The 144,179-nt window shown below is 38.8% G+C and overlaps 1 protein-coding gene and 1 long non-coding RNA gene across 4 annotated transcripts; one reads left to right on the forward strand and one right to left on the reverse strand.

The window, feature by feature from the left end:
* Positions 1–3,923: 3,923 nt before the first annotated feature.
* ZNF608 (zinc finger protein 608) lies at positions 3,924–108,124 on the reverse strand. 3 transcript variants are annotated; one of them, XM_038403145.2, is made up of 11 exons: positions 107,821–108,124; positions 105,639–105,887; positions 103,514–104,572; positions 62,643–62,898; positions 14,124–14,211; positions 11,173–13,624; positions 9,049–9,466; positions 8,338–8,510; positions 7,271–7,424; positions 5,949–6,030; positions 3,924–4,892 (listed from the first exon to the last, which is right to left on the reverse strand). In XM_038403145.2, the coding sequence occupies exons 3-11, from the start codon at positions 104,396–104,398 to the stop codon at positions 4,886–4,888; spliced, it is 4,515 nt and encodes a 1,504-aa protein (XP_038259073.1). In that variant the 5' UTR covers positions 104,399–104,572; positions 105,639–105,887; positions 107,821–108,124; the 3' UTR covers positions 3,924–4,885. The 3 variants fall into 3 exon arrangements, with proteins under 3 accessions (XP_038259073.1, XP_038259075.1, XP_038259076.1); XM_038403147.2 differs by lacking the exon at positions 105,639–105,887 and having other exon boundaries at positions 107,821–108,115; XM_038403148.2 differs by lacking the exon at positions 3,924–4,892 and having other exon boundaries at positions 5,945–6,030; positions 105,639–108,115.
* Positions 55,235–67,443, forward strand: LOC122460275. Its single transcript, XR_006281486.1, has 3 exons — positions 55,235–55,287; positions 61,465–61,510; positions 64,513–67,443. It is a non-coding gene; the product is annotated as an uncharacterized LOC122460275 (long non-coding RNA).
* Positions 108,125–144,179: the final 36,055 nt, after the last annotated feature.

Consider the following 144,179-nt stretch of genomic DNA (forward strand, 5'->3'; position numbering starts at 1 on the left):
AGAGAGAGAGAAAGGGGGTATTGGGGGAAATCTATGCCTGGTTGAAATACTCTAGAGTCTTGAAGATGACAGGAAACTTGAATTTGATGCAGAAGACAGGAAATTAATGAAAAAATGTGGGAGAGGTGTGGTCAGTGTGGCAGAAGAGGAAGTTATGGATAGTTTGGAAAGCAGAGGTAACAATAGGAGAGGCCAGAAAGGAGAAAAGTGAAGTAATCAAAAAGAGAAATAACCAAGCACATACACATACAGTTTTAGCAGTGAGGATAGTGAGAAAAGAGTGGGTTTTGGTAGATATAAAAAAGAGGAAGAAGTTGGAGGACTTATTGTCTGGAGATTGGAGTAGGGGAGAAGAAAAAAAAATGGTGAAGATTACACTGAGATTTTCAGTCAGGGAGTGACTCATCAGTAGTGATAGAGAAAAGACAGGAAGCAGAGGAATAATGAAGACAATGCAGTTAGATTCTCTGCTACTCCCAGTTTCCATTCTGTGCACCTGAAGTAGGGAGCCATGAAAGAGATCTGTGCTGCTCCCCAGTCGTGGGTCTAGTACTATGCCATTCCCACCCCTGACATATTTTAAACACAGATTCAGGGTTGCCCTAATCTATACTGGCCGGCTCTTGTCCCCAAGGGCCACCTAGGAATTTCCAGAGTAGTGATTCTCCAGACCTATCTCCAACCAAACCACTATATCAAGTACCTGGAGAGACTAGCATAGAACCAGCTATACTAGTTCTAAGGGTTCCCCGATACCAGGCAGAATTTCCAATAAATTGGTTCTGCTGGCTTTACAGTCCCTTTATACTGGTGGGACCAGCAAAAAAGGGACCAGATGAAAGAAGGGAATCTGGTCTCTCATATCCATTTTTTTAAGTGTTGATTTTGAGATGACAGTAGGACCTCAAACAGGAGACAGATGAGAGATGTTCTGGAGGTGTAGAAGATAGGGAGATACATATGGTGACCTCACCACAGATGTTGTAGTTGAAAATAGATTAAAGAAGGTTGAAACAAAAGGGAATTCTCACTTCGTCAGCTAGAGAGCAGGTACTGTTTCCCCAAGCCAGTGAGAGGAGGGAGTTAATCTAGCAGAGGAGGGAGAGCTTCCCATAATTTAATCTCTGGTTGAAACCCTGGGAATGGATGTTAGCAGAAGAGAGTCCATTTAGAAAAAAGAGGGGAACCAAGGACAGACATCAATTGTCCTTCAACAGATAGATGGAAAGGCAGAGGGACAATAGAACTAAAGTTAGATGTTGATATTGTCAGTACTCCCGTAGTGCTACTAATAGCGCCTCTTCTGGGACTTTCTGTGCCTTTGTGGACTCTCCCACAGAGCACCTGGGAGCACGAAGAAACAAACTGGGAAGCCATTGCTTATTGCTTTACTCCCTCCACAGGTTTCAGGTCTCATGAAGGGGTTGTCAGGTCCAAAATGTACTGGGATGAAAAGCATACTGAAAAGCAAAGGCAGCACCTACTTCTGGGTACATTAGTCGCCCTGGAGGAAGATGGAGAAGAGATGGAATGGAGCAGGTGCTTGTTGCTGCTGGAGTGAGCAGAGCGAGATGCGTTTCACTAGAGGCAACTAGGGCAGGACTATCCCTGTGTCTATCACCACGCCCCTGAGATGCCACTCTGCAGCATCAGGGGAGTCATGTTAGACTGGCTCACAGGGCTTGGACTGCAGGGCTGTTTCATTGCTGTGTAGACTTCTGGGCCCAGGCTGCAGCCCAGGCTCTGGCATCCTCCTACCTTGCAGGGTCCTAGAGCCCAGGCTCCAGCCTCAGCCCAGAAGTCTACACTGCAATTAAATAGCCCTTTAGCCCAAGTCAGCTGGCACGGGCCAGCCAGGTGGGTTTCTTTGCTGTGTAGACCTAGCCTGAGACATAAAGCCCCCGGTGAGGAGATGGCTTAGCAGGGAGGCCCAGCTTTTCTTATATTCAGACAGGTCCTGGGCTGGTGAAAGTTTCCCCCACATTGTCTCCTCTCTTCATTGATTCTTTGGCCTCTCAGCCTTCACATAGCTGAGGCAGAAGTGTATATTGTGCCTGACTGTTGATGCTTGGCAGCATGGCCACTTCCTGGCTTTGGAAGATGTCAGCCATGGTGTACACCTTCTAGCGGTTCACAATTGCAAAGATGTTCATCCTTCAAAATGTTAAAGCCAAAGGAAAGCCACAGAGAAGGAAGAACAGATTAATCGTCAGTGGAGGGAAAAAAATGAATGGCTTTGGCTGCTAGCCTCTCTTACAACCTAAAGACTGTAATGAAACCCTGTCATTAATCATCTTTTAAATGGCTGCTTACCCCATATCATTCAGAGTAATTCATTCTGGTTACTTACGGACACTCGTTCTTAAGCCACACTAAATGAGAATCACCAATAGTGTGAATGTATGAGGTCTGTTTTGCTGTAGAAGTGTTAAAGGCGAAGGCTGCAAATCAATGGCACATTTCAATACAAAACCAATTGAAATTTTAATGTAGAAGTAATACAACACTTATCTAAGTGGCCAAGAATTCTGTATTTGAAGGACACCCCGCCTCTCCAAGGAATACACCCTTTTTTCCCCATTTCTTGATTAAGTTAATTTGAACTGTGTCAGCACTACAAGCTTTCCACATGTGTTCAGGACCAGATGATAAGAGCAGCCCAGAGATGAATAATGTATAGTAAAATCAATAAACCTTATTACTAGCCACTAAGGGGGCTGATTTTATGTCCATAAAAGTAAAACAATTATAGCAACATTAATGGCAGATTCATCAAAGTAATATAACAAATTCAAGTATGCTTGTCTGTTGGGAATCTTTAATTCACCCTTGTGCATTTAGTATCCACTAAGCAAGAAAAATGGTACCCACTTCATATACAAGCTCTGACCTCTGGCAGTGCAAGTTGTCATCAGAATAGAGAATGAGAGTTCAAACACCCCTGTATTTGCTGAGGAATGTATCAGTGGTACACAATCAAGGATAAAGTTGACACCCGAAATAACCTGGCTAACCATCTGCTTCTTTCATGCATTAATTTTATTATCATCTTGTACTCTACTTACTGCAGTGGAACAAAACTATCTGACAATCATAGAATCATAGAACTGGAAGGGACCTCGAGAGGTCAGCTAGTCCAGTCCCCTGAACTCATGGCAGGACTAAATATTATCTAGACCATTTCTGACCGGTGTTTGTCTAACCTGCTCTTAAAAATCTCCAATGATAGAGATTCCACAACCTCCCTAGGCAATTTACTCCCATGCTTAACGACTCTGACAGTTAGGAAGTTTTCCCAAATGTCCAACCTAAACTTCCCTTGCTGCAATTTAAGCCCATTGCTTTAAACTCATTGTTTCTCATTAATGCAACAACATGTACAACATGTTCTTGGGTAGTATGGGTAGGAATATTTAAAATAAAGGTGGACTAGTTCTGTCCACAGGTACACACAATCAACTCCATACTGTGGGGCTGCACAGGTTAAATCCAGGGCAAAGTTTGGCTAGTGTTTCTAGTGCACACAGTCAGTCATTTCTGAGCTGAAGGTATTAGTGGCATAAATATCAGAAAGATCACTCATGGGTACTAGGGACCTGATCCAAAGCCTACTGAAGTAGATGGAAAGACCTTCTTTAACTGCAGTTTTGGGTCAGGCCCTATGTGCCAAAAATGAAGAAGGGGCAAGGTGAAAATGGAACAGGCTGGGCATGGAGAGTGTGGATTCATGCTTCACTTTATTCAAGGATAGCTTAGCTGCCAAACTGGTGAGTGCTGCCCGGGAACCAAGCCAAAAGTCTTTCTGGGGACACTAGCAACTGTATAGTGCCTCCAGAGTCTGTCAAACATACCTATTGGTAACTAGGACACAATCTCTCTCTAAGCTGGGCAGAGGAAAGCAAGGTGAGACAGACGCCAAAAAGTACAAAAACAACTTTTTTTTTTTATTCTGATTGCCAAATTATTTAAGGCAGGTATAAAAATGAAAGCATTCAATATACATTTTACATAAAATAAACTAGATTACAGCATAAAACAAGTAACCAGGCAATGGCATTAAAGTCTCTCTTCTAAAACTGGATAATTGTAAACATTAAAAAAAAGACTGCAGGACTATTCAAGTAATAGAACAATCACAGATGTCTTCTGGTATGCAGGCTATTGGGTTATTTGCCATTCAAGATTATCAAAAAAAGACATTTCATTATTCACAGATACTCATTATTTCCCCATTTAAAATCTATACATTATGTACAACACAGTTTTTGTGGTACTGGCAACCCCATGCCTTCCAAATGTATATTTTTCACAATACACAATTACAATGAAACAGTGAGTACAGTAACATTTTACACTGATGCATCTTAACAGGAGCCACCAAATAGACATCTAAATTGTACCAAAGTGTCATCATCACAGTTAGCCTCTCTGAGGGCTTGTGGGCAATATTAGAAGGGTATGCAAGGTTCAGGCACACTGATACATAATATTATTTATTTACAATTAAAAAGCAAAAAACAAAAAAAACCCGGCCGTTTGTGGTTAACATTTTTCTAAACATGACAAATACATTTTTCCTTTATTGTGTGGTTTGCGCTTAGCAGCAGACCCTGTGTGCGAGCCTGGTTACCGATACAAAAAAAAAGTAAAGAATATATATATATTTATATATATATATACGCGCATATATATATATATATAAAAACAGAAGTCTAATTACAGCAACATTTGTTACTCTGTGATAAAATCTGCAATTTACAAAAACGAAATGACTGGTTTTTGCCTGCCATTAAGGCATTTCAAATTAACACCATGGAACTGATGTCTGTAATAAAGCGCTTCCTCATGTGATCCAGTCACATGACAATGTACATTTCCAAACTCCTCATTCTCTAAAAGAAAAAAAAAGAGGTTTTAGTATGATATCCTTTACCATCATTTAACTCTGAACTCTTGAAATGCACAAAAACTGTGAAACTAAACACATGTAATTAGTATTGCCAACCCTAGCCCACTGCTCCAAATCATGAAATTTTTAAAATATAAAATTGAAAGGGGGAAAGGAATAGTTTTTGTCTCTTCTAGTTTCTGAACCTTTAGGGTGCACTTGGGTCATGTGCTCAGGCTTTTCTCTGCAACATCGAGTGCTAAAAACTTGCTTTTTATTCAAATGAAAGGTGAGATTCTCATGTAATCACTTGCCTCTGGGGGGCTGGGACTTTAAGAAAAACACCATATGTCATGGGACTTGTGATAAAATCATGAAAGTTGGTAATTTTACTGTGTAAGATTTATTCTGGAAGTGTTGATGGAGACTCCATTGTTAAGGCAGAGTTGAGCTTTTCACTTAAGACAGAATTTTTATTATATATAAGGTTTTCATTTCCTTTAGAGATTGAAAAGTAAATTTTATTTAAAAGCAAGTAAATAGTTTAAAGGCAAACACATTTGATTCCTAGGTAACTTTAAAATAATATAATCTTTAATGTACCTTCTAAAAATATTTTATTTCCAATAAAAGTATCTGCAAATCAGGAAGCCAGATATACCTGTACTTATACATAAGAGCAGAAGTTTACTCAACTTTAGATGGATCTACTCCAAAATGAATCCCTTGCTTGCCTTTTATGAAACCATTTTGAATCCTAATTATATACTTCATAATAGCTTGTTTTACTTTAATAGTACCAAGAGGTAAAGGATATTCTCTGAAAATCTCAGACAACAAGCAGTCTATTTCATTGATTAATTATCTACATTATGATTATAGTATGAGGGTCAACGACAAGTTCAGAAGAATAGAGCTACAATTAACCAACCCCCCCCCCCTCAATAAAAGCTGCTGTCTATAGGGATGCAGACCTCCAGTCTTAGAAACCTATAATTTGCTTCCTCCCTCCCTATTAAGATGTCTATGCAGTATAATTCAAGGGTTACAAGATATTTACCTTCTTTGTGCAGGAAACATACCAGATGCAGATGCCTGAGCAGCCACCTGCTGAGTGGCAACAAGGGCAGCAGAGGTCAACCCTGAAGGAAAGAAGAAACAGAAGACTGTGGATATACTTTTGGATTTTATGGTGTTCAAAGAGTTAAGTATAGTCATCAGTTCAAAAACCATAAATAGCAGCCAATCACTTTTTTCAGGTAAAAGATGTAAGACAATTTGCCTGCTCTGACCAATTTGCCTTAATATAATGTACTGAATTCTCCTTAATAGGCATTTTACAAGAAAATATGGCATTCTACATTATTGTATTTCTTTCCAAGCACTGCACTGCACGGTGCTAAACGGTTTGTATGAATTCCTGAATAGGAAGCTCAGTTGAAATAATGGGTACCAGGAAACAACAAGAATCAAAAGTCACAGTGAATTACAGAAACGACATGCTAGCTGCTTGGAATACAATACTTCTGTAGTAACTTATCATTTTAAATTTCTCCCACTGAATGAGCATAATGCATCCCATAAGGCGTATGGAATCACTGAATCCAATTTAGAAATATTCAAGACTTTTGCATAGGAAAATGACTCTAAGGCACTGAGAGAACACACTGAATTAATGTCATTTTAGCTACAAACTGTACTAGTGTGTACTTCACTGCAGGGGAGGAAATCTTAATTTTGCTAGAACAGTGTCCGAAAAGGAAGAAAAACTGGGGTAAATCAAGGGAGAATGAATGATCTTTCATGCATCTCTTATTGTGGTTCTTTTTCCTTGACAGCAACAATACGTGCTGTATTCACCTAAATAAAAACAGATCATGTGCTATTTGAGAAGCTGTAGCTGTGAAAATCTCAAGGTTGACTGCAGGGTCTCTCTTGTACATAAAATTTGTTCAAAATTAAAAGCTTTTCTCTTTGCCATGCTCTCTCCATTGTTTACACAAGATTAATTGTGTAAAAAGGTTTATTTTTTTACCTCCTTTGAGTCTTTCTAATCAGTTAGTGTCAGTTTTTATTATGGTTGAAAATACTCATGTGAATGATATCCTAGCTGACAAGTAAAATTTTAATAATTTACTGGCAATCAGTGGTTGAGTTCTAAAACAGTTTTACTCAAGCATGAAGCTGTAGCTATAGTGTCATTTGGTGTTACCAGCTTAGTCTTTGCTGAGTGTTTTCAAACTTTCTCCCTAGACGTAAACTATTTTTTCTGGTTTCCGTAAAACACGGGTTTCTATTAAAATAGCTTCACATCATACTTGCAACATCAATTAAATGACTTTAAAAGACACATCGATCCTACAGACAGAAGCCACAGCTCACCTTGAAATGGGTCATATTGCCCGGGTATAAGTGGGTAGCCCATTCCAACGTGTGTGTGGTGGTGTGTATGAAGATGCCGCTGGCTAAAGGGGGAGTGACGATCTCGCTCCCTCTCTGCTTCCCGCTCACGCTCAGCTGTAGATTTTTCCACAGGCTGACAATAAAAAGGTAAAAGAAAATGTATATAATATTTTTTAAATTGAGAATATCACAACCAATATACTCACTCTGGGTATCTAGCAATGGACATTTAAACACGAACTATGAGATCTGATTCTCCAGTACACTGGAGTGGATTTGGTTTGCTCCCCAGTTTTGCCCTAAAGCTGGTGTAGCCATACCCTCAGGATAAAGGGATCCTCAGGCATCACACAGCAGCCACAAACCACCTCTTCTCCCATCAATTCTGCAGGAGGAGGTGGCCTATAGGCTCCCTTATGCCCGGCTGATTCCTGGCTGCTCTAACAGCCTATTTGAGGTGGTGGCAGCTGGTGTAAATCAGTCCTTGATCTTCTTTCATTTGCACTGCACCAACTCTCAGGATCAGGAGAGCTATTTCAAAACTATCTTTCATCAATTACAACTTTTACTGACTTATCTGAAGGCAAAATAACACTGTTTACTCTGACATGGAAGTCTCCAAAACAGGATTTTAGTAATTTGCTATTCAGAAGATAACAGCTCTGCAGCAAATATATTAAAGGGATATTACCAAATCCTGGAGTTTAACTTTTTAATCTCATTATCTGTTTTCAAACAGGATCTTCTTGGTAAACTTTAATAAAGCGTACCATGTACCAAGAGCTATCTATGAATCTGGATTTCCATATAAATCTACTACTTATATTAGGAAGTATATTAGCAAGAACCCTGTTATACTTATCACTTCCAGTATATGCCAGGGAAGCACCCTGATTTTAAATTACTTTTGATTTAAATGTGGATATAAAAAATAACTTAAAAAAAATTCATAGCTTGACTATGCACATGTTTGGATTATGTTCTCTGCCCTTTCCCTACCCAACCCCAAATGTATTGATGCTCAATAACAACAGATGAAGCCTTACAGCAGGGGACTTGCTGCGGTACTGGTTGGCATGCTGCTGGAGCAAATCCAGTGCTTTAGATTCAGTGGTTGATTTTGTGTTGATGCTAGGGCTGGTATTGACTTTCTCTGCCTCTTCTCTCCCTGACATCTTCCCATAAACAGGATAATGAAATCCTGGCGAGAGATAGGCCCCTGCAGATAAACAATAAATGCCACATCAAGTTACTGTTTTTACATTTGGTTATACATTGGGGTGGAGAGATTCCTATACAGGGGATTACATCAAAAATGGATCACGTGACTATAAAATTGTATCTTTGTTCTTCGATTTTTTCAGCTAATTCACCCTGATGAATGGAGGTTATAAAGAGGGTTGAGCTAACAGACATTTCAGACATTTATGGGTCCTCTTAAGTGAAAGGAATAGTAACTATAATGGTTCTGACAGTAAGTGCTTAGAATATTTTTATAGGCAATAAACTATCTGTCAGTCTAACAGCAACAGCACCTGTCAGGGGTTGTGGAAACTGTAGCTGGGAACTCTGACAGTTCATAAAAGGAACATCTTGTATTAAATCAGTTTAATCTGCAGAACTTTCCCCAGCATAAGAACAAGCAAAACAAATGTCATCCGTGAAGCTGCTAACAGCCAATATTAAAATGTAGGTTTTACTCCACTGTTAGTGTGTAAATCTTTACTAGTGTACAATGCCAGTTACAGAACACATACCAGGATAGCTGTGCATTAGAACAGGAGAGACTGCACGGTATGCAGGATGGTTGGGATCATACATCTGTGGGTAAGGATAAGCGTGCAAGTACTGTATATATGACTGATGCTGACTCATTGGTGAGGAAACGGCCACTCTAGCACCCCGAGAGTCCTTCCAATTTACAGGAGTCTTTCGATCATCGTTTTTAATCTTGCTCTCCTCCAATGACTGGGAATCAGAACGCTTGACCTCTTTCGGCTCCTCTTTAATGCTTGTTAATGAGACAGGGAGGTTGGGTATGGAACCTTCCTTATTAGGTGTTTTTCTAGGGCTGTCTTCTTTTAGTTTTTTCTCCCGATCAAGTTCTTCTGATTTTTGCTGATCAAGGTATTTGGGCTGGTAGACATAATGATGCCATGTTCTTGAATCTGCGTCCTAATATGAGGGAGAAATACATTTTGTTTAAATGCACATTGTGAAACAAGATAGTTATTGATATTTCTCATACTTCAGTAAAGGTCTTTTTTTTTTTAATAGAAGTGTTAACAACACACCCAGATTATGTATATTGTAGGACAGACATGGTTCTTATAGGTTCATTATACTTTAAAGCTCAAACTCCAGCCAATATTACAATGTAATAATAATGAACTTCTATCATAATCTGATTTAATTATTTCATTTTATATCCTTTCCCATGCCTTTGACTAGTTTAATTATGAATTACATACATATTAGGTGTTAACATTATGTGATCATACTATACATGTATTTTGATTAATGGCCATAGAGAGATTTTCCCATCTGTGAACTACAACATTGCTAATGCTACGTTAAAGGACTTAGATAATCTGGAATGATGAACCTGAAAAATGGATCTTGCTGGCAAGGTGCTTATATTGGTCTTGATCCTGTCAACATTTGTACACTTGAGTAACTCTACGCATTACAGTCCCATTCAATTCAGTGGGACTGTTCACATGTGCAAAGTTATAAAATCACTTTTCACGAGATTGAGGTCAGGGTTTGAGAAATGTGTGTAGAATTTTATAACTATTATAAAACAGTTTATAAACATGCTAAAGAGTGGGTACGTGGTTTCTTTACAGGATTACATAAAAGAGCACTATCTTTACTGAATAACAAAAGAACATTATTTTTTATGAGATGTACAAGAGCTAATTACTATTATTTTACTTTAATGGTCAATGTTCACAGCATAAGAAATATTAATAGGTAAAGTGGATTAGCGTTGGTTCAGATACTCATCATAGTCCATGGAAATCTTCTCCTATCCAGACCTGAACCATCCCACTTTCCTTCTAGTTCCATGACCCTCAGCCTTACCTTGAAAGATGGCTTATTAAGATGAAATCTAGGATGTAGCAAATGCCAGAGCATGAGGATATTCAGTGTGGGAGCACTGGATCAGAGCAAAGAAACAGTAAAATGTCTTGGCAGGGCTGTGTATTGGAAGGCTGTCTAAAATGTGGGAAGGCCAGGAGGAGCCAGAGTGGTAAAACCATCATTGGCTTCAATGGGGCCAGGATTTTACTCATTGTGTGGGCTTGCAGAGGTCAGGAGCTTACTGAGGACAGATAGGGAATGATGTCCCCGATTTTGAAAAGGTTACGTCGGATTAGGATAAAGAGTTGAGCATCAAAGAACCTGCTTGCCCTTCTTTAGTAAATGCCAGCTGTCGTTAAAAAACAAAACAAAACCAAAAAAAAACCCCTCAAGCCATTTTTTAAGTCTACTTTGCACTTCATTCATAGTGAAGAGTGCTTATTTCTTGAAATTTCATTCTGTTGCACTAAGCAGAATGACTTAAATTTACATTTAAGAGTTTTAATTCTACTTGTTTCTATATGGAAACATGAATTCTGTTTAATTAAGATTAAAAATTTTCTAACTAATTTCTTAAACCTGGATTCTGTCACCTCTACTCATGCTCGGTTTCCTCTCTCTCACAAGCCCCACTGAAAGCAATATATCTATTCAAGGAATAAGGTACTACTCAACGTCAAAAAGGGTGACAGAGTTTGGCCATTTAGGTAAGATAGAAAAATACAATAAAATCGTGTCAGTAAAACCTTAAGAATAATTCAAGATTATCCGTGTTCAAGTTCCAGTGGCCTCACCTGTTTAAATCTTGTGGTAGGATCTACTCCTGTTTGTTTCATTGAATCCATAACAGATTTCATTTCCACAGCCTCCTTTATAAGCTGATGGTTTTCCATTTGTTTGGCTTTGAAGCTATCAGACTGAAGCTGCTGCTGGTGATTGGAAAGAATCTGTGATTTGCTTGTCTCTTCAGCTTTGCTGGGGACTGATGACCCCATTTTAGTGTTATTTTTGCTTGTCTCTGGAACTGAAGGAGCCTTTGAGATAGTAGCAGAGGGGATATTTTTCTGCTTGTTGTCATCCTTTCCTAGTTCCTTCAGTGGAGGTTCGCTCTTCCTTTCACAGTCTCTCCCAGTTTGTGCCATTTTCTGCTCTGCCAGTCTCTGGTCCTCATAATACCTTTCATACTGCTGCCTATAGGCAGGGTTAGAGGCCATTAAGGACTTTTGGTCCATGTAAAGCCCATAGGCATACTGTCCATAATAAAGTGACTGGGCAAGTGCAGGATGTCTCTGAGTTATTACTGACTGATGCTGAGGCTGTAAATTAGTGGAATTGGTATCATTTTTCTTGGAATCTGATGGTTCTGTCTTGTCTTTCTTTTCAGCCTCTTCCTCAGCCTCCTTTTTGATCTTCAGTCCCTGTGAGGTACTGCTGTTCCCAGCTGCAGGGGTGCTGACCTGTCCAGAGTGCATGTAACTTGGAGAATAATAAGGATCGTAGCCATGGTAATAGGGAGAATGGGACTCTTTTACTTGTGATGATTGTGCTGTGATTGAAGAATGTCCTTTTACAACACTTTCCTTATTAGAAATAATATCTGAAGGAGAGCTGGCCTTTGACCTCATGCCCTCTGACCTACTGTCAGAACCACCATCATCCGCAGCATCAGAAATATCAGAGTAAGCTGGGCTGTTGGTTTTAGCAGCTGCACTATCTGCACCATTTTGTGTCAACACATGCAGTGGCGCCAAAGAAGATTGTCCATTCACCAAAGTGCTGCATTCCATTCTGGAGGCACTCCCTATAGAAGGGCTGGGTGCATTGTCTGTGAAAGTGTAAACCTTATCCGCTTCAGCTTTAATACTTGCCATCCTGCTCTCTTGAGACTCTGACAGTCCATTAGCTAACACTTCATTCTTGTTGAGATGGTCCTTTAAAAAATGTCCGGATAAATCTTTCCCAGACCCTTTTGAATCCTCTAGCTTTCCCAGCTTAGAATCCATTTTAGGACTTCCAGTCTCTTTGCTTTCTTTGTCCTTCAGCTTTCTCTTCTCCTTTTTCTTTTTGTCTTTGAGTGATGTGAGAGCGGGGTTTACAGTGCTTGGCTCTCCCATAATTGTGGGCTTTGGTTGAATAGGTTTTAACGGAGGGCTCTTTGGTGTAGCCTGAACAACAGTAGTTGTAAGTGAGGGCAATCCTGGTATTGTCCCTGTAGTGGTGGTTGTAAAGGCTGTAGTGGGTATAGCTATTAATTGGGGAGGAGTAGGAGCTGGAGCTGGGGCAATGGGCCTAGCTGTTTTAAGTTTTGACAGATTTTTATCCACTTTGCAGGTATTGGCTTTTTTTCCCCTGTCTTTTTCTCCCAAATTTTTCTTGTCTACTAATCCTTCAGCTTCCAGTTTGGGCATTTCAGAGGCCAAACTGCCATCTGCTCCTGAGCAATTGTCCAGTGTGGCTGCCATATTAGAAATTACAGGAAGGGTGTTCAATTCACTGTTTGGGCCCTTCTTTTTACCAGAATTTTTGCCAGTTTTAGAACTGATGATTGAAGTTGGGCCATTATTGGTCAACTCTCTTTTCCCCTTGGGAGTCCCAGGGGTATTAAGAGGGCAAGGAGATGTTGGTGCTTTTAGTTGATCAAAACTTGATATACTTGTGCTTGGCTCACTGCATTCAAGTGCCACATTACTTAATGCTTCCTCACAGTCTGAAATTTTATCTTCACTGTCAGGCTCAAACTCCAGTTTGTTTTCTGGATCTAAATGTGCATGAGCCTGATGGTAACGCAGTCCATTAATGTGCTTGTACTTTTTGTTGCAATTGGGGTGAGGGCAATCAATCAATACTGGAGAAGAGCAGCCTTGGTCCAAAAAAGTAGTCTCAAGTTTCCCCTGTGGGGTGGTTGGAGTGCTTCTAGAATTGGTGCGAATGCGCTTTCCAGATTTATTGTCCTCTGAACTGGAGTTCAAGTCTAGCTCCATCGGAGGCTTATTTTTCCTCTTATTCGTGGATGAGGGGCTAGCTTTGACATCCTCCACTGCACAATTTGGGGGTGTCCTGCGTCCACTTGAATTAAGGCTGCCCCGCCTCCCCTTCCCATTGGCACCACCCCTGTTCTTGTTCTGCAGTCCTCTTGACTCTGTAAAGCTAACATCATTTCCAGGTGCAGCTGCAGCAGACCTTGCTCGCTTTCCTCTCCCCCGACCTCCTCGCATTTCCAGGTCACTTGTTGGCGATTCACAAAACCTAAGTTAAGAAAAGCAGATGTCAGAACAGAGACTAAAACACCACCACCAGACACCATCAGCTGTTTCAACCATGAACTGATATTTCAAATATCAGAATGACATAGCTTTAAGTAACAGAATCTGCAATGCTGTTAGAGGAAGGGTGCTCTCTTTCAAATATTAACGTCATGAAAGAAAAAACATTTGCTTCAGGAATATTACTGACAAAGAGAAAAAAAGTATTTCTTAGTATCCAAGAAAATATTTTAAAATAAACTCAATTTCAGTTTAATTCCAGAGATATTTTTTCAGTAACACAACAATAGAAAATACAAATTGCCAGCTCAACGTCTGCATTTTGCAGTGTGAAAGACAGAATTACTCATTCCTCTTCTGAATGGTGTCAGTTATATACAGCTGTTCTTTATTAATCTCTATACAGTTTCTTGCCAAAGATTTTTTTGGGGGGAGGAGGAGGAGAAGAGTGGAGAAAAAACAATCCCAGAATGACTGACTACCTGGGAGGGGCCCAATCATGCTTTGTACAATCCAGCAGGGTCCCGACATAAGTCTTGTTCCGCCATGTAACATTTACCACTAGGACACCTGTGGGAGGAAGAGAAACAAAATATTATCACAGTTACAATTTTTTTTAAAAAACGAACAGAGCCCCATTCTTATTTGCTTTCAAAAGCTGTGGTCTACACTCTTCCTCTTTTCTGGTTTCAGTGACCTCAAGTTAAAACCCACAGGAAAGAGAGAGAGAGAGAGAGAGAGAGAGAGAGAGAGTGTGTGTGTGTGTGTGTGAGATCAAGATACAGCTGACAGAAGGAAATGGTTTTTGCCATGTCCTGCTGTAAAACGGCAACATTCACCTCTTAATTTTGCTATTACTGCACATAATTGCTTTCATTTGGCAGGCAGCCAGCATAAACTGAGCACCAGTTACCAGTGCTTAAATCAGTAGGTGACTCAGAAGAATGTGCTTTGTTTTCAACAATACTATAGTGGGGATATTATTTATTTGAAATTACAAATATCCAAATCACCACACACACAAGTTTTGCTATATAGGGATATCTACAAACCCTCTATATTATTTGCATTCTCTCTGTCATTGTGAGTCTTCCATTAACCTGGCCTCCAACCTAAATTGAGGCATTTAGGAAAACAAATAATAAATAATAATAAACCAATGTGTTGTTTCAATGTTAATGTCTTTATCATTTACAGCTTTGCTTTAAAAATACTTATGTCAAAATTTAAATAAATCTGCACAATAAATGTAGGCTTAAAATTTTGTTTTATCTGAAAAATCAATGTATTATTAAGTATGTACATTAGGGGCTTCTTTTAAAAAAAATTAAATGGAGGGTTTCATTCAAACTCATTCAGCTTTCTCTCAAACACTTTTTCACAGGCAGAGACAATTTATAATCATGTTTGTGGACTAGTCAACATAATTATCCCTTTAATTCATTAGATACTGTAGATAAACATAAGGTAATATTCTGCATCAGTTATTATTTCTCTTTAGAATGCATGCTGAAAAGATTAATTTCACCTAGGCAGAAGAAGAGTCATGGTGCAAAATGTTAGCAGATTCACAGAAATTCATTCTAAAGAACTAAATATTTAATTAAACTACACACGCAAATCTCATGGTTTGTATTTCTCTACACTTTCCTTGTTCTAGCTAGCTCTAGCTTTTCTACAATGGAAATAATAATGGCACTGTGCCAAATACATTTCTAGCCTGTCTGCTTCCTTTGTGTTACCAGTGTGATTTCTAATTTTAGACTAAAACTATCCCACTCTGCAGCACCAATGTAAAGTAAACATGTAACCTCCAGCTTATTTCCTTAGGGACCTTTTAACAGCAGGAAAGTATTTGAAGTGCTGTTAGCTAAAGTACTAGGGAAGAAGGGATTTCCTTGAAAATTCTCAATAGCAGATTTGAAAATTGTTCCCCATATGGTTTTAAGTTGCTATTATTGTAAGTTAACAGTAGAATACCATACATTGTGGTAAGATGATCTAAAGGACAAAAAATAAATCACTCCTCAACCAAGGCTAAAAACAGGCTCCCAGGATATAAAAGATCAGGCTAAAATTCCTATTTAGACAATCAGTATATTAAATTTATTTTTTATCATCTATGCTTTGATATTAACAAAATGGAATAGCTGGGGACATATATTTTATTCCGACCTCTTTAAAATAAAAAACAAACACCTGACAAAGCTGGCGGGGGGGGGGGGGGGAATTGTTTTTCCCATCATTTGCTCTCTAGGGCATCGTGTGTGGTGTCAGAGACCTTTCCAGCTGCTTAAAATTCTTCAGCATGTCAGCTATATTTACAACACTGGAAAATATTTATATTGCCAGAAGGTTACTGCATTTTAGCTTTAGATGCAATAGGCTGAATCACTGTGTTTCAAAGTCTCTGATGTAGCACAAATGTATAATTAAAATTGCTTGAAAGGAAACATGAAAGAAACAACAAACCGTCCATTCTTAGAGTAATACAATTAAAAACGGGAAAAGTCTGCACAGACACTTAACATTTGTCTGCAGTGAAAGGCTTTTGTTATTGCATTCCCCTAAGGGTTTCACGTTTCTAGCAAAAGCAGGCTTTGGATTGGCCAACTCCTACTGTGAACATTACTATCTGATTGGCTGGGCTGAGCACTGCAGCAAAGACCACAAAAAGCAAGTGCCTCGGATAAGTGAGCTTCAAAGGGAAAAAATGATGCAACACCACAGAACAGAGCAGTAAGTGAGAGGGTGACTGATTGAGTGAGAGAGACTGTATATGCAGAAACTGTTTTATCAGGCAGGAATAATCCGAACAATGAGAGAGGCTTGCCTAATGCTTCTTGACTCTGTAAATCAAACACTGGTTTGTTTGCACTAACTAGGGCTTGTCAATGTGACGAAAGGTTACTGTCTGCTAAACTGTGTTGTGTTTGTACACTGAGATTCATGTCATTGAACTGTTTAAGATAGCATTCAAACCTATTCAAAACTGTAAGAACTGAATTTGCTCACAGGAAAACAGGATTACTTAAAAAAGAAGTTATTAATCATTAATCATCTGTGGCACTGTTTAAGGCAGGGTAAGATTTTATAAATAACGGCCTAAATGAAACTGATACCTCAAAACAGTAAACCACTAGAGGCTCAACTTAAATGTATACCCCAAATTTAAAAACACAGTAAAAGAACTAAAAAAAGAGCCACCGTGGCTTAACAACCATGTAAAAGAAGCAGTGAGAGATAAAAGGCATCTTTTAAAAAGTGGAAGTCAAATCTTAGTGAGGTAAATAGAAAGGAGCATAAACACTACCAAATTAAATGTAAAATGTAATAAGAAAAGCCAAAAAGGAGTTTGAAGAACCGCTAGCCAAAAACTCAAAAGGTAATAACAAAATGTTTTTAAACATCAGAAGCAGGAAGCCTGCTAAACCACCAGTGGGGCCCCTGGACGATCAAGATACAAAAGGAGTACTTAAAGACGATAAAGTCATCGTGGAGAAACTAAATTAATTCTTTGCTTCAGTCTTCACGGCTGAGGATGTTAGGGAGATTCCCAAATCTGAGCCATTTTTTGTAGGTGACAAATCTTAGGAATTATCACAGATTAAAGTATCACTAGAGGAAGTTTTGGAATTAATTGAGAAACTTAACAGTAACAAGTCACCGGGACCAGATGGTATTCACCCAAGAGTTCTGAAAGAACTCAAATGTGAAATTACGGAACTATTAACTATGGTTTGTAACCTGTCCTTTAAATCAGCTACTGTACTCAATGACGGGAAGATAGCTAATGTAATACCAATATTTAAGAAGGGCTTTAGTCTAGAGGTGATCCTGGCAATTACAGACAGGTAAGTCTAAACATCAGTACCAGTCAAATTAGTTGAGACAATAGTAAAGAATAAAATTGTCAGACACATAGAAGAACATAAACTGTTGCGCAAAAATCAACATGGTTTCTGTAAAGGGAGATCATGTCTTACTAATCTATTAGAGTTCTTTGAGTGGGTCAACAAACATGTGGACAAGGAGGATCCAGTGGACATAGTGTACTTAGATTTTCAGAAAGCCTTTGACAAGGTCCCTCACCAAAGGCTCTTATGTAAATTAAGTTGTCATGGGATAAGAGGAAAGATCCTTTCATGGATTGAGAACTGGTTAAAAGACAGGGAACAAAGGGTAGGAATAAATGGTAAATTTTCAGAATGAAGAGGGGTAACTAGTGATGTTCCCCAAGGGTCAGTCCTAGGACCAATCCTATTCAACTTATTCGTAAATGATCTGGAGAAAGGGATAAACAGTGAGGTGGCAAAGTTTGCAGATGATAATAAACTGCTCAAGACAGTTAAGACCAAAGCAGGCTGTGAAGAACTTCAAAAAGATCTCACAAAACTAAGTGATTGGGCAACAAAATGGCAAATGAAATTTAATGTGGATAAATGTAAAGTAATGCACATTGGAAAAAATAACACCAACCGAACATATAATATGGGGGCTAATTTAGCTACAACTAAATAGGAGAAGGATCTTGGAGTCATCGTGGATAGTTCTCTGAAGACGTCCATGCAGGGTGCACCAGCAGTCAAAAAAGCAAACAGGATGTTAGGAATCATTAAAAAAGGGATAGAGAATAAGACGGAGAATATCTTATTGCCCTTATATAAATCCATGGTACGCCCACATCTCGAATACTGTACAGATTTGGTCCCCACATCTCAAAAAAGATATACTAGCATTAGAAAAGGTTCAGAAAAGGACAGTTAAAATTATTAGGGGTTTGAAATGGGTCCCATATGAGGCGAGATTAAAGAGACTAGGACTTTTCAGCTTGGAAAAGAGGAGACTAAGGGGAGATATGATAGTGGTATATAAAATCATGAGTGGTGTGGAGAAAGTGAATAAGGAAAAGTTATTTACTTGTTCCCATAATATAAGAACTAGGAGCCTCCAAATGAAATTAATGGGTAGCAGGTTTAAAACAAATAAAAGGAAGTTCTTCACTCAGCGCACAGTGGAACTCCTTGCCTGAGAAGGTTGTGAAGGCTAGGACTATAACAGGGTTTAAAAGAGAACTGGATAAATTCATGGAGGTTAAGTCCATTATTGGCTATTAGCCAGGATGGGTAAGGAATGGTGTCCCTAGCCTCTGTTTGTCAGAGGTGGAGATAGATGGCAGGAGAAAGATCACTAGATCATTAGCTGTTAGGTGCACTCCCTCTGGGGTACCTGGCATTGGCCACTGTCGGTCGACAGGATACTGGGCTGGATGGACCTTTGGTCTGACCCAGTATGGCCATTCGAATGTTATGTTCTATTCTAATCTGTTATAATTTATAGAAGCTTTAGCTGAGTGGTCAATAAAACCAGAGCAATATTATACTGTGATTGATAAAAACAAATAAATGAAGTTAGTTTCATCTTCAAGGAGGAGGGGAGAGAGTAGTTATACTCTTTGAGAAATCTCATCCATCTACAATGTTCCTCTGCATGAGAGCTTTATAGTTGCAGACTGATATTCCTATATACAAATATCTATTTAGAACTGTGTGTCTGTATTATGTCCATATGTCTTGCATATAAATTCCTGTGTGGATTTCTCTCATATAGGGAAGTATACATTCGGACCACATATGCCACTAGAGCCAAATGAGAATGGCAAGTTTTGGCTTTGGGAAAATAAATGGTATAGCATTTTACTCAAGTGCTGAAATCATTTAATGTTTTTCCTCCCCGCTCTCCTGCTGGTAATAGCTCACCTTAAGTGATCACTCTCGTTACAGTGTGTATGGTAACATCCATTGTTTCATGTTCTCTGTGTATATAAATCTCCCCACTGTATTTTCCACTGAATGCATCCGATGAAGTGAGCTGTAGCTCACGAAAGCTTATGCTCTAATAAATTTGTTAGTCTCTAAGGTGCCACAAGTACTCCTTTTCTTTTTATTTAATGTTTTGCGATTCCTGGACCTACTCAAGTGAATGGGCAAAAACTTAAAAGAAGGAAGAAAGTGCCAGTGAAGATATATGATGAAAATTAATGATTGGTCACTGGAAATTTGGTTTCTGCAAACTAGAAGCGCCAAACTAAATGTCAACTCTACATTTCTGAACCATGGAGATAGATTAAAATTATTTCAGTGTTAATTCTTTCATCTCATTTTATTCTAATGACCATAACCCTGAGAGTAGAAATCATAGATCTTCCCCATCTTTAAATCTAGCCCATCTCTCTCTGCTACTACAGAATTGTTCCCTAACGTAGATTTTCAGTATGTTGACCAGTCTTGTTCTAAATGTACAAAGCAACTGGGCTTCTACATCTTCTCTTGGGAGATTATGCCAAAGCATTAGAATGCTCTCTGTATTTTCCTAATATTCTGTCTAAATTTAACCTTAGTTAAATTCATTTTGTTACTTCTTGTTAAAACTACATGCATCATCCTCAATGATTCGTCTCCCTCTTTGGTGTTTATATACTTATATTCCATTATGTTTCCCTGTACTTAATAATGTTAAATGTATGTAGTTTTTATATTGTTAATATATAGAGTATATGTATGTTACAATTTAAAAAAAGAAAAAGCACAGAGACAGGCATCAGAAGTAGGCACAAGCACAGAATAATTGAAATCAATAAGTAATTCAATAATTCTTAGAAGACATTCACATGACCTTCCAGTATAAGAAAGTCAATACTGTATATTTTAAAAAATAATGTGTCAAGCAAATAGGAGTAAGTTCTTTCCTTATAAATCAGTTCTACTAATATCCTACTAATTTTTGTTGGTCATTTCTATGGCATCAATCCTTAACTTTAAGCATGTGTATAGTCCTATTTCAATGGGACTGCTCACATGTTTAAGTTAATGATGTGCTGGAATTGGGTCTAAACTTCCTTCTAAATTTGCCAATATCTTTTTGGTAATAACATGCCCAGAATGACACAGAATGATCTAGGTCACCTCAGAGACATCTGTAGAAAGGAAGCCTTCACTCTCTACTCTTTAAGAAAAGTTATGGAAGAGGATGAATTCTCATTCCTTCATGTACAGAATACAGAATCTCTTTAGCCAAGGCAAGTTCTCTAAGAATGTGCTGTGAAGGAAGCACTTTTAATCAACTAAAATTATAACAGACATGCTTTGAGTGAACAGAAGCAACATGGGATTTTAGGAATGCCTCATAAAGAGACACAACTGGAAGGCCCACTGCAGCAGAGCTCTGGAAGATGAAAATGGATGTGATCAAAATACTGGATAGCTGGAAAAAAATGACTTGTTGAATCTAGTTAAGATGTACTATTATAATTGGTTCTTTTAGTCCATATCTTTATCCTGGCACATAACTCAAGTAACAAGGCTACATAACTGGGAATTCACTGGGGATTAAGGGGGAAGGGATCTTCTTGCCAGGTTTCAGAAGCATTACACAGCCAGTAGCTTCTAATCTTGCTGCATCTGAATCCACATGGAGTGTACCTACAGATTCACTGGCCCTTCTCTGACCTCACTCACAAAACTCCCCCATATGCTGAGAGGACATGTGCTTTAGTGGTTACGGACTCTTGTGTGGTTCTTCACATCCTGACAGATGCTTCTTCCTGTTCAGAAGAAACTCAATTGACAGAGATGAAAAAAATGTCTGTGTGCACATCTCATGAGTCAGAGCACTACTACAAATTATGCCACTCTGTCTTCACTAGCTTTCATCCACAATTCCCAGACAGGACAAACCATTTCTCTGATAATACCCAGCAAAAGCATTCACAGACTCTTAGAGATGTGGCACAATATCTCTCCTTAAGTGTGTGCCAAGGTATAGGAAACAGCTGTAAAAAACAGTTACCTCCTTTTCCATAACTGTTGTTCTTTGAGATGCGTTGCACATGTCCATTTCACTATAGATGTGTGCATGCCTTGTGCACAGTTGTCGGAGATTTATACCCCAGCAGTACCTGTCGGGACACCATGAGTGCTCTCTGGTGCCTTGCACCATTGCAAGCAGATATAAAGGGCCCTGCTGCCCCTGAACCCACTCAGTTCCTTCCTACCAGAAAGACTCCGATAGACAGGGGAAGGAGGACAGGTTGTGGAATGGACACATGCAACACATCTTTAAGAACCACAGTTACAGAAAGGTACGTATCTATTTTCAAGTGATAGCACTTGTCCATTCCATTGTAGATGACTCACAAGTAGTTCGAATTGGAGATGAGCGTGAAGTCTATTTGAACAGGGATTGCAGCACCACCTGTCCAAATCTGGCATCCTTTCTAGATTAATGTGAGATGTCATAGTGAAAGGGAAATGTATGGACTGATGACCAGGTTGCCACCCAACAAATGTCCAGTGTGCGTACACAAGCCAGAAAGGTGTTCCACCTCAGGGTAATCAGTAGCTTAAATGCATATAGATGGAAATCCAGGAAGAGATCCTCTGAGTGGATACTGCATGGCCCTTTACTCTGTCTGAAACAGCAATGAAGAGCTGAGACAAAGACTTAAAAGGCCTAATCCAATCCAAGTAAAAAAACCAAGGCTCTTCTAACATCTGGGGTATGGAACTTTTCTTTTCCTTTATTCAAATGAAGCTTTGGAAAGAAAGTCAGTAAATCAACGGCTTGATTAATGTGAAAATCGGAAACCATTTAATTTTGGGAGAGGTCGAAGGAAAATGGTGCCCCTGAAGAAAATTGTATAGGGAGGCTCCCGTACTCTCCTAACTGAGGTAATAGCAACCCACAAAGCCACCTTCACAGACAGGTGCAACAGAGAACAAGTCACTAGCGGCTCAAAGGGGGAACCCATCCACTTTCCTAGAATTAAATTTAAACTCCATTGTGGAGGGTATTATTTGAGCAAGCATTTTAGAAATCTGAGGGACACTGGGGTTTGAAAAAAGTTATCAGTTATACATGGGAGGATAGAAGGTTGAGTTAGTTCCATCAGAATCCATTTGGTGGCTAAGTGCTAACCCTTGTTTCCAAAACACAAAATAGTCCAAGATATAGCAAACTGGAGCCTGAGCTGAGGGAATGTCTCTTAAAAAGGAACAAATGGATAATCTCTTCCATTTAGCAAGATAAATAGACCCAGTTGAAAGCTTCCTACTATTTAGAAGAATTTTCTGCATCCCCTTAGAGAAAAACTCATTCTGAGGTTGTCAGCCATGAAGCTTCCACACTGTCAGGAGGAGGTCCTGAAGGTTGGAATGAAAGAGACAGCTGTGGAGGTCTGACGGATAGGGCTAGTAGAATTGAAAACGAATGCTGATGGGGCCACGCTGGGACTATTAGAATAAGGTAAGCAGAATATTTCTTGACTTTGAACATAACTTTGGGAAGAAGTGGAACTGGAGGGAAAGCATCTAGCAGACCTACTGACCAGCGTAGGAGGAAAGCATCTGTCAGTGATACTGGGCTGTGATCCCCTTGCGAACAAAAAAGATAGCATTTTTTGTTTGCTACTGTTGCAAAAAGGTCCACTTGGGAAGTTCCTCACCACTGGAAAATGGATGTGAACACATCTGGATAAAGAGACCACTTGTGGTGACCTGTGAACGACCTGATTAGGTGGTCTACTGAAGTGTTTTGAACTCCCAGAAGGTAAACAGCTCTCAGGTTGATGGGACTGGTGATGCATAAATCCCAGAGGAAGACTACCTCTTGGCATAACTTTATCAAAGGTGTCCCCCTTGTTTGTTTACACTGATCATGGCTGCTATGTTGTGTCTATGAGTACCAACAAATTTTGCCCCTTTATATGCGGAAGGAACTCCACACAAGTTAAACAGATGGCCCAAAGCTCCCTTGATATTCATATGGACATAGATCCTGAGGTGACCAAAGGCCATGAGTCTGAAGGGGACTGAAGGGACCCCCCAACCTAGATCTAATGTATTTGTGACTAGAGTGAGTGACTGTTCTTGAGAGTAAAAGGTATCTCCCTCACAAAAATATGCAAGTTCTAGCCACCAGTCCTGGGAGGATAAAACTTGTGCAGGTGCTTGAAGCACCATGTCCATATGATGATGGGGCAGTGAGTACACCAAGGCCAGCCAACCATGTTGTTCTCTGGGTTGTAGCCTGGCATGCTACACAACACAAGTGCATGCCGCCATCATGTGTCCTAGAATTTTGAGACAATTCCAAACTAAAGTGAGAGGGTGAACTTTTACATCTACAGCAGTGACCTGCATTGTTTGGAACCTCTGTTCTAGCAGCAAAGCCCCGGCCTTTATAGAGTCCAGAGTTGCCCTAATAAATTCTGTTCTTTCAAAGGCATGAGGATAGATTTCTTTGTATTGATTAGGAGCTCCAGAGAGTGTCAAAAGTGGACTGAATAGTGGCTAGGGTTGGAGAGTACCTGACCTGGTGCAGCCTCTTAGTAGCCAATCATCCAAGTAGGGGAACATATGGACACCCAACTTTTGCAGGAATGCCACTACTACAGCCATGCATTTTGTGAATAAGCTAGGGGCTGCTGACAGGCCAAAAGGCAATACTGCAGATTGGTTGTGGGATCTGTTGACCATGAATCTGAGAAACTTTCTGTCAATCTCCATGTGAAAAGAAGCATCCCTTTAAGCTAAGAGCAACGTACTAGTCCCCAGGATTGAATGAAGGGATAATAGACACTACAGTAATCATACAGCCTTTTGTTTTCCTTGTTTAGCTGCCTTACATCTAAAATAGACCTCAGAGTGCTGCGGCATGAAGGACTGAAACCATTGGGACTGTTGTGGGAGGAACAGCTTTCTTTTTGTTGTCGGTGTATAGACCTCCAGAGACTTAAGGGTCTCCCTTGAATCCTTAAGACTATGAAGTCTCTTATTTGCCTTATTGGAAAAAGAGCAAGGGACCTTCAAATGGGAGGGCTTGGATGGTTTGCTGCTCCTCTGGGGGAAGACCTGATGATTGCAGCCAAGATGAACATCACATAATGATGGCGAAAGCCATAGCTTGTCACAGAGTCCGTTGCATCCCAGCTCATTTACAATGATATTTTGGCAATTAATTTCCCCATCTCCCCCATAGCACTGAACTCCTGCTTTGCCTCATCAGGGAGCTTGTCTTTGAACTTCACGATACTATCCCACAGGCTGAAATCGTAGAGACCCAGCAGAGCCTCTGGGTTCACGATCCTCAACTATAAAATTCCTCTGGAATAAAACTTTCTGCTTTATCAAATGGGTCCACCTTGTTTGTTTACACAGACCATTGCTTCTATGTTGTCTATGAATACCCACAAATTTTGTCCCTTGATACACAGAAGGAACTCCACCCAAGCTAAACAGATGGTCCAATGCTCCCTTGATATTTATATGGAGACACAGATCCTGAGGAAACCAAGGTCTAGCTTTTTTTCCTTCTTTTCTTTTCAGGGTAGAAGCCTGGTATCTCTGTCTCTCTTTATGTTAGCAGCAGCAACTACCAGGAAGCCTGGATGTGGGTGGTTATAGAAGTGCTCAAATCCCTTTTCCATCCTTTTAGCAGTGGGAGGCAGGGAAGATGGAGTTTGCCATAAAACCTTGATAGGTTCCAGCTTAGCTTCATTAATAGGGACAGCTATCCTAGACCAGTGTTTCTCAAACTTTTGTATTGGTGACCCCTTTCACACAGCAAACCAATGAATGCAACCCCCCCATAAATTAAAAATACTTTTTTTCTATTTAACACTATTATAATGAAGAAGAAGCAGCAGCAGCAGCAGCTAAGGGTTGTTGAGGAGGTCCCTACTCCAATTCCTCCACAGGAGAGTCCCAAGCACACTGTCCGACACCAGTCCTGGGGGAAGGAAGATGGTTACCTTGTTGCAGATGATCCCTGTGTCTAGCCAATATTGAAGGGTGGAAAGGGAGTGGAGAGCCTCTAGAATGTGGAGGGAAGCCCAAAAGAGCCACTGATACAGAGGCAGGACCCAGCTATGTGCAGGCCATTGGCTCATACAGTGCTGAAGCTGTGGCTGGTACCACAATGGGCAGGCACCCCACTGGGGCTGCTGGATATGCTCAGGTTGAGACACATATGACCTGACCTCTGAGTCTGATAAGGATTCCACTTTCTCAGACCACAGTGGAGCTGACCCCATCAGTACCGGGGAGACCAGCTCCAAGTCTGAAGATGGGGGTGCCAACAAGATCATTGCTGGCTTCCCTCTAAATGGATCCCCATGTAGAGGAGCCACAACTGTAGAAGCCACTGGTACCGAACAGAGCTCTGGGGCTGGACCTGGGACTCCAGAAGCATACACTTCCAATCCCAGTAATGGGTGAGATTCCTGAACAGGGGAAGCTGGCACTGACGGATTATGCAACTCTCTGGCTACCACAAAAGTCAGAAGTATAGACGGCACTGGAAAGGGCTCCTGAGTCTGCAGTACTGAAAGATATGCCAGTCTTTTAGGGACTGATGGACAATTATGGTCCTCCAGATTCAGCAATCCTTCCTGGCTTATGAACTGTGTCAGGGGGTGACTCTTCTCTGAGCATACCTTTGAGTCCTTGCCTCCATTTGGTCTCTTCACCGTAGAATTTGAAGGCCGCGGTACAGAGTCTTTGGGAGACCTATGTATCTTTTCTTAGGTACCGGCAACAAGGATCTGCCTCCGGACTCAGAAAAGGGGGAGCACTCCAGCTGCCTTGAGTGTCTGTGAGAGGTGCGTGTGAGTGACAAATGTCTTTTCTTAGGTATTGGCAACAAGGATCTGCCTCCGGACTCAGAAAAGTGGGAGCACTCCTAACTGAGTCACGTGCTCAGTACCCGTTCTGAGCAGGAAGGTTCTGACGGCAGGCGAAGTGCAGACTTCAATAGCAAGTACTTGAGTCTGGCAACCCTGTCCTTTTTCTATTGGGGTTTGAACCCCCTACATATGTGACATTTGTCACTCACACGCACCTCTCACAGACACACAAGGCAGCTGGGGTGTGGGTCACTCACTGACAAACTTATTACATGGCTGACAGGCCTTGAAGCCAGGAGAACGAGGCATTAGTCTGGTATAGAGCCCGGTATCCAACAAGGAACCCCACTCTAGAAAATTACTATTCCAAACTTATTCTTATCTCTAAATATGTACAAACACACTACACTAGACTAAAAACTAACTCCACAGGTACTATATATACTATTAGAGAGAAGATTTACAGACACAAAGATCAGCACTCCAACAATCATCACTGTAGGAAAGAACTGAGGTGGGTCAGGGCAGCATGGCCCCTCATACCTGCGTGCAGTGGTGCAAAGTGCCAGAGGGCACTCATAATGCCTCATCAGGTACTGCTTAGGGGAAAATGTCTGATAAATGTGCACAAGGCAGGCGCGCATACCTTCAGTGGAATGGACATGTGCAATCACTCAAAGAAGGAGGATTTTTTTTTTGTTCATTATACTACCCCTTTTCAGTCCATTTCTTTAGCATTATTTCAACAGGAGGCACAACGGGAAAATATTTTGAGGAAATCAGGGATATGATGCTATCTCACATTGGTATTCCTTCCATAGGGAAGGACAAAACTGCTCAAATAACCAAGGGAAAATTAATATTCTATTCAAGGAGGGAGAAAAACTAAGACATTTATAATGCAATTTTATCACAAAATATTTAGATTACAAGTTTCTCTCTTCAGGGAAGCTGTCTTTTAAAAGTAGATAGTTATAAAGTGCCTAGCATATTTTTGATGCAGTCGTATCAAAATAATAATAAATATGATTAGGTTAAATAAAAATACCTCTTCCAAACTAGTGTAGTGGACTACTAATTCCATGTTGGTTTAAGTATTAGGATTTGAGCGCAGTTTATAAATTATGTATATAATAGCAAACAACATATCCCAAAAATAGGAGCATACATTCCCTTTACAATTGGATATATCATTCTATTTTCAAGTTAACAAAGGCATTCACAATTAGGATACTTCTGTAACAAGTGATATCCTGCTCACCAAGCTGTGTCAAGCACCCAGAAATCAAAACAGCCAAGTGTAAGGAACAATCTTTTTCAATATTTCAGAAGTTGACACTCCTGCTGCTGTAGATTTCCTTTTTTATTGCAAAGTGGACACAAGTAACCAGTTCTCCAAGAAAGAAAGTAAATGTATTACACCTTTGGTTTCTCAAAAACAATCCAATAGAACGAGACAGGACATGTTACCTAAGATGGTCAATATTTTTTTGCGCCAACATCCATTGACCAGTTAGTCAATAGCTCAGTCAAGGTCTTACAAATAGGCCTTAATGTAAGTTTAAGAGATGCCAAAGAATAGTTAGGGGCTCTCCCAAAGACCAATGAAGCCTATGCGATCCTTTCCGTTGACTTTTGGGGGCTCTGGATCAGGCCCTTAGCAGTGGCAGAAGATCCTATATGAGAGACATTTATTCTTACTTCACGTTTTGAGGGTCTTTCATTGCTCCTCAGCTACACAGCCACCTTGTAGGAAGTGATAATTACGGCAAAAATGAAGCTAAACCAGTTGCGAAAACAGAATATACATAAATATCCCCAAGGACACAACAGGGTGTTCCCAACAACGTTTTGGGATAGTATTACTCATTTTAGTGCATATGAAGGGTAGAAACTGTAAGCATGTACTGGAGTTTTGTTATTGGATGAAAGAATGACATGAAAAGTGAAAATTTAAAATACAGTCCTCAGCAAGTTTAATGAAGAAGTATTTTGTATGTTTTCATGAACCCACTTTTCTTTTCCTTCCTTCTTTTCACTCATTGGATACCAAATAGCAGCCCTGAAATCATTGGCTACTGAATATAAATCTAGATAATACGGTATGTAACACAATTTTGGTGGGGGAAAAGTCTATATTTCAGCAGTGATTTAAAAACAAAATCAGTAAAAGTAAATATCATAGCAGTGCTATATATGCTAAGCATTACAATACATATAACTCTAAATTCTTTCTTAGTGTTAACTACACTGTATACAACTTAGGAGACCAGTTGTGACATTAGTAAAAGAGAGAAAGCATAAATACTGTCTACACTGTTCACCACAAGGATCTCAGCTGGGCACTGGGGATCACTAAGGTAAGGGTGACAGTAGGGAAGGAGTAATTCTTCTCCCCCAGACTGTAGATTAGGAATGGGGCCACCTCAAGCCTAATGCTCTGAGTAGCTTCAGAAACCCTTGCAGTCACCCCAACAGCCCTGCAGCTGAAAGAACTAGACAATACATGTAAGATTACGATAATACATTATTTTCTTTCATAGTTCTGTTAATAAATCATAATAATAAACTTAAGCCAAGATTTTTTGATGACAGTGCTCAAAAGTTTGAAAATGAGATCACTTATTTAGGTTCAGACTTAACAATTTAGGAGCCTAACTTTAGACCCCAATTTTTGAAAATCATGACTTTATAAAATATGTCATACTTTCAAAGCACTACACAAGTAGCCATTAAATGAATTATAATAGGAGAGCAATTAAATGCTCACATGGGATGTAGATCACAACAACTACCAGAGAAATGCTAGCTTACTTAGATCAACTCTAACCTATTTTCCTAAATAATTCAAGGGCTGGATTATAGGGCCAAATTCTCTACTGCTGTGAATGGGTGCAGTATTGATGCCAATAGTGCTGTTTCCATTTACTTCCATTTATTTGGCCAGTAAAATGAAGTCAGCAGGTTTACACAAAGATTGTCTGAATATCTTCCAGATGATCTTCTAAAGGTGAGAACCATTTTTTTCAATCAAATGCCTAAACATGAGTTAAATGGAGTTCTACTTGCTTAAAATATCTATCTATCTGAATGACAGTCAAGCCTAATTGCCTTGGCATGCTGGTGTACCATGGAGACTTTTCCACTTTCAGACAGTTTTTGCTCACTTGAAGCTGCAGAGAAAAACTCCCAGACAGTAAGTACTGCACTTCTTTTTTTGTCATTGTGTCCCAAACAAAGTCAAATTGGAGACACTTTTATACCAAAGCTTTTCTGATTTAGCAGCTCTTGAACATCGAGAGACCAATCGTAGGACTTCAAAATGGCATATAACGACATTGTCACTTTATGCACACACACAAAATCAATTCTGAATATCTTCACTATCGGTAAATTTGTAAATTTTTACACAAATCAAATTCAAATTGGTATTTGGCCCCCCTCTGCTGAATATACATAACACAGATTGGGACACCTAAAATAGCCCAAACTATGGGAAACTGTCAGCCATGAAATAAATTGCTGCCCAAGGATTAAGCTAGCTTTATTCTACACTTGTGACCATCAACTAAGTTCTGCTCATACCTATTTGACATCGTGTCCACAGTAACTAAAGTATTTCAAGTGTCAAAATGTATGGGAAGGAGAGGAGAAGGAAAAGCCACAATTTAGGAGACTAAGACTCATATATGGTCTGAACTTTTTATTGTCACTTATTTAGGAGGACCAGTATAACTCTTGTGTTAAAAATTTTATACAACAGCACCATCATCATATAATCCTCCATCTATCCATCCACGTACAACAAAAACAAAAACCTATACAAAATTTCATATTTTTCTTTCAATGCAAATTATACAGTATTTTTTCCTGTTCCATGACTTCCAAGTATTTTTTCAATAGCCTAAAAGTCACATGAAATGCTTATAAATCTACAGTGAAGAGTGAATTTGTGTTATAGTGATCCAGAAACTCTATATTTTTCACTAGTTTTATCACGTAATACACGTAACACCACCTAAGAATCTCACCATCTACAGCAGGTATATATGTTGCAGAAATGAAAATCAACAAGTTTGGAACTGTAATGATTGTCAGGTGACCAGAAAATGCAAGATGGCTTCGTTTGTTCTCCCCCCCCCCCACCCCCTCCAGAGAGCCCTACTGCTGGGCCGAATGTTTGAAGAGTTGCTTTACCCACATCCTGTAATCAAACCATCTGGAACACAGATCTGTGATTAGTCACCCTGAACATTAGGCTTTATCTGAACAAATAATATACAGCAATGGAGCAGAGGAGATAGGGCAGCATTAACAAAGAAAACCATAATGAACACTTCATGCCTTAGTGTGCTGCTGCTACAGTCACAAACCTTTGAAACACATCACTCTAGTGTTAATGTACTACTTTATGAAAGCACAGTGATCTTAAAGATTAAAGGTCTAAAGGACTAAACATTTCTGGTTTAGATAGTGTTGCTCTGTTGAAGGCTAGCGTAGGTTGGCATTACTCTATCCACATTAATTTATAGCCTCATCAACAAGGTACCAGACTCAATTCATTTTCATGTGATTTCCAGTAGGTTTTGAATAATGTCAGTTTACATTTGCCAGATGCTTAATCCAAATGCTGTGCCTTTTTTATTTCTCCCTTAACTAAGAAGTCATCACCACAAGTTACTTAAAACAACAAGCACCTTGACTTGAAATGATTTGTTATTCATTTGGCTAGTTGCAATATTTACATAACAAAGAATATATCTTGTACCTATTGTTTCTGGTCATCAAGAAGACAACCTTTTTATCCCATGTAAAAAAACTCACAAAAACCTAAAGATTTTCCCCAAAGCACACAGAACAAGCATTGAAAACCATAACCGAAGAAAGACCGTTTCCCCACGGGCCCGCATGCTTTAATTCACAAAAGAACACACAGCCACTTCCATCACTGTCACATCCCCTGCAGCCTTTGTTCTGAAGCCTGATGAGCTGTATTGATTTGGGAAAATCGTTGAGCTTCCTGGAAAACTAGACTCTAGCTTATTCACCACCATCTATTTCTTTCTCATGAAGACAGTTGGTCAATATTCAGTTGACTGGTCAGCCAAAAGAAGCTCTTGCTGCTTTTCTTTTTCTTGCCTCCCTAGTAACATTATCCTTTCCCAGCTCTAGAATAAAATACAACAGCATGTTAGGAAGGCTTGTTGCTAAGGGTGATATGAAATGGTAATGTCTGTGTGCACAAAGCAACCACCTAAATGCTAATGTTAGTGAAGTTTTAGAAGCTAGTACAGTGTAAAAGCCAAGCCCTAGTATACCTTATCGACTTTTCTGTATTATATTTTCACTGTAGGTTTCCGTTAAATAACTTTAAAAATATGCCTTTGTTAAAGTACAAGTGAACTCTATTATTCTATTTCCACCATCTACATATGAGTAGATAACTGATAATGCACAAGTTCCTAAGTAATGAAGGGCAAAATCCTGCATTCTTTTCCTGGGTAGCAAAAGACTTACTGAAGAGTGAGTTACCCGCACTGCAGATTTGGCCCAAAATGACTGGTAGACTTAGTGCAAATTGAATAACTACACAAAAATGTAAGCCACTTGGAAGAATGGTTTCCAAAACTATGAAGCCATAGCTACCAACACAGATAGTTCTTTCTTCTGTCAAACTGACCTGAAAATGGTTAGATCTTCCCAGAATTAGGAAAGGTTTTGATCAATTGCTGCTACACTCTTGCATTTGTTTACAAACATTAGCCCACCCTTTGCATCCTTTACAGGAAAAAGTGCAATTAACATTACTGTAAACTAACTACTTTTATCTGACCTCCAGAGTACAACTTGAGTTTTATTATTTTTAATCTCTATCTTTTCCTTGGTCAGAGCAACTGACCCATTTCACCGTTCTTCGAAAGTTTGAAAACAAAGCTGCAGACCTACGGTTTCAGTGCCAGTGCTGAAAGATAGTTAATTGAAAAATCTTTTAATATCCACATATTCTGAACAAGATCAAATCTGTTTCAGAAAAAAAAAATCAATTATTTTTTTCTCCAGCAGCACTTAATCACAATTTGTGATTCATACTCTCTAACATTAAAAAAAAAGTCATATGGTAACAATTTTGATATAGAAAAGGAAACGCTCTTTTGTAATCTCCAAAATTTACCACTTGTTTCTCAAGGAGAGTTATTTTGGTCAATGGCTTTCCACACTATGTTATTGCTTGGTGGAACACATGGCCAGTCTTCTGCATTATACTACAGAGGAAAGAAGAAAAATCCACTGTCTTTGCTTATACTCCCAGCACCACATGTCACTTGAGATAAGCAACAGAATGCAAGGCCTTTCAACTCATCTGTCACACTCACTTCCTGCAGTCTATATTAATTACAGGATCTCTTCAGCTAGTTACTCCTCCCTCGAACTCTTTCACCTTAAAAACCTAGTAAACAGAAAAGTAAAACAAGATTAGAGTAAAACAGCCATAGTGTTTAAATCAAAATAATGTAAGACAAAAGAGGAAAATCAAAACCATTCTTCCCCACATGGTCAGGCACTCAGGAATCCTTTAACGATTATCTGCCTCCTTCCTATTCTCTCTCAGATGTCAGATCACGTAAGCGCTGTTTACAGCAGTAAACTGTTGAGAAACAGCTGAAGAAATAGGGAAGCTCATTATTTTAAAACAAAAATTGCTAAAAGAGCTCATAGTACTAAATAAACAAACAGCTAGCCAGCATTAACACACATCAACAGAACTTTGTTTCCTGTCTCTAAGTTATGCCTTTGTAGGAAAAACACACTGGGAGTGTAAATGCAAAAAAGCACCAAACAACAAGGGTCTTCAGTGATTAGTCCCCCATTGCTATCTATGGTGATAAAATGTTGCCACATGTGAACACTGGCACAATTATTTGTCAAAAGTGTGGAACAATTAATGAAACATAAGCCAGCAGGGGACAAGAGTGAAGGAAGTGGAGTTTGGGGGAAGAGAGGAATAAGGAAACAAACAAAACCCTGACAAAAAACAAATCTATGGACTGCAGATATCAAAATGCAATGGGAACAGAAAGACAGTTCAGCTCAACCTCAAAAAGCTGCTGCTGATCCATGTATCTCGTTGGGACCAAAACGCAGAGCCTGATATAAATTATGATGCTTTATTTAAAGTCAAAACGTTTATTTGCTTTTGTGTCAGCTTTGGAGCCTTTTCATCTCTAGATACCAGGCCCAAGAGAGAACTCATTCCTATAGCTCTGTTTGCAGCCAGCTGTGGCTTCACTAAATCATAAAGCCTCCTAACAAGCCATTCTTTACAAAGGCCAACAGCAGTTACTAGACATGATCACTTCTCTATTATTTCACTCACTGGAATTTAAAACAGCAGCTGAAAATACTGAAAGCCACTGAACTGCATTCTACCAGCGTGCGTGTCTGCATTAAGTTTCACATCTCATTTAAAGGCTTCATTGTCCTCAGTCTGGGGAAAGGGTAAGTAATGAGGAAAACACCTGAGCCAGATGCTCTCAAGACAAATGGAGATAAAGTTTGCATGGGATTTCTTTTACATGAGTCTCTAAGGAGTTCCTATTACAATTAATAAAAGACCGGTTCCCCATTTTTATTTGTCATGAGGCTTTGGCCCACATCTTACATGTCTGTGGCAGGTGAAATCTTTCAAACTCTTCAGGCAATAACATCACATAATGAAATGTCACAGTAAAATAACCAAAGCTAAGAAATGACGAACTCTAGTTAAGAATGGTCAACAATAAAATGTACACTAGAGTAACCTTAATAATTTCCAGTTACACTGATTCCAGTGTTACAATGATTCACAGTAAAAAGAAAAGGAGTACTTGTGGCACCTTAGAGACTAACAAATTTATTAGAGCATAAGCATAATGCATCCGATGAAGTGAGCTGTAGCTCACGAAAGCTTATGCTCTAATAAATTTGTTAGTCTCTAAGGTGCCACAAGTACTCCTTTTCTTTTTGCGAATACAGACTAACACGGCTGCTACTCTGAAATCAATGATTCACAGTGTTAGCCTCTTAACACTGTGAATCATTGTAACTGGAAATTATTAAGGTTACTCATCTTCCAGTTTGCTCTTTTACTCCCCAACCCCACTCCCCCACATCCTCTTCAGATTGATTAATTCAGATTAGTACAAGACAAACATCTCTCACCAAGAACCTCCTAAGCTTGACCTGTTCCATCTCCTAAACTGTCTAGAAAAAGGAGAGTGGGAGGCTAGTGAATTTGAGGACATCCTTCACTTAAATTTCTTTACAACCACCAGCTCGGTTGAAGCATCCGATGAAGTGAGCTGTAGCTCACAAAAGCTTATGCTCAAATAAATTTGTTAGTCTCTAAGGTGCCACAAGTACTCCTTTTCTTTCAGCTTGGTTTGGAATTTGAAGCAGTTATTCCAAGCCTAATGATGCAACAGCCAGCAGTGGAACACCACACAAAAGCTTTGCCTGAAATCTATTTCTCCACGTTCTAGACTACCAAAAAACCCCAAACAAACAAACTAAAAAAACCACATCCACACAAAATAAATATTATGGACTACCATGAATCCAGTAACCAAGTTCTCAAGAAGGGCTCTAGGAAAAATAAAGAAGGTTAAATACTAAATAATCTTCACAGTTTCCCTCTGAGAAACCAGTTTTTCTAGAAAATAATAGTGGTTTTCTTGCCACCTTCCTCTGCTGTCCAGATTCCAAAATTCTTATCTTTTAGTAGGGGAAAAGAAGCCCAACACAGTTACAAGTATTTCAATAACATGCTTAGAGACCAGCTCTTTTCTGTAAACAAGCCTAATGAAGTGTGACTAATAGTGTTCTCCTTGAGCAGAGGAAAGGCAAAAAGGGCCTTTGTTAGCATTTACTGAAGCAAAGTAGACATTTTGCTGGGGCAGAACAAAAGTTAGCTAGTTATTGACCGACCAACCTCAGTAGGTATCATAGTCCAGTTCAACTTTTTTCTTTAAATTACCCCCCAAGTGGGTGAAACTGGTAGACTCTCTGATGACCAACTGGTTAACCATTATTGATGGAATGCAGTGGGAAGCTACCAGAAAACCAGTTTCCCCTTAGTGATCAGTACACTTTGAGGTAGATATCTCTTCTTTTGACTGTGATTGCATGGACAGTTTTCCTCACTCTCACTCCTTTGTGCAGAGTGTCCCAATTTCTCCGTTTATGAGAAAGAGACAGGCTAGCTTTCCTTGACCTGCTGTGATCCATACAGCTGCTACAGTTTTACTCTGCTTGTAAGCTGATCCACCTTTGACTTTCATAGATTTAGAAATGACACTGTGTTAGACACAGGACAATCAGACCCACAATTTCAGCAGAATCTTATAGTTTGTGTGTTAATAGCCCTAATATAATCAGCTGAAAAACTCCACAGACCACGTTACCTGGGAAGCTTTGCACAGATGACCCCACATTTCTCTCACTCTCTCTCCCCTGTGAAATTGTCACTGACAATTGTCACTATGACAGAAGCACGTTTCAGCATTAATGAAAACTTGTCTGGCTTCAGCAAGAGCAAGAAGAGGCTGAACTCTCAGCCATGACTTAATTCTCACCTTGGTCAGACAAACAAAGTCAAGATAAAACTTGCCTTACTTGAGAATCTGTGCACAAATTTCTGTATAAATTATTGGCTGAACTTTGGCCTCGTCTGAAACAGTGGCCCCTCAGGCTGATAAGCTATGACCCCAGGTGGCACATCAAGTCCTCTGAGCTGAGGCAGGAACATTATTGCTTTGCACAGGGGATTGCAGCGTAAGAGCCAATCAATCAAGCTCCTTGACAGTTTTTACAGCCTCCTAACATTAGGCCTAAGTCAAACTCCAGGGCTCCTATTGTTCACATTATTATCTTTTTTTCTCTACTCTGATGAAGTTAGGGCAAGTCCAAGGCTTCAATGAAAAAGAAGGCTATTATGAGCAGCTCAGAGTTTATTGACTCTGATCTGTGGAACAATGTCCCAAAAGCCTTTCCCGGAAAGTAACACATTCTTAATTGCTAATAATAGTCAGTAAAAATAATCTCTTCGATACATCCTCTCATGAAGGAAAGATAATATAAACAGTCAGACATCTCCTCTGATAAGTATCCATTTATTACACAGCACATTCCATACACTAAGCATGCACACAAATAAAGACTATAAGCTTTCAATCAGCTACATTGACTTGCTGTAAAAATACTGAATGTTTAACAGAATACACCTAACACACCAAAACAAACAAACCAAACCTATAGAGGCTAAAAATAGAATATGACTAAAAAAGCAAATGCATGTTGCATTATGCTCGGTAAACAACAGACAAAAGGTTATTTTTTCTGTTAAGACTAGAGCATTTTAAGTTCTATACTATCCTTTGCTCAAAATGATGTGAGGAAAAACAGTTAAGGAATGATCTGATGGTTAAGGAATGGTTAAGGAATGATCTGATATTTCTTTCTAACATTCTTCATGAAGGTCTAGATGTCTTTTTCAGATTAAACATTTTTAACTCTTATATGGAAGTAACTGAATTTGTAGTTTAAGTACATTATGCACTAATACTCATTATTTTTGAGTACCAGTCTGTCAGTCTAGCTCAGGGATTCTCAAACTTTTGTACTGGTGACCCCTTTCACATAGCAGGCCTGTGAGTGCGACCCCCCCCCTTATAAATTAAAAACACTTTTTAATATTATTAACACCATTATAGATGCTAGAGGCAAAACGGGGTTTGGGGTGGAGGTAGACAGCTCACGAGCCCCCATGTAATAACCTCACAACCCCCTGAGAGATCCCGACCTCCAGTTTGAGAACCCATGCTCTAGCTTTCAGAGTAGCAGCTGTGTTAGTCTGTATTCGCAAAAAGAAAAGGAGTACTTGTGGCACCTTAGAGACTAACAAATTTATTAGAGCATAAGCTTTCGTGAGCTACAGCTCACTTCATCGGATGCATTTTCTTCATCGGATGCATGCTCTAGCTGTATGTTCAAATCTTATTACCAACAGGCTGTAGTCATGATGCACCACAGTTAAAGCCTATACATGACCCCCTTTTGTATAAGGATTTCAGTCTTCCTTTACAAAACTAATTTCCACTGCTGAGGAGGATGCATCTGTAAATGAAAAATTGGAAATATACTTTCTTTTCTTCTGATCAAATTTAGAGCTGGAATTCCAAAAATAGTAATAAAAAAGGGTTGTTCTGGTATGAATGGAACTCTTGATCACAAGGACAGAAATCAGATGAAGTAATTCTATGAATCAATTCTGCTGGATGCTGAAGAAACAGAATGGCTCATTTTTATCTTAACTGTAGCGTTAGATGATTCTGCCGTAAAATCTCCAGCCTTTAGGAAAGCATTATGTCATTTTAAATTTTAAAATAGAACTTGATAGCAGTACATGAATAGTTACTTACTTTCTTAAATCTGAATATCAGTACAAAGCTGACATTTCATCCACGTACGTTAGGGTACTGACTTCAAAATGTGAAAGGAACTAGTAAACTACTCAGTGAGCTTTCTGCAGAGGTGCTGGTTGAGAGAACAGCAGTTTCTCTCTGCTAACTCCTCTTGATACAGCAGCTTGCCCTTTCAGCTGTCATTCAACCCAACAGCGCGTCTCATACAAAACAAGAGGATAGCACGTACTTGTTTCAAATTAAGGATTCCCCCCTTTCATCTTGCCACATTTATACCCTGAAGAATGAAAAGAATTCATATTGTATAATATATCCAATAACGTGTTTTCAGAAGTGCCAAAAACGGAATTCAACGATTATTTAGGAAAACATCCGAATAAACTGATCACAGTCAATGAAGCACTAGACTTTTTAAAAGAAGCATAACAGAAATCGGAATAAGGCAGGCCTTTCAAATTACTGATGTAATTATTGTAAATATAAACAGTTTTTATGTTTATACCTATTCTGTTATTCTATCCCAAAATAATAACTAAATGCCCCATGACATATCATGTTTCTTGTCCTTTAAGACTAAAGTCCATCTTCTGGCTTTTATATACATTTTAAAAGATACTGGAAATCAGCAGTTAGGTGGAGTAGAGACTGAACAGCTATCTCATCACTAGAGGGTTGAGGAACATTGGAGGCAGAATGAAGAGGCTTGCACTGGTGTAGCCTGAACTCTATTTGTTCTGAAGATATATAGTGGATTCCAGTTTCCAGCACAGTCAATCAGACACAACATTCATTTTGTTGTTGTTGTTGTTGGTGGTGGTGGTGGTGGTGGTGGTGGTGTGTGTGTGTGTGTGTTTAAAGAGAAATAAGAGTGTAAAAAAAAAACCAAAACAACACAATACATCGAGAAAGATGCTTCTCTTTTCAATTTTCAGCTGAAGGATAAAGCATTCAATGTGAGTGCTATGTTTTAATGGGTGTGCCATAAAGCAAACAACATACAAGTTAGAAGAATGAGAACATTTTTACTGGTCTTTCCAAAATAAACACCTATTTTAGTTTAACAAAACAACAGGAGACTGTTGAGGTGTATTTATCTTTCAGCTGATGTATATGCACAAAGTACAGCCCATAACCCACCTACCCACAGCAGCCCCAGACAGTTAGCCTCACCCACAGCTCTTTGCAATTTAATGAACAGTCATATCCAACAAATCTCTTTCCAACAGCCTGACAGTGGTTATTCTCTTAGACTCTGGGCCCAAAAGAGAGATTTGTCATTGCTTAAATAAATTTTACAGATGTAATAGATAAAGGCAATAAAGAAAACAGGGCTTTTATAAAACAAAGTCGACAGAGCAGAAAGCTATTCCTCTATAATGTGCATGTCTGTGTGTGCGCACACGTGTGCTTGTGTGTACCAAAGGGAAATAGACAATGAAGGTTAGGAAGCATGAAATGACAGCATTCTTTGCCTTTCAGGGAACGTAAATTTTATTTGCAGAATGTAAATCTTGAAGCCATGGTTTTCAATCTGCATGTGTGATCACCATAAATTGATTTCAAGGAGATTTTAAAGTATTTAATTTATTGTTCAGAGATGCAAATCCCATCCAACATATTCATTACTGTAAAACAGAGAAAAATCTAGGTGACACTTGAGGACTCTGTTTACATATTGCAGTTTTTCAGGCACACACAGGTTATCAAGCTTTCAGTTAACATTAAGCCTGTCTATACTAAGGAACAAAATGTATTTGTTCAGTTGGGTTTAAGTCAGTTTAATTCTGCTAAAGGATAATATAGTTAAATTCAACCAGCTTTAGAACACATTTTTAAAAACACTGTTTAAACATGTTATGCCCCATCCACAATGACCAGCAGAATATTGTTTAAAACTGCTTCAGCAAACATGGTAGTACACCCTAGTGAGGATGAGACCCATATCAGAAATATGTAAATATAGCTAGTCTTCAACATGTGACTTCTGAGTCTCCACAGTGACATTCTTAGCACAAACTGTAATGTAAAAAAAAAATAATTTTTTTTGATACTTCAGTTTACTACTAAACCCAGAAGCTAGAAGAAGGAATTAACTTCAGAAATCCAAACCAATGTGTTCCTTTCACATAGTAGGGATGCCCGATAGTAAATCTGTCTGATGCTAATTGCTGCTTCTTCCAACAGTGGGGGAGGGGGGGGTGAGGGGAGAGGGAAGGAATCTACTCTTGAACACATGAGCTTCTTGATTTGCCTGCACTTAAAACACAAAGAAAATGGGTTCATTTCTATCTCATAATTTTTACAAAGCAATACAAAACTTTGTAGTACATGCTGAGTATTTTGTTTCACTTCCTTGTCACATAAATTGACAAAGAGTTTTCCTCCCCGAAATTCTTTCTCCATACTAACTCAATTTTACACTAAAAAGTACCTTTGCTGAATACATAAAAAACTGAAATCAGCAGCCCTCGAAGACTAAATTCTCATTTCCATTCCCCCATTCTCAAAGATTTTTAAAGTATGGTAAGGTAGTGCCTACACATCTTCTTATACTTGGCCATAGTTCTGAATGAATTTCTGAATTAATATCTTAAAAAAGACTGAAATCATGTTTTTTAAACTAAGTAAGTTTAGGAAGATCATGCTAGCAAGATCTCGATTTCTAGACTTCCTGAAAGTTCTACCTATATATTTTCAATTTTTGAGATTCTAGGATAGGAGCATAAGAAAAAAAAAGTATTGTTATATGTTTGGGTAGGCATAAGGAATAGTAAACACTTCAGACAGATTAAGTATAAGTCTTTACTACATGTTTTATTGTCATTTAAGTTTTCCCTAACCACATGAGGAAAGCTGCTTTTGACAAACCATGATTTGTTCCCTCACTGCAAATCCCATGATCCATTCATTTTCTGACCTCTCTCCAAATATAAAATTGCAGCTCACTCCCTACATGATCATCTTTGCAGAACAACTTCCACTCAGACAGCAGCTCTAATCCATTGCAGCTAATGGTTTCTGTCAGGAAGGAAGCAAGGGAGATGATACCATCATTATGCTATATAGAATCTTCTACATATCTCTCATGGGTAGCTTTCCTTTCATCGAACGCAGGGTGATAGATCAAGCACATAAGAAAACTATTTTTCTTAACAATAAAATGAGCAAACACATTTCTCCCTACTTGTCAATATATTTACACATGGTAGCTAATCACAAGAACAGAGTTTTGCACCGCTGTCCTTCATCTTGGTCCTATTTTGACTTCCAAAAAATCCTAAAGCAATATGCCTATCATGTCTACCTTGTCTTATGGAAAGCAGTCTCTGTGAGTGTTTCTGCAAAGAAGACTGCTTAGTTGACTTTTCTGAAGCTACAGAATCACAGAAGAAGAAGAATTAGCCAGTAAGAAATACAGTAACTTGTTTTCTCTGTAACTTAGTTGCTCAGGAAGGACTGGTGATCCTGGGAAACTGGTATGTAGAGGCAAGAAGCCTTCAAACCAATAAGTGGTTTTCTCAGGCATGTAGCCTTCAAGGTAGTCCAGAATGTCTCCATCCCAAATTTTATCTATTTCACTGATTTTACCATTTCAAGCGCAATATTGAGCCTTTAACCAACTCTAATAATTTTGGGAATCACACAACAGTAGGAGTCTCATTCTTGGAATACCATTCTTTAGGAGAACAATGAGGAGTCCAGGGGCACCTTAAAGACTAACAGATTTATTTGGGCATAAGCTTTCGAAAGATTAACATGGCTACTGCTCTCATTCTTTAGGAGAAGAATGTGAGAAATGGCCACTTTTCCTACAGGAGAGAATTCAGAGACCTCCACATGTCTTTTGCTTTGCACAGAAAGAGCCAGCTTGTTTGTAGCAATTTCCTGAAAAGCCTGGAGTCTTTGAAAAGGAATACAATCATTCTCAGCTCTTAACAAAGTCATCTCATTGGACAGATCTAGGGGCTTTGAGAGTCATAACAGAGTTTCCTGAGTCAGAGGCTGTGATTCCAAGAGGACCTGATTCAGTCAACAGTGGACTGTGTTACTGCAGTTACTGATGGCAAAGACATTTTAGACAGAACCTTCTAAACTCCTTTGGATTTCAGACATCCATTCAATAGCTGCTATGACATGTATTGAAAATTGACCTGCCCCAAACTCAAATTTTTTTTCTAACTGTACCTCCCACTCTTTCCTGTCTAGTTGATACACTAGAAGCATAATGGAATCCAAGGGAAAGTCGGGCTGTCATTACTTGAGGATCTCTTTTCTTCAGGGCTTTTGGATAGATTAATAAATTAATCATATTGTAAAAGGAAACACTTCTAGAGGGGTCTGGGTTTTCTGTACTGGCTCTGAGCAAATTTGTCCTTTCCGTTGACAGAGATTCTGAAGAGAGAAAGAAATAGAATTCTTTACAGTGAGTTTGCACCTACGTTTCTTGGTGTGGCAGAGGAAGCAAATATGCACAGAGCCCACTCCGTGGCCAGCTGTGGATCAGTTTCAGGATGGGAGATTATGTGGTGTACCAAACCATAAAGTCATGTGAACAATTTAAACTGACTAATCCAGACTATGGACATCTGTGGCCAAGGGCTTTCATACTTAATGAGCAAAGTGACATTATTGTCACTAATTCTTGATGCTTAGATACCAAAGTTTTTCACGCCTCAGAAATACTATGGATTGACAGACAGACTAATGCTGGTTTTTAAGGTACCTGGTAAGATGTTTGCCTCATAATTTGCATTTGGGATAGGTCTGCCAGAAATGACCACTCAGTATAGCTATATTTGCTGCTTCTTTGATCCTGATGGTGGATGTAATAAGTGACTGCAGGAGGAACCAAAGGATTCCATGATGAAAGGAAGAGTATTGCTGCACAGGGCATGTTTAATTCTTCTCTCTCTCTCCATGGTGCTGGAACTTGGAGAAAGTAACACTAAGAGAAAACAAGATGGTGATTGAGAATATCCCACCATGAGCTGCCTTGACATGAGACAGGAAATAACTGGGAAAGGACAAGAAGAGTGGAAAGAGCTGGAGGACATAAAAACCTCATCATATGATTGATTGCCACTTGCCTTATGATGCAGAGAGATAACATCTATTAGACTCAGTAAAACATACTAGGTTACAACTGTGAGCCCTTGGAGAGAAATGTTTTCTCTGGTCCAATCAAGATTCAAAATGCAGCCAACACCACTAAAAGAATAGGCAAACACCAATAAATACTTACTGCTGGTGCTTTCCAAAAATATCCAGTTGGAGATGTTCTCCTTTAGCTCGTTAGACTAAGAATAAATTCCACTCATCCTGCCAAATGAAAACTAACAGCCATCTTCACTGAGCTTAGATTAGCATTATTTATGTGCTTTGCTCAGAATCAGCAATTCATTTCTTGGATTTTAATATGGGCTGCCATGTTTACAGCTCTGCCTTCTTCTGCCATTTATAATGTAACTCAAAAAGATTACTTTACTTTATTGAGAAGGGTGGATAACTGGGGAAGTGTCCTTCAAAATTTATGAGACACACACTGACTTGATGCTGGCATGAAAGATAGAGGCCCAAGCAGGGGCCAGGTGCAGCATTCTAGTAGAAATACCAGCACCCTCTCCCTTCCCAACAGCCACAGGGAAAGGACAGCTGGGCTGTTCATCAGTGTGTTGCCCATAGAAAGTGGGGTCTTATTTTTCCTTTCAGCCGCTGGCTAATAGAGTAGATATTCCGACTAACAGGTATTGAGTAGAATTTTCATGCTCTGACTTTTAGCAGTCTTTACACCTAACCTTTAAGTATTATAAGCCACACTTTTCCGAGTAGCAGCCATGTTAGTCTGTATTCGCAAAAAAGAAAAGGAGTACTAGTGGCACCTTAGAGACTAACACATTTATTTGAGCATAAGCTTTCGTGAGCTACAGCTCACTTCATCGGATGCATTCGGTGGAAAATACAGTGGGGAGATTTATATATACACACGGAGAACATGAAACAATGGGTTTTATCATACACACTGTAAGGAGGGTGATCACTTAAGATGAGCTATTACCAGCAGGAAGGAGTGGGGGGAAGGAGGAAAACCTTTTGTGGTAATAATCAAGGTGGGCCATTTCCAGCAGTTAACAAGAACGTCTGAGGAACAGTAGGGGGTAGGGTGGGGGGAGAAATAACATGGGGAAATAGTTTTACTTTATGTAATGAACCATCCACTCCCAATCTCTATTCAAGCCTAAGTTAATTGTATCCAGTTTGCAAATTAATTGCAATTCAGCAGTCTCTCATTGGAGTCTGTTTTTGAAGTTTTTTTGTTGAAGGATAGCCACTCTCAGGTCTGTAATCGAGTGACTGGAGAGATTGAAGTGTTCTCCGACTGGTTTTTGAATGTTATAATTCTTGACATCTGATTTGTGTCCATTTATTCTTTTACGTAGAGACTGTCCAGTTTGACCAATGTACATGGCAGAGGGGCATTGCTGGCACAAGACGGCATATATCACATTGGTAGATGCGCAGGTGAATGAGCCTCTGATAGTGTGGCTGATGTGATTAGGCCCTATGGTGTCCCCTGAATAGATATGTGGACAGAGTTGGCAACGGGCTTTGTTGCAAGGATAGGTTCCTGGGTTAGTGGTTCTGCTGTGTGGTGTGTAGTTGCTGGTGAGTATTTACTTCAGGTTGGGGGGCTGTCTGTATACAAGGACTGGCCTGTCTCCCAAGATCTGGGAGAGTGATGGGTCATCCTTCAGGATAGGTTGTAGATCCTTGATGATGCTTTGGAGAGGTTTTAGTTGGGGGCTGAAGGTGATGGCTAGTGGCGTTCTGTTATTTTCTTTGTTGGGCCTGTCCTGTAATAGGTGACTTCTGGCTCTGTCAATCTGTTTCTTCACTTCAGCAAGTGGGTATTGCTGTTTTGTATTGGTGTATTGTATTGTATGCGGTATTGTAGTTGTAAGAATGCATGATAGAGATCTTGTAGGTGTTTGTCTCTGTCTGAGGGGTTGGAGCAAATGCGGTTATATCGTAGAGCTTGGCGGTAGACAATGGATCGTGTGGTGTGATCTGGATGAAAGCTAGAGGCATGTAGGTAGGAATAGCGATCAGTAGGTTTCCGATATAGGGTGGTGTTTATGTGATCGTCGCGTATTAGCACCGTAGTGTCCAGGAAGTGGATCTCTTGTGTGGACTGGTCCAGGCTGAGGTTGATGGTGGGATGGAAATTGTTGAAATCATGGTGGAATTCCTCAAGGGCTTCTTTTCCATGGGTCCAGATGATGAAGATGTCATCAATGTAGCACAAAGTAGAGAAGACAAGTAGACAAGCCACACTTGTCACACTTTCTAGGAGGGTTACTGAATGTCAGGCCAACTGCAGACTAGTATTCAGCTGAACAACATGCTTGTACCTAACATAAAACAGATCACTCCATTTGGATTATGCTGGGGTTTGCAGAAAAAGAGGGAAGTGATGGAAAAGCACATACTCAACATTACACCTTTTAGATTTTTTTTTTTTAAAGCATACTGGACAAAAAGCTGGCCCTCAGAAAGAAGTCACCATGGCAAATAGTGTGGGGCCGAAGTATAGTAAACAGATTTCTACATTTATTACCTTCTATCAATATGGCTACTGTAAGAATGAGAAATCTTTGTTGTAATTTGTGGTCTACATTAATCTATTAAGAATTTTTAGCCATATATCTTTTCCATTCTATTTAATTCACAACAGTGTAATTCTTACATGCATGCAACCTGCCTCCACCAATGTTGTTTTAAATATGACTAGTTTTAGGTCTAAAAGAAATTAAGGATTACATACTAACTTCACAGCAATTCCTTGTATGACAAAGGAAAGTGGAATAAACCAACTTCAGTTTATCACAGGGCCTTCTTAGTTCAGAAAATTCATCTAGATCTAAATGAACTTTATTTTTTTTATTGCAGTCACATGGTAATGAATGCTTTGCAAAATAAATCTATGAAAAGCAGATTTACAACTTCACATTTTAACATGCACTTTAAATATTGTGGTAATTCCTGATACTCTTCTACCACTGTACTTTCCTTCATCTTGTTTGATTACAGAAGACAAGGGTCTAAATAGATCATGGGGCAATATGATGATTGATTAATTAATTTAAGCCCTACTAGAGATAGGGAGATTTATTAGTCACCTCTCCACCAAAGTATGTTTCCTGCAGGTATGCATCTCTGGCTGAGCTGGAGTACAACTTCTGTCTTCACCATAATCACCCCATATTAGAACTGCACTTAACCATTACCCTTTTTCACAGAGTTTATCAAAGAGCTTTTCCTTTAAAGAACTGAAGGGGAAAGACTGTTGGCTTTATTGCACTGCTTAACTATAAAACCCTCTTGTGAGGTCTTCAAAAATAACAATTCAGCAAAAAGTGAGAGTGTTGCAGCCACCGAGTCAGCCCCTATAAACCCTTTTCTAAAAGGCAGCTTTCAATGAATCCGTTTTCAATGTTTTTTCAGTTATTCTTATATAGAAACTTCCCTCCCACACCCACTTTCTCTTTGGAAATTTGGTAACCATAGTTTCTGTATCCTGCTGAGACTTGATATGTAGAGCTGTATTCTACCTGCTATTAAGCTGCTGATAGCAGTGTTTCTGTTGCAATTTATGAGAAATGTCAGTTGAAGGCAGAGAGTATTGTACATACTATATTTTCCCAGCTGGATACTCCGTGAATGGAAAGCAAAAACATGAGTACACATGCACTGTAGATTTGAGGGGGAAAATGAAGAAAAACGCTGCAGGTTAGATCTGCTGGGTGGTCTAAACCCACCAATGAGTAAACACATGAATAGGAAGATGCAACTAAGATTATCAAGAAACAATGGAGACACCCAACACATTGATGCTAAATCACCTCCTCTAGGTGGTTTAAACCCATAAACACCCCCCATCTTTTCACACATTCAGCTTATCTGCTTGAATTTACAACATAAATTTGTTTGCCTGGCTGACCAAACCTTCAGGGTTTTGTTTAACATTTTAGTATGAAGACAGACATTTTAATCCCAAATGCAGGCATCTGTTTCCATATTAATCACACTTTTTTATAAAACGAGTACTGAGTTGCTAGACATAGGAAATATGATCAATTTTCTACTCCCCCTTCAAGATCAATTTTGCCTACTTTTATTTTGTCAATCTGTTTGCTAACGAAAATATTTTAACCTTTCCTGGCAAATATATAGTCCCTGTAAAAGCTCTTGGTTTCTTCATCACACAAAGGAGGCAGTTGAAGGTAATAGTCCTTCCTGACAGCACAGTAAGATGGAAGCCCAATTCAACAAAGACTGGATGGAGAAATAATGAGTCAATGTCTGCTATATCTGTCTTCTGAAAATATGGGACTGTAATCTTTTCCCCCACAAATATTTGGGATTACAGTAGAAAACACTGACAAATGATTATTATCTAAACATTGTCAATCTGTCAAACTGTCAATTCAAAATTCTGTGGTCCAGATTTTGCCTCTCCGGAGATTATTATATTAGACTAAATGTTTTAAGGCAAATGAATTGATCAAGTTCCGTGGTTTGTGTTTACCGTACAGTCCACAATATATGAAAGCATTCAGTTGTTTGAGAGAAAACTACTATAAAGTTTCACATCTGGAGTAAAGGAGAGACAGATGATTACAAAAGCAGAATCATTTACTTAAAAACACATGTTTCTCAAAGAACTTGTGTGCCTTACCAAAAAGCTGTCAACTCCTACCACAAGTAACTGGCTCCAAATTTGCAATTAGTCTTTGTCAGTTCCCAACTCACCCTCTCTATTAGAAACACAAAACTGAAATAATGAAAGTCCAAAAGCTGCTAAACTTAGTCAAACTGAGGAAAGAGCCAATTACTATTTAAATAACAATATGAAACTCTTTGAAGGAAGGGCCTTTTGATCTCAAAGATTCAAATGCTGAACGGTGAGAATCTGCATGCTTTAGATTTCCAGGGGAAAAACTACAGAAAGGAACTATGACCCAAGCTGTCTGTCATGCTAGGAATTTAGCATATATTTTAGTGTTGAAACATAGGGCTCTTGGCTTGTACTTAATGGCAGTTTCATTGTCAATATCCTAGTTATCAAATGTTTATTGCTTTTTAAACAGCTTTTGAGAGGAAGGGACATTAACAAATATTAGGGGTGAATAAAGTTAGATTCATTAACATCCTCTTGCTCACCCCAAAGTTTCATGAGTGAGTCACTCTTGCTTTTTGTGCCAATTTTACATATTTAATGTTTTGTTTTATTTCATATTCATAAAATACGGATGGTCACATAGAATGACACGTTTATGGCAGAAACAATGATCCCAACCCTTTTTAAGAGGAGAATCAAACAATAAAACTGTGATGAACTGTGGCTCTGGATGCTATCATTTTTGTATTTCTTTTCTGAAAAAAAACCATTAACAGTTGATGCCTTTGAAAACTACTCTAGCCTTTGAGAGCTTATGGAGTTTGCTGATGTCACGCCTGGTAATTGACACAATGCAAGGTCTGCATGGCACATTGCTACAACATTTGTTTTACAAGTGCACATTTCACAGGAAACCAAGGATTAATTTTCCCCAAGACTTATAGACATACACTTCCAAAAAGAGAAGAATAAAACTGTTACATATCCATGCAAATCAAAAGTCATAGAATGGTGGCAGGCAGCCAACCAAACTATTTCAGGTCTGCTTTCCCATCTGCTTGGCCTGTTAACTATTGTAAAATACAAGCAAATTGCTTTTTCTCCAAACTAATTCTCAGAAGGACTCCTTAAAAACAGATTCCATAATACAACTTTAATAAAACAGGATGCCTTATGATGATCAATAAACCTTCTAGCACTGAAAAAGTTAGGAAAACCATCTCAAAAATGAATATCAAGAAAAATGGTTCCCTTCCTCCACCTTGGCACTGAGCCATGAAGCTACCACAGACCAGGAAACAGTTTTATCTTGATCCCTCTGCTAGCAAACAAAGTCATTATCAATTCATTGTAAATTACTGCGCCAATATACATTATTTAATTTACTGCAAGTTTTTTATTTATAGATTAAAAATAGAGTCTTGCATAGCTGTAGGCAATTTAGCACTGCACCAATATACCGTAATTAATTTACTACAGGTTCTTAATTCATAGATTAAAAAATAATTCTGCCTGTAAAGTTCAACTCAAGAGTTATTGTGTCTATTGTGCATTTTAAGGTTCAAAGCAAGAATTATTATTGCATTCATTCATAGCCAAGAATATATCCCAGCAATGAAATTTACCCTTCAAGGCTGACCCAAGCTTTACCAATGGACTGACTAAACAAATTAATTTCTCAATGATATGCTAGCTCCCTTTTCTAAAGACTATTTTTGGTGAGCATATCTAGGATTATGACCAAAAGTATGTAATAGCTCAAATTGTAAAAATGTAAACACTTGCTGTCTACAAACAATGCCAAACTGTGAATAATGGAATATGAATAAACCTCCTGGGGATACAGTTAGGTTCTAAAAAAATGTTTGAATTATAGGGATATAAAATGAGTTTGTGGAAATGGGGGACAGAAGATGCACTGTAGACTAAAGCAAAGGTATTATTTGCAGAATGTCCCATGTGAAATATGCAAGGTATAAGTAATGTCACCAGCACAAGGTGATAGTTCTGTCACATCTCCATACCCAGCAACTAAATTTTTCCCCCTTACCGTGTGAGGTTTTGTTATTAGACACAAGCTAAGTGTATTTTCATAATATACCATCAAGTCAGAATAGTCCCCCCCCACAACTTCTCCATGTCCTTCAGAATGAGGACTCCGGTACAGCAAATTCAGTAAGCGTTCCAGCCTTTCCTTGCTACATTAATCCAATGCAACTAGACTGACGATTAAGGAGCAGGAAAACAATTACACTGTGTGCTACTGCCAAGGATGCAAAGACTCTAAATCTCCTTGAAGCCGAAAACAAATTAGCAGTTTTGCCTGCATCAAGCTGTCTATCCAAATGGAGGCTGCTTTTCGACATTACTAACTGTGCTCCTCTCAGATAACGCTTTAGGGATACAAAAACATTTTCTCTAGCTTATTTCCTGTCATTTCTTGTCTAGACCAACAGAACAGTTTGTAACCCAATCATCACCTTCACCCCGGGAGCAACACCAGGCTGGGAATTCCTACCTCCTCTGAAAAAGCCCCCCACTTCGTTTCTACTAATCTAATAAAGACACTTGGTCTGGCAGAATTAAGATAAGAATGAAGAAATGGGTTAACTTACTTTCCCAAGTTTCATAAAAATACACCATCAATGGAAAAATCCAAAACTCTCAGAGTAATCAGTTGTCACCTTTTACTTTAATCTCTATATCAAGAAGAGACTGTCTACCTATTCTTGTGGGAAAACCTCCAGGCTGAAATCAGGATATAAACGACTGGAATGTTTCACTAACTCATTTCTGTCGTTAATAGAGAAGAGTTAGCAGTAAGATAGCATAGTCATTCAAAACATGGGTTAGACGTCATGCTGGAGCTCACTGCTTCTCTAGTCAGCAGTTTGAAATATATCTCAGTTTAACAAAACAGAGGGTGAATGCCCTTCAGAACCTTCCTCTGCTGGGGAAAGAAAAAGTTAAAAGATATCAACTGGAGCAGCTTGTGCTGCTAAAAGATGCAGTCCTCAGATGGAATAATAGGCTTCTGACATCCTATTTTTAAGTGAGATGTGAGGGTTTTGCTGCAGGGGTCCATAGGAAATTTGCAAATGGGCTAGTTTGTTGGAAAGTGCCCCATGCAATACGGCAGGCTCATACTGGATTGGGAAAAGCAGTATGGAGATGCTTTCAGACTTGTGATGGCATTTGTGGGGAGAACTATTTTGCTCTCTCTTTAGCTCTTTCCACACTGGAATGGATTAAGGAGCAGTGTTTAAACTTTGTTCCAGTTAATATGGTTTCTAACAACTCTTGGCTAGCCAGCATGGTTACAAAGAAACTGGTGAAAAAAGTATTGAAAAACCATGATGTTTATCTCCCATCTTAACTAGCTTTTTGCTACAAGAGAAGTGATGCCCAGTTGCATAGCTGTCAACTTTCAGCAAGTTTAGCAAGGGACAGTTACCCAAATAAGGTTTCAGAATAGCAGCCGTGTTAGTCTGTATTTGCAAAAAGAAAAGGAGTACTTGTGGCATCCAATGAAGTGAGCTGTAGCTCACGAAAGCTTATGCTCAAATAAATTTGTTAGTCTCTAAGGTGCCACAAGTTCTCCTTTTCTTTTTACCCAAATAAGCTAAATTTCTGAGGCTGTGACGGGAAAGTTCAGCGATTGGAAGGTTACACAGGCACTTTGATGTGCTTACAAACATTACATGCTTAATTGTCACAACACTCCTGGGAGGCTGGGTGTATACCCTTTATACATTAAAGAAACAGGCAAAGAGAAGTTTAAGCAAATACTTTCAAGCTTGGATGTACACAGTTAAGTATGCAGGTCTATGTTTTAGCACCTAGATAAAAGTGGCCTGCATTTTAAAGGTGATGAGCACATATACCACTCACTGAACTCAATGGAAGCTTCTGGTTCTCAACATCTCAGTATTTAGATGCCTAACATTAAGGACCCATGTTTGGAAATACTGACCTATGTGATAAGTCTTTTGTTCTCAGCATCATTTAGCACACTGCCCATGGTGCCTCTTTCTCTATTGACTTGCCCTTCTTATGCTCATATGCAGGCAGAGGAAGGTTGTAGAGGTCCCAGTGCCACCAGTGGTAGCTTGGGCACAAATGCTCCCTGCAGATGTGAACTGATCTGGAGTTTTCATCAAAAAAAATGCAAGGCCCAGAGCCATGATTCTTCTAGACTCCAGAGACCAGTCCCAGAAAATAATTTGTGAACTTGTGAACTTTGATTTTTTTCATAATGACAAGCTTTCAAACCTCCCAAGGAAAAGCGTTTGGAAAACATACTCATTTAATTAAATCTGAGATTCTCCTTTATATTTCTAGGTCCTCCAAATGGAGGTTGCACAGATGCACTGAAAAGGCTAGTTCTACTTAAATGGAAGCTCCCTTTACACAAAAGCATATGAACAAGTCTGGTAGTAAAGTCAATCTCAGCAAGGGAAAGCAGGCAGTAAACCCTAATAAAACATTGTCCTATCTAAGGGCAGAAATTTTAAAGTGAATTTTTAAGCACCAGATTAACTGAAGATTTTTTATGGAATTGTCTTTGCTTGTAACCATTGTTTCAATGTTAAGCACAAGATATGGAATCACTAGCTACTGACAAATTAGCTTCAGCTCAGTTTTATGAATGGAGATCTTTATGCTATTGACTCCCAGCTTGACCTACTTCTGGTGAAATAAAAACAAACAAAATACATCCTACAGCAGCTTTTGAATTAGTCAAACCACTTAAATACAGAAAAACATAATGCAATGCGTTCTGTCATTATCTCTCTGACCTTCCCTGAAAAGCGACTATTTAACAAATAAGTCATATTAATAAGAATATTAAAAAGAATTATTAAAAAGAATTAAATTATAATTAAAATTATATTAAAAAGAATGACAGCTACAGTCTGTATGGGAAAAGAGGTTTTAAAAATACTTTTTTTCCCTGTATTAAAAAATGGAAACACGAGGACAACTTCCTCATTTCTGTATTTACATTCACTTAAAAAAAAAACTATAGGAGATTGAAAAGTCTGCATCAAGGTAAAAGTTAAAAGAAAATGCAAACAAACCGTCTAAGTTTTGATGTAAGTAAAAAAAAAAAAAACTTTCAAAGCTGGTTACCGCTTTTTTAGAACAAAGGATTAGAAAGAATTTTGTCATACTGGAAAGATCTGTGGATTAATCAGATTTTATGTTGTTGTTTTTTCACAAATCTAGAGGAGTTTAGGACAATAGACTTGATGAACCTTGACTGAATGTTCCATTGCAACATTAACTTTGTGAGTGAAATTGTAGGATGGGTTGCTTGTGATAATAGGGGGCAGGGTTCAACGGCCCTGGGGCTCACTTCCAGTGTATTTCTTTTTTGTTCCTAAAGCTCATGCTTCAGGGTTTTAGCCAGCCACTGGCAGGTGTCAGGAAGGGATTCCACCCTCCTACCCGTCATGTAATCTGGGAAAGTTATTTTTATCTCCTTCTGAAGCATCACGGATGGCCACGGCTGGAGAAGAGACATGGGTGGGGTATGTCGGGCTTTGAGATGGCACCGAATATTCTCTTTCTCTCTCTCAAGTGGTTGGCTGGCTGGTTTCTGCTCACATGCTCAGGATCTAATTAGGTGGGGTCGGGAAGGAATTTCCCCCCAGGTCAGATTGGCAGTGACTTGGAAGTTTTTGGACGTGGTCTGCAGCGTAAGGGTGTGGGTCACTTCCCAGGATTGTCTGGGTATATCTCATTGTGTCATTCCTCTGATACTGCAGGGGCCTCAGGCACTGATGCACCTAGGGGTCCCTTCCACTTCTCTGTTTGTGTCACTTAATGCTCTAGTCTCCTGTGGGCTGTAATACCTTGGTCTCATTTCAGTTGGTGGGTATAGTGTGCAGGTGCAGGGTGGTACTGGTGTCCTGCGATATACAGGTGGTGAGACTGGATGATCTAATGGTCCCTTCTGGCCTTAAACTCTATCACTGACCAATAAAACTAGACCCAGTTTTTCAGTCCAAATCAAAGCACGCCATTTCCCTTGAAATCTTCTTCAGTTGATATTCTCTCTCTCTCTCTCTCTCTCTCTCTCTCCACCTCATTCTCCTTTTTCACACTCCCTCTTTCAGAACAAAAACATAATCTGAAGGCCAAAGATTCATCATAATTTTAAAATTCTGAACCGAGATTTCCCTTGTGGTCTTTGGATTTTCTTTTGGGCAGCAGCAGCCATTCCTGCCAAGTAGCAGTTACTACTAGATTCATTATTAATATGCCCTAAACTAAACCTTTTAAAAAAAAAATCAGTAGCTAGTGCTGCTAATTCTAAAATATATGGGGACAAATTCTGTTCACCTCACCACATGCAAAGCAGTCGCTATCCTGATGCAGGTTTTGGCTATGTGGCCAAAAAATAAGGGGGGGGGGGAGAGGAGAGGAGAGGAGAGAAGAGAACAACAAAAGAAAAAGTTCCTATTCTCTAATGCAGAGGTTCTCAAACAGTGGTCTGTGGATCACCAATGGTCCGCGAGCTCCATTCAGGTAGTCCACGGCCGCACACGAGAGAATGAAGGGCCACCCACCCAATTAGTGAAGCTGCACAGGCGTGGCTTCACTAATTAGATTCCTGGACCCTGGAGAAGACGCACATGTAAGGTGAGGTGGAGGCCTTGAGGGGAATAGGGAGTAGCTGGGAGGGGGCAGTGAGGTGCGAAGAGGGGGTGGGAAAAATTTGGGAGGTGCAGGGCTGCGGTAGCCAAAGAGGTGATTTTCTTGAGTTCCAGGGCTGCAGTTGCCGGGAGAGATGGCCCTCCTTCCCAGCCTCAGCTCTGTGGATGCTGTGATGGGGGAGAGACCCCCTCCTTCCCAGTCCCAACTTGGGGGCTGCCGCGGCAGAAGGGAGAGGGCACATCCATCACATTAGAAAGGTAAGACTACTGATATTAAAATATGAGCTGTGTGCTTTTATCTGTAGAACAAAACCCGTTAATTATTATTAAGGGTTTTTTTTATATAGTGCTTTTATCCAAAGTGCTTTACAATAGTTAGCTAACGGTACAAACAACATTTGGAAAGATCATTAAGTGGTCCGCCGAGACCCTAAGTAGTTTTCAAGTGGCCTGAGAAAAAAAAAAGTTTGAGAACCACTGTCTGTATGATCTACAGATTAATTCATATTAGTGTAGACATACACCTCCAGCAATAAGGGGAACCAAATTTGTTTCTCCTTCCCCCATTGCATACTGTAACCCAATACCGACAGCATAACGTGCATTTCAGAAGACATTCCTAAAAGGAGTCGAGATAATTGAAACATTTGCAAAAAATAATATACAATAGTGGTGATAGTAAGTAATTTTTAAATAAATTATTTAATCTCTAAAACAAGCTAGATGCATACATTTTCATTTCTCACTTTGATAGTATTCATTAGTTTAAAAAATACCCATGCACGTTAAAAATATAGTCTTGCTTTGCAGTCACTCCACCCTGATGGCCTGCTATAAACATGAGTAGAACATGCAGTGAGTACTTTATAATGAAATGGTGTCAGTCATGAAAAAACTGCTGCTGAGTAATTTTGCTTTAGAATACTGACTAGCTTCTTGGTCTTAAAGGAACTGCTGTGTTCATACCTCATTGATGGAGCAGGCTCAGTTTCATACTCAAATAGCTCCAAGCCAATGTTTCCAATCTCAATCATCCTCCTTCCTCTTCCTATGCACCCTCCCCACCCCCATATGTTTGTTTGAACAAGGAATAATTTTCTATCTATGTATGAGCAGAACAGGGAGTCTTGCACTGCAGCAGTCTTGCAAGAAGCAGGTTTTTATGTAAGTATTGTCTGCAATTTGCTAGCTTTTCACATCCTGTGCCTTGGGTTATTCTCATTTAGCTGCACTTAATCTTTTCACTGAGCTGTGAAAAGTGGCATTTGCTGGTTCCCTTTAAAGAAGCTGGCCTTTACTGCCCTTGCTAAATAAGACACCTTAGATATTCTTGGTCAGCTATTTCAAATACTGTCAGTAAAAACGGTGGCTATGCTCTGCTTAGCGTTACAGCAGCGTCAGTCAATATGAATCATATGAATATGAATCAGTATGGATACACAACCTGCATATTAAACAATGTCATATGGATTTCTCTCTCTAATATAAATTGGTTGAAAGAGAATGAGAATGCTAATGAGAAGCAATATTTTGAAGTTAAAAAGCCACTGCACTTGTTTGGGGTTGGGTTTTTGGGGAGATGTGAGAACGAGGAGGGATTGGGTTTTTTATAGCACAAGAAGAAAGCATGAAAAGTTTTTTCCTTTTTTAGATTCTTTTATTAGATATTCAGATCTTGTCCAACATGTACAATGCTATAGGAACTAGAAAAATAGCCTTGTGATGATATTACAAGACAAGACTCAACAGACTGAATGAAACCTGGGCAACCGAGAGGAGAAAGGAGTTTTAACTGGCTGCTTAAGGTTTATGTTGACTTTGTTTTTAACACTAATTTAATTTTAATGACTAAGTATTTTAGAAAAGGACATCTTTATTAGAGACTCAACACCCATAATGAAATTATGAGAGGTCAAAATATACAACTCTGGTACACACAGAATGGCTCTTCCTGCTACTTCAGGAAAACCCAACTTGACATTTCGGCCATTTCTACGGTTAAAAAACTCAAGCAGAAAAAAAAAATTTAGGAAGGGAATTTTAAAGAAAAATATACCACCACACATTTCAGGCTTCCTTTATAAACAACAAAGAATCAAAAGAAAAAAGGGCACAAACACAGTTTTTAAAAAATGGAAGTAATCTTTAACAAAGAAAGAAAGAAAGAAAGAAAGAAAGAAAGAAAGAAAGAAAGAAAGAAAGAAAGAAAGAAAGAAAGAAAGAAAGAAAGAAAGAAAAACAAACAAGGTAATTTAAGGAAAACCATGCCTTTTTATAACAACTCATCAAATGGTTCAGCTTAGAAAACACTGTACTATGTTACTGAAACACCTTAAACTATGCTAATTCAATTTACACCTATGATTTGCACTAATTTTTAGTCAATAACAAATACCAGCAGTGGGGGGAAATGCTAATGACTGCATTAACCAGATGTCATATAACAGAAACTAATTTTGGTTTTATAAATGGCCAGGATGGCTCTCAATTTTGGCATGAAAAGTTATATCATCAAACACTAAGATGCCAATGGGCTCTACACTTAGCCATGTTTCAAATCTCTGGTGTGGAAGTTAAATTGTGGGCTATATCAAAAGCATGGTCAGAGTGTATGACACCACTACTATTCTCTGCTTCCTAAAGCCCACAGGTGGTCCCAGGAAACAACATAAATTATTTTGCTTCAACTTCCAAAGAGAGCTGAGCAGGTTCCCGTACAGCCCCCGAATATATGGGATGGCTGGAAGGCACCTTTATCTCATCCACCTACCACGCTCCAGTCCTGCTGCAAGTGCAGGAATGGAGTAGCTAGGTGTCATTCTTCTGCTACATCTACACTACTGCAATCAGTTGACTTACGCTACACAACTTCAGCTATGAATAACATAGCTGGAGTCAACATACCTTAGCTTGAGTTACCATGGGGTCTACACCGCGGGGGGTTGATGGGATAAACTCTCCTGTCTACTTACCTTACTCTTCTCCTCGGGGGTAGAGTACCAGGGTCGACTGGAGAGCAATCTGCTGTCAATTTGGCAGGTCTTCACTAGACTCGCTAAATCGACCGCCGGTAGATCGATCTCAGACTGTCGATCCCAGCTGTAGCGTAGACTTGCCCTTCATATTTTAAAAAACTGTTGTATTGCAAAATAAGCATGACCCAAAGGCTCCAATGAAGACCAAGGGTTTATGCTTTAAAGTTATGGTTTGGTCCAATTTGTTATAACATACATTTCAGATCAAAACAATTTGGAGAAGTCTTAATAAAAGCACCATTTTAATTTGGAAACCAATGGTTGTGCGCTTAACTGTTAGTTGGTTTGGTCTGAAGTAATTACCTTTCTACTTAGGACATAGCAATAAGACAACCTGAGTTTTAGACAGATGTGTTATATCCGTAAAATATACAGGAACATAATTACTAGCCAGATTAGATCACAACAGTGGTCCACCTAGCCCGCTATCCTGTCCCAAACAGTGGCTAGCATCAAATGCTTCCGAATAAGGTAAAAAAAAAAATCCTGATGGAAATTCCTGTTATCGAATCATCTTTTAACATTGTACACATCACTGAGAAATGGCTGCAGTTAAAGAGACACTGTTGACTTAACTGCCCCTCTCTGGTCTATTGTTCTTACATGGAATGCCTAAGATTCCTCTAACAAAGAGATCAGAGAAACAAAAACTTATTTTTGTTCATTTTTTGCATTTGATTACTTGGGCATATGACAATACTTTCAGTACAGTGAGTTTCATTGTTCCACCACAGTCAAGTTTCCTCTGTATTTATGAGTTTTTCACATGTGAGTCTTGCACACAAAAAAGAAGAGAAAACAATTTTTTGGAAGTAGGAAAATGTGGTTGTTAAACCACAAAAATTGCTAAGGGAATTCAGGGGCAGGTAAACAACTTTTATATTATCTATATATATTTCAATGGAATAGATTTCAAATTGATTGTGTCCCTTTAAATACCTTTGCAAAATCACGGGAAGGGAATTCTCAGTCTCAGTTCTGTATAGTAACTACAGTATATTTTCAAAACCGCACCTACACTCAAAAGAGTTGGATGGGGAAGTTGGAAAAGCCTTCCGTAATAGATTTGGGAATACCTGTATGTGAATGAAGGTGTTTTGTTTTGTTTCCTTATGTGCTCTTCTGCAGAGTTATGGCAGAACTGGCTGCAGAACAAACATTGAGAAATATTTAGCCCAATTCCCTATTCATAGACCCCATTTCATCTCTAATAAGAATCAACATAACAAAATGAAAACAAACCTCAGATTCCTAGGATTTAAATTTGAGAACAAATCTCAATTATAAAAAGAACATGCCAACGCTGACAACAGCACTCTTTTCAAAAATACAATTCATTTCTCCATTATTTATTCTATAATGACAAAAACAAATTGTACCCAAACTCCACAAAGAGGAAGACTGTCAATCCAGCAATGTGAGAACCTGAACACCACATGTTGACAGCTTGTTCTGCACACAAAGGCAGCAAGGTGACTGATGGCTGTTTCCTGATTCATTTTCAGGCAAACAAGTAATCATCAGTATAAGTACTTCTCACAGCTAACAGCTGACTCCACTACTAGATGCAGGACCAAAAGCAGGACATAATCCAGGGCAACTGACTGTGAGAAACAAAATAATAAAAACAACCTCTAAGCAGTTTAGAAAGTTGGTAAGTGGTTCTCCCTTTTTTCTAGGCGATTTTTATTTCCTCCAAGCCAAGAAGCCCACTGCCTTTTTTGCACGCTTCAGAACCATTTTAACAGAAGTTAATTAAAGCATTCAAGGTTAACCTTATTTCTCAATTTAAAAATAAGCACTCTTAACAATTGTTTCCAAGAGAAAATGTCCAATATTAGATACAAACAAAACAAAGCCAAACCACACAGCTGTTTTTCAGTGATTCTTAATGTTCCTAAAATTGTAGTTTATAGTATTATAGCATCAAATATCCACATCATCTGCCAAGTTTCAGGTTGACTTGCCTATAAATAATTCCTCATACCACTACTAGAAAGTAGCCCCACTAGTTCCTCTTCTTTCCTTTTTACTCCACAACAATTAAAAACATTCCAAGACCCAGCCAAACAATGAGATTATGCAGATGAAAACAGTAAATGCCTACAATACACGTGTGCAAACTGAACACCCATGGACCATTTAAGAAATACCCATAGGATAACCATCCTTTGGTAAAAATTATATTGGTGAAATCACAGCCACATTTAGTTACAAAGCCCCATCATAAAATGTGACAGATTTTAATTGTTTGTTTCCCACATCCTAAAATTGAAACATTCAGTGGAAAAAATGGTCTTACGTATGAAATCTTCTGATCAAACTGACTGGATTGATTGGCCTGGGATAAATTAAAAATAGGGCAACAACAACTCTTTGTATCAGCCACAATATTGCTTGAAATCCGATGTGTTTTTTTTGCTTTGGACTGGCTACCCTAAAAACAAGACTAATAAAACCACAGCCTTCTTATGACCTAAACAAAGAGAACAAATGCTGTAGAACGTGCAGAATGTGACATTTATGTAATGATCCTAAAAGGGAACCAGTTATTTCAAATATTAGTCATCCTCAAAACATGAATCCTCAAGTATACTTCCCTTTGTCTAGAAAAGTACGATTAGACTTAGTAAAGAATGCCAAATAAAATATCAATTCATCTCCTTTACACACTGTAACTGTTCTCATTATAGCTGTAACCGCCACATCCTCTCTGTATTTGCATTCCCACAGATAGCGTTTGAAAGCTCCTCAGCAAGCACATTTGGTTCATAGTTCCCATATGCAGAAGGATGCAGGGTGTGCAGACATCCTACAAGCACATGCTGATCATTAAGCAACTCGTTTTACCAAATGGCTAGATTACATACAAAATTATTCAAATTTCTCATAATTTCTGACCTTTGTCCAAGTTCCTACACTTTAATCTGTTACACCTCCTTCAACTCTGCCTTGAAAAAAACACAATGTAGGTTTTAATTTTTTATAATGGGCTTTGAAGCGAAGGGGAAAGAAAGATGAAAAACATAAGAGGCCAGGGCGACAAAAGAAACCCAAATTTCAACTGTGCATTATAAACAATGGACCAGATTCTGACCTCAGTTAACTTGGTGAAAATTCAGAATAACTTCATTGACTTCAATGGAGTTCCTCTAGATTTAAAGCAGTAGTGCAAAAGGTCAGGTTTTGACCTAATTAAAAGTCGAAATCATATCTAGAGAAAATAGATACCTGATAATAAACCCAATGTTTAAATTAAATAAAAGACATGTGTACCCTGCATTCACAAAAGGATTATGACAAATTTCAGCAAACATGGATTCATGCTATAATATAATATAATATAATATAATATAATATTAAAGCTATAATATAGACCTTCTGTGAAAATGTGAAATCTGAGCAAATTTGAAAACAGCTAAATACATGTGTGCACCTGTGCTCCAAATGTCAAAACTAAAATATAAAGGAAAGTTAATCATCTGTTCTACTGATACACTGTTTTTGAAAAGGGTAAGAGAATAACCAAACATCCAGATATAGTAATCATATATTCCATTAAACAGGGTCTGAACTTTTTCTTTTTTTTTTTTTCCTGGAGGGAACCATACAAATTATCTTACTCTTTTCACACAATTTAGGCTCAAGCTACATTACCATTGTTGAGTTGCTAGTATTATCATTATTCTAGCAGTATCCACAACCTGTTAGGCACTATCCATACACATGAAGATACAGCCTCTGCCCTGAAGAGTTTACATGTAAGAGCCTGATTCTATACTTCCCTGTACTGTATGTAGTCATTTATATCTGCAACCCTGCCACATAATATCTATTAACTCATATTAAGATTTGTAGGCATTCAAAAACTATTTCACAATTTCATTGCTTCCTCAATTGTTTTAGAAGAGTGTTTTATGCAGGATGGAGAGAGGTTAATGATATTTGGGCATTAATTTTTAATAAACAACAGGTAGAGCACTGAGAGAATGCAGATGGAATGTCATCTTTACAAGTGTGCTAGAACTTTATAAAATACCATATTTCTGGCCTCAGACCTTAAACAAGGAGGGCTTCTTAAAGTCAGTGGGGGTCAGAAGTTTAGTTTATTCAGCAAGAATAACACTATTAAGAGCTACTCCTTTTTCATGTCACCACAGTTAACACCCACACATTTCAACACTGGTCAATACAGACCCGTAATGGGAAGATTGGAGCTGCTAAGGACAACCATCTCTGCTGGAATATTCTAAAACAGAAGTTATACTGTGCTTTACAAACAATCTGCTTTATTAATCTGTTGTAGATATAGAGAGAAAGAAAGATGGATGGATGAGAACATATAAAAGCAGGTAAATCTGACTCTCTATATTGATTTTTCAGAGGACACTGTAGAGCACTTTGGTGAGGCCTTATATATCATTGCAAAGGACCAAATGCCATTGTGCTCATATCCCAAGGATGTCAGGATATATTATCAACTGATGCACTTTTGTATTCTTTCATTATGTACTTTTATAAATAATCTGGTTTTCATTGCAGAGTTAAACCACTACAAACTGAATATACCTCAAAACAAACAGGAGACAATATTCACAGTAGTATCTTTTGGTAGCTTTTAGACATAACTATAATAATAAGGTATTTCCCAAATTATTATTATATCAAAACTTGCAGTGGTTTGAAGTACACACACAGTATTTCTATAATTAACAGCAAGCTCAAATTTTAATAATGAGCTTTTAGAAATCAAAATGGAAAAATCTGCATATATCGCAGCATAATCCTCTCTCTATTTATTTTATTCTAAATCACCAGCCAATCAGCATCTCATATTTCCAAAAGCTCTACAGCACTCCTATATGGCAAAGTGCCATCTAAGGATATTGGAGAAATCAGACTGGTTTAGCTAGCACTTCTGCAACCAATGGAACATTACTTTTAAAACAAAAATGTTTTCTCCTTAAAACATGTTTCAAACAAGTAAAATGCAAATAATTCATAACATAACATACAAATAATTTTAATACAGGTCTTTAGAATGTTTATTATATAAACATGCAGTATTGATCAAGGTGCCTGGGTGCCAGAATTGCTCTGTTTTACAGTTTTCACCTGTACCACTCATAGGAGCACTCATAATATACATACCCCTCAAGAAAGACACATAATAAAACTCTATTTTGCTAATGATTTCTTATTATGTTTTACTTAATACCATGATAGGAAATGATTAACTACATCACTAAATGATCATTCAGTCTTATACAAAGTCAGTCAGCACAACACTTTAACAATAATGTTTTTAAGGAAATGAACAGGCTCACTAACTTATTTATAAAACTGTGACAGACACTGCAGGTGATGGGAGATTAATAGTCTTGTACCACCTCAGACAGATACTACAGAGTGAGTCCCCTAATATACCTATCTAATATACAAGCCTAATGGAAAAAAACAAACAAACAAACAAACACAATTTACCTTCTTCGGTTTCATGCCACACAATCCCTTCCAAGTTCACACTGGTCCCAGGCTCACAGGGTCCAAGGCATTCAGGTTCTGTTACTACTCCAACCTCGCAAGTATTTACACCCACTGAACGAGTCCGTACCAAAAGCTGTTCAACTGGTGCAGCAATACTGGATGAAGATGAGGAAAAGTAGGAAGGTAGTATCTGAGGCGTGATACTGCTGGAAATTGGAGGTGGAGGTGCAGGCACTGTAAACAGGGGGTCAACCTGAAAACAACAGACAAACTTACTATAATGGTGCTGAAAGATTATTTTTTTTAAATCAGTTTGCTTAGAATTGTATCAGCTTTAGAGTACATAGGTATTTAGTATATCATAGCATGATTTCAGTCTTGCACTCTCCATTTTTTTTACATGGATCCCACATGCTGCATATGAAAAAATTATAGAAAAATCTGTCTTGCTAAACAAGACAAAACACTAAAGTTCTAAAAGAATATTCCCTGTAGCCTTAGACTACTAGCATGAAATAAAAAAAGAATTAAAACCACTGTTTTTCTTGCCTCTGGCAGAAGACTGATTTGTGGAAGGAAATTAGTTTTTCAAAATGGGAACAGCATTTTTCTTCCTTAAGAAAAACATTTATGAAGGCAGTACAAAGACATAGAAATGCCTTGTTTTTCTGTAGACCATACAGAAGTGATGTATATGGAACAACTCAAATACCCCTATGCCATGAAAAATGATCGCTTGTCACTGAAGCTTTTAAAACACATTATTAGGCTCATCCAACTGATAACACTCCGACACAATTCTGTCTACTATCTACACACTTACAGTGTCAGAGATTATGACTTCTTTAACAATCACAACTATCCAGGTAATTTATAAGGCTTATCAACACACACATTTTAGAAGAATAAAATTAATTAGACAGTTACTCTATACGCTAATTTAAAAACACCACCACATTTTTGCAGTATGTTAATTATACCTGTGCAACAGGAGATTTTTCTGCATTGGGGCTTGATCCTGCAAGGTGCTGAGCATTTTGGTCTAACCTAGCAAAGTCCTTAAGTCATGTGATGGGTATTTGTTTTAGTTTTCCATTCTGCATTCTCAGTCATATATTCACCCTTAAGCACTTCAGAAGCTCAGTACTTTACTGAGGACATACTGTTCTCTTCTTCACATAAGAATGGAAATAAAAAATGAGGAAATGAGCTCCCAGTTAAACAGCTGAACCAGGCATCCTGTCAGCTTTGTGTTTATGTTAGTTAAACAATCCTCTATACAATTGTACATTAAAAGGATAAACTAATGTTCATTTGGTCCATCTGAGCCAAGACTCAACCAAGAAACACTTCACCCATCTGAATGTTAAAAGTTTCCTGCTTTCAAACCTGTAAAAAAATTTCTTTAACTCTATATCCCTTTACTGTTCTGCATCCCTGATAATAATGCCCAAGAGAGAAGATATTTAGAAGTCACATCCCTATATGTTTTGATTTATATTTCATGTAAATGCAGCTTAAAGCAAATCAAAGTTCACATTGAAGGTTACTCTTTTAAAGCCAAATTAACAAATGTACAGAGAGGGAGGGAGATTAGAGAGCACATGCTAATATCCATATTATTTATAGCCCAGAATTTTCATTATGAGAAAATCTAATCAAATATGAAATGACGAAAAAAACTTTTAAAAATTGTAATCTGTTCGACTCTAACAACAAAGACTGCCAATTTCTCTTTTAAGCATCATTCATACCATTGAAATTTGACACTCTCCAGCTATGCACACAATTCTGAATATGCGTAAGGACTGAAACTATTTCCTTAAAAATCACTTATTCTTTGTCTTAATTGTTCATAAACAAATAGGAAGAAAATTATGATTGCAAGAGCACGAACGATGAAATGTAAAGAAACTGGCTGGATTCTCATTTCAGTTATACTGGGGTAGGTCAAGTATCAGGGGTAGCCGTGTAAGTCTGCATCCACAAAAACAACAAGGAGTCTGGTGGCATCTTAAAGACTGGGGTAAGTGATGTAACTGAGATCAAATTCTTGTCCAACATACTTATCTCACATTAGGACTAATAACATTTCTGAGCTAAAAACATAGTGGACCAAACTTCCAAAAAGCACAGTCTAAATTTTTATCCACAAATTCTGCATGTATACATTTTTTTGCATTGTAACTGCATTTGTCAACATGTGTTAGTTATGTATATGTAAAATGTATTTCCATGTTCAAGCAGGATATATAATGGTCTGAGCTACATGCACAAAATCAATTTGCACATGCTTTTTTAAAAAATATTATACACTATTAATTTTTAAACAGTTACTGCAAGAAACTAAATTTTGTTTCATACAAGATAACACTACACATGGAGAAGAAAAAAAATCAAAGAATGCAAATATTACAGCAATTTGTAAAACTGAAGGCCTGATTCTCCATTTAATTACACCATGTTTATACCAGGATGTGTCTACTGAATTCAGTGGTGTTATTATGGCATAAATATGATGTGATACAGTACAGAATCAGAGCCTAGCATCCTTACGCTTACCTTTCTGCCATCAAACTTGCAGAGGTAGGCAATAATAAAAGCAAGAAAGCTTTGCACCATGGGCTGAAGCAGGCAGCTCAACTACCAGCTGACTCCCCAATAGCTGATCATTGCAAGATTTCCCTGAACTAAATATGAAATAAAAGAATAGCTATGTATAAGCAGCATTCAAAGACACTGATTCTGCGCTATGCAGATCCTGACAGTACCTTGCCAGCAGATAATTCCCTGGTGGAGGGGAACTACTAGCTGAGGTAGAGCCCTTGGAACTGGCTTCTGCCATGGCTACCCTTGCCATCCGAGTGTAGCTCTGCATGGTGAATCTCCACTCCTGGTATAAGATGCCTTAGGGATCATATGCCATTGACATAAAGTAGAGGAGCTCCTAAGATGCTCTACTTCACGCTGGCACAGAATCAGGAAGTCATAACTGGCACACACATAAGCCTCTACTTATTTCCCTCCTGTGCTGAGTGTAGCTCAGCTGCAGAGGAGAATTTGAGCCCTGTGCCTTTATAATATTGAAAAATGCTAAATGAATTGCTGGGCTGATGGTTTGCAGCTGGGAAAATTCCTGGGTCATAGATGACATCATTCTTCCATAGGATGTACTCATCACAAAGAAAGGAGAAACACTAAATCTTTGCTTCGGCAGAACTAGAAAAAAAGGACATATAAATGGACAAAGACAATATGGCAGACTTTGTTTTTCCATTTCCAAAGTATTACAAACAATTGAATGGGGAGAAAAGTGCATATTTGATAGTGTACCCCTTTAGCTATTGATATAAATAGTTTTATTCAGTTCTACTTTCTCTCCACTTACTAATAAATATTTAGATTTTATTGTTAAAAATACAATACAGCCATAAGGAACCAGGAGGGGGGAAAAGCTGCAAGGTGAATATTACAATAAAAGGAAAGATTGTTCTGTGGAATTAATATAAAAAAATCATTGGTAAATAGAAAGATTTTACTGTCCTTCCAAATTTGTGCTTGAGGTGAACATTTCCTCACTCATAATAAAAGTGGTGTGGAGCTTCAATAGTGCTCCAGTTTCCAATATTTTAAAATTATTTTAAAAGGTTGCTTGATAATCATAAAGCAATAGTTCTCAGTGATCAGTGTGGTGTCACAATTTTTTTTCATGAATACTCAAAAGGGCACTGATGTAATCTATTAGAGTTAAAAAGAGAGAGGCAGGAAGGCCGCCATCTTCAGTGGAAAAAAGGCACATAAGTTTAACATCTGGTGGTGGCAGTCTGTCAATCTGAGGAAAGTTAATGTCAAGAACAGACGCTCTGCCATTTCTCACTGTTATTTTTGCATGATTATTCCCAGGTGCTGGTACATATTGAGCAGTAGCCTTGTTATTTATCACACAAGAGATTCCAAGAGGCGGGAGGAGTTGAAACACAGGAAGGTTATTAACATAGGTCGTAGCTCTTAATGTACATAATCAAAGGGCTTAAAAATGTACAGAAATATTACAGCAATATTTTCTACATTCACTTTATTTCAAGGGCTTTTGAGAGCTGATTAATAATGAAGGCTACAAAACTGGAGTGTTGTTTGTGGCCGCTTTCCATTGCGGAAAGTTTGATTGTATCAAGCAGTGGTGGTTCTCAGGACTAGAAAGCTGACTGCAAATGAAGAATGTCTGCCAATGAAGGGATAGTAAGTGTTCCAGTGAGCACATCTCCATCTGAAGACGACAAAAAGACATTTTGGTGGTTGCACTATGAATGCATTGGTGACTGTATTTGGGTGGGAGAGTTTTAAGAGAGAAGAAATGTCATCTTAAGTGGAGGTTCTTAATGTATGTAGATTTCCTTCAATTTCTCATTGGTTTTATTTTAGATACTGAAATTAAGCTCTGTGCATGACAGACAGTCTTTCTGATGCAGTCACTAATCTCCAGAAGTACAGTCTTGGAGCTTTAAAATTCTGCCTCTCCTACAGGGTGGATTCCATTGAACAACACTGAGTTTCTGTAAAACAAGATAAGGCCTTCTGTCCTGTAGGAAGGAAGTATGTTTCCAAGGGCCTCACTACACCTGTGGAAAACCATGCTGATGAAAAAAATAATCTGTACACAAGCCTATGGATCCTGGGGTTGTGGTGATCAAAAAGTGATTTAGAATTTTGTTCTAATGAAAATGTTCTGACCTTTTCAGAGACTGTAAATAGATTACTTTAAATTATTAAATATTATTACATATGTCTTTGCTGTTACCTGGATATTTAGTTTATTTATTTAAACATATTAAATATTTTAAAAAGGTATCTTGCTGAAACTCTAGATGGTCTTGACATAAATTGCAAAAACATAATAAATTATTAGCAGCTATACAATAGCCAACAAACCTTCAACGATCAGCCCTGGTCCAGCAAAGCACATAAGCAGGTTCATACTATAAGTAATTAAATAGTCTCACTGAAGTCATGACAACTGTCTTGCTGAATTAGGGTCAACAGATCATGATTCTCCCCACCCCTTTTGAAAAAGTCTGAGTGAATAGATGTCCCTCAGAGAATGCCCTTAAGATCAACAGAACTGAACTATTTCAGACCAAGGTAGAAAAGCAGGTTCCAAGCTGAAGGCCCTTTACGGAGAACACTCTGCCACCAAACCTTCTCTTTTAAATCAAGACAAATCTAGCTTGAACACTTCCAGTGATAACTGCAGCAGCATGGCTGGAGGAAAGAGACTTTTTTTTCAGGCAGGAAAGGTTCCAAGACATTTTATGGCATGCCTGAAAATGAAAGCATGACCCTTACCAAAACACACCCTCCATTTAAAAAAAAAAAAAAAGTCTGCAAGGAGGACTGCAATATACAAGAAAATGACAATTATTAATACTGGCAGCAGCATTCACCTTTTTTTTTTAATGCAGCTTTATTAGCTTACATTTAATGAAACCACTGCTTCTTAAGTAGAGCTGGGGGAGCTCGAATAATCTGTCCTTGAAGCAAGCTCTCCTTTTCTCCAAATGCCTTTCCAAGATTCCGAGGCCAAGCAGAGATTAACTTGGTTTTACTTTAAAGTATGCCTGTCCTTCCTCAATGGAGCACTGAAACAACAATGGCCCCAGAAGGACTGAGTCTAATCCCATTTATGGTGTATATAAATAGCAGGAGCTATTCTATTGAAATTAATGGAATTAAATAATGGGAAAACAAGTGTGAGAAGAGAAACTGACCAAGAATGTATAGCTACAGATCTAAAAACCATTGCTCTCCCTACTAATTCTCCCATTTAACGAAACTGACCATAGGAAATAATTCCTCCATCATCACCACAGAAGAATAATCTCAAAATCATCTGAAAAATCTCAATTTAATCTCAGTTCACATATCTTATATTTAAATAACTATCAGCCTTGTAACTCTCAACAATCCACCCAACCTAACCAGTCTGACACAGTAGCTCAACAGACTCGGGTACCAAATAACCAAATGTAAAGTGCCTATGCTTTTTCAATCAATCATTTTGAAAGCTTTGGTCACTACTCAACTGCAGTGCTCTCTAAAGACAATGTAAAACAAACCAATATTCTTCTCAACACTAATTGGGAAAAATGTCATGAAATATGTATGGGAAATATCAAGAAAACTTTTGTAAGCTACATATGTTGCTTAAAATCCTCAGTGCTGTACAAGTTTGATATTGTACAAAAAGGGTCAATTTCCCCTATCTTCAAGATTTACTGTAACAGTCCAACAGCTGGGTTATAGTTCCTCCCAACTGGCAAATACATACAATACACAAAAGTATTTTGATGATCACGTATCCTCATATGCATATAAGGCTCTACCCATCTCTCATATTTGAGATGAACACTTCAAAAGTTGTTCCAAAAAACTGGACTGAAAACATAGGAAACCAACTATGTTAATGATAATTCACAACACGAACTAAAACCTTTTAATACATTCTCATGCAGAAATGAACTTGAATAATAGATGCTAAACTACATAGATAGCACTTCAAGACCAGAAGAGAAGATCTTAAAAAAAGAAGATTAACAGGCAATGGTAAAAAAATCCTCTTTTTCCTTTGATCTTGTATACAAGTCCAGATGCTTGGGCTTCCCAAAACAGCTCACCCCTTTTTAGAATGGGACAGATTAGCATTTGACAGCTGCTTGCAATATTCTGCTGCCAAATATTCTACATCTGCAGAAGCCTGTTTGTCAACTCCAGTGTTTGGCAGAGGCATGGGATGATGGCCAGATGTCCACCTTGCCAATTTCTAATAAAGATACTTTTCCTGTCCCAACCAAAGAAAATCCCATTGATCGGAATGAGTATCCCTTAAAAGTCTCTGTCACAACCTTTCTCCACAGTAACATAAACTTTCCTGATCCACTTCAAAATGGTCACCTCAGGCTGCCTTCTTTAGACCTTAGTGCAAAATAAACAGTCTCTGAAACTCCCTAAATCTAAAGGTAGGTCTTCACTACCAACGTTAAAGTGCTGCCATGGCAGCGCTTTAACATATCTGTAGTTGCGGCACCAGCGCTGGGAGAGAGCTCTCCCAGCACTGTTAGAAAAACCCACCCCCCCGAGGGGAGTGGCTCCCAGCACCAGTGTACTGTCTATACTGGCACTTTACAGCACTGAAACTTGTATCGCTCGGGGATGGGATGGAAGGTTCATACCCCTGAGCAAGAAAGTTTCAGCGCTGTAAAGTGTCAGCGTAGACAAGGTCTCTGTAGATTCACAGCACTCTAGGGATAGCAAGACAATGAGTCTACCTTTCTTTTTACTGTTTGGATTTGGGTGGAATGTATATAAAATTAACTCCCATTTCATATGGAAGTCTGATGATATCTTCAGTCTGAATTATGAAGAGTTCTAAGCACAAGCTTGTGAAGGATCAGTTACGGTTCTTTGCCTGAAGTTGCCTGGAGTTCTGTAACCCTTCCAGATAAGCATTCAACAACAAGGAAAAGAAATGTACATATTTTCCTCAGACATCTGAAGGAGGAGCCTTCAGGATGCTGGTCACCAAGTTCAAATGCCATTCAGGGAACAGGCAATGCACTACTAGATTCAGTTTATGAAAAGCCTTCAGAAACCTGGAATAAATCAGGGTCCCTGCCTATGGAAATGCTGCTGTCCAATCACTGAAAGCTGCTACTGCCGATGATTGAACCTTGAAGCAGCTGGTACTTAACTCCATGTCCAGCCTAGCTTGTAGAAACTTCAGATCGCTGGCACCGTGACATGGAGTGAATACATCCTTGCTCTATCACACCACCAAGACAAGGTTTTCCAATCTCAGGTACATATGTGAAGTTAATGACTTCATTACTTGTACCATGATTGTAATAACCTTACCTGATAAGCTTGTCTTCTTCAGGTTTTCACTCTCAATATCCAGAGTTTCAGAGCAAATCACCAGAGATCTTCAAGGCAGATAGGCCCTTGATATTCTACTTCTCTTACTGGAAGTCAATTCCAGCTAGTCACTGACATAATTGCTGTATCCTGGGACAGAGGTCTCTTCAGCCAGTTCAGAGCCAGTGAAGACGCTGTATGACTCCTCAGTAATCTCTCATAGATTCATAGACTTTAAGGCCATAAGGGACCATTATGATCATCTAGGGACCTCCTGAATATTGCAGGCCACAGAACCTCACCCACACACTCCTATAATAGATTCCTAACCTCTGGCTGAGTTACTGAAGTCCTCAAATCATGATTTAAAGAGACTTCAAGTTACAGAAAAGCCACAATTTACAATAGTTTATTTAAACTTGCAGTGACCCATACCCATGCCACAGAGGAAGGCAATCCCCTCTACCCTGGGCCTCTGCCAATCTGATCTAGGGGAAAATTCCTTCCCAACTCCAAATATGGCAAATCAGTTAGACCCTGAGCATGTGGGAAAGACCCACCTGCCAGACACCTGGGAAAAAATTCTCTGTAGTCACTCAGAGCCCTTCGCATCTAGTATCCCGTCAGCAGCTGATGGAGATATTTTCTGCTAGCAGTAGAGGATTGCCTACAATGGCATGTAGCCAGTCTCATCATACCATCCCTCTGCAGGATCTGTAAGTGAGGCTGAAGCCTCATGGGAGAGCTACAGAATCTATTTTATCTGCTCTGGCCTCCTTAGCATTCGCTAAATACTTCTGTACTTTTCTGTTCTTTCTGGGCATCATCAGGTCAACTTGTGGTCTGCACCCCACTTTTTTCCACATTCAGTCAAGCACTGTGATTTAGCACCCAGTCTCCTCAACCCAGATAGGTCATCAATTCAGGTGCATCATGTTGAATCAGTCCATCGTGTTATTGTTATTTCCTGCAATGTGAACTGCCAAAATGAGGGTCTATATCCTTGGACATTTCATGACACCATGTGCTCCCCCGATATATGCCACAAACTTGGCATTGTCTGATTGGATCCTTACAGATGAAACTTTCAGTATGTTCTGAAAATGCAATGGCTTTTTGTCTGGTGTATTTATGGATCATTTACTTTCTTTCCATGCCCATTTGCAGCGTTCTAATTACTTATAAAAGCTAGATATTATTATTGTCATTATGTAAATTATGACACACACTCATAACCACCACATGACAAAATAAAGTACAACAAAAACGTCCTCTCTGTTTTCTTTTGCAATCTGGTAGTTCTAATCCTGAAAAGGTATTTATATAATTAGTATTCAACTATCAACTTGAATAACCATAGTTGAAAACATATAGCTAACAAAATACTTTTTTTTTTTCGCTACTATAGTTTGCAGTATTTAAGGAATCTTAAATTATCCTAATGAACAAATTCTACTTTCTGTTACACTGTTGTAAATCCACAGCAACTGCACTGAGGTGCAACAGAAAGAAGAATTTGACCGAGCGTGTTTGTTTTAATTGGCAGGGAGGAAGTTAGCTTTTCAAGAGATTTTTAAGGGGCATAAAAACCTTTTGAAAATAATCCAAGTGCAGTGAAGATTTTGAACTGGAAAATAATCCATGTGAGAAAGAAACTGCTAATAACCATTCCTCTCCAAGATGTTTATTTTCTCCCTCTTTTAAAATTGAATTTTGTGCTATGAAAAGTGCCAGACCGATAGCCCTAACCCACAAAGATAGATACACACAGCATAGGAGCTAGCAGTGAAAGCTTTCCCCACATTTACCTATCAGTGTGCCTTAATTCTGAGCTAGCAGACCTTTAAAAGTGTGGGGGGGGAGGGGAAAGATTCTCTCTGATGTAAATACTAATAAGGCTGTCAATTAATGCCAAGTGTAATTAATTATAGTTTATATGAAGACCATCTGTCCACTAGTAACTAAGATCATCAGATAATTTGTTTATAGGCCACTGAATAGATATCTGATCACCAGAGCTTTTCCTCATTGTGCTGAATTTGAAGCAGTGGCCTTGGAACCTATTAAACTCAGTGGTTCTCAACCTGCAGCACAGTCAGCAAATAGCTGCGGCCCAATCATGTGACCTCCTCATGGCCATACGGGTTATATATATAATTTGGACGTGGCCCACATAACACTCAGAGAGCTGCATATGTGGCCCACAATGGTAATTAGGTTGAGACCCACTGTATTAACCCATGCCACCCAGTCTCTTTCTCAAGCATGTTCCATATTTTTAATGCTTTGCTTTTTCACTGATACTGACAAGGTGCTTATACAACCCCATCCCTATAATATTAAGCATCCAAAAAGTTCTGGAGTTTATGCTTGGAACATTCCTGTTAGGGCATTATTATCTTCATTTTACAGATGCAGAACTGAGACACAGCAAGCCCGTGGTAGAGCCAGGAATTTAACCCAGATCTCCTGAAGCCTAATCCAGTAATTTAACCACTCAAAAACTCCTTTCTTGCATTACTTCATGGATTATTTTTATCAAACAACTCTGTGATAAAAACTGATGGAACTGTAACACTCATCTTCCCCACATAAGAAAACATAAGAAAAGTCCTATTTTGGGTAATTAATTACTATATATTGTAAATTTCTTGTACAATACGCCATCATTCCATGCACCTTTTATTTCCTTCTCTCCCTTTTTCTATTTAGATCACTCTGTGATCAATCCATTACAAGAACAACAACAAAAACACTTATTTACACTTGGAAGAAATTCAAATACTTTGCCCAAGTGAAATGAAAAATAAACATAATCTTAACTGTCATAAAATCATGAAATGCCTCTGGCAGTTCTATCAAAGTATGTAGACCTCCAGACCCTTTGAAGAAATGAAACTGCAGTTTATCAAGTGTGATTTATAAGCAACACTGATTTAGCTAGGAGATAACACTGCTTTCTAATCATTAGTAGTCAGACAACAGCCATGTGAACACATCAATTATGGGCCACTGCCAAAAGCCCTTGAGATCCTGGAGATTAACAGCCAATCCTCTGTTTTACAAGCTCACATCAAAAAGAATATTAATAAGAGGAGGGGCAATGTGAAAGCTTGTCAGAGTAATTCAGCCACTGAAACAAGGCTTTTTTTTTTTTGCTCTGCCTTGAACAGGCCCATGAAAGAAGCTGGCATAAACTACAAAACGTGGAGCTGACAATTTCTCAGAAAATGTTTTTCCATTAACATATGAGAAGTTGTAAATGCCCACAAAAGCTCTGTTTCGTGTATAACGGCTACAACTTCTGAGTCCCTATCTTTAAGGCATCAGTTATACAAGAGCAATCATCATTCAAATATTTGCAAATTAACATTCATACACAGCAGCACTCACTGGCTTTTCCCTTCCCTCAAAATCAGATATTTGTAATCATAAACAAATTAGCCAGTCTCCAAGATATCCATCTAATACATCTGACAAGTGAATGAAAATAATAAATAGTCATCTCCATATTCATTTTTTCTTCAAACAACAGTAAACGAAAACATTTGCCTACTTGTGGAAAAATCCCATGATTGTTCCTTTCTTACTGAATTTTCTCTTATCCAGGGGTGGCTGAGGAAGCCCAACTAGACGTCTATTCTCATTATCATGTAAGGGAGGTGCATGGAGACAAGAATACACCTCCAAAAGGGAGAAGTAATACAATATTTATTCTTTCACAAAAAAGTAAACATTCCCTGTGAGACAAGTTTCAACTGCACATTACTGGCACTTAAATAAAATAATAGCAACAATAATACTGTAATAGGCACACTCTTACAACTTGATCCACTGAAGTCAGTCGGACCTTATCTAGATTAGGATAAAAGGTGATGTTTTAAATAAAACGTGTTAGCTAAACCCTAAGGTTCACTCCAACCAGCTAATCCATTTTAGGTTTTGTCCTCACTATGAAAATACGTGTGTTCTTAACTCAAGCTAGCTAGAATTACACGAGTTAGCAGATCAACTAAAACTCAACCTGCTAATTCATGTGTAAAACTACAAACTGGCTTTATACTAGAATTTTAACCCAATTTAATTAATCTGAGTTAAATAAATCTTATTTGAGTTAGCTATTTTTTTGCAGTGAGGACAAGACCTTAAAATACAACTTGCACTAAGATTACACTAAGGTTTTATAGTTTGTTAGTTAAAATGTGCTAGCCAACTTTTTTGTTTTTTTAATATCTTTAGCCTGGTCTAGACAATGCCTGGGAATATTTCCATGGGCACTGGATTGGGCTCTAGTGCTAAGAGTTCTCTTACAATCCCTTCCAAAAGTCATCATGACCCCTCCAAAAAGTAAAGGATCCCTCCAAAAATGCTACTTTTACTTCAGAAAGTTTATTATTTCCGTTGTTTTCTATAAAAGCCACTCATTTTAATATTTAGCTGTTTATTTTAAAGAGAATATCTTTAATTAAGTCAGTTATATTTAGAGTGGCATGTCCGCTTGTGTTACTTCTGCTCTGATAAAAATCAGAAGTGGTTCAAGCATCACGCACCTGCTAATTACAAAAATGCCTTCTCATAGTGGTCAGAATTTTTTTTAAAAAAAAATGTATGCTTGTTTCAAACTTGTAACTTAACAACAATCTGCCTCAAAGGATAAAGTCACCAGAAATCTGAAAATAATTGTTAATAAATGGAAAAAAAACCTCTTAATATTGAATCAATAAAGTTTCCTATATAGCTGGTGTGGCTATGTAACTGTCATCATAACATCATATTAGGATCCATGACTTAAATTATACTGTATTAGAGCTTATTTTATCAATTAACAAGCAAAATTGGGTCAAGAATACAATAGCCAAACTATAGAATGACTGCTGGTTTTCTCCAAATCTCCGTTAATTCACCTCTGTTTAGCAGATACTCTGCTACAACCAAAACAAGTTACACTTTAAGAGCCAGATAATAGCTGGCCCTTGCATGGATTTGGGAGGGTACAAGAAGCTTTCCCTCCCTCATATGGTGAGCCCAGTACAGGGGTCAACCACAGTTGCAATCCCTGCAATCTCCTCAGCCAGTATCACCTGGGATGTGGGGCTGGTATTACTTTGGATGCAAAAGGGATGGGAAGATGGTATTGCCTCATAACTCCCTCTCCTGAGCAGGACAGCTGACTGGCTGCAGAGGGGAGTACATGCCATGTATTTCTAAGGGGTAGCACAGGGCCCATACCACTCCTGAGCAACAGGGAGAGTTCCTGACCTCAAGATGGGCAATGCAGCTTCACACCATCCCGAACACAGGGTAATTATAACCCTAAAACAAACTGATTGAACTAATAAACTGTTAATACTACCCATAACTCTGTCATCCATTGTGTCCAAGGTGGTTTCTAGAACAGGATACATTCATCTGCCATCTGGTTTTTGTTTAGTTGCTTGGGACAAGAAAACCAACTTCTTTACTTTCTCTAATGATAACTGTTTTCAAGTTTGAATGAACTAATCCAAATGAAGAAAAAAATACTGAATATTTAAAAATTGATCTCAGTGGGTATATTCATGTGAATTAGTTTTGCAGATTGAGTTCTCAATGTCTAGCAAATCAGAAATAGAATATTTATCCATTTTTACAATAATGTTAAAATTAGGGAGGAGATTTTCAATAGTGACTAATGATTTTGGGTTCTTCAATTTTTGTGTGCCTAGCCTTCTGATATTTAGAAAGTGTTGAGCTCTCACCATCTGGTGTTTCAAAATGGGCAACCAAAAGTTGAAGTCCCTTAAATCACTAACCACTACTGAAAAACTTGGCCTAAGAACACGAAAAATGAACTTAGGACCTAGTTCTTTGGAGTCAATGGAAAGCCTCTCATGGCTGACTTAGAACAACGCTTCCTCAGCTCTCATCCCCTAGCGCCCCTCCTCTACTTGCGCTACATTGATGACATCTTCATCACATGGACCCACGGAAAGGAGGCCCTTGAAGAATTCCACATGGATTTCAACAATTTCCACCCCACCACCAACCTCAGCCTGGAACAGTCCACACAAGAGGTCCACTTCCTGGACACTAGAGTGCAAATAAGTGATGGTCACATAACCACCACCCTATACCGGAAACCTACTGACTGCTATACTTACCTACAGCTTCCATCCAACTTCCATCCAAGACACATCACATGATCCATTATCTGCAGCCAAGCCCTAAGATACAACTGAATTTGCTCCAATCCCTCAGACAGAGACAAACACCTACAAGATCTTTATCAAGCATTCTTAAAACTACAAAACCCACCTGGGAAAACAGATTGACAGAGTGAGACGGGTACCCAGAAATCACCTACTACAGGACAGGCCCCACAAGGAAAATAACAGAACACCTCTGGCCATCATGTACAGCCCCCCGCTAAAACCTTTCCAGCACATTATCAATGATCTACAACCTATCCTGGAAAATGATCTCTCACTCTCCCAAACCTTCGGAAACAGGCCAGTCCTCACTTACAGACAGCCCCCAACCTGAAGCAAATACTCACCAGCAACTACACACCACACCAAACACTAACCCAGGAACCGATCCCTGTAGCAAACCTCATTGCCTACTCTGTCTCCATATGTACTCTAGTGATGCCATCAGAGGACCCAATCACATCAGCCACACCATCAGAGGCTCATTCACCTGCACGTCTACTAATGTTATATATGCCAGCAATGCCACTCTGTCATGTACATTGGCCAAACCGGACAGTCCCTACGTAAAAGAATAAATGGACAGAAATCGGGAATGGGAACATACAAAAGCCAGTGAGAGAACAGTTCAATCTTCCTGGACATTCTATAACAGATTTGAAAGTAGCTATACTTGAACAAAAAAACTTCAGAAACAGACTTCAAAGAGAAACAGCAGAACTAAAATTAATTTGCAAATTTAACACCATTAATTTGGGCTTGAAACAGGGACTGGGAGTGGCTGGCTCATTACAAGAGCAGCTTTGCCTCTCCTGGAATTGACACCTCCTCGTCTATTGTTGGGAGTGGTCTACATCCACCGATTGAATTGGCCCTGTCAACTCTGGTTCTCCATTTGTGAGGTAACTCCCTTCTCTTCAAGTGTCGGTATATTTATGTCTGGTTTCAGAGTAGCAGCTGTGTTAGTCTGTATTCGCAAAAAAGAAAAGGAGTACTTGTGGCACCTTAGAGACTAACAAATTTATTTGAGCATAAGCTTTTGTGAGCTACAGCTCACTTCATCGGTCTGCATCTGTAATTTTCACTCCATGCATCTGAAGAAGTGGGGGTTTTACCCACGAAAGCTTATGCTCAAATAAATCTGTTAGTCTTTAAAGTGCCACCAGACTCCTTGTTGTTTTTGTGGATACAGACTAACGTGGCTACCCCCTGATAATTGATTTCAGTAGGTTTTGGATCAAGCTCTTTTATGCTCCACCAAATCCATTCTTTAACAAGTTTAGACTCTTATACCAACCAATAAAAATGAAGTCTTTATCAAAGTAACTAGGAGTGGAAAAGGACTAAAATCAGTCATTTCAATCAATTCTTCATAGGGTGTGTGTATGTATATATAACTCTTTTAGAGGTAAATACATTTTATGTATAATGAAGAATCAAAGTTATGTAAAAATTCACTGTACTGTAAAACTGAAGTGCATTTAAAATCGAACGTAAATCATAATGAGAAGCTAATGAAATTATATGGTTCCAAGATACAGAGACCATGATGTGCATAGTTTCAGAATCCTTGTCTCAGACAACCCCAGTTATTCCTTTTCAAATTCTCTATTACTAATAGGTAGATTTTCAGCACCAAGTGTGCCAGGCATTTGAAACTTATTTGATTTAAGACAGTGTTAATGCCTTTGCCAATCACACTTTTTTATAGTTCTACAAAATACTGTGCTGTAAAAATTAAACTGCTGTTTATTATACCTCTGCAGTCTTATACTTTCCTACTTATTGCATGAACTCTTAAATTAGTTAAAGCAAATACTGTACTACAATAAAGCATAAACAAATGTACATTGGGTCTGACAGCACTTCTGAAGATGTAAGGCAGAAAGTATTTTATTTCATAAACAGCTGTGCTATTTTCAGATAATAAAAAGAATGATACATTTATTTTTCTATTTGGGGGAGGGGGAGTAATTAGGTATAAGATCTGGATATTGTCAAGCTTAAAATTAAACAGCCTTGCTTATATTATTATTAGCATCTTAGATTATTTAAACTGGAAGAATTTTTAACAGGGTGGATAAAAATCAATTTTTTTAAATAAAAAAATGATTTTTTACTTTAAATTGGATTTTTTGGATAAAATGCTTTTTGACGAAAAAACTAAAGATAGTTTTAATTAAGATACATTATAGCTCAAAGATATCTCATCATGGAATAGGGATTATAAATTCTAGGAGAATCCATACTCAACATATAGGATTCTGAAGACTCTCCACCTTCAAGATCACCATCATTTTCTATAGTTCCAGAGTTATCTGCCAATGATAGTGTTTCAGTCACATCATGTATGTCACTTTGCAGCAGCTGCTCTGAAAAAAGTGGGAGGAACCAAGCTCCCACAAGATGTGCAATGGAACTCAGTAGTGGACTATTTTGAGCACTAGATCAAGAACTGGCCTAATCTGATGACAGTTTGTGAACAAAATCATGAAAAAATAGATGGCACTGTCATAGCCAAAGTTCTCAACATTGGGCTTAAGAGAAATGTTGAACACATGCTGAGTACCCAGAAACCTATTTCTGTAGCCTTGAACAAAATGCAGGGAAATAGCTGTTCTATTGCTGATGCTGTTGAAATTTGGAAGGAACTGAGTAAGATCTTAAAAAGAGAAATATGCAACAACAGAGGTAAATTACAAGTATTAAAAAAATGAATGGGACAAGCATTATCTCCAGCTCATTTTCTTGCAAATATTCTCAATATTCGGTACCAGGGTACCAAACCTTAACTGCTGAAGAAGAGGAGCTGGCTATGACATGGACCTCCAACAATCATCCCTCCATAATGCCAACTATCATAAATTTCAGAGCTAAGGGTGAACCATTCAAGAAATATATGTTTGCTGATGATGTTTTCAAAAAAGTCAACCAGTGAAGTGGTGGAAGTCATTTAAGCACTTAGATTTAGAGACTGTTGAAGTGATAATCTCACTTTTAACAGCAGTAGCTTCTGCTGCTAGGTTAGAAAGAATATTTTCTTCCTTTGGACTAATTCATTTCAAATTGAGAAATCGTTTGGGACCTGAAAAAGCAGGAAAGCTTGTTTTTCTTTTCCAAATTATGAACAAACAGGAAAATGAAGGTGAAGATGACTGAGTTAGCTGCAGAAGCCAATATTTTAAGTTTCTCATGTTGACCTGGCTGACATAGTCGATTTAATTCTTTGTTGTTGTTGTTTTTAATATTTAATTTAACCGTTTTAATTAATTAAAAACTATTTAAAAAAATAAACCTGATTTTAAAAAACTTGAATGTTTAACTAAATTCAAAAATTCATATGTTTGTTTTGTTAAAATATTATGTTTTTTGTCAAAGAAAAAAAATCTAGAATACATAATGTTATTTTTTAGTTAAATAAAACAATTTAAATGTCTGTTTGGTGATGTTCTCCTCCTAATACAGCATGGCAAGAAATCCTCCAAATATTAATGAACCTGTTGAATTGGAGATATTTATGAAGTCATTGGGAGGTGAACTATCTGCTTCAATTACCTTTGGTAAATGAAATAACCAAACATTCATTTTCTGATATAGCTGTAAAACTAATCTGAAAAGTTTTCAAAATAAATCACTTTAAAAATGTATAATGTGTACCTTCTAAAAATGAAATCTACATTTATCTCTGAGTTGTGAAAAATATGTATTAAGGTTATAACAACCAACAAGAATGCTCTTTTATGTAGAAATCCATGATTAATTCAAGTCTTCCTAACTAGTGATTTAAATCAATTTGATTTAAATCAAATCCACCCTGATTTTTAAAGTTGAATTTGCTTTTTATTATTTATTTTTATTTACTTTTTGTATTTTATTCAATTTGGACTCTAAAAATAGACTACTCCATTTTGTGTGTGTGTGTGTGTGTGATCTTTAACTGTAGCTAGTACTTCATATATAATTTTACATGATTCTACTCAACCTTAATGTAATTTCCACATGAATAAATCCTGCTAGTGCTTTTGGCAGAAAACATAACATTTTTTTTCACCATTGTTGCCAACATTGGTTCAGATCCACCAGTCTTACCATTTTTAGGAGCCCTAATAGAGGTGGGCTACTTGCTGCTGCCAGTGTTTTAAGCACCTTGTCATATAATCCCACTTGGAGCAAGTATGTTAGGGGTCAGTGTTGCTAACACCAGTGGGACTGAATCAGTGTTAATATTGGAAAAGTACTGAAACACATCTTAGGTGCATCCGATGAAGTGAGCTGTAGCTCACGAAAGCTTATGCTCAAATAAATTTGTTAGTCTCTAAGGTGCCACAAGTACTCCTTTTCTTTTTGCGAATACAGACTAACACGAAACATATCCTAGGTGCAGACCAGGTTTATCTAACATGACCTTATGTGTACTGCCATAGCTATATTGGGCCCTTCTTAAAAATGTTAATCGAGAATCATTACAATTAATGGCTGTGCAGAAAAGACTGGAAGGGGAAGAGTTTTCCTATAACAAAAAAAAAAAAAGCTCTGGAAAACTCTGGTTTACAGAGACCTCTCAGATCTGGATACACAAATCATGCTGGGATACTGAACGACAGAGATGATAAACAGCCAGCTACTCTCTACTAGGCAAAGTTTTCATTTTGTTTCAAATATACTAAGTAACTAAGTTGAGAGAGTCCAGTTAGCTATACTTTTTACAACAATTAGTCTTGCTGCATTAGTATTTCTGAAAAACAATTAGTTTGATTTGTGGATGTCAAGCACTGTGGAAATTTTTCTTCTGTGTCCTGGAATCGTATCTGTTGCTCTGAATTTTGGACCTTTAAACTACAAGAACTCTCTACCTTAATTTTTCTGTCTGTAAAATGGGTGGTGTATGGTTTAAAACAGACTTTCAAAGAGCTCAACAACCACAACTGAGGCCAGAATTTCAAAATATTCCTCAGTTCCTATTTAAGTAACAACTCAAGTAACCAGATTTTCAAAAGAGCAAAGCCTATTTACTGCTAGGGTCTTTTGCAAATCTGCCTATAAATCTGCTTGCCATTGTGTGTGTTAAAGACTTAAAAATCCAGCCCTGAGCTCTTCTGCAAATCTACTCCTTTATGTTTATAAAGTGCTTTGGGATTACTGGAAGAAATGAACTAACCAAGTGAACAGTTATTTTAAAATAAATTTTTTATGGCTGAGTGCTATAGTCCTAATTTAGACAAAAACCTGTTGACTTCAATGAAAGTTTTGCTCGAATAAGGACAGACAAAGGAATCTGGAATTTAGCCCTTCATTTGTATTTCAGTAAATTCCTCCCACTTTGCACAGAGACCATTTCTTGGCTTGCCTCTTCCCTTCCCTGTCAACAAAGGTAAATCTTTCACTGTTCTCTTGATTCTGAAATGAAAATAAAAACAGAGCTGGAGATGGATGTCACTGCATAAAGTGGGGCAAATTAAGCTATGTTTCCCTCTCCTCCAGAACAAGAACTCAGCTCAGTTACATACATCACAACAGAGCAGAATGTACTGGCTTTTTTGATTACGCTCACATTTGCATGAAAAGGAGCATTCAAACAAAAAATTAAGCACTTAAACTGCTTTAAAAGCACTAGTTCAGAATACTGTACTTCAGCAAAACCTTCATTGTTATTCAGTGCTTGGCAAATGACATTGCCATCAAATACTAGCAGAGGAACCGTGAAGAGTAAATGCTATCTGAAAAAGAGGCTTGTACTTATGCAGTGCTAATGACCATCTAAAAGAGCGATTCTGCATGGTTACATCCTCTTTTAGAGTCACAGCTGCAGTTTCACAAGAGCAGCCATACATCATAATCTGCAGCCATTTTAGGCTATCCTTGTGCTTTAAAGAACAATATGGGCAGTAAAGAACTGCTAAACTGTGAACTAAAGTTCCCAGTCAATATCAAGTCTATTTTAATAGAAATGATTGGGGAGGAAATATTTAAATGTTATTACAAACAACAGATAGCAGGACCAAATGAAAGGCAGTGAAAAGACTCCCTATAGTTAGCTTCACTAACATATCCTTTATTAGGTTTTAATTTCTAGTTAAGTATAGACAAACACAGAGTAGTGTATTAATTGTATGATATCAGATAGTTATATTAAAATATAATACACACATTTTAATTAATGTCATGATTTTGATTTAATCACGTTTATCTTAATCTAAAATGATGCCATTTATTAATGGATATACAGTGACTTTTTCAGAGATTAAAATTTTGAAACTGGAACATTATTTCATTGTACTTTGAAATAGTTCCACAATCAAAGCCAAACATATGGGCAAAAATCTTAACATTCACTAAAATCAGTCACAGACTTTGTGGGCAAACTGAAAAAGTAACTGCTATATTCAGTATTGAAATTTACAGCCACACCCACCACAGCAAAATAATCTCAATTATTGTACACACATTCAAGCCCAAGTAAAATGGAGGAAACTATAGGTCACCGCACACCAGATTTCTTTGCCTTATTATTACATTTCTTTAGTTCTTGAACTGGGTTAAGACAATAAAACAGACTGGCAGTTCTTTCAACATTTACTCTCCAGGTGAAGGACTACAGGAAAGATCCCATGTCAGATCACTTAAACTAGCTGTGGTTTCCACAGTCCTAAAAGTGACATCAGTCGTCACTGTGGTAACTTTCAGGATACCTTTTTGTATACATTTGGAAGAGGAAGTTCTAGAATAGAGAGATGGGCTGGTGCCAGTTTAAACTGTCAGAGTTCAGCTGGAGGTTAACTATAACCAGGGAAAGAATGTGTTTTGCTTTTGGCTCATAGTTATAAAAAGAGAGTCACTGGTGATTTACATAGATAATGCTTCTTGTAAACCCCAGTGAGATGAAAGCAGCTTGGAGTCCAGGTTACTAGAGGCACAAGCATCTATATGAAAGTGTTGAAGTACTGAAGAGAAACGAACTCTTCTGTAATTAGTTCATACCATATGTTCCTCTCCAGTGTGAAAACACACTGAGGGAAACAAATTAATTCAAAGTGTCCCTGGGCTTGAAAGGGCAGCTGTGATACTGCATCCCTGATCTGCAGGAGTGGCAATAGCATGTTGGGGTAGGGCCAGAAAAAGCCACAGAATTAGACAGTCACAAGAAGGACCATTGTACAGTGTCCCCTGCCCTGCCCCCAGCAATTAGCCACTGTCTGCAATCTATGTCTTAAATGGTCTTCATTCCCAAAGGGTGTGTTCCTATTTTGGAATACCTAAAGTGTGTTAGCTACAGTGCTGTAAAATCCTAGTGGAGACAAGGCACACAGTTTTCAGAGTAGCAGCCGTGTTAGTCTGTATTCGCAAAAAGAAAAGGAGTACTTGTGGCACCTTAGAGACTAAACCCATTGTTTCATGTTCTCTGTGCGTGTGTATATAAATCTCTCCTCTGTTTTTTCCACCAAATGCATCCGATGAAGTGAGCTGTAGCTCACGAAAGCTTATGCTCTAATAAATTTGTTAGTCTCTAAGGTGCCACAAGTACTCCTTTTCTTAAGGCACACAGTGAAGACCTAGCCTATGGCTGCTCTGAAGGTGCCCAGAGGAGGAGTTAATGCTAGTCTAAGCAGTATTCACTCATGTTTCATTCAGATTTTAGTTTGTGAAGAAAGGAAACAAGCTGCTTTAAGTGGCTCATTCCTCCCCCTGACAGTACCCCTTTCTCCATACTGCCCATTGTGGAAGGGACAGAGAAAGCTGTATGGAAAGAGAAAATCTCCCTTTTCCTTCCACTTGGCCCCACAACTAGTTTGACAGTTGTGTCCCACCTAAATCCTCATCTCATGAAAGTCTGCTATAGATGGATGATGTCAGGGAATGTACTCTCCTTGACTCTCGGAAGAACACAGCCTGTGCCAGATTAATCAGTCACATAATGGATTGCTATACACTGTTGGTACTTATATGGTCCCCAATATCATCCTATGTGAGTGGCATAATAGATCTATCCTCACAACACACCTGTGAAGCAGGGAAGTACTATTATCTCCATTTTAAAGATAGTAAATGGAGTCACACTCAGATTTGCTTGAGATCATACAGGAAATCTGTGGCAGAGCGGGAATTAAAATGGACATTCTGAGATCTGGACTAGCAACCTAACTATTGGACAAACCAACCTTCCTCTCCTTGTTGCTAACTCAGGGTACACTTACACTGACCCTGGATGTGACCCTCCCAGCCTGAGTAGACAGACCACACTTGCGGTGCTTGAGCTAGCATACTAAAGATATTAGCATGGTCACTGCTGCATTGGTGGAGGCTCAGGCTAGCCACCCAAGCTCAGATTGATCCAACCCCAGTAGTTAATGTGGGCTAGGGATATATTTAAATTAAACATTTGTAAACCTGTAATTTAGATGAGTGAGATTCAATTAATCTCAAAACAACAAAGGTCTCCTCTCCTGTTCATAACTTGACTTCTCAGAGAAACGTCATTAGGCATTTAGCCATGACTAAAATAAAATAGCCTATTTATGCAAAAAAGGATTTCTGTACAAGAAACTGTTGGCACTCAGTTTTACGTTTCAGCGGACTTTCTCAAGGACAAAGAAGGAAAATATGAGAATGAATAAATTTGGCGCTGCAACCTTATTCACAGAAGTAGGTCCCTACTCATATGAGTAACACCAGTGACCTCAGTGTCATTACTTGTGTGTGGGCAACTCTCTCTTTCACTCACACACACAGAGCTCTCTCAAACACTTTTGCTATAGTCGTACCTTAAACTCAGCAATTCAAAATCACCAAAGCTTCATCTCCTGTGTGATATTTACCATGTGGGTTATTTTGGTAATTCAAATCACTCTTTTCAACTTCTGGAGGTAACTCTATATTCACAAGGGTTTTCTTGGAAGGATTAAAATTTGTTAAACATAGTTTCAAGACCAAAAAAAAAACAACAAAAAACTTTAAGCTGCCATAATCATCATCATCATCCATTTTTATCTTAATGAGTTGGATCTATGTCCACAACTTCCTCTGTTTTTCTCAGCTATTTTACCAGCCCTTTGGCTCCCAAAGCAAACCAAAGTTGAGAGCATAATGAATTTCCAAAAATCCCTACATCAAATAACTTCAAAGGGCGAAAACCGGCTCCCATTGACATCAAGAGCAAAATTTCCTTTGACTTCACTGGGCCCTATATCCAAAGGAATATTTCTTATTTTTCCTCTTTGTCTCTTCCAGACAGAAATATACAAGATACAGAAAAGTTAGTCTATCATTTAGCCACATGGTATTATTAATAAAACAAACATATATTTGTACATACTTCATTGTTTTGTTAGAAATTAAACATAAGCCTGGGATGAATTTGGGCCATTAGAAGTTAATAGAAGCCTTGTGAATGCATGCAAAGGACGAACTTTGCCCTCTGAGCTTAAGAAACTATGCCTTATATCTTCAGCAATAGTATTTTACCATGTAGCATGATGAAAACCCATTTATGTGCATATTGTTGGAAGCATCAGTAACAACAAATGGTATTAAAAATATGTAACTTGCTGCAAAAAATATCACCACTTTGAGGACATGCTTGCAAAAATAAACTGAAAAAAATCCCATTCAATCACTGGCTATCATGATAACTTGCCAGTAATATTATACACATTTCAAAGTACAATGTGAACAAGATCACAATACCAGAAGATAAAGTAAGGAAAGGTTCCTTAAGGGTCACTTAGAACATAGCTTTCAATCATTTATCACATGATGTCAAAGCTCCTTGTACCAAGTATGTATCAGATAACAGACTGTAGTTTTAATGTTCCAGAAGAAAATATCCCTTTCATTGCCAAGGAAAAAAAACTAGGATTTATACCCATACACAAATATGCATATAATTATGCCGCACATAACAGATCTTTCTCAGATTATATTTAGAGCTCAGTTCTGCTCCCAGTGAGTCAGTGCTTGTGTTGCGAATGCTTCCAAAGGGAGCAAGATCAATCCCTAAATGCAATTTGAGAAATGGCCTGTGATTTGGAGTATAACTTTATGTCTTTTAGGGTATGTCGTCTCTTAATTTTATATATATATATATATATATATATATATATATATATATATATAGGTGGAAGCTAATATTGAAAACATTTGTAAACCTGTAATTTAATCTTAATAGGAAGCCTCTTGTTTATAAGTAGACTATAATTCTGTTAAGTACAAGTACTTTAATAACACACATCACTGACTATTTCCCTTATGTGTTTATTTGTAACAGAATTGAGAGCGAAAATGTTTAAAATTATAATAGACAGTATTCCATTAAGAAGAGTATGTTAAGTGAAAGTTAAGGTTGCATAGCTAAGCACTCAAAAGTCAGGAAATGCCACAATTAAGGTCACATGTACAACCTTTTCTCCTTGCAAGTATACATTACAATAAATATTTCAATTATATCTCAAATGCAACAGAATGTGATACAGAAAAAGTGTATCTTAGACCTTGTCGGCACACAAACTTGCAGTGGTTTAATTAACACAGTTTAACTAAACTCATGCAAACCCCTACATGGACACTATTTCAGTTTAAAAGGTTGTATTTAAAATCAACTTAAAATCAATTGGAATCAGGTTTAAACGGAAGTAAGAGTTCCCACACAGCCTTTTACACCAGTTAAAGTCAACTGGTTTAAAATCACCCCTTAAGTTAAACCAGTTCAACTCTGCATGTAAACAAGCCCTTATGTGTAACATCTTCTAGTACTGAATACCACTCTGAGTCCGGTGGACAAATCAAACCCATCAGACTGATTTTTATGGAACAGTGACAGCAGCGAAGGATGCAGAACAGCTTTTTTAAGGTTGAAATTTTCAAAGCTGTCTGAGAGATCTGAATGTCCAATTCAATTCCCTTAGAGGTGGCTTTGAAAATCCCACCCTAAAAGTACACAGTAAAATGTATTTACAGAACATGCTACAGATTAAGAATAACAGCTGAGAGTACCAGTCAAAATTTGCTGAAATATTTGAATCAACTAAGGCCCTAAACCTGAAGGCAGGCCTGGCCCTAAACCTGGAGGCAGGCCTGAACAGAGCCCCAGTGAAGAGCTCTGTCTGGATGCAAGGATCATGTCCATGCAGATCTGATTGCTGGACTGGGGCTTAAATTATCTGAAAAGTCAATTGTTCCATCCTCCAAATTGTAGCCAAGGAATTGTGCACTCTGATTACGTACACATGGAGGCAAATTAGTTTACTGCTTCCCTAATTCAATGCCTATCTCAGGCAACATCTTCAGTGTTAAAGAAGATGTATTATTTACTTCAGCTTAACTATCTCCCTGCCAGCAGGTCACCAGACTACTTTGAAGGAATCCACCTCTTTGTCCTCGGTGTTTTAAGCTTCCCTGGGTGTCAGCAGGCTGCAGAATGTCAGCTATCTTTGAAGTAAAAACACAATGAAGAAAAAACACTTGAGTTTTACTGTGAGGGTTGGTAAGGTGTATAGGGATGACCTTGCCTAGTTTACTGCATTGTAAAACTAAAACTGTCTTATCTTCACTGTGTTTTTACCTCAGGATAGCTCACACATGCTAACAGGTTTCAGAGTGGTAGCTTTGTTAGTCTGTAACAGCAAAAACAATGAGGAGTCCTTGCGGCACCTTAGAGGCCAACAAATTTATTTGGGCATAAGCTTTCGTGGTTTAAAACCCACTTCATCAGATGCATGGAGTGGAAAATACAATAGAGAGGTATAAATACACAGCATATGAAAAGATGGGAGTTGCCCTACTAAGACCCCCACTTGGTAGGGTGGGACTTGGTAGGGCAACTCCCATCTTTTCATATGCTGTGTATTTATACCTCTCTACTTTCCACTCCATGCATCTAATGAAGTGGGTTTTAGCCCACGAAAGCTGATACCCAAATAATTTTCAAAAAGAAAAGGAGTACTTGTGGCACCTTAGAGACTAACAAATTTATTAGAGCATAAGCTTTCGTGAGCTACAGCTCACTTCATCGGATCACGAAAGCTTATGCTCTAATAAATTTGTTAGTCTCTAAGGTGCCACAAGTACTCCTTTTCTTTTTGCGAATACAGACTAACACGGCTGCTACTCTGAAACCAAATAATTTTGTTAGTCTCTAAGGTGCCACAAGGACTCCTCATTGGTTTTCTCACACATGCTAGTTACTCCAAGGTAAATATATAAATATATATTTATATTTTTAAACGGTGGAGACCGTTATAAAACACTTAATGAAAGAGATATTAATTGCATACCTTTAGTAAAAGTTTCAATATGCAGCTAAGTTAGCCATGCTCACATGTGCAACCCTGCTTCCCTTCATTCTCAATGTCGCAAAAAAAATTCATACCACCTACTCTACACGTGCCCAAAGTGTGTTTTTCAAAAGGCTCATAAGTCAGTCAAATCAGAACAATTTTCACTGAAACACTCAATAGTATTTTTCAATAAGGGCTAGCCTACCAAGCTGATTTATCACTAGGGCTGTTTTAAAAAAGGATGCTTAAAAAAAGTGGAAAGAGATCATTTTTTCTAATCCACTCTCCTTGTATTCAAAAGTGGCTAATCCATTTTTTTTGCTGAAAGTTTCCATGGTGGTGGTGCTGGGGAGGGAGAAAATCATCTTTAAACCACCAGGAAAATTTCAGCTCAAAGGGTGAAAGTTTTGTAACTGAAAAAACAGACGTTTAGAATGGAAACATTAAGCAACCTTTAATATAGAGGTTAATACCACTTTAGTTATAATGCTTTCTTGCCTTTGATCTTTAAACCAATGAGTCATGAAAATGATATCCTGAAATTCACAAGCCACCAGTCAACTGGTCTTTAAAAATAAAAAATGTATATCAATAAAGCAGTAACCACAGCCTTGCTGACCATTAGCACTGGCCACTAATGAATTATGATATTGAAACAAAGACCCATTTACACAACTTTTTTTTTTTAAAGGTTCTGTGAGCAGGCCAAATTGCATTTAAGGAGACAGGTTCAAGAGAATGTATTATGTTTGTTCAGATTAGCAGAGGTATTTCTCCTCTCTCTCTCTCTCTCTCTCTCTTTTTAAATTCAGGCAAACAAGAGAGGCAAGCTCTTCTTGCCAACAACTGGTGCCCCTTAGCTGGAAGTAGCTCGAGTTGTCAGGTTCATGTCAGACTGCAAAGGCATATCGATACTTTCCTTCCCTCACCCTTTTGTTGTTTTTAAATATGTGCACTCTGCTCAGCAGTCCTCACCATTAAACAATTCATTTTTTCCTTGCCTTCTCTGGTTTAGGGGGTAAAAATAGCAGAACATGGTCACAAAATATAAAGCCAGACATTCATTTCCTGTACCTCAGGGTCTCATTCTTTCACCTCCTGGTCCATAGAACTTGGCTACCAAATAGGTCTTAACCTGTAAACAAATGATTTGCTCTACAATTAAACCATTCATTTCTTTTTCCCTTTCTGTGGCTGCTTGGCTGCTGTCCAATGTGGAGGCTCATAGGTTCTTCTGTTATTTAGTGCTCATGATGGTTAAAAGGCAATAAGCTCATTTAGAGTTTATAAAACTATAAGCCATCAACAAAAGCAGTTAATGCTTCTCAGAAGCACCGTGGCTTTTGCCTGCAAAATTAATAATATTTTAAAATGTGCTGGCCCTGGTTATGCACTTTGGATTTCTTTAAGTCTTTTTTTTTGTTTTTGTATATTGCAAATACATGCATTCTACTTGAATTTTAATTGTCTGTGCACTTTTGTCTTAACAATTGACAAATCATAGCAAACACAATTTATCCTGGAATTAGTATTGAAGCTCAAAGACTTCTGACGTTTCATTTAAAAAAAATGTTGCTGGAGCATTTCACAATGTGTGCCAATATTGTTTCCTCATACAAAGGTGATGTGCATCATTGGAGGTTACTGGAGTAAGCAAAATAAAAAAAATTAGGTTTCCAATCTTTCAGGAGTCTCATATCAGAGCTTTATGATCCAAGAGAAACTGAGTAATATCAAGGTCATCTTCCTTTGCCTCTATTTTAACCATTTCCTGCTGCATGAAAATCAGTTCTCCAAAGTTTTTTCATGCGCCCAAAGATATTGCGTGTGTGTGTTTGTGTATCTACATTCATGTTTATATGAACTGACAGAAAAGAGAGTGTGATGGTGATATGCTACTACATAAGCATAGGGTAGCTAATGAAATTTAATTATTTTTTACATTTTCATGTCCATAAATAATAAAATTGTTGATAGTGTACCAATAGCTCAATTTACAGGTGCAAATCTCATTTAGAAATGACAGGTACTTAGCAATATCAACTTCGGCAATTTACTTTCAATGAAATTCTGCAAGCCTATTTAAAGTCTATTACAGCTGCTGACATCAATCTGCCAAGCTGTAGAGTGCTAAGCTCTACTAAACATTTGCACCTATAAATTTAGCTACTGGTATACTTGAGTTAAATACACGACATTTCTCCAGATATGCTACTAGAGATATAATACAGTGAGGTGGAAATGCAATATGGTGGGAATGTCAATGGGAGTTTTGCCTAAACAAGGTCTGCACATTGGGGTCCTCTAGAGTTTTAGGTTCCTGTGCTTCCCCCAATCCTAAATGCCACACAAATTAAGGTCTAGTTCTGAAAGTCTTTATGGCACTATTTCCTACTCATCCAAGTGGCCCTATTATAAGGGCAGAAGTCCTAATTGAACTACTCATGTGAGTATAAGTACTGCTGCCAGAAAAGTTTGCAGGATCACATCCTACCTATTACAATATACTTTTAAAAGGGAAACACTCACATTTTAACAGGTTTCAGAGTAGCAGCCGTGTAAGTCTGTATCCGCAAAAAGAAAAGGAGTACATGTGGCACCTTAGAGACAAACAAATTTATCTGAGCATAAGCTTTCATGAGCTACAGCTCACTTCATCGATGCATTCAGTGGAAAATACAGTGCGGAGATTTTAATTAGCCATATCTTTTTAATCTTGCCAACACCAGGAAATAAGATGAATCTAAGACTCTTCCTCCACCAATCAAATAATTACTCTTAGCTGATGGAAGAAGAATAGAAAATAAGCATTTTCTTTCTCCTGCACAATATCTTAAATCAGCAGAAAAAAAATTTCTGTGTTGTTGATCATGCACAGGATCGGTGTTCTTATATTTTGAATTGCCAAGATAATTATAAATGAGGAAATATAAAAAGAAATTGCTCTAGTTTTAACTTCTCCATATGTACTACATTTTCAATAATCTCAGAAAGCTGGGAAGGTTTATGGGTGGGGTTTTTTTTAAATTCAGAGGACATCTTTAAATCTATGCTAAATATTAGAGTTTGAGGGAAAATGTAAATCTTGCAAGTCACTTGAAAACAGTTGACAACTTTTCCTCTGAAAGTAAATCCAAGGGCTCAAAAAATAAATATTCAAGAGCATTAATTTGTTTCTAGATGTGTGCATGCAAGTAAAACAGCAGTCATAATGTGGAAATTTCAGTCACATTTTGCAACTAATTGGAAGCAGATTAGAATTCTGCCTCAGGGGAACATTGTCAAACTAGAAGCTGGAGCAAATGAAGAAAGAGGTGAAAGAATCGTGAAGAGCTGACAGATTTACAGTGCTCAAGGCAATAAACGGGTACTAGATGAAAATGAATGTGCTTCACTGTACTGCATGAAGTTCTCTCGGTCATATCTCAGCAACAGCAGCTTACAGCTATGAAACTATTATTTTCAGTGGAGCGGGTAGAAAAGCAAAGTGTAAGAGTTCAAAGTATATATTCAGACTGAATGTAAAAATCACACAACAGTAGTCAGAGACATAAATCAAATTATTAATTTAAGGTACTATTCTGCAACTTATATGCATGTTGAGTAGTATTTACTAATGCAACTAATCCCAGGAACAACTAACGCGGGAAACTGCTACTCAACGCAAGTAAGGATTGCAGACTCAACATGATCAAGAGTTGCAGAATCAAGTTCTTCATGGAAAAAAATAAAAGCAGATTTTTTTTCAAAAAATACTAGCAATGACAAGATAACCTGGGGATAGATAAATTAGAGTTCTGAAATGTCAGTGGGGAAAATGTATTTAAAAGAGAAGGGGATAGAGGGGAAGAAAAAAAAAGAAATACACCAGTTATGGTGGATAGTATAGCAATGGTGTAATGGAAACAGCTGCCTGCCTTCTTCTTCAGTGTCTGGCATCTGCTGAAGCATCATGGGAAAGGCTGATGAACGATTTGGACAAGGAATGTAAATGTACACAACTGGCCAAAAGTAGCTGGATTCTGAAAAGCTTAGTTGCTATATTTTTTTAAACAATAGCATGTTTTTATATTTTGTTTTATTTTTTTTACAGCAACAAGCGATATTATCCTAGTTATATCAAATTATACCTTCATACCAGCTAAAAGAGTAGGGAATCTGAATATCTTTTTCTTTTTCTGCAGTAATTGATGATGTGAAGCAACAACATATGCTATGCTCAAATTATGACCAAAATGATTTTTCTCAAAGTCCAGATCTCAGCACAATTTAACCTTCATATGTACATCACATAACATTCAGTCAAGGGAGAATAAATAAATAAATAATCAAATATACTCCAGGTGTATCTTTCATAGATCTTCAGGGCAAAAAAATAAACTAACAACTTCTTAGCTATTTGGCCAATCTTATATAAAACTTCCAATATCATCATTGACTCCCATTGAGAAAAGGGGTCAATTTCTGATTTGTTTGTGTGTCTAATTTTCACGCTATGTTGCTAAGATATAGATCTAATTTCATTTCCCTCCCCCCAAAAGAAAAACAGGCAATGACATGAAACCCAGAAACATACAACTACTGCTGATGCTCTACAGTTATAAGCTTATAATAAAGCCCAGATTTGATAGTATTATCCATGTACTGTGGCAAACCACACACAAATAAACAGTTCTCCATGAAGAATAAAAACCTAAAGACCAAACCCTTCCAATTCAAACATTATTGTTGCTTTTAACATGAGCCATCCATAAAAATCAGCCAAGGAGTTGACAGGAAATCCAAAAATAATTTGGTCTGGCCCTCTACACTGCGTGAAAGGAGGTTACAAGTTGCTTTTGACTTTTCCAAATGGTTGAGGTGGAAGAAACAGCAAAAAACTATAAAATCTAAGTTTATTTAACAAACACTTATCGTAATACTGCTCTGACAGTCAGAACATTTTCTAGCATAGGTTATTATAGCATAGCTGAAATATCACTGAAGGTGTTTTTTTGAGTGGATTGTGCTTTTGGGTAGGAAAGAACTTTAACAAAACCTCTGAATTAAGTCAATGGCTAATGTGAAAGACTAACAGTGTGCAAAATTAAACTGTATAGTGTGAACAGTTAAAGAGGCCAGATGTGCATCAAGCTTTCCTGGGAAACTGAGCCTAAACTTGGGAGCCTTCTTTAATCAAAAGGATGAAAGAAGGTGACTTCTAGGAGTTTACAAAAGTGTGACCAATTGGAGCTTAGTCTTCTGTTGCTAATTGAAGCATAAAAAAGAGAGAGTTTCTTAGAACCAACTACAAACATCTACGTTTTATATTCCATTGCCACATGATAAAAACCAGAATCAAGCTAACTAGTAGAAAGTTGACTGGCAACCAAAGACCAAGCTATTATTTCAAACTGTCATGGGAAGGCAATAAAATTGCTACCAGCTCTCCTCAAGTTACCCTTCAATAAAAAGAAGCCATCAGGGAAACAAGAGAAAAGAAAACACATGAAAACCTTTAAAGTTCCTTTAAGTAAAATTATACTTCTGTGGCACAATGCCATCTGCTTCCTGGTTAACATAATAAGACAATACCACAACCTGAACATCAGCTTTTTAAAACTGCTAAGCAAAATAAAAAATATAATCAATATATTTTCATCTGTTATTTTAACTGTAAAAGCTGCATTCACATGGTGTGATTGGAATATGCTTAAAGTGTCCCTGTGAGCACATATTTCTTATGTTACTAGTTGACAGTGAAGGTTCCCAGGAGGCAGAAAACACACTTGTCAAGCAGGGATAGTCCCTGTGAATAATATTCAGACATAAAAATGAGAAAAAAGTTAAATCAAAAAATCAAGAACAATTTCAGTGTTCGCAATAATTATTTTTTCCACACAACTGTCTGTAGCCATGAGCCAGAAAGGATTTCATGTAAAGGATTCAAAAATTCACCTAAAGCATTGCTTTTTTTGTTTTTGAAATTTACTAGGAAAAATAACTTCAAATTTAAATGGACATTAGCTTTGTAGAGTCTCTGAAGACATTGTGTATGCGAAGTGCTGGAAAAGGTGTCATCTTTCTTTTCAGGTTTAGTAGTATTTGCCTACCTAGATTAAATAAGAATACTAATATTATTAAACTTCTTTCACACTAAAGCATAATGTATTTTGAATCACAGTGTTGACCCAGGATTTTAGCACTTATAAGGGACACAGACACCAAGACTGTGCAGCCTGAAGTGTAAATCCAAGCAAGACAGACATCACAATTCACCACATGCATCCATAAATTAACTGATCTATTCCGAAAGGTATTGTAATCAAAATTCAACAGCCATAGGAAAAAAGTGCCAATCTCCCCTCTTGATTTTTCTTTCAACTTTCTCTTCCACAAACACAAAATAAAAAATACAAACAACTCAATTGTCAGTCACGCCACTCTGAATAGTTTTACAACCTTTCTTTCAAGTGTAAATGCTTTGTTCCAATTGCCAAGACCATTTAGTCTGAATTAAAGAGAAACTGCAACACAGTGATTAGTGCAACCTCAGCTACAGCACAGCACAGTTCTAGACTAGTCTTTATAGTTCAAGTAGCAATTCATTGCTTGCACTCAGCTGCTGATTTTTCATGGGTAAGATTGAAGAATACATCTGATTTAAAATTTGAATGCTTTTAATTCTAAACCCAGCTTCAGATGATTTACACTGGCATGTTTTGAAACTACCAATAGGACACATTTATCAACTATTCTGTTCTAAATGTATTTTTCAGTGTAATGAAAATGGCTTAGAAGATTGACAAGCCCTAAAAAAAGAACCTACGACTTCTGTGATAAAAACCAGAGTAGCCATTTCTAAATTCTAAACAGCCATTTATACTGTGTATTCAGATAATCCTCTAAAAGTAATGAAGAGGAAACAAACATGAGTTTGCAATCCTCAGCTATACAGAAATATTCTGTTTTTCCTATCTGTGTATAAATACAATTTCTAAATTATGCGTATTATTTAAAAACCTTAAACAAGTAAATATAACAATGCTGACCTGAGATTTCACCATAAATAGGCCAAATCCTCAAGTAGTGTAAGGGAATCAATAGAGCTAACTGTCTAAGGATCTAGCCCGATGTTCTAATTTAAGGGGGAAAGGCACAAATAATAACCTGGACAAGCTCATCAACCATTCATAGAAATGTAGTGATGTGTTGAGGATTCTGGCTAGCATAACTGTATATTATGACATTATATAAGTATTGGGTAAAGCTTGTATTGTGCTTAATGTATTAAGTACAGAATAACCTGACATTCCCATCTGATAAATCTCTCTACAGACTTTGTCCAACAGGAATTATCCCAGCTAGAGGGCAAGAGATAATCTGAAGTACTACAAAAACTTGATTATAGTCATGGAGACTAATTGAGTACCATGGAACAAGTCAAGAAGATGCATCATTGCCTACTGCTTGGGTTATGCAAGGGAGTAAAACAGAGTAATGGAAATAAAAAATGTACAGTAATAACTGTATCTAGAGGGCCAGGATGCAGATGCCTAAATACTGTAGCTGTGAAAGAAGTCTAGCCTGCCTATGGGATAGTGGAAACTCCTGCACGTATACAGCATTGTCATGTCGGTCCCAGGACTTGAAGAAGAGGTCTGTTTAAACTTGAAAGCTTGTCTCCCTCACCAACAGAACTTGGTCCAATAAAAGATATTACCTCCCCCACTTTGTCTAACTCCTGGCACGTTATTTTACTCAAACCAATCATTTGTCCACAGGTGAGCCTTGGTAGCTTGGGTAAAAGTCAGGTAGGAATCTTGAGTAAGGTCTGACAAGCACCCAGTATAGTGCATGCTTAGATGCCATATGCACCAGTAACACCATGCCAAACACAGTATGCAAGATGAAAAATTATACAGTTAGGGCTTGAGTTGCAAAGAACATACATGCATGGTGTATCTAGGCATTACTTAGACAATTTGCATCTTTTTAGCTGTACTCTGCCTAATTTCATATTTGACTGTAGCCTCTTATCTCCATATTTCTTTATAGTATTACTCTAATCTTCCGATGTAACCCTTTCTGGGTCAAAACCTGCAACTTTTACTCACACATGTAGTCCCTACTTGTAGTCATAGTCTCAGTGGCTTCAAGGGAAATAAAGGTTTCATGATAGAGCACTATATTTGGATCACTTCCATCCTTGCTCAAGCATGGGCACCAGAAGAATGATGGCTTTTGTCTCCTGATTTCCCACCTCTACTTCTAATAGGATTTTGCCAAGTGCTCCTGGATCACAGCGCATACTTGATCTCTCAACTCAATCTCCAAATGACTAAGGTTTCTGAATAACAATTTAAAGAAGTATAGTATACATTCTGTGACCTGCCAACCTGCAGCATGCCCTCGTTTTGGTCTCAGAAACTGAAGCAAGTTGGAAGTGCACAGGAGATGCATTAGAACCAGCCAGACACTGTAAACTTTCAAATAGAATAGATTTGCCTTTGCTTCACGGAACGCACTTACCTTCTCAATGGAAATGGTGAGCAAGAGGCCTGCTCCTAAAGATAAGGAGCAGACCTATCCATCCTTGAGTGACATCAAGCTGCAGCTTTCTAATATGTACTATTAAGTTCCATCACCCCACAATGCCTTTCAAGACTTTTCCTTTTTCATAGAGAAATGCAGTTTATACCAACTTAATAAATGTATACGTTTTACAAAACACAGAATAAATCCTGCTCCCATTGAAGTCAATGTAACTTTTTGCTTGAATAAAACAAGCAGCATTTGGCCTCATATCTACTTTTACAAATACAAATCACCAGGATAACACAGTCCAAATGCACAACATAATGCTTAACATCCAAAAGACATGTTCAATTAATGGAAAGCAGGCCACAAATTCTCATATAGATGTCAATATTATACAGCCTAGAGCTGGCATCTTTTAAAAACTAGAGCACACACTTCTTAACAAAAAACACACTAGTTTTAGCATGCAAAGAAACTAGGAGTTTCAGATTATGATTTAAGTGCTTGTTGATAAAATAGCTTTCCAATTATCATGGCCCTCATAGGAAAAGCAGGAATGCATTATGTGTTAATGATCACAACCAGGGGTCCATGCTTTACTCTTTTGTCAGAACTATAGCAGATCCTCCCTGCAGCTTCACCATTAACATGTCTGTTTCCTGTCAGCCCACTCAGAGATAATGTCATTTATCTCAGGGCGGCACAAGACCAGTCATTAGCTTCAATAAAAGACCTCAAACAAAAGCCGGATGATGTTTTATCCGGGGCTCATGGGCTGCAGCCAAGAATCTTATTGCCTAACAGTTCAGAACTTAAAAGATATCTTTAAAAAAAAAATGTCCAGCTATCAACAATTTTAGGACACTTGTTTGAACAGCGAAGTCTCTCCATGGATATTTTTAGTTAATGGTTTTATCACATACAATTTGATAGGAGCTTACTAAATTTACCCTTCAAAAGATTTTTCCCTCATTGGGGAAAATTGACAGAATAATTCAGGTTCTAGCTAAACAATAAGATCTTTGAAGAAATGGCCATCATTGTGTTTGCCTGCGGGAGCTGATTCAGTATAATAAATTCTTCAGTTACTGAACTTCTAGAAATGTTTTTAAATAAAAGTGGAACTGGTTAAAATAGGTGTACAAACGTGTTTTCACAGTCTTGTTTGTATTGTTGCAATTCAGAAAGTTTCAAAAAAAGTTCCAGGTGAATTTTTTTAAGTAATTAAAAAAAGCAGGAGTCAAAATATGAGTAAATCTCAGCTATTCAATTCTTGTCTTTATGTTGAAAACTAGGAACAGATGGTACTTTCCATGTTACTTGACTCTGGTTATTGAACACCTTTGTGGTTATGGTAGAATTTTGGTTAGCACTTTTAACATACATTTCATTTATTGGACTATAAAATGCTACTTTGGAAAAACAAGTCTTTACATAACTCTAATTAAAACAATCTTGCAGTGAAACCATTTAACGTCGAGAACATGCTTAACCTCATGACATCTGGACAATCAATCCTTTCCTTTTTAATGGGTATTTATGAAGTTATTAAAATTGTAAAATTACTGATGTCCTAAGTGAAATATAATTTGCCCGTAGTTCAGAATAACGTCATCACCTTCAATACTTTGTGATATAAACATTCTAGACCACCTTCAATTGTTTTAATGCTACTTTAGCCTTGCACAGGAATTCAATAGCAAAGCTGGTCATACATATTCTAAGAGGTCAGCAAGTTCACACAGAAAGCTTTCCTCAGCCAAAGGGCAACACTTCTTCACCCAGCTCAGAAAGCACTGTCACACTACTAGACAGCACTACAGCACATTAGAACCTTGAGCTGTACTTATTGTTAGATACCCATAGTTATCAATGATTTTAACAGCTAAATCCCTTATGTAAGCTTTCAAAACAGTTTGCTATCAAATAACAATGGACTTTGTTCTTTAATTACAGCAAATGACCTTTTTGCCCTTTTATTTCTCAGTGAATAAACTACACCCAAGAAGTAGTGTTTTTAAGGTGCAAAATATATGGAAAGCATATCTCTATAAACTCATTAATCAGAACATGTTCTTCAGTGATTTACAAGAATTCCCTGATTAAGTGTAAAAACAACAGCTATACAAGAAGAATAAAATAAATGATGCCAGTCACATGTGAGTTAATTCACTGAAGACAACTTTCAGATGTGAAATGCCGTCTTAATGAAAGCCAATAAACCAATACAGGAGAAATAAATTCCATTCTGGAATATTACCAGATTTATTAATTTTAAAGATGGAAGACAGCTAGACTTTATATATATATATAAACTGTTGATATAGACTTTCTGTATTTCTTCCCCCCCTCCCTAAACAAACAAAGTTTTCATAGCCTATGCTTAGTATTCCCATTGTTATGGTCTGTTGTGAGCCCCCACACACAATAAACAAAATCTAGGACATCCTACTACTTATAATCTGAACATTTCTCAGTGTAAGAGCAATTAAAATACAAAATCACAGGTTTCAGAGTAGCAGCCGTGTTAGTCTGTATTCGCAAAAAGAAAAGGAGTACTTGTGGCACCTTAGAGACTAACAAATTTATTAGAGCATAAGCTAATGCATCCGATGAAGTGAGCTGTAGCTCACGAAAGCTTATGCTCTAATAAATTTGTTAGTCTCTAAGGTGCCACAAGTACTCCTTTTCTTTTTGTAAAATACAAAAGTGTAACATGGGTGAAGAGTATATGTTGACCAATATTTACTGAGTAATTGTGCTTAAAAAAAAAACCTGAAGGGTGGAGAAAGGGGACAGGTTTTAACACCAAAATCTTAAGAGTGGTTAGCCTACCTGTCAAATCTACCTATTCAGACATGGCACTGGTGTCTTAACCACAAAATGAGCTTCATGAATATAGCTCAAACATCTTAAAATTATAGCATACTTTGACTTTATCCACATATTAGGGGAGTGGTGACTTTTACAACATACTTGTGGTTTCTGCATAAAAGAGCCAGCAGAACACAGTCATTGATTTAATTAGACTTCATGAAATCCAATTTATCATGTTTTACATGACTTTCTGCAGTAAGGAAACAGAATAAACAGACCAAAAATAGACATTTGAGCATACTGTGAAAATTAAACAGTGACTGCAACTCTTGGGAATCTACTCCAAGCTTTAACAAAGAGTAAACAAACAATAAAATATCCTCCAAAACCATACAAAGAAACTCAGGTTTAAAATTTGTGGGCATTAACTAATTTGTATCTAACAAGACATTATTCAAATTTACGAGACAACTCATTCATAAAAGATTAAAACAATTGGAAATTGATTTTAACAGCCAGGCTTGAAAATTATATAGTCATCTATGGTCACAACAGTGCTTTTTTGTCATGTCACATCTATAGATACACATGTGTATAGCCAAAGCAGAAAAAAAAAGATTCAATCTTAAATCCCTAAAATAATTCTCTTGAATGATTTGTAAGTCTTTTTTAAAACTGAAGTTTCATTGATTGTATTTCAGGCTGGATCTAAAATTGCAACCAAAGTCTGCAATGAGTTCTATTTTCATATGCCAAGTAGGAGATGTTCTTTAAAGAAAATTGCTCTCTGGAGTGAAACACTAAGGGATGTTGTTTAAAACAGTAAGCCAGCACACCAGCGTGATAGACAATGGCCAGCACTGCAGGACTCTAACATGTGAAGCCTATATTAAAGTCACTGTGTGCCAACAGCAGTGGGTGTTAGTGGAATTGCAAGCTCTGAGAATTCTATAAAGCCAAGAGCTGGAAAATAAGGTGTACCTTTGGATCAAAAACTACTCCTAACATGTTTTTTCTTAATTTACCTATTATCCCATTTACATTACACTGACTGAAGATTACTTGCATGTATATGAATTCATTCTTCATACAATTTCCTGTGTGACTAGAGTGAAAAGAACACAAAAACTGAGAAACCACACTACTCTCTAATCTCTGTTGCCATGACAGCAAGCCTTTGAGATACTGAAATGTTCAGATTGCCAGCTAAACAAAATTGTTGAATGTGAACATTTGGCTGAAAGATTAAAAGGCTAAGGGGGTTGCAAAAGGGCAGTACCTCCCACATTCCAGGCAGCCACTGAATCCAATCAAATGGCTCTGACTCTTTAACCAGAACCATTGTGAAGGCTGGATTAGGGCAATTTATCTAGATAGTTAAAGCAGATTAGAGAACTTCAATTTGAAGACTACTGGTAACAAAAGTAAATGTCTACTGTATGTACTAAATTAGTAAAAAGACCATGGGATTTTAGGACACCTTTCTGAGTGACAGCAGACCTTTAGTAAATCAGAGTGCAAGTTTACACCTGTGAATTAATTAAAGCAACCTAGTTTTTCTCATCTGTATTTAGAAAAATCAAACAGATCATTCAAATTGACCTGTAGATATATTATCCTAAAAGTGACAAATGTGAAATTCTAATTTTCTCCTCATACAAGACTTTTGAATCTATCTTTACATTTTCTTAACATATTTAATGTCACAAGCCCCAAAATTTAATCCTATCAATAGCCCAAGAGTTTGTTGAAACTTTACACAATCTTAAATATCAGCAATGACACACAAAAAGAGGCTCATAATATGTTGTTAATAGCATAAATTTTCCCAAGGACTTCAATCCAGCTGGACTCTGGTAAACAACTCTGTACACTTAACACTAGCCAGAAAGTGTTCCCATCACTTAGAAGTTAGTCAGGGAAGTTGTAAAGGCAGGTAATTTAAGAACAATTCCAGACAATCATGCCACAAGTTAATACCCTTAAGGTTTTGGGGGGAGGGCTGGGGGGGAAGAGAAGGTGTCTTTGTTTAACCCAACCTGTAGAATTCATTTGACTCTTAATTATGGGCCAACCATAGCCCCCTAGATCCTAGAGAAGAAACCTTCTGCCCTCTGGATAGAACAATTGCTGCTGACACTAGAACCTGCCTGAACAAGCAATAACAATAGCCAAGAAAACCAGCTCTCTCCCCGCCCTCCCTTAACAATACAAGGCCATTTATTCTTACAGAGCATCCTTTATGCATTAACACAGAAAGGAAAACACACACGCACACACACACACACCACTTGATTTCTTTCACACATTTCAACCACTCAGCAAACAAGAAGTTCACAGCCAAGAACCTATAGGGCTCAGCTCAGAAAGACTGCCCTGACCGGAGAAAACTGTTCCCCCACATTTGAGAGAAAGATATTTTGAACATACATCAGAGTACAAGGTGCACTCCCCTCCCCCAACTCCCTTCCTCCAGGCCGATTATTACAGGCACTGAGTGTCTTCTGGCTCAGTGCTCCCCTTTCCCGACGCCAGCTTCCGAGGCCTCTTGGCTGTTGTAAACACAAGAGCCCCCCAATACCAAAAAGACCCCAGACTAGGGTGGATGAAAGAGCCAAAATATCTGCAGATGCATCTCTCCTCCCTATCACAATGTAAACTCCAAAGAGAAGGGTGGGAAGAAAGGATGTGAATTTCCTTTCCACCTTGGCAGAAGGAACATCCGCTTTCATACTAGAGTGCACAATAAAAAGGATAGTAAACAAAACTCAGGCAGCTAGGTCTGAGCCACACACACACAAACAAGCCTCCGGTCTGCAAACACGTGTCCTCGGGGGTTGCAAACATCACTTCGGAATGTTACACTAATAACAGCCCCATCAGGGAGGGTCACTTCGAATTCTCCTTTAAAATAAACAAAGGAGGAGACACAACAACACGAAACACACGTTTGGCCACATTTGGGAAGATGGGGAAAAGAGAAATTAAAGACAGGACGAAAATAAGACTCCAACGTAGCATTTTCTGTCCGGGAGTGGAGTTTGTACACAGATTATATGTATATCACAAAGGCATAACATCAATAACAGGAGCTAGGAACACAGCTGCGGGAAGTTTGTAATAGACACAGGGGGGAGATAGCTAGGAAAAGAAGAGCTTGTCCTACCTTTTCTGTTTTCAATTTCTTGATTCGCCTGTGGTTATCCTCCTCCTCCTCTTCCTTCTTTACCAAAATAGAGTTCCCCATTAACCCTGAATCCGGGGCGCTTTTGCTCACCTCCCCCACCGTGGAGGAAGCGCAGTGGAAGGGGCTGTTGCTCCCACCACCGCCTCCCTTGGCCCCGAAGCCATACAGGTGCCCAGAGGGAGCTTGACTGCTGCCACCCCCACCGTTGGGGTGGCCCTGCTGCAGGTCATGCTGCTTGTCCTTCCTGGATTTCCCCGCATCCTTATCCCGCTTGGAGCCTCTGCTGCCCTGGGTTTTACCTGGTTTCTCCTCTTTGTTTTTCCCGCAAGAGGCAATAGGGTTGTTGTTGCTGGTGTTGTTATTATTGCCGTTTGGGTTGCTGCTCACACTTTGACCCAGTGCTGAATTCATGCCAGTTGCCTCTCCAGGGCGCCCTTGGACTTCCTGCCTCTTGCCAGCACTGCTGATCTCAGGAATCCCATACAAGGCAGCAGAAGGCAGAGATTTATTAGCATCCTTAGAAGTTTTACTCCTTTTCACTTTTGATTTGCTAGTCTCTTTGTGAGAGGAATTCCCCTGGGGGGCAGGGGGCTGAACAGAAGCAAATTTTAGGCCATCAGCTAAGGCTGAGGTAGCATTAGCCCCACTGGAAGCCAGACCCCCACAATCCTTGGAGCTGGTGCTGCTGCTGGTGGTGGTATTAGTGGAATTATTCATCTCAAATTTCTGTCTGTCCTTCTCCAAATCGGCGTCCAAATCGATTATTAAATTTCCAACACCGATTTCCCAATCATCGCCACTGTCATAAGTATCAACCGCGTTTGGATCCACACCTTTGCCTGCAGTGGAAGTGTTCACTGACATCCTGAAGATGAGATCTCTAGAATAAAAATCCGATGAACTTTCCTTTGGAGATGAGGGGACATTCGTTTATCTCCGTTGGGCTTTTCTTTTTAAATTATTATTTATTTAACTCTTCTTATCTTCCTCCCCCTGGTATGTCTAGGTTTATACCCTGAAGTCCAGGTCCACCTTTTCCTGTGAGGAGGGGAAAAGTCGAATATTTCTTGTCTGGATATTACCAGAATATAATACGATTAATATGGGGGGGCAAAGGAGAGGGGGAGCAAGATCATTCAATGTTTCCATGTTTAATTTTGTTTTAGAAGTTGTTAAATAGGAGGCAATTGCTTGTGATTATTTTATAGTGAACAGCTTGAATCTAGTTGTACCCCAACATTGAATCATAGAATATCAGGGTTGGAAAGGACCTCAGGAGGTCATCTAGACCAACCCCCTGCTCAAAGCAGGACCAATCCCCAATTTTTGCCCCATATCCCTCCATGGCCCCCTCAAGGATGGAACTCACAACCCTGGGTTTAGCAGACCAACGCTCAAACCACTGAGCTATCCCTCCCCCCCCCCAACATCCATAATCACTCTTAAAAAGTCATCTATAAAAAAAAAACCACCCACCCTAACTACATGATTTAAATCCACAAAGTCAGGGACATACGGAGTTAGGGCTGGTGACTAGCTGTTGGAGCACATGTGTAATATAAGCTCCTGGACCACCACTTAGACACAAAAGCCAGAAATGAAGGACACAGCTGCAGCCCTCACTGCATTCCTTGGATTTTGTGGCTTTAAACCAGACCCTTGAAGTTTTGTGACTTTTCTATACTATTTTTACCCCCAATTTTACTTAACCTTTGGGGGGAAGGCATGATGCCTGTTTTTCATTAACACAAGATAGCTTCCATTAAAAATCAACAACCTATACTTTAAATGGTGCATTTACTTGAGAAATATCCATCTTCATGGGTAAAAGTGTCTTTTCTTTTTAAAATATACCCAAGATCATTCTAAAATCCGTTTTAATGCACTCCTAGGTTACACAATTGCTCACTGTTAAATATAGTATTACTGACTGTACAGGAAACTGATTAAGACATACACTTTAAGTGATCTGCACTAAGGTGGCCTCAATGACCGCAAATGAGTGTGTGTTTGACAAAGCTTAGTTAAAACGATTTTTAAAGGGATCTATCCCTTTTACAGTTGACTGTCTCAATATTTATACATATATAGGCATATTGCTTACCTTTAATCCTTTATCATTTTTTAATTAAGCCAGCAAATCAAAATGCTGTCCCCACTCGACTCAGCAACAACTCTGTGCCTCATTTTACTTAAAGAGCAAAGTGATCAAGAAGTAGAAAACAAAATAACATCTCAGCCAGTATAATCGCTCAAAAAGATATCTCCCCCCATTTTGGCACACGGATCAGGAGTCCTTTATTTGTGTTGGTTTTCCTCCTTTCTTAAAAATGTTGTTCCTCAACTTTACAAGCTGGAAGATAATATTTCACATTCAGAACAGGAGCATCAAGGACCAGGTTTTTTGTTTGTTTTTTTCTTAACAGGCACCGAGATATAATAATAATAATAAATAATAATAACAATTTTAAAATGTTTTCCAACTTCACATTCCGTCTTCAACTCCAGACTTCAGAGCCATCCTGATCAGTAAGTAATGATCCCATGAAACAAACCTACAGGCGTCCGGTTGTTACAAGACAGAATGTGCTAACATCGGGATAAATTAGTGAAAGGGAGGAAGGAAAAAAAGAAGAAAGGACTGAAAATCTGGGCTGGATTCCGCCTGTTAGTCGGGAAGTGGCATTTTTTCCGCCGGTCCTGACAGATCTGATTTCTTGAACTAACTTAAGGAAGGGGGGTTGGGGGGGATGAGGAGGGAAAGGGGGGGCGGAGAAGAGGGAGGGGGAAATCAGTGTTCTGATAAACCAGTTATCAGAACATTTCATGGGAGTGGAGAAAAGAGTGTGTTTTTAAATTAAGTAAATCTTCCCAAGGGTATGATCTGGGGATTTCCCCCCCCCCTTTTTTTCCCTCTTTTGTATGTTGTAAAAAAAAAATAGCATCCAAACTACCGGGGGGAGCGGGGGAAATCCGGGAGCTCAGGCTAATCAGTCATGTTGCAAGTAATTAGAGACCAAAGAGATAAAATAGACTTTGGGTTTTTGCAGGACACATTTTTTCCTTATCATTTCAGCAAACGTTGCATCGTCTTTTTATTTATTACCCCTTATGACTTCCTCCACTTTTTGCCTTTAAGTCAGATCGTCTCGGAGCTTGGCTTAGTATTTTTAATTAGCTGGCGTTTGGAAGCTAAAAGGAGTAATGAATTGTTGATGGATTGGAAAGGAGAGCTGGTTTGCTGGAAATGTTAGGGCAGGAGGGGGGATGGGCGAGTTACCAACAACCAACCATCTAAAAGGAGCGATTTTGTTACAGTTCAAGCCTTTCTCATCACGTGACGATCAAGGGCTCAATTGGTTGTCGTGAGAACAAAAATGGGTGACAAGCGTATCAAGAAAATACTGATCTGGTCTTGTGGGGGGGGGGGGGGGCTTAAGGTCTGTTTCTCTCCCTCCCCCTTCTGCTGCTGGCACAGCTACAAGTTATGAATGTGAAACATTTCTCTCTGCGAACTGGGTCTCTGAAGTTAGGAATGAGTAAAATGTACTGAACACCATGGCAAAGCATATGTTTTTGAAAAACACCTTATAAAACCTTTCCTCGAGTTATCTGCAATTTGTAGTAGTTTAGAGACACGGGATGGGGAGGTTATTTCAAGGTTTTAATATCTTCGTATTTAAAACATAGCTAAACATTTGATAGCTTTCAAGTTAGTCTCCATTCTAAACCCAGGGTAGAGTCTGTTTGGGGGATGGCTGGCTTTGGGGGGTGGGGGTGAAAAACGCTCACTGCACCACAACTTATAGGCGTCACTATCCCCTAATTTAGCATTACATTATTGGTATTAACATGTGACAGAAGAAGAAGAAAAAAACCCTCCTGCTCTACTACTGAGCTATTTTTGTACCCCCAAGGTCCTATTAACAAGTTGCTTGCTCATTTTTAGGGGGGTTGGGTGGATAGAGAGAAGAAATATGCTGGCAGGCTTGTAGTTGTGTCACTTTGATTTTCCCCTCTTGGTTAGTTTAAAAAAAAAACAAAAAGGTAAAAACGCCCCCCTCCCCCCGCCGAGTGCACCGTCAAGTATGATTTGTGTGAGAAGCTACAATGCTTTCACCCTCACATCCCTTAGATAACTCAGCCTACTCGTGGTTTTTTGTTTGTTGTTTTAAAACACAAATAACTAGTTCCTTATTTCAATGCACAAAACTCATACTATTCCCCTTCGCATGAAAAAAAAATCCCCTCTAAGTGCTATAGACACACCACGCAACCGTACTTACGATCTGTATTGGATCGAGTTGACCTTTTCCTTCTAACTGCATTGAGTGTGTTTTTGTTGCAGCCGCTTTTTATTTTTGGAAAAAAAAATCTAATTTCTTCAACAGATTTATTGTGTTTGGAAGAAAAGAGCACCCGATTTCATGAACCTTCTTTTTTAAAACAAAATTAAAAAAATAAAAATCCCCCTACACACATATACACACATACACACTACACAACAAACTGGCTTTACTGCAATAGTGAGCTGCAGAAATCAGAACTGGAGAAGGGAGAGTGTGAAGCAAGCACAGACTCTGTACCTGAAAGGGACTTTTCTTTGTTCCCAATGCCCTTTCCCATCTGCCCAATCAGAGACCAGCTTTTATGAAACCGGGCTCTCTGATTGGCTAGCTGCTCCTCTCGGCTGCCGAAGGGGGTGAAAGGGAGAAACACACACACGCATACATACATAGAAGCCTTGTATTTTGCAATCCTCAAACTACATTTAGTGCTTCAGCAGGCAGCCTCCTGCTGCAGCAAGATACAAATCATGTTTCCCATTTCAATTACAGCATTATCCTATATAACATTTTATGTCAAGACAACCAAATAGGGAGGCGAGCAGCCCAGCCAAGCTTCACACAGTGGGAGAACTTCCTCATTTTCTTTTTAATTTAATTGCAAGGCAGTTTTCAAAGCAATGATGGATGATTTTTCTGTTTCAAAGAGGCAAATTAAAATCTCACTCTCCGTTTTTAAATGCCCCCTCATTCAAACTTGTAACAGTTTGACACGAAACCGAGAGAGAGAGAGAGAGAGGCTGTTACACGAGTGCGATCATTTTCATGTTTAGTGAAGGAGAAAAGCAAACAATGTCTTAAGAAGGGGAGGCTCAGCAAAGAGCAGAACTGGATTCCATTCCTCCCCCTCACCCACCCCTGCGTTAGAGAGACACTCAAGGTACTGCAGCGTGTTCGGTTTGTCCTTATTCCTCAGCCTAACGCTTGTCCCTCCCTCAGAGTTTATTTCATGTTCACTTTTACAATAGGACTTACAGGAGACAGTGCGGTGTCTCTGTTGTTGAAAAATCACGCAACTCTTTTGTTTTCAGTTTCCTCATTTACTGCTGCAAGCACTGAACTGTGAATGCAAGCGACCATATAACTACCACGTGAACAACACCCTTTCACAAGAATCAGTAACACAAATCTTTTCTAGCAGGCGTTGGCTTGCGTCAAAAAAGGGGGGGAAAATCTTAATCAGTCCTTTTGTTTAGGCTTAGATCCAAATGTTCTTTAAAATGCATTTGAATTGATTAAAAAACCGTGAGTACGTTCCTTATGCTGCTTAAATTGATCAGTTTGCCAGGCACAGCCCCTCCCCCACCCACTCTGTACAGAACAATTTCTACATTGAAGGGACCCAACAAACATGAATGTCTTGTCGAGAATTGAATTAACTGTAGGACGAAAGGCTGCTAACCCAGATAATGTGTCTCTGCGGTCACATATCATGAGGTTGATGGGGTCTAGCATGAAAATAATAGTTTGTATGGGTAATTTAATATTAAAGTCTATTAACTACCATGGAGTCTGGCTAACTGTGCGCTTTTATTTTTCATTTAGGTCTCATTTCAAATCCTCTGTGTGTGTATTTGTATGTGTAAAGTATCTCACTCTGAAAATCAATATTGGACTTTTATCTTTGAATAGCTAATTGAAAATGTTGTCCAAATCATAGGTTTCAGAGTAGCAGCCGTGTTAGTCTGTATTCGCAAAAAGAAAAGAAGTACTTGTGGCACCTTAGAGACTAACAAATTTATTAGTCTCTAAGGTGTCACAAGTACTCCTTTTCTTTTTGTCCAAATCATAGTTTCCGGGAAGAAGTTAAAGCAGACATTTGTAAAACTGCAGACAGATGACAATGTGACAAGATACGCTTTTGGATTTTGTCCAACTGAGCAAATTATGTGCATTAGTGCTTATATGGTCGACACTTAACATCAAAATGATGTTTAGTACAGTATGTTCGGATGAGTAAACATTTTAGAAACTGCTCATTTCAGAAGTAACAGTTAAAGAAACATTTGGTTGAATAAAAATCACTTCTGATTTAGTTGTCTTAACAAAACACTAGACAGCCTCTGTCTGTTCTTTAAAACCAAACTGGAGTTGATGCTGCAATAAACAACATTTTCCATTCTTCTCTGTGGCGAGTGCATACTTCTTTCCCCTCGGACCGCATAGTGAATCACAACACGTCTGAATTATTGCTAATGTATCATATAAATGAGATCGTCTTTAAACGTAATGAAAACTATATTTTAATGACCGTAAACGACAATAATAGGTCGTTTCTCCTGTTCTCCTTTCCCCAGCTATACTGAAATTTGTTGAGAGTAAAGAGTACATATCACGCCATATGTTGTCTGGATAGTTGCATGGAAGGAACGATGTATGCTCCTCTTCCCTTTCTTTTAAAACATATCACCTTTTGGTGCTGCTAGAGTAGGGTCTAATTTGCTCAGATAAAGTAATTGCCAAGAAGGCCCTTGATGACATTAAACATTTTAAATTGTTTTTAAAAATACCAGTTTGTGTACACTATAACTAGGAAAAGGCATTTAACGATAGTGTCAAAGAATCAGTCGAGAATACGTCTTAGGGGTGGGTGAGAAGGGGGATTCTTGAGCATGGTTGTTATGTAAGCAGGGTTTGCTGTGTTGACTCTTACATAGGCAATCTCACAATACACAACACTATGCCAACAAAGTAAGTGCTTGCAAAGTGCCTACTTCCAAAGCAGCCGTGCAATGCAAATCAGTGTAAACACTGAAGAATACACGGCTACTCCTACCTTCTATGTTCTTTAAATTGCTATGCACATCATAACTGGTTTGGATACTGTGACATGGTTGTGAAAAAAAGAGTGTGAAATGAAACGTTATTTTAATCATTTAACTTTGTGCTAGTGAAGCTTTTAAAATCAGCAACATCGAGGCTACTGCCCCCTCCCCCACTACTTAACGCAGATCATTGTTGCTGGGTTTTTTACAATATCTGTTTTACAGATTTAGGTAATAGCCCTGATTTTTCAAAATCGACCTCTGTTTAGACACGTTTCACTTTGGGCTGTTTCTTGTCTGCTAAATTACAGTCATTTGCACGTTATTATTACAGTGAGTAGGAGACAGATTGTATTTAGCATTGGGTGGGGGAAGGGTTATTATGGGAAGTGATCTGCTACCGTCAGCACATAATTTCATCCTGAAGAAAATTGCTTCTGAATGGCTGGTCTGTTAGGTAGCCAAGGAATGGTCACTGGGAAAGATTGCAAAAATGCACCCACTGCTTTATCTGAATTAGTCAACCTTTCTAAATTTTTTGAAAGGACGGCCTATTGAACAGACGTTTGTGCAACTGAAGCGGACATTATGTAGATGAAATAGCGTCACCTTACCCCGCAGTTCATGGGGGGGACCCCAATACATATAGCTACATGTTTTTTGTCGTTTATTGACTGATTATTAAAAAGCTTTTTCGAAAGGAACGATTACAGTGAGCCTGTTGCCAGGGACTGCTGTATCTTCAGTGCTCACACATCATCATGAGTGGTTGCAGAAAGATTTCTCAAAAGAACTCCTTTCTGAAGGGGAAAATGTCCTTCATCCTAAAAGAATCTAACACCCTCTGTATGAATGAGCATCCAGAGGCTTTTCCACCTTCATTAATTTCTGCTTGCTCTCGGAATTGAATTACAATTTTGTATTCGTGCACATTTTAAAAGACCTGCACAAGGCCAATAAATTTGTGATGTTTGTCAGAAATAGCACAACCTTTTTTAATTAAAGCAATTGTAGACTGTTATGAATCTTGAAGAAAACCTCACTCTATTTAACTAGCCAGGCATGTGCATCAAATTTGCTGAGCAAATTTACCAGCAAAAATCTATTTTTAGCATAAAGAATCATAGGCTATTATATGAAACCCTTTGGTTGTTTGAAACTTATTTCTTGTGAACAAATGTTTCATTTCCCCAAATACAACTTTTTAAGAAGATGAATTGGTACAGAGAATATTTAACAAGCAACAGAAAGTTGTCTTGCTTATCTGCTCAGCAAAGCTCCTCTTTTTCTTTCCTTTAAAGGCTGAAGTGAGCCTGGAGTCCAGCAGCCAATCATCATTATGGAAATATGCTTTTAAGCCTTCTCATTGGCTGATACACAGGCCAGTATATTCAGTTAGCAGCAATACAGCAGAGTCTGCACACCGACCTCGGCCTGGTTTATGCCTTTTGTGGAGGAGAGAGTCAGGTCATCTTATTTTTCACAATTCCCTGCTCCACAAAGCATTCTTTGTAAACAAGCAGTTAACCATGGAAAAACATATTAGCTGTGTGCAAATATATTCCCATTGGGAAGATGATAGTGTTTTTGTTAACACTAGTCCCTCTGAAATGTCTGATTTTAAAATAATTGTATTTTTAAAAAGTATTTTTTAAAATGTTTGAATAAAATCTTAATTTTCAAATGGGTTTTTATTGTCTTATTTTATTATTTAAAAATAAGAGAGTCCCTGACTGTTGCTCTTTGTTTCTGATTTGTAAAAGGACTGTGTGGGATTTTTTTTAAGTAAGGGAGCTGAGAGGTGACAGTATCAATGCTAAAAGTACCACAGCAGCAGTAACTAAACCAGCATTTCTTCTTTTAACCTGGCATCCAAAAGGAGACAATATCTAATTTCCTATTAATTCTTTTACTTGATGAATTAAGTAAAAGTAGAATGAAATGTTGTTGTGTATATAGCACCTTTTATATACAAGGCACACCATAGTACTTTTGAAAGCAATACATTAGATACTTGTGGGGCAATGATTGTATAGACAAATAGAGTTAGCCATTATACACTTAGCAAATAGTTCATAAACACAGAGTGTATTACACAGACTTACACAGAATGTATTTTACTGAAAGAGAGTATTAGTGAGGTTATCCCCTATTCCTTTAGAACAGTCTTTAAATTTCACCTGAATAATCACAAGGTACCTCAATTTAATGTCTAATCTAAAAGTCAGTCTCTCTAATTGTGCAGGATGCAGGTAGGTATTGCTGTGGATTGTATATGACCACAAGTCACCTCAATGGTGTTTAGAGAAGGGCAACAAAAATTATCAGGGGCTATGCATCTGTGTTAGACAAGAGTACAGTTAAGAGTCGGGAGCTGAAAATAATAGAGAAAAATTCTGCTGAAGATCAGGAAAAGAATCCTGCCAGTGAGATGTATTAATCTATGGAATAATATCTCAAAGGAAGTTGTTAAATCCCATTGCTTGGGACTTTAAAACTAGGTTGGACAAAATACTAGAAAAATATACTGTAGGGAGCAATCCCATGCTGGCAATGAAATGAACTGAATGATCGAATAAGTCTTTCTCATTTCTAACTTTTGTGATTCTATGAAATCCTGCAGTAGAATTTAAGCTACTGACCTTTTGACTCAGATATGAGTGACCCAGCGGTATAGATACTCCTTTTTTCAAAAAAAAGAAAAGGAGTACTTGTGGCACCTTAGAGACTAACAAATTTATTAGAGCATAAGCTTTCGTGAGCTACAGCTCACTTCAAGCTCACGAAAGCTTATGCTCTAATAAATTTGTTAGTCTCTAAGGTGCCACAAGTACTCCTTTTCTTTTTGCGAATACAGACTAACACGGCTGCTACTCTGAATCCTTTTTTCAAATAATTTTAAAACTATAGTACTTAGTGTATTGTGTAAGAATTCAGCTAATTTTAAGAATACATTCTATTTATCAGTAGATTGTGCATGATAAATAAAAATTTTAAAATGTACATTACTTTTCTTATAGATCTAATATATTATGTTCACAATTGTTGTATAGCATCTTTCATACAAAACATCACAATGCTTCATAGTGAATTACAGTCTAATACATGTGATGAATGAAGATACAATATTTTATACAGGTAGTATTCATAGTTATTATAGTGACAAGGTGAAGGAGCATACAAAGGCCAATGACTGAGTGTCACACTTTAGATTTTCAGAGAGAACAAATGAGCATGGGGAAACGAAACTAAGGCTTAAGGAATAGGATTAGATTGTTTTATTAGAGGGAAGCCTAGAAGTCATAGGCCAGGGAGAGAGGAGATGAGTCTTGAATTGGAATTTTGCAGAGTGGTGGTCAATTAGGCATAGGGAGTCTATACTAGAAAATGAGGGAGAGAGGGATGTGTTGTGCAATGTGAAAAGAGGGCAGACAGAAATCTGACACTGAGTGAACAGAAGGAATGGGACAGGCAATGGGAAAAAAAACAATCAGATAGTACATATTCGGAATAAGATCACGGTGACTAGGAGGCAGAGTATCTACTAAAATTTGAAATGAAGAGTGAATTGGTGAAAGTTTCTGAGTATGAGGGTAATGGGTTCCCACCACTGAATAGGCAGGACAAGATGAGCAGCTACATTTTAGACAGAACAAAATTTGGAGAGTTGTGACGCTGGAATTTCAGCAAAGAAGTTATCAGAATGTGTTTGGAAAGTAACAACTGGCAGCCTGACAGGCCTCATAAGTGGGGGTGAGAGACACAGGGACAGAGGACTGTGGGACAGAAATGAGAGAAGGGAGACTGGACCATTGCAAGAAGAGAACTGTCTGAAAAGGTGAGGGGGAAAAGATAATATGGCAGACAACGCAGCGGGGAAAAACACAATAAGAGATAGGAGAGATTGGAACCAAGAGATGGAAAGGGAGGAAAGAAATAGCACAGGTACAAAAAGAGGAAGAATGATCTTGTGGTTAATGCACAGCACTGGGAGTCAGAACTCCAGGGAGTTACTTTCCTATTTCTTCAACTGATTTGCTGTATGTTCTTGGGAACATCTTGTCACCTCCTCATGCCTCCCTGTTTTTAAAATGGGGACAAGACAATAATACTGACCTATATCTCAGATAGATAAAAGTACCTTCAGATCCTCACTTGAGAGCATTAGCGTTAATTTGTTATGTCTACACGGCATAACCCCCAGGTGTAGATGCAGCACATGGCAACACAAGGAGTTTTTCAACTGGTATAGAAACACCAAGAAACTCTCTGAGAAGCCCTCTTCTGTCAGCAGGGATATGTCTCCTCTGGGGGTTTTGCCAGCATAGCTATGTCATTAGGGAATGTGCTTTTTTCCCCCACACATCTGACTGACATAGCTATGCCGGTATACATTTTAAGTATATACCAGGCCTTAGTTAGGGGAAGAAAGGCTGAATCTGAAAAAAAGCTTGTTCACTCCTTACACTCCTTATGCCACTAAGGACATGTCTATACTTACCTCCGGAGCGATCGATCCAGCGGGGGTCGATATATTGTGTCTAGTGAAGATGTGATAAATCAACCGCTTGGAGCGAGAAGCCTAGGCGGAGTTGACAGGGGAGCATCAGCAGTTGACCTACCGCAGTGAAGACACCACGGTAAGTAGCTCTAAGTACATTGACTTCAGCTACACTATTTTCATAACTGAAGTTGCATAACTTAGATCGACTTAGCTCGCCTCCTCCCCAGGATAGACCAGGCCTTAGAGTTTTGCAGCTATGCATTGATAAAGCTGGGGGTGAAACTGAGCCTGGAGTCCAGTTCTGGGCACCAAATTTTAAGAAAGAGGTGGAGAAATTGGAGAGAGTCCAGAGGAGAACAACAAAAATAATAAAGTGTTAAGAAGCAGGACATACGCAGTCTCGCCTAGTAGGCAGAAGAGGAGTCAAGTATAGTGTGCAGAACACGCATCCAGGTCAGGGACTGCAAGTGGTAGTCACATCCAGAGTCATATGCCAAATACCAGAGCCAGGGGTTGAGCCAGAGTCAGAACCAGGAATCGAAACTAATGATGGGGGTTGAGGTCAGTTACCAAATGTCAGAGCCAGTGGTCAGACCCAGGACTGGTAGCCAATGGTGAGGAGTGAGGCAAAAGGGCAGGAACTGGAGAAGAGGCAAGGATTAGGAGCAAGGAGTAGCAAGGGCAGAAGCAGAGCAGGAACAGGAATGTGGATTGCAGAAGGCAGGCAAAACCAGGGTCAGATGCAGTGGCAGGCAGTCTACACAGTTGCTTAGAAGGCCTACCGTGTTAGTAGTGGCTGCAAGCGAATAACGTGGCTGCAGGGCTTGCGTGCTCCAATAAGCCTGACCTTGCAGGACTGGCAAGATGCTGCTTTTCCCATCTCCATTGGTGGTGACAAGGGAGTGTCAGAAAAACGTAGGCCCCAGGTTCTAGACCTGCACCCTCAGATCTTCACAAAAAGGTTTAGAAAACCTGACCTATGAGGAAAGGTTAACAAAACTGGGTTAACCTTGAGAAAAGACTGAAGGGGTCCTGATAATAGTTTCCAAAGATGTTAATGGTGGTTGTAAAGAGGATGGTGATCAGTTGTTCTCCATGTCTACTGAAGGTAGGACAAGTGGTAATCAGCTTAATATACAGCAGAGGTTCTCAAACTGTGGTCCATGGACCACCAGTGGTCTGTGAGCTCCATTCAGGTGGTCTGCGGATAGTTCCCTATAAGGTACACACCTGGGTGGCTGCACATGAGAGAATGAAGGGCCACCCACCTAATTAGTGGAGCCGCACAGGCGTGGCTCCACTAATTAGGTGCCTGAACCCTGGAGAAGACGCACCTATAGGGTGAGGTGGTGACCTTGGGGGGAATAGCAAATAGGTGGGAGGGGGCAGTGGAGTGAAAAGAGGGGATGGGGGGAATTTGGGACTTGCAGGGCTTCAGTGGCCAGAAAAAGAGGTGACTTTCCCCAGCTCCAGGGCTGCAGCTTCCGGGGAGAGACCCCCCCATTCCCAGCCTCAGCTCGGGGGCTGCTGCGGTGAGGGAGAGACACCCCCCCATACCAGAGGGCTGCTGCGATGGGGGAGAGAGGGAGAGACCCCCCTTCCTTCCTAGTCCCAGCTTGAGGGATGCCGTGGTGGGGGAGAGAGCACACATCCATTGCATTAGAAAGGTAAGACTACTGATATTAAAATATGAGTTGTGTGCTTTTATTTGTAGAAAAAAAAACCTTTAATTATTATTAAGGGTTTTTTTATATTGCACTTTTATCCGAAGTGCTTTACAATAGTTAGCTAACGGTACAAACAACATTCGGAAAGATCATTAAGTGGTCCGCTGAGACCCTCAGCAATTTTCAAGTGGTCCGTGAAAGAAAAAGTTTGAGAACCACTGATGTACAGCAAGGGAGTTTTAGGTCAGATATTAGGAAAAATGTTCTGACTATAACAATAGTTATGTACTGGAATAGGTTACCAAGGGAGGTTGTGGAATATCAGTCACTTGTAAAGTCAGGTTGTGGAATATCAGTCAGTTGTAAAGAACAGGTTAGACAAACAGCTGTCAGGCATGGTCTAGGTATACATGGTCCTGCCTCAGTGCAAGGAAATGGACTAGAAATGAACTTGAGGTCCCTACAGACCTCTATTTCATGGATTCTATGAAAACTAGAAGAAGGTGATGTCTAAGACCCCAGCAAATTCTTCCCAGTGATCAAGGTAGCAGTGGTGATGGTGCTCTTTGTCTTATTCTATCTCTGTTAATGTTTTTAGATTGTAAATTCTTTGGGGCAGGGATTGTTTTTTCATTATGTATATATATATGCACCTAGCACAATAGAGCCCCAATCCTTAATTTGAGCCTTTATACTCTACCACCGTATAAATAATCAATCCTCATAATTAATTGTCATTTTTATGAGGGAAGAAGGATAGTCTTGAGTTAACCTTAGGTAAGTTATTTAGGCCCTCATTTTAAAACTGTATGCACTATCGTGTATGCACAATTGTGTTTGCACAATTTGCATAAACAGAACACCTGGTCTATTTACAATTTGATTTGCATACACATATTCCAGGCGTCTGTGCACATTTCTGCCATTGTGCATGCATGATCAGGCACATGGGGGGGTGTGCATCTTTACAGACATATTTTCAAAAATGTGGGTCTTACCATCTCAAGTGCTGTCCTCTTCTGTAAATTGGGGTAATAATGATTTACCTACCTTATAGGGATGGTTTGAGGTTAGAGTTTATAAAGCACATTGAGTCCAAGTATAACGTATTTCTGAATAACCAGCTACTGCAGGGAAAGTGCCATAAAAGTTGTGTTTTAAATAATAATATAGAGAATAGACCATTCCCTCAGGTATGGAAGGCAACTTCTGCAGCTGGATCTGCTGCCTTGCACATGGAAGAGAGATTCAGCTGCTTCAACAGCACCACCTCTAAAGTTGCATTAAGAGGGATGTAGCCAGGAGAATCATTCCCATGGGAAATCTGCACAAGCCCAGGATGAATTACCTTTTGTGTGAAACCCCTCTGTCCTGTGGAATTCTTTCACAGGGCAGGATCTCAGGGACAGCCACCTGTGCTTTCCCAGCAGCTGAAAGGATGCAGGCGGGGAACAAAGATCCCTATAACTGATGACAGCCCTAGCTTAAAACTTCGTACGCCAAGTTTTAGCCTGGAACAAAGTTTTATCTCCCCTAAACATTGTTGGGTTTTTGTTTTGCTTTGGTTGGTTGTTTTTAATGGTGATACCAAGAGATACCTTTAACTATAGTGGTATTAAAAGGACATACTAAAATAATTTCATTTTAAGAAATTATTAAAGATGCAAATACGTGCTCTGTGAAATACGCCTAGCCATAAATCTAATTTCTTTGCTTAATATATATCTGTTTTAGTGTAGGATCTGACCAAAACAATAAAAATAAATTAAAAAACAAGACAGATAATTGGTAAGCCTCACTTTGTTTTGTTGGTGAAAAACCATTCCTGTGGTGTCAAAATCAAGGTTGTATCAAATGCAGGTTTGTATTCCAGTTCAAAATGGCAAATTCTTTTCAAACCATTTAATGCAATGGGATTATTCTAGCATAAATCATTTGTACTTTTATATACAGAGGTTGGGACATTTTGGGGGGAAAAACTACACAAACACCCTCTCCTCCAGAATTGCATTATATACCCACTATTCTTTTGTGTCCTATACATTAAAACTGGATTACAATTCAGCTATCTTGATACTTCTTTCTACCAATTGGTTTGCAGGAATACGTCACAAATTTCTAAAAGGCAAAAAATAAATGAATGATACACCAATACATGATTGCTCTTCTAGATTCCTTACTTTGTCAGCAGTCCGCTTGACATCAGTGCAAGGAAGTGTGGCATAATCTGACCCTAAGGAGAAAAAGATGATGAACCAAATATTATTTGCATAACGTTTAAACACGTTCATACACTTTTATAGTGGCCATAAAATTGCAAAGGTGTATTGCTATAGAAAAACAAGTTTATCATACATAACATCACAACAACTAAGATTGCAGATGATTATTTCTATTTTTTGTTTTCTAAAAGGTGCTTATGGAGAGCCTGGGGAAGATGTGATTGTATTCATTTTATTTCTCCCTATTTTCACCTTATTAAAAGAAGAAAATATACATCTGAAAAGAAAAACATGAAGAAGAGATCCCAGTGCCATTACTTTGGAGTGCTGAGAGGTAGAGAATGAAAAAGCCATTGGTCTCAGTTTTACTATTACAATGGCCTTTTATGAAAGGGATTAGATACGCCTAGAACTGGTGCAGCATTCATCGCTGCCCTGGACAACAATCTGGGAAAAAAAGACAATAAAAATCAGTTTGTTGTAAGGTTAAATCACCACAGACTTGCTAGATTCGCTTTTCAGATTGTTTTTTGTTTGGAAAGGGGAAAAAAAAAGAAAAAAAGAAATATGTCTTAAAAGCTGATTTCTCTCCCCCCCCCCACCCCTCCCACGCGCGCGCAAGATGTAGCATTCAGAAAACATGTTGAGCGAGTTGAGGCATTAAAAAGATCAGTCTTTGGCTGTTGAATGAAAGACTGTTGTGCGTGTGACTCACATACTAAATGGAAATCTGCCTTCAAAGCCTATTTTACTGCCTAATTATATATACACAAAATGTAGCTGTCTGTTTCAATCAAATCATAGGAAAAGGAATAAAACTCCTCTTAACATGCAATTTTCATGGTTTGTCATAACCTTAGAACACACACTGCTAATGCAAAAGGAGGAAGTACAGCTGCAAGGTCCAGATAAGGCTCCAGTAATTGTTTTTCTTTTAATTATTACTTTATAAATACATTATAGCTCCTACTCAGAATAAAGAAAATTAGTGTCCTCTGTTTTTTTAAAGATTTTTCCTTTTTCAGAGATAGCTCATTGATATGCATTTCAGGAGCAGCCAGCAGCCATAAAAACTAATTTTAAGTAACCTCTATAATAAAAAAAGCCTTCAGGAGGACTTTAGGGATTCAAGCATCCCAAAATCTATGTATTGAATGGAATGCTCCTATCCATGGCATCAAATATAAAGACGAAATGTTCTGCAAATATACAATAATAGTTTTCAATCATCTTTCTTGGAAACGTTCAAGCTGTAGAACATGTGCAAACCTTTTCTTTAAAGAGAGACAAAAACATATTAAATTTCCTTATTATTTCAGTTCTTCTCATTCGTGTTTGAAAGGGATGTGGTTAAGTATATTAAAAAAGCTAATTATTTTTTTCATCATCTAATATACACAGGGTTTTTTTAGAATAACTTAAACTGTAACATTAAATAGGCCATTACTAATTTACATCCTCTCACAGATACAAATCATTAAAATGAAAATGATGTTTTAATGGTTTACTCAATATATATATCTAATTGCAGCTTAAAAGTTTCCAACTTGGAACATGGAATGGCACTTGATGTCTCACGAAGAGACTCTAAGGTTCTTATACTAAACTAGTTATTGACTTCAGAGGAGTTACTCCTGAAAATAAGTAGTGGGAATAAAATAAGAATCAGGCCTTAAGTGTTCCGTTCACAAACAAATAATTTTGCACTCTTGGCACATAGCACTGACCTTACACACTGAAAAAGGTGCATAAATTGAAAACTGGGTGGTGTCCGTTAATGACGGAATTAAATAATTGGCCTACCATGTTCTAATGTGTAATATACTTACATTCATCCAGCAAAACCTTTTTAGGCATCCTCTCCCACCATCCTCTGAAAATGTAGCAGCTTGGGCTACAACATGGAGACTGGGGAACATTTGGTATTTTAAAATGACTTACAAATTATCTCTCTTTTTTAATTGGGTGTGTGCACCCTCTTTTACCCTCTTTCTGGACTCTTTTCTTTCAGGATTTTTTTTTGTTTTTTTGTTGTTGTTGTTTTTTTTGTCAGAAACAGTAGCATTGCCGACTCTGGCTTGGTAGGGCAGAACTCAGAAGATGTACATTGTTAGATTTCACCTCTGAATTGAAGAGGTGAGCTGTGGAATTTTTAAACAAGTAGCCCCTCTCCCAGAATGTTAATTAGTTATTTAAATTAAATTAAATTAAATTAAATTAAATAGGTGTTAACAAAAGAGCAACATTTCAAACCATTTGATTAGAAATTCCTTCCCTTCCCTTCCCAGTTGCTCAACTTTCACTGTCTTGTGATGTCATCATTTTGTTCTCTCTCCACTTGCCATTCTGCCGTCCCAGACAAAAACTGGAACAAACAGAATCCGAATTTCTAATGTAAAAATCAAGCAGATTTTTAAAATTATGAATGTATTTATTGTTACAATAAAATTAAAATAAAATAAAATTGGCCCTCCTTATTGTAATCAGGCATTAGCACCACTGTAGTTAAGGCTGAGACTATCTTCTTATTTACTAGACAACTTTTCTAAGTGCTGTAAAATCCATATGCTCTCCCAGTTTATCTTGGAAACTGTTGTGCCTCATAGGGGTCTGAGTTAAGATTAGTGATCCAAGTTTGAGGTCATTTGAGCAAAGGTTTCTTGACATATAGCCCCCATTCTGCACTCTTGTCCCCAAAAGTGATAAATATTTTACAATTCTAAACTCCTTTTGCACATTCCTGGGACTCAAACTATGTCTCTGATCCTTTCCAGACTGATATCACCCAGGGATTTATCTCAGCTAGTGTCCAGTGCCCATTAGGTTCTTTGGGGAAAGAATACTTTTAAAGTTTTTCAAGATAAAAAAAAAAGTTGGATCTACATTATGACTCAAGCCCATTTGTCAAGCCAGAGAAAGTCATTGTCAGATGTACCACACAGCAAGGTTGGAGCTGTCACAAGCCAGTATTTGGTGATATCTCAGAGTAAGTGGGTAGTAGCTCAAGGATACATGCTGTGGCCACTAAACCCAAACAGCTCCTAGGTACTGTAAGTTTGAGTCATGACCTGAGAAGCTTTATGAGAATGTGTGTTGTGCACATTAGTTGCATTCTGCAGGGTCTTTTTCTGGAAGTTTTGCCCTGAGAGCAGAGTTTAATATTTCAAAGTACCCTACAATTTGTGTGCATACTCTGATTTTACTGTAGGGTATTGTCAAGGAAAACAGCATTAATGAACTAGAGGGAAGATGAAAGACTCCAGTAAGCAGCAGCACTAAGGTAATGTAAGCATGCTGTGTGCTTTTCACCTATTTCCAGAATAGTGGGACCGAGCATGATCTAAGAAAGCAGGTAGCTTCAACTTTCATCAAATCAATGTGATCAAAAGGGTTGCTGAATAGAGCTGGGCAGAAATATTGCAATGAAACAGTTTTTTGTTTGATCTTTCTAATTAGTCAAAGTTAAGATGTACTGCACAGAAAGCTTGATTTTGACAAAGTTCCTCCAGAAACCAGGCAAGATTCCAACTGAAACCTGCATTGTTCCCTGCCAACTTGACTACTGGCTCTTCAGCAGCCCATGCTTTGAGGATCTACAGCACCTCACCATATGGATTATCTTGGTGCTGGGGAACCCAGGGCTTTAAGGGTCTATGATTCTGGGATAGCCCACCAAATGGACTGCTTCAGAGTTATGGACCCCTTGACTTCCAGGATCTGCAACTCCAGAACAGCCCCACCCATCAAATTGCCCTAAAGCCAGAGATCTATCCCCTTTCTCAGGGAATTTCAAATGGTGTGGGGTGCTAAATTCAAACAAAACCACATTTTGAAATAGCTAAATCATCTATGAATTGGAATACCTTTCTCAATCCAGTGCCATTGTTGAGCATCAGGAATCACAACTGTAAAAGAGAGCCCTATTCTTAGGAGTGGCCTATGGTAGATATTGACTAATGCAGCATCAAGAGACTGTCACCAGTCAAAACAATACCTTATGTTATCATAAAAAATAAACACACAAAACAAATTTCAGCATTCTACAATAATTCATCTAATCCCATTTATCAAACCCAGAGTTCATATCTATCAATTTTATCTGTCAAAGTGCTGTAGTTCTTTGAAAAAAGGGGTGTGAAGGAGAGGTCAAACACTGTACACTGGAAAAAATGTCAGTCATATGGCCCTTTTAAAAAACAGATGTCAAATCTCAAATGATATTTTCCTCTACAAACTTCTACAGAAAAATCAAAACAGTGGACAAAATACAATATACATTTAAAAGTGATACCATAATTCAAAAGATTTTTTGTAGATCTTTTTCAATCCCATTAAAATGGAAATCTTGATGTAACCTTAACTGTGGCAGCACTGCTACCATAATATTACTATGCCACATTAGGCCAGGGATAGTGTTAGTGATGCAAATTGAGGTAATTGGGAAAGATATAAGTCTCCTTTTATTTCATGGTTTTTAGAGACTTAAATACAGGTGCACTTGAAAGGTCTGAGCCATTGCCAGTCAACTTTAACTCTATGTTAATGAAATTTTGGGATAATGAATACATCATCAAGAATGAAGGGGGAGGAATCTGATAGCTATTTCCCTTCCCCTCCTCCCCCCCGAAGCTCATCTTTAAGCTTTCTCAAAATATCATCATCAAAACATGCATAGTTTACTGCAGACAATTGTGCCAGCCACAGTGACCACAGTTAATGGCATCAGACGAGGAAAGTAGTGAAGTTCCCAGATCGGACTCAATCCCGGGAATCCACTAATCACTGGGGCAGCCTTGTGAGCAGTGCCAGTAGGGTCAAGGCATGTGCCCCTTCACACATCAATGGAAAGTTTGAGAGCCCACTCTGCTGGGGTGTTTTTGTGCATCCTAAATGTCAGAGGACAAGGAGCTCTTTGATATCTAACAGTGAGTTTCAGATGACCAAACCAGTTCAGATTGACAGAGCCAGAAGAGTACCCAGAAGTCACCTACTACAGGACAGGCCCAACAATGAAAATAACAGAACGCCACTAGTTATCACCTTCAGCCCCCAACTAAAACCTCTCCAATGCATCATCAAGGATCTACGACCTATCCTGAAGGATGATCCATCACTCTCACAGATCTTGGGAGACAGGCCAGTCCTTGCTTACAGACAGCCCCCCAACCTGAAGCAAATACTCACCAGCAACCACAAAACAGAACCACTCACCCAGGAACCTATCCTTGCAACAAAGCCCGTTGCCAACTCTGTCCACATATCTATTCAGGGGACACCATCATAGGGCCTAATCACATCAGCCACACTATCAGAGGCTCGTTCACCTGCGCATCTACCAATGTGATATATGCCATCATGTGCCAGCAATGCCCCTCTGCCATCTACATTGGTCAAACTGGACAGTCTCTACATAAAAGAATAAATGGACACAAATCAGACGTCAAGAATTATAACATTCAAAAACCAGTCGGAGAACACTTCAATCTCTCCAGTCACTCGATTACAGACCTGAGAGTGGCTATCCTTCAACAAAAAAACTTCAAAAACAGACTCCAACGAGAGAGTGCTGAATTGGAATTAATTTGCAAACTGGATACAATTAACTTAGGCTTGAATAGAGACTGGGAATGGATGAGTCATTACACAAAGTAAAACTATTTCCCCATGTTATTTCTCCCCCCCCCCACTGCAACCCCCACTGTTCCTCAGACGTTCTTGTTAACTGCTGGAAATGGCCTACCTTGCTTGTCACCATGAAAGGTTTTCCTCCTTCCCCCCCCCCCGCTGCTGGTGATGGCTCATCTTAAGTGATCACTCTCCTTACAGTGTGTATGATAAAACTCATTGTTTCATGTTCTCTGTGTGTGTATATAAATCTCCCCACTGTATTTTCCACCAAATGCATCTGATGAAGTGAGCTGTAGCTCACGAAAGCTTATGCTCAAGTAAATTTGTTAGTCTCTAAGGTGCCACAAGTACTCCTTTTCTTTTTGCGAATACAGACTAACACGGCTGCTACTCTGAAACCTGTCAAACCAGTTCAGTGTACCTCAACTCACTAATGTCATAACCTGTTCCAATAGGTGTCATGTCAGGAATAATCATAAAAACTAACATACCAATCTTTATTCTTACATATACAGTAAACACCCAAAGGACTGTACAGTTGCACTGGAAATATGGGACTAAAATGGTCCAAACCAAACAAGTCTGGTGGTTGATAAACAGGTTTTTCTCAGAGAAAAGGAAAGGCTGGTGACTCCACCCAGGTGCAATTACAATCAATTCATTATTCATTAGTATATCAGACATTGCAGGAACAGATCAATTGCATTGTAGCATTCACCAGCAAATGAGGGGCAGGAGATAAACCAGCATGGAGCCTAATCCTTCAGACCTCATGCTACTGTACTCAGTATGAACTAATGAACTTTAGCTGAAGGTACCCTTCAGATGAATACATTTGAAAGGTTCACTGGACTATAAAAGAGAGGGGCAAAGAACCCCTGAGTTCTCCTTCATCTTAGGAGGCAAAAAACCAAGCAATTTGATCTCTGTGATAGATCCTGGCCAGTAAAAGCTGGAAAGGAGTCTGTGTGTAAAAGAAGTCATCTAGAAAAAGACTATCTTGCTAGATTAAGTTTTAGTTTTAGATGAGTGTTTTCACTTTCATGTCTTGAAATCATTTCTACCTTTATTTCTTTTAGTTGGTGTTACTTGACTTATGGCTTTTGGTTAATAAACATTTTACTATATACAAACTCAGTACTGTATTTAAAGGGAAGGATATGTGTACCCCAGTTAAGTTAATAAACTGTAGTCTACTGACTCTAAAAGAGCAGTTAACTTAATGTCATGTGTGAATGCACACTGGTAAGGGCTGTGCATTGAAGAGAAACATCTCTGAGGAGTTCAGGGACTGGAGTTCACTGATTCTTACCTGCTAGGTGAGATTCAGTCCAGGAGAACCTTGAGAAGTTTGCTGGTGAGGAAGAGAGACTGGTGTGGCAAGAAGCTGACACAGTTTAATCTCACTGTTGCTGAGGCAGACAAGTAACACAGTGGTACATAGCTCTGGGTGCTTCAAGCAGCATATGACAGCTACTTTTGAAGGTAATGTGCAATTGAAAGAACAGGTCCCTGCAAGATTGATATTTTGCACAAAGTCAAACCACTTCATGCTCAGGATTTAGCGCTGACAGCTCATATGGAATGCTTCTAGTCTAGGGGCTGGAGCAGCATGCAGCTGCGCAGGGCACCAGGAAATTTGCCCCAAATTTCCTGGTACCCGACGCAGCTGCATACTTTGCACATGGGTAAGGACGGCCCTGGCTCCACTCTTTTCAAGCTACTAGGTCTCACAGGTGAGGAGATTACAAACATAAGGATCACTGAGCATTGGAGGAGCCTCAATATGCCTCCTAAAGCTTGTAGATATTGGCGATGGTGACCCTGACAAGGATTAGGAGACTCATCAGACTCGATGCATTTACTCAAGGTCTGCAGGAAATGGGCTTCTCTCCTAAGGACCTGAGGAGGTATGCATCAGTGAGGCACGTCTCCTGCACACCTCAGAAAGTAAGGGGGGAATGCTTCATGTAGCACCTCGCGGCATAGGGCTCTTAATGAGGTGGGAGGAATGATTCCCATTGGCAGACTGGCTGCCTGATCTTGTATAGTATGTGTTCTGAATTTCACCATACTATATGATAGTATGATAGTAAATATGTACTGTATGTGACTGTAAAGCAGGCCATAAAGTAGCACAACCATTAGACAATGCAGAATAAGGCAATTCTAGGTTTTGGGGTTACTGATGCAGAAGGGAATAAGAATATCTGATTTTCTCAGGGCATTGCAAAGGGGCAAAATTAAGGTAGTTTGGTTACCTTAGCTTTATTTCCACAGTTAGTTTTCTTTTAAGTTTAAGATTAAAGCTATATTTTAAAATAATTATAAACCCAGTAAATTCAATGTTCTTTAAATGTAATAAATTCTTATTGCAAAAATATATGCATGCAAATTTAGTGTCACTTTTGTTGGACTGAGATTCCGATGGGTCTAACAAATATTTATTAAGGCAAAACACTCATCAAGTAGTGATCACTTACTTACAAGTGGGAAGCTCATACAGGACAATCTCATCACACAGTTGTCTCCAGCACTGGACAAAACAGCTTCAATCTCCCTTTGTTACAAACAAACAAACCCAACCTATTTATAACTCTTATTATCTTGTCTTTTTTTCAGAGTAGCAGCCGTGTTAGTCTGTATTCGCAAAAAGAAAAGGAGTACTTGTCTTGTTAGACACATTAGTCTCATTTCCATGAGAACTCTCCTTTCCTAACAGTACAAGTTTAGTGTTAATTCAAACCGATCTTTATTTTTTCTTCTTCTCACAAATGATTATTCTGCAATTTCTTACATATACACAGTTCTACTTATGCTTACACTGTTAAATGTTATCAGAACAGACTCTTAAAATCCACAGCAGGCTTCTGTCAGGCCTAAGTATGCCTTTGCTGTCAACAGCACTAGCAATGTTTTTGTTTGTTTACTTGTTTTTACACTTTTATGAAACCCTAACACACTAAATATAAATAAACCTTTAATGGAGAATGGACACATAAATTGAAAAGGAGTACTTGTGGCACTTTAGAGACTAACAAATTTATTAGAGCATAAGCTTTCGTGAGCTACAGCTCACTTCATCGGATGCATTTGGTGGAAAAAAACAGAGGAGAGATTTATATACACACACACAGAGAACATGAAACAATGGGTTTATCATACACACTGTAAGGAGAGTGATCACTTAAGATAAGCCATCACTAGCAGCAGGGGGGGGGGAAAGGAGGAAAACCTTTCATGGTGACAAGCAAGGTAGGCTAATTCCAGCAGTTAACAAGAATATCAGAGGAACAGTGGGGGGTGGGGTGGGAGGGAGAAATACCATGGGGAAATAGTTTTACTTTGTGTAATGACTCATCCATTCCCAGTCTCTATTCAAGCCTAAGTTAATTGTATCCAGTTTGCAAATTAATTCCAATTCAGCAGTCTCTCGTTGGAGTCTGTTTTTGAAGCTTTTTTGTTGAAGTATAGCCACTCTTAGGTCTGTGATCGAGTGACCAGAGAGATTGAAGTTTTCTCCGACTGGTTTTTGAATGTTATAATTCTTGACGTCTGATTTGTGTCCATTCATTCTTTTACGTAGAGACTGTCCAGTTTGGCCAATGTACATGGCAGAGGGGCATTGCTGGCACATGATGGCATATATCACATTGGTAGATGCGCAGGTGAACGAGCCTCTGATAGTGTGGCTGATGTGATTAGGCCCTATGATGGTATCCCCTGAATAGATATGTGGACAGAGTTGGCAACGGGCTTTGTTGCAAGGATAGGTTCCTGGGTTAGTGGTTCTGTTGTGTGGTGTGTGGTTGCTGGTGAGTATTTGCTTCAGATTGGGGGGCTGTCTGTAAGCAAGGACTGGCCTGTCTCCCAAGATCTGTGAGAGTGATGGGTCGTCCTTCAGGATAGGTTTTAGATCCTTGATGATGCGTTGGAGAGGTTTTAGTTGGGGGCTGAAGGTGATGGCTAGTGGCGTTCTGTTATTTTCTTTGTTGGGCCTGTCCTGTAGTAGGTGACTTCTGGGTACTCTTCTGGCTCTGTCAATCTGTTTCTTCACTTCAGCAGGTGGGTATTGTAGTTGTAGGAATGCATGATAGAGATCTTGTAGGTGTTTGTCTCTATCTGAGGGGTTGGAGCAAACGCGGTTATATCGTAGAGCTTGGCTGTAGACAATGGATCGAGTGGTGTGATCTGGGTGAAAGCTGGAGGCATGTAGGTAGGAATAGCGGTCAGTAGGTTTCCGATATAGGGTGGTGTTTATGTGACCATCGCTTATTAGCACCGTAGTGTCCAGGAAGTGGATCTCTTGTGTGGACTGGTCCAGGCTGAGGTTGATGGTGGGATGGAAATTGTTGAAATCATGGTGGAATTCCTCAAGAGCTTCTTTTCCATGGGTCCAGATGATGAAGATGTCATCAATGTAGTGCAAGTAGAGTAGGGGCATAAGGGGACGAGAGCTGAGGAAGCGTTGTTCTAAGTCAGCCATAAAAATGTTGGCATACTGTGGGGCCATGCGGGTACCCATCACAGTGCCGCTGATTTGAAGGTATACATTGTCACCAAATGTGAAATAGTTATGGGTCAGGACAAAGTCACAAAGTTCAGCCACCAGGTTAGCCGTGGCAGTATCGGGGATACTGTTCCTGACGGCTTGTAGTCCATCTTTGTGTGGAATGTTGGTGTAAAGGGCTTCTACATCCGTAGTTGCTAGGATGGTGTTTTTAGGAAGATCACCAATGGACTGTAGTTTCCTCAGGAAGTCAGTGGTGTCTCGAAGATAGCTGGGAGTGCTGATAGCGTAGGGCCTGAGGAGGGAGTCTACATAGCCAGACAATTCTGCTGTCAGGGTGCCAATGCCTGAGATGATGGGGCATCCAGGATTTCCAGGTTTATGGATCTTGGGTAGCAGATAGAATACCCCAGGTCGGGGTTCTAGGGGTGTGTCTGTGCGGATTTGTTCTTGTGCTTTTTCAGGGAGTTTCTTGAGCAAATGCTGTAGTTTCTTTTGGTAACTCTCAGTGGGATCAGAGGGTAATGGCTTGTAGAAAGTGGTGTTGGAGAGCTGCCTAGTAGCCTCTTGTTCATACTCCGACCTATTCATGATGACGACAGCACCTCCTTTGTCAGCCTTTTTGATTATGATGTCAGAGTTGTTTCTGAGGCTGTGGATAAATTGTTAGTCTATCATGTACAGCATAAATATGTAGTTTAAAATGTACATCTTATGCATCAGTGAGACAACTACCTTCAATTATGTCTGTTTAAGATGAAGCACTACATTGTTAATATGTGTGCATAAAAAAAGAATAAATAACAGATTTTTAAGTGTCCATTAGATAGTATTAGTGTTGGTATGTTTAAAATATCATAGGGTCCTAGTATCTGTTTTTATTTTCAAAACTTAACAACCTGTTTTTGCGTTACATAAAAATGCACCAGTGTATTTTTAAAATGCATTTTATTTTTACTCATATATTCAAGTAGTAAGCAAAAGAAAAAAATCACTCTCAAAAACTAAGACTCCTTGTCTAAAGATTTTAGTTAAAAACTCTCAGAAATGGAAAACACTGACAAACTGTTAAATATAGATGAGCTGACACCAGCATAGTAGAAAAATCCCAAATCATGCCAAGTGCTTGCTGTAGCAGTGCTAACATATTTTGTTACAGTGCTCTCAGTCTTTTACCAAATGTCTAATTTCAGATCTGTTTCACGTGCTTTCCTTGGTTTAATGTATGTGATTAATCTTGACTCGCCTTAATACTGCTAGGAATGTGGCAATGACCTCAGCTACACTGGCAAAGTGATTAATGTTACATGAACTGGGATATTTTTTACTCTGGATGCTGAATAAACACAGACATGCAGTATTCAGTTACAGACCTTTGCTCAATTGAAAATGTACCATGGTTTCAAAGAGTAATGTTTCAGATGCAATAAACAACGTTAGAGGAAACATGGTTCTTGTTAAAGAAAATGCTGTTTCAGGCTAAAGTCCCAGTGATCATAAAAAATATATGATGCAATAAACAAAATGAACCACAGGCAAGACAGGTCCATCGATGACTAACCACTGATTGAATTTTCCAACACTCCTGGACATTCTGTGAGATAAACTATTCACAAAAGGTCCTTGTTAAATATAAGGTTGTCATTTCTTTTTTATTTTTATAGTGAGGTCCAAGAACTGTATGATTTTCCACTATTGGATGTTTGTGTTTTTGAATTTTTTATGATGTGGGAAGACAGGCAAACAGTTGCTATGATTGTCAAATGTCTTAAATCAAGTAGAGAAAATGCAATAAAACACAGTTTCCATGGCAATGCATTGTAACCTAGTACTTCTGGATTATGAGCCAGCCCAGCTCACATCTATGATCATTATTTGTTGACAGACATAAATTGAGCCTAAAAGCATTAATTTCAGAGGTAAAATGGGAATGTTGAGCTAAGTTATAATAATGTTTAAATATATTCAAGGTAGTGGCAGCAAATCAACACTAGTTATGTAGTGTGTCAAAGCTTTGTCCTTGTCTCCATGGGTCCCATGTTTCCTGGTGGATTTTGCTAGCCTCAGAGGCTCACTGTGACCCTTCACGTAGCCCTTCTCTCTCTAGAGGCAAGAGTCACAGCCTGCCGAGCCATTTTCATCATAAGCCAGCGAGGGAGATGAGGAGAAACTATCCTCCCTTGCACAGTCTCTGTTGGCTCCTAGTCTCAGTGATTAATCAGGGGGGCAAAAAGGGGAGCCCGGGCCTGCCCTCTACTCTGGGCTCCAACCCAAGGACCCTAATAGTATCAGCAATGGTAGCTGACTTTTTAGAAACAGGATGCGTACAATTCCCTGGGCTACCTCCCCACAGCAGCCCCCATTTCCTCAAGATCCACTTCACCCTTACCTCAGGGCCTCCTTCCTTGTGCCTGATATGGTGTGTATTGCTCAGTCTTTCCAATAGCGCAACTTCCTCCTACAGCTCCTGACATGCACACACACCTGACTAGCTGGGAGGCTATTAACTAGTTTCAATCAGCCCCAATCACTGATTGGCTTGATTGGCTTCAGGTGTCCCAATCAACCTAGCAGTCCTCCCTGCCTTCTGGAAAGATCTTAATTAGCCCCAGGTGTCTTAATTGACCTGGAGCAGCTGCCATTTGCTTAATTTGGTAACAGGGATTTGTTTAGCCTGTGGCTAATATAACTGTCTCCCATTACTTTACTATAGTCATATGGCCTTGCCCCATCACAGTAGCTATTTAAATAATGTTAATACACTAAATGAAATCACTATTCTATTTACAAGCCTTTCAGGGAAGATGGTATTAACAAATATATACATCTCCAAGACGGCAAACAGTAATTGACATATTCTATGCTACTAAAAGAAACACAACAGAAGCAATTATACAGCAAAAATGTACAACACATTTTTGTCAAATAACGTGATTCTGATTTGTGATTCTTTGACAAAAACCTGGAAAGAAGAACAAATATAATATACACAAATGCATCTTCCTATTTTGTGCAACATCAACCACCATGCTTTTTAAGATACAAGATAATAAAAGAAAAAAAATAGATGATCTGCTTTAGCTTTGTTGGCAGCAATTGTATGACAGAAACATTTTTTTGGGAGGGGGGAGAAAATGTTGAGAAAATGCAGATTTATCAAAACAGAAATGTTTTGCAGAAAGATAATGAAAATGTTGTCAGGAAAGTTTCTTATGTCTGGGATGAACTTTCTGGTAAAATAAGAGAGAGAGCCTCTAGAATAGCCAATGGCCAGTGGTTTGGGCCTTCACCAGTGATGATATGAGAGACCCAAGTTCAAGTCTTTGCTCAAACTTAAACATGCATCTTCCTTAGTACGTGCCCTAACCACCAAGTTATAGAGTGTATTTCAATATATCCTGTGGAAGCTGCTCCACTTTGTATAATTAAATATTAATTTTTAATTAAATATTAATTTAACTAAAGAGACTGACTCCATAGTCTGGACATGGAAGATGCAGGTTCAAGTCCTTGCTCTGAATCAGGCAGAAAGGGTCTTGAACTTGGGTCTCCCATATCCTGGTGAGTGCCGTAGCTGCTGGGGTTTGGCTATTCTGGAGTATCTTTCATAAACAAAATCAAAACCTCAGGTTTTTTTTTGAGAAAGCCTAGACTGAATAAGACACAACTTGGGTTGTTTCTCATATTTGATTAGCTATCTTAGGTAGTATCTTACTAGGTAGCCTTTCAACTTGGTATATATGCACCAAATATAATATAAAAAGCACAAAAACTTCTGAGGGATGTTTTCCTCTCTCCACTTTCCACAGCTGGGATCTCCTTGCTCAGAAAGGTCTGCCGTAATGCTTGAATCTTATACTGGATCTCTTCAGCTACACCATAACTGTGTAAGTCATTTGTTTGTAATAAGTTTGCTAACAAAAATATGGCCTTAGAGATTATCAAGTTCTGGTTCATTTAGGGCCAAGAGTTTGGGTTTCAATTTGGTTTGAAATTGACCTCTGTCATATTCTTTTCTGAAACTTGGAATACTGGATGAAGACAGACATCACTGTAATTCACAAGATACTATTAGGTGCTTAGATACTATAATGAAGAACACAGTACAAAATCCTTGATAGATCTTCTCAATCATCTCACCAAGAAAAGGAAGGCTGAATGTGGGAGAGCCATAACTGGTAAATTTGTTGGCACCAAGGATAGGCTTCTTCAAAACTGCTCAGACTACTGTAATCTTTAGGGTGGTCAGTGGCTTGCATTGTTTGAAACAGGCACTTATGATTGCAGTTTTGTGGCTCAGGTGTTTTTTTGCTGATCTTCATCAGGCATGGCAGGGGCAGCTTTGTTGTTGGTAGGCGGGATGTTCCTTGAGATTCTAGTGCTTCTTTCTGGATGACTGACCCAAATACAGTCAGAAACAGAATGTTGGGTACTTTTCGTGGTTCAAGACCCATTTTCCTTGTTCCAGCAAGTCTCTGTTGATTTTGTCCACAAAGTAGACATACAGGGCCTGATTCACCACCTGATTGCTCCAGTTTATCCATTAGTGTAATTCCTTCAAAATCAATAGTTTCACTAGTGTAAAACTGGAATAACACAAAGTTAAATCAGGAAAAAAAAGGAACCACTCTTGCCCTTGAAATCCTCATTCAAATATATTAGTGGCACAGATCAGTTTCAGAGACCAGTGCAAGGTTGCATAATTTGTGTTACTTAAGCAAAATACCATATAGCCAGCATATCTATCCTGCTGGGCAAATGATATGAAGAAAGAAAATATGTTTATGTAAGTTTAAAAAAAAAAAGCCAGAATAGACCCCAGAGGGGAGTATTTAGACTGAAGAAGTTGTTACAATTTATCATGTAAATGTGTATTTAGGGACGTAAATGCTGATTATAGATGCAAAAGACTAACAGAGCCATTGATCTATCCTGTAAATCCTTCTTTTCTTTCAAATTATTTACACATGACTATGGACTTTAATGGCTCTATGTTTTCCTGGCTCTATTTGCGATGTGCATGCTCAAACTGGGTACTAAAAATAATTGTAAAACATTTTAAAAAGAATTACTACACATATGAAGTATCCAATCTTCTGAACGAATTCTCTGCATGTATAAATGGGTGCGGTTCTATTGATTTAACAAAGCCCATCAAAATTGAATGGAAAGATTCCAAACACGAGGTTAAAATTTGACTTCCTTCATCCTGGTCATTAACATTTTTCTCTCCAATATAAAAATAATTCATCTAGATTATGAGAAAATTTTGGATTAAGGACTAATTTATGCTGAGTTACAGCCGCACAAACAGAATATGACAACATTTAACTTTGGGTGTTTTCCCTTCCTTAACAATCTAAAACAGGGATGGGAAAATTTTTTGGCCAGAGGGCCACATCTGGGTATGGAAATTGTATGGTGGGCCATGAATACCCACAAAATTAGGGGTTGGAGTGTTGGAGGGGTGAGGGCTCCAGCTGGGGGTTCCGCGTTCTTGGGTGGGGTCAGAAATGAGGAGTTCAGGGTGCAGGAGGGTGCTCCAGGCTGGGACTGAGAGGTTTGGAGGGTGGGAGAGGGAACAGGGCTGGAGCAGGGGGTTGGAGTGCAGGAGGGGGTCAGGGGTGCAGGCTCTGGGCGGCGCTTATCTCAAGCAGCTTTCAGAAGCAGCAGCATGTCCCCTCCCTCCGGCTCCTATGCAGAGGCACGTCCAGGCAGCTCTGCACACTGCCCTGTCTGCAGGTGCCGCCCCTGCAGCTCCCATTGGCCATGGTTCCCGGCCAATGGGAACTGCGGGGGTAGCATTTGGGGTGGAGGCAGTGTGCGGAGCCCCCTGGCTGCCCCTACGTGTGGGAGGCAGAGGCGGGACATGCCACTGCTTCTGGGAGCCATGCAGAGTGCAACAAGCCCCTGATCCCATTCCCCAGTGGGAGCCCAAGGGCCGGATTAAAACATCTGGAGGGCCAGATGTGGCCCCCAGGCCATAGTTTGCCCACCCCTGAGTTAAGAGAACACACAGAAGAAATTAATGGGTTGACACACTCTTTTTTTGTGTTTTTATTAAAATGCTCATAATGTCTTATGCTTATTTGCAGAGCTGGATTAACCTTTTGTGGTCCTGATGCCAAACATATTTGTGGGTCCCCATGGGATTGCAGGGAGTTGGTCCCCAAGGGAGGCAGTGGCTGGGGGCAAGAGCACACAGGATGGAGATGGGGCTGGGGGGTCAGTCCACGGAGTGAGGAAGGGGCCAAGGGAAAGCACAGCGTGGTGGGAGTGGGGTTAGTCCCTGGAGTGAGTGGCAGGGGCCAGGGGCAAGCACAGAGAGGCAGATAAGGGGACAGGATCCAAAGGGAAAACGGGATACTGCATGGGGCTAGCTTGAGCCCCGCCCCCTCCCCCCCGCAGGGCTGGCCCTAACTGCTCGCCTAAGTCCTGCTCCCCTCCCCATGCAGAGCCACTTGCCTGAGCCCTGCCTGCCCCCCGCGCAAGGCTGGGGCTGGTGTCGCTGCTCGCCCAAGCCCTGCCTGAGCCCTGCATCCCCCGGCTGCACAGGGTTGACATTGCTGCTCGCCCGTTCTGCACCTTCCTCTGTACCCCACTATTTTGGCAAAAGTGGGCATTTGTCCCATTCACTCTTGGACAGGACAAATGCCCACTTTTGTGAATCAGGATGACTGGGACAGGACTTAAAAAAGGGACTGTCCCAGCCAAAACAGAATGTATGGTCACCCTACCCCTGGGGCAGCACAGAGCAGTACCAACCTCTCTCCAGCGGAGCCAGATTCTTGGGAGCCAGTTCTCTCTCTCTCCAGCTGAGCTGCAGCTCCTCCAGACACCAGTAACTACTCTTCCCACCCTCCTTGTAGGCAGAGTGATTGCAGTTACTCCTATAACCAGACTTTTTGGTCGAAAACCGGATACCTGGCAACAGGGGCACTGGAACAGATGGGCCAGGGGGCCATGGCCCCATCACTTTTAAAAGTGCCCTCCCACTTTTTTCCAGTGTTAAGGGTAAGCAATGGGGTGAGGGGGCGGAGAGGAGTGAACAGTGGGCAGGGCCTCAGAGAAAGAAGCCGAGCGGGAGCAGGAAGGGGTGGAGTGAGGGCAGGGCCCCATCAGAAGAGGTGGAACAGGGCAGGAAGAGATGGAGTGGGTGTGGGGCCTTGAGGGATGGGTGGAGCGGGAGGCAGGGCCACAGTCTGGGCACTGGTGGGCCCCCCACTTCTAGGGAGCTTCCAACGCTCCCACCTCGCATCCATAACGGGCCCCTTCCAAGTGTGGGCCCGGTGTGATGACACCATTGGCACCATTGTAGAAACTGGTAATCCTTATTTGTCTATTACTGTGTTCCCTGCCCTTGTGTTTAAGAAAGAACCACAAATGCTTTGTTAAATAGTCTAAAATAGTGTCCCCCGTTTCGACAATGCTTCAGAAATGGTGCTGTAACCTCCTGGGTGTGGCTAACACCCTGCCTCCTGAACAAGTGCTGGAGGCTGTCCCAAGAAACACTGCTCACCACCTTCTCCCAAAGCCTAGAAAGCACAATGCCAGGTGACAGCCATTTGAACAGTGCAACTGCTTCCCGTGCAGCTCAGCCTCATAAAAGACACAAAAAGAAAAGGAGTACTTGTGGCACCTTTGAGACTAACAAATTTATTTGAGCATAAGCTTTCGTGAGCTACAGCTCACTTCATTGATGCATCCGATGAAGTGAGCTGTAGCTCACAAAAACTTATGCTCAAATAAATTTGTTAGTCTCTAAGGTGCCACAAGTACTCCTTTTCTTTTTGCGGATACAGACTAACACGGCTGCTACTCTGAAACCTATAAAAGGCACAGTAAGTAACCCTTAGATCAAATGGCATTTACCCTAATTCAAGTATAACTATTGACTTATGCATATTAAAATATGTTACACTGACAGCTTATGTTTTTATGAGCATTTTTTTGTATTTTTTGCTCAATGCTTGAGTATTTTTCACTCTGATATAATTAATTGCCTCTAGGATTAGATAAGGAAGGTAAGTTAACATATCTGTCCATCTGTTAGAGAGAACACTTTGTTCTTTAAATAGAGCTTTGTAGAATGCAGCAGTATCTGCCATATTCAACCCATGGTATTTAATTCTCCTATCCTAATTTTGAAAAAAATATCCCTACTATCACCTTGAAAAGGAACTTGAGATTCTATTCAGATTAGTTGGGAGAAGAAAAGGCTGTATCGCTGTTGTGCCCTTGTTCCACCTCGTCTTATCATTAGTAATTCTATTCCATTCTTATCTGATTATGCAGGGACACATTAACTCACTGGCAAATGAATACACTATGGAAAAAACCTCCCTCAAATGCAAATGGAGCAGGAGTTGCTGATATTGAACACCAGGAAGCTTCTTATATTCCTACTTGTCTGCCGACAGGGAGCCTCCAGCCTCTATAACAAAATCTTCCCTTCCCCCTCAAACAAATACTTGTTCCAACAAGTATTAAGGAAATTATGGCTTCCTCCTCTGTTAAAAAGAAATTTGATACTCAGTAACCTCTTAACATTCAAATGTATTACCTATCTGACATTACATTTTTAAAATGCCAAATATCAACCTTTAAAATGAAGCAAAGAGCAAACACTGATAACACGTACACCTTAGGCCCAGTGCTGTGTGCAGTAGGATTAAATGCAGTGGGAGTTACAGGGTCTTCAGCATCTCTCAGAATCAGGCCCAATGAAAATTAAAGGCACTCAGCACCTTGCAGGATCAGGCTGTGTATTAGCAAAAAACAAAGGCTCCAAAACTTCTTCACTTGGTTATCTCAGAGTTTATATTGTGGTGATCCTTCCTGCACTAGCTATACAACAGATAAAAAAACACCTTACAGGTTTAAAGTACAGATTGTGTTTGGCCTTTGTAAATTATTCTGGTCAAAACACAAAATAATAGAAACGGATTAGATGAGAGTCTAAAGAAACCACACAAAAATGTGTGCATTAGAAAACTACCTCATTTTTTTTTTCAATTTTTCTTTTATTCTAATCTTATTTTGGCCTAAACTAAGTCTTGACAAGGGCTTAATAGACAGCAACTGCAATGCTGTATAAGAACTAAGCTGAATCATCTAAGTAGCACTTTGTTTTAGATACTACTGCTTTCATGGTGACCTTATCATACCTTAGAAAAATGACCTTGAGTGGTATTTTTAAACAGAACTAGGACCTACTTGAACAGAAAAGCTTACAGCCAGGTGCAAATTTTAAAAAACCCCACACACAGTTTTGCACATACCTAACTTTTACACCTACAAGGCTTGATTCACATGCAAGTCAAGGATTAATCCCTTGTGTGTGTCAGGCATTGCATACACACAAATTCATATGCAATGCTCAGTGTGTATGCATGTTTAGGTTTGCATGTACACACAGCTGTGTATGCACATAACTCCTATGCATGTATCAGGTGCTTGAACTTTTGAAAATTTGCAGCTAACGGTTTGATTTGCTGCACAAGTACCATACAGTGGTCAAAAAAACACTACATTCACAGCAAGAAGCACACAAACACAATGCCACACTATCATCCCAACACAAGGCTTAAAAGAATGGGGCGTAGGGGAGGAGGAGGAAGTTCAGAATGTAAATGTTTCAAATTGCTTTCAAATGTTTGTATGAGAAAACCTGTTTTACTGGTTTCTAGATGATGAGCTTTTTTACTGAAAACAATTATTTTCTATTTTACAGATGTTGTGTCAAGTTACTGATATGTTCTTTTATCTGACGTTGATTTACTTTACTTCATCCTTTAGCTGAAGACGGTGAAAACTAAGAACCTGCATAGTATGAATGTACAACTTATTTAATACTTTGACTCCACAGGGCTTAAATACTTTTGAGCCATTTGTCTCATGGGGTTAGTTGGCTTAATCTTTTTAGATTTCTCCAAACAAACTAACTTGAGCTGCAGCAAGTTGTTTGCCAGAGATTTGAACTCTGGGGAAAACACCCCAAAAACACACACCCTCCCACTTACCACACCACACAAAGGCTCTGTAGGTATCTAAGAGAAAAACATGTTTTTACTCTTGTTTGCTTGTCAGACTCATGATCACCTTTCTTTCATTCTCATTATGCCAATGGCCTGTGCCAAATATGTGTTTGGACTATGATCCCATTCTAGTGTTACCTCAAGAGGCTCCAACATTAGATTTAAGAGACATAGAAAAAAGTAACTTAAAAAAAGAAAAGATCAAATTAAGGAACCTCCTCAGTATTAGTTTCTATCTTAAAATAGGTTTCAGAGTAGCAGCCGTGTTAGTCTGTATTCGCAAAAAGAAAAGGAGTACTTGTGGTACCTTAGAGACTAACAAATTTATTAGAGCATAAGCTATGAAGTGAGCTGTGGCTCACGAAAGCTTATGCTCTAATAAATTTGTTAGTCTCTAAGGTGCCACAAGTACTTCTTTTCTTTTATCTTAAAATAATGATTCCTGGTGAAACTATGCCTTTGAGCTGTGAAACAACTCCTAATGAATTCAATAATAGTTGTATGAAGGGATCAGACCAGTATATGGCCCTGTATTTGGAACATTTAGGCTCTTTAGACCTGTTACTTTAAAATATGTCCTCTTTCACTGACACAGCACTAATGCTTTCATAGCAACAAAGAAACAGCAATGGGCTAGCCATATTTTAAAGCCATACATAACAAAGAAGAAAGAAAGAAGGAAGGTCATCCTTATGGGACGGTGAGGGGATTCTACCCTGGGAAGCATTGACTCTGAAAAAGACATTGCATTCATGGTAGATAATCAGCTGAATGTGGGCACCCAGTGTAACACTGTGGCCAAAGGGCAATGCAATCCCTGGATGCATAAACCCAGCAATATAGAATAAGAGTAGGTTATATTACCTCTTGTGTTTGGCACTGGTGCAACTACTGCTGGAATGCTGTCTCCAGTTCTGAAGTCCACAATGCAAGCAGGATATTGATACGCTGGATAGGGTTTAGAGAAGAGCCACAAAGAAGGATTGGGAAATGTGCCTTGTAGCGAAAGGCTCAAGGAGCTGGATCTGTTTAGCTTAACAAAGAGAAGGTTAAGGGATGATTGGTCACAATGTATAAGTATCTATATGGAGAACAAAGATTGATAAAGGAGGACTCTTCAATATAGCAAACAAAGATGTAATAAGATTCAATAGCTGAAAGTTGAAGCTAGAGAAATTCTGACTAGAAATAAGGTGCAAATTTTTAACAGAGAAGGTAATTAACAATTGGAATATTTTAGAAGGGTTGAGTTGGATTCTCCCTCACTGGAAATTTTTAAATTGGATATCTTTCTAAAAGATGTGCTCTAATTCAAGCAAGAATTAGTTTAGGGAAATCTTATGACCTGTGCTATTCAGAAAGTCAGACTAGATGATCACAGGGATCCCTTCTGACCTTATAATCTATTAATCTATGAATAGTGAATAGTGATAGGTCTAATTTCTTCCTTTTCTGAAAAAGATAATTTAATGCCCATGATAGCTGGCTCGTTGCCACCTGTGACATAAGTATTTTATTTGTCTACAGAAGAAGTCCACCATGACAAACTTCCCTGTATAGCTGCCAAGTCTTGTGCAGTTCCAAGTATAACATTTATGCAAATTATGTAATGAGCTAATTTGAAAACAATCATAGTCTTCAGCTTTTGGCCTATATACTGTGCCCAAGCAGTGATGGGGATAGGACATGGAGCTGCATAAAACTTGGCAGTGATGATTGGGGTGTGTGGGTAGGTGAAAAGGAGGTTGATGGGGGTGCTGTCAGGTTGTGTTTATGAGATCTCTGGGGGATGATGTTTCCCTGGGTGGCTGAATCTGACTGGGGAGATGGGGGGGGCTATTTTGAGACCCCTCACCTTCTGAACCTGCTGCTTCTCCCAGCAGCTCCTTTCTTACTGGGATCAAGCAATGGGAACAGCAAGAGGAGAGGCAGATCAGCCACATGGCTGCATGCATAGCAAGTACTCCTGAAGTCCCTTGGTGGCCTAGAGGAGCAACTACTGCTGCAGCCCAGAAGGATGCGTGAGGATCAACCTGGTCTTGGGAATGCATGACAGGGCTGCCAGATACATGAGTGTCACATGAGATATGTTTCAGAGTAGGAGCTATGTTAGTCTGTATTCGCAAAAAGAAAAGGAGTACTTGTGGCACCTTAGAGACTAACAAATTGAAAGATATGAAAGTCTTGGCAGTGCCTCATTCCTGCCAATGTGTCAAGAAGCTTTCAGCCCTAGTAGTGGGAGAGTAGTTTAGTTTCCATGGCTCATCTAGTTCTGCTCAGTTGGAGGAAACTAGTAACATGGGTGTTTATTTGTCTAAATTTTGGTAGTGATTTTCATGATGTAGACACTTGCTACCAGGAACTGAATTGAGACCACCAACTCATTTTGTATGTGGCACAAGATAGCTATCAAACAGTAATGACTCTCAGATGCTATTAACCTGGGTGGTTGGTACAGGTTATATTTAAACATGAAGTCTCTGTGTTCTTATTTAAATCTTTATTTTGAAGGCTGAGCTTAAAAGGGAGACATTTTGCACAGTCAATGTCCTTCAACAAATTCTTCCAAGTCTCCAAACCTATTCTCAGGTCAAATTAGACATCTTACTCTTGGCTGGATCAGAGCAGGAAAAGTTATATTCACAGTACTAATAAATCATTTCAGATAATGAAACAAATGTCTATGGCTGCAAATTCAAGAGGGTTTAGGGTTTAATTTAAATAGGATTTAGGGAGAGTATGTTCACCATGCAGTTCCCTCACACCTCCAAGAATAATCTAGCAAGATTTTATGATGTATATTTTCTGATTTAGCACAAATGCAGTAACTGAATAATTAACCCATTTTCTCTTAGAAAACTATTTTTAATTATACACAGACAATTTCTCCATTATTGGGAGAACTTTTTAATGACTGCCACATTCCACTGCAGGAAATTGGTTACTGTACTCCTCTTCTTTGTATGCTTCACAGTTACTTTTCAGTTCAGGTGTATGATACAAAGCCTTATTAATGAAGCAGCAATCTGTGATCAGCATCTGAAAGCTCTTTATATGCTGTGCTAACAATGTTTTGATATACTCTCCCCCCCCCCTCCCCTTTTCCTTAGCTGCCTGAGCTGTTTGGCCATGTCTGACTTCCTGATGATGAAGCCTTTGCTGGCAGGTTGCCCAGATTGCTGCTCTCCTGTAGATTCCAGTCTCTCTCCAGGAGTTGCCTGCCTTCAGCATAATGGGCAACATTGAAAGCAGCAAGGCGTTCGGTCGACAAGGTCAGAGTGCCTTTCATTCCTGCAATAATCAACCAGTGTAGCTCTTCCTCAGACCTGGGGAGAGAGAAGATAGAGGTCAAAAGAGCAATTACATTTCACATTGACTCCAGGAAAGGCTTGGAATACAAAACTGGGGGGGGGGTGGGGTGGGGGAAGGGGGACCAAAAAACAGCACAGAGCTTCTCTCTTTCACATTTCTTTTCTGGTCATTATTAATAAAACAGTACAGTAGCCATGTCAATTATGAACATTATAACAAGAAGAACCATTTTCCTCCAGTGGAGGACATCTGTCTTCTCAGACATTTACCACTGTCAGCATATTGCAAAGGCATGTAAATGAGATACACAATGTATAGCCAGATACAGTGAGCAAAAGCTATTAATTATGTTAAAGAATGTGAACCCTAGCAGACTGTCGAACAAGCAATTGTGTTAATTTCAATCTGTAATCAGTCCCTTAATTAGCATAACTTTATTTATTTAGCATTAAGACAACAATTTAGAGAATATAATTTAGTTGGAAATGTCAGTGATTTTCTGCTGGCATATTGTTGTTACAAATTTACCTTTATTTGACCATACAGCTGCCGGGCCTAATTACTTTAATGGTATTAATTGTACTGCCCATTCTGGTGGTGTAGTTTGTAATTGCTATTACTGCATAGTTGGGATCACTGCAAAATGTGTCATGTTCACTCCAGTCACCTTCCATTGTTTCCTTATATATCTTTTAAAGCAGAATCTGCCAATGGTTTATAAAACAACCTCCCCATAAAGAATAAATCAAAGCCAACCCTTTATATAGAATAAGCTGCAAATTCTAATGGTAATATAGTTTGATATTAGAAGAATGTATTAGAAGAATGATCTATTTACTCACTGCCCTTCCCTAGTTTTATGAAAGCTGAATTAGCTCAGTGTTGACAAAGGATTAAGAAACTTGGTAGTGACATTCTTTACAGTCAACAAAACCTCCCTCATTCCACATTTCACATTGAAGGCAGTCACTTCAAGAATATTCACTCTTTGTTTTCAGCTGTAAAATGCAAACATAGCTTTATTCCATGTTTTTCAATTAAACAAAATGTGAATACAATGTCTCTATCCCATGGAACACCTGGTATTAGACACTATGCTGCTGAAAATACTCTATCACCAAAGAATTGAAAGATATATTATCAACCACAATGAGCAAACAAAGTTTCCCCCCTCCCACACACGCAGTGTTACTGCTAAAAGGCAGGAGGAAAAAATCTGCAGAATTTGGCTCAATCTCTTTTTAGAAACTATAGGAAATACAGTACAATTAGCACTCAAAGTTTAATAATCACAAATAAATATGATTTTAAAGGGCCAAAACCTAAAGTACTTACTGAGACAAAACTCACTGAAATCAATTAAGGACAAGACAAAACTGAATAAGGACTTCAGGATCTGGCACAGAGGCTGTGTACACAATGGGTGAAATTCCCACAAAATTCCCACTAGTTTTAACACCTCTTCAGCCACTTTGGCATTTGAAATTGTGGGAACTATACTGAAGACTCAGCTATAGTGAATGGAACTATTTTAGTGAATCTTGCTGAAACAGGAGTCTAATCAAATTGGTGGTATAAACTTTTCTAGCCACCACTGCTTTATTTATGTCTCCCAGTGTTTCAAAGACTTATTTTGTTTGAACCAATGGGAATT

Source organism: Dermochelys coriacea, chromosome 5 (genome assembly GCF_009764565.3).
Source record: "Dermochelys coriacea isolate rDerCor1 chromosome 5, rDerCor1.pri.v4, whole genome shotgun sequence".
NCBI lineage: Eukaryota > Metazoa > Chordata > Testudines > Dermochelyidae > Dermochelys > Dermochelys coriacea.

Coding starts and splice junctions, on each gene's coding strand:
- ZNF608 (XM_038403145.2), bottom strand. CDS start 104,398: ATGTCAGTGAACACTTCCACTGCAGGCAAAGGTGTGGATCCAAACGCG. Junction 8,511..9,048: donor TCTAATGCACAGCTATCCTG/GTATGTGTTCTG, acceptor GTTTATCTGCAG/GGGCCTATCTCTCGCCAGGA. Junction 6,031..7,270: donor GCAATATGACCCATTTCAAG/GTGAGCTGTGGC, acceptor TCTTTCCTTCAG/GGTTGACCTCTGCTGCCCTT.